We start from the raw sequence: 121,896 nt of genomic DNA, 5'->3' as shown, positions 1-121,896 counted from the left end.
GGATCAAGAAGAGGCGTAAATGGGTCAAGTCAAATTAATCACAAGAGGATTGAACTAATCTCGAGGAAATTTAAGATTTCCCTCAAATATCAATGATGACGTTAATGGAGAGGTTCAAAAAGTCCGTATGCTCAGATCTTTGTCTTGAAACATGAAACTAGACAATTGTTCCAGTACCTTTAAAGCTTACCGTGGAAGCCGCTTCAAGTTACCAACTCCCGTTAAATTATATAATGAAAAATTACAGAATTAGTAACGGCGTTAGATCACCGTCAACAAAGTGCCGGAATACTTTAACAGATGCCAGTGGAGTTCAGACAAATCACACATCATACATCATCCTCATAATAAAAAAGAAGTATTTTTCTTCATCATTTATTTCGTATTTGATATCTTTAACTTTGGGTAATGATATTTCCAGGCCATATTTCATATATTACCAGGTACAAGTGTACAACTCTTAATGTGCACGCCTTCTGCGCTTTTTTTTAATGAAACTGGACATATAAAAATGTGTTTGGAAATATCACATTCACAACATGCTTTTTCTTTCTTCTCTCTGTGAGAGAGAGAGAGTTCAAACACTCTTAACTTTGGAAAGATGCCTGAGCTCTAACTCTACTCCAGAACAAGATCCTTATCTTCATTTATTCAGAATCTACCCTTTAATCTGATCTCTGTTGGCTTACTTTCAGTTTCTTAGATCTTCACTTGGTTTGGTTCCTCAACACAACACCATCTCCATATCTTAGCTTGGGTTTTCCATCCATCCCCTTTTTCTATTTTTGAATTTTTTTAGGTTGTTTTTGAGCTGGATAACAGAGTCAGGTGGTCCTTAAAATTATTGTTTTTTAGCCTCACTTTCTTATTGTTTTCTTTTATTTTTCTGCACCATTTATGAAGCTCTGAAGTTCTTTTATATGTAGGTCTTCTTCTACCACTTGAGAAATATGTGTAGAAAATTTCTGTTTTAAAGATGTTTTGAGATATCTGAGCATAATCCAAGATACTTTGCATCATTTCTTGTGGGTTTAGATCTGTTTTTTTCTTCCACCTTTTTAGTGCTTTATTTTTTTTCATCACCATATATGTAGCTACAAACCCACTTCAGTTTTGGTGTTAGCAGTAAACCCATAAGTAGATTTGAGGTTATCTTGGTTCAAACCAAGCTCTTATTTCAAACCTATATTAGTTTTCACAAAGATAAATCTGTGTTGAAGTTGGAGAGGTGGATTTAAGGGGGTAATGGGGTGGCTTTCTGTGAGTTTTTTGGTGGTTTTATTGTTCTCTTTAGTGGTTTCAGTAAGTAGCATTGGTGCTAACTGGGGCACACAAGCAACCCATCCTTTACCTCCTGATACAGTGGTTAAACTTCTCAGGGATAATGGGTTTCAGAAGATTAAGCTCTTTGATGCAGATTTTGGGACTCTTAATGCTCTTGGTAAGTCTGGGATTGAGGTGATGGTGGGTATCCCCAATGACATGCTTGCAACTCTGGCCGGCAGTATGAAGGCAGCTGAGAAATGGGTGTCTAAGAATGTCTCTTCACACATCTCCAGCAACTCTGTAAACATCAAGTGAGATCTCTGTGCATTTCCTTCCTATTTCTACATACATGTCTTTGATTTCCTTGAATGGGTTGAAAGTATATCATCTGATTCAGAGATCTGAAAAAAGTTATTACATGTCGAGATTCATGTCTTACCTTCCAACCCAAATCCCATACAAATGAAAAAAAGTTATTAATGTTAAATAAGTTTGTCTCTTGGACTAAAGGGTGATCAAATGAAATTGAGGGTGAGCTACTGAGGACGATCCCATGCTTGTTATTATTCCATTAATGAATTAGAAATTGAGTAAATTTGCATTGGAATGTTGGAATTTGGTTGGTTTATCACCACTTATTTTGTTGTCCCATTAAAATGAAAATAGGATTACTTCGATTGTATTGTTCTGTTACTTTTACATTACACTGCTGGTCCCAAGACCGATTTACATCTGGTTGGCAGCCAATGTAAAAACTTTGCCATCTCCTAAGATGAATCTTAACCAAAATTTTATATGACGAAGACCAGCTATGCTTTGTTGAGCTGAATGTTGGAAAATCAAGAAACAACATGTCTGTAGGTTCGGAAAGTTGAATGAGATTTTAGATGCGAACAACAAGGTTGATTACGGCCCCAATTAGAATGAATGTGCAAGTTTAAGGTTCTAAAAGAACAAGAGGAAGACTAGACAACGTGGATCATGGAAGTTCAAGCAGATATGAACACACTTGAATTAACAAAAGACATGGCTTTTGACAAAATTGAATGGAGGAACAAGATTCATTCTGTCAACCCCCAATTTTTGGGATAAGGCTTTGGTGGTGATGATGATGATTCAAAGAAAATACGATTCAAATTGCCTACCTCTGGATTTAAGTAAGGCATATGATAGAATGTTATGTTCCCATTAAACTTTAACATAGCTTGAAATTATTTCATGGAGTCGGTTTGGTCATAATTTGGTGCACACAAGTTTGTTACTACTTGATCTTTTTCAATTTTCATCCTTTTTTTCGTTTTGGGGGGAAGGGGGGGTGTAAACTAGGTGTTAGCTTTATAAGTTGTGCACTATGCAGTTTTTTTCTCATCCCACATGCACTCCCTTTGCTGTTTGTGCTTTTAACTGGGAATATATTGAACTCAAGGTGGTAAAATAAAGTGAGAGATTTACCCGGCAGACCTAACTGTTGCATTTTTATTGCAAAAACTCGGAACCTTACTTTATGAAGTTTGTTACCCACCAAACCTCACTTTATCAAGTTTGTTATTGAGCAAACCCTGGAGTGGGGATCCACGTCATAAAATTCAAATTTATGCGATTAATTTGTTACTTAACATACCTTGGAGTGGATTCTAACAGCATCAATTTCTGGTTTCCAAAAACATGATCTGATGCCACAGGGTTATAAAGGACAAGATTCTAAGAACTTAAAAAAAATTATTTGAAAAAAAAGGTTAATTTTCAACGTTGAATTTTGTTTTGAAATTTAGAAATTTCTTAGCCATCCCTTTTCAACACCTTAGATCAAGCTCATATATGTATATTGAATCTAAGCTTTTCCATGAATCTAGAAGGTTGTGTTGTTGGATGTGAGCCCAATGACCCTTAGTAAGATTTAAAATCTTACTAAGTTTGTCATGGTAACCTGATTCATATAGTAAGGTTGTTCAAGTAACACACTGGATAAAGTAAGGGAGTTTTTGTAATAAAATTGCAACAGATAGGTCTGCCAGGTAAATCTCTCAAGTAAAATTTAGCTTTAAGAGGTTGCATCATTCAAGTAAGTGTGAAAATGATGAATTCTTATGATTATACATTGGTTTCTTAACATGGAGTCCTCCCATGGAATTTTCTCTGCCTCCTTTACCTTTTGTGTTTTCTAGAGACAATTGCTTGCAGTAATTACGCAGTTCTGTTACTACTGAAGACATTGCCTCCCAAATGTAGTTTTCTCTTATTGTGGTTACTTCTTTCCTTATAGTTTGCAGTTCCTCCTACTTTCTGACATTAATTGTTTGATTGCTTGGTCTTCCATTTATGTTGCATCTAATATACAGAAAAACTAAGAAAAAGTTCTAACCATACTTAATTGTTAACTTATTGAGCATCTAAAACCATCCTATGATGTTAGATGGCAAGCACAAGATGTGCCTTTGCTAAAAATGTTATTGTCAAAATTTATAAAATGTCTTAATTTTATTTTCTGATTTTATCGCTGTTATAGTAATTCCTGATGGTACTTGAAGGAGGTGAGAGAACTTCAAAACCACCAAATGCCTCGAGTTGAGAATTCACAAAGAACAGCTATCTATATTATCCATAGCGAAATGTTTTTACACTGATATTCTGATTCTACTGCAGACTATTTTAACATATTTATTTATTTTTTATTAACTGGAAACAAGGATATAAATCTCCAACAATACCGAGTCATAACATCAGTGGCTAATCAAACTATTTTAATACCCAAGACAAACCTGTGTTATTAGATGGTGTTTTTTTTCCTGCTTTGCTAGGGTTTATCTAAGTTGGGTGGAGAAGATCTGAGATTTTGTAGTGCTTTTAAGGGGTTTTGGAGTCTATTAGGGTCATCTAAGGTGAAGGGTAGCAGCTGGGATAAAATTTAGGAGAGAGTCAAGGAGATTAGGTTCTGTAGGGTAGCAGCAGGTGCAGGCATGGCTGTCCTGTCTGGACGCTAGACAACTAGAAGCTTGTCCGGAGGACCAAGGCCTGTCTTCCAAGTCCGCATTTGGGTTTGGATTTTAATTGGTCTGGGAAGCTACCGAATGACTCACAAGCTCCGGAAAGTGTTCTATTCAGGAATGGATCTAAGTTGATCACTTGAAAGGTTTTGAGACAATTTTCAGGTAGAGGGGAGGGAGGGTCATGCTGTCTTGGGTATTTCGGTCATTTTTATGGAATTGGAAATTTTATGGGAAGTGGTTGTTTTGGACCTAAATTGATGGATTTCCCTGAGATTGACTCTGGAAGTACTTCGAAGATCTTGTGGAAACATTGGTCATTATTAGAAACAAGCCACCTCAGGAAGACAAGTTGAGAAGTCAGGCAAGTACGAAATGGGGTGTCTATTCTATGGTATTAATTCGTGATTCAAATCCAAAGATAAAAGAGACGATGCTGGCATCCATCCCCTACCCATCACATGCTGTCTTGGGTATTTCGGTCATTTTTATGGAATTGGAAATTTTATGGGAAATGGTTGTTTTGGACCTAAATTGATGGATTTCCCTGAGATTGACTCTGGAAGTACTTTGAAGATCTTGGGGAAACATTGCTCATTATTAGAAACAAGCCACCTCGGGAAGACAAGTTGAGAAGCAGGCAAGTACGAAATGGGGTGTCTATTCTATGGTATTAATTCGTGATTCAAATCCAAAGATAAAAGAGACGATGCTGACATCCATCCCCTACCCATCACATTGCTTATTCAAGTTGTATAAACTACATTTTCTGCTACTCTATTTTTCCTTGCATTATGAATCTTATTCCCATATTAGTAGTTTTTATCCACATATCCTTGTTTCATACAATGTCTGCAAACAAAACTTCTCTGATCAATGCCTACCAAATCTTTATATCTAAGTCTGTCACCTGCTCATGGATTTTTCGGGGTTTACACAGGTAATGGTCCGGCTTTGGTAGGATTCTGGCAACGTTAATTTCTAGTAGTATAGTACCTTGTACACCATTTACATCACAACGACCTTTAACATAATCAGTTCTTTGTTGCACTGCTGCAAAACCATTTGTAGGGTTGGTGGTGATAAAGTTAGTAGAGAGGTGGAACAAACCACACTAGCGATACACATGGTTTGTAATGGTAGTGGAGGGTCTCTCCTATATGCTAAGATCAAAAGGAAGAAAACCAATACTGTACAAAATAATTCTGTAACAATGACTTATTTAGGGTTCCTCGTCCTATCCTAAGAAGAACTTTACTGGAATTAGGGAACCAATATGCGGCTTCATTGTAAAATTAATCTTGTTTTTTGCTCGAGGGGGCAACGGTCTTGCATAAATATCTGTAGAAAGATCGAAGGAAATGCAGTCTTGAATTTGAGTGCTACTTGCTTGGATTTTTTAGGTTGCAATACATTTTGCAGTGTTTCCATTTTCTCTCACCTCACCAACCTTTCTATTTGCTTTTCTAGATATGTTGCAGTTGGCAATGAGCCTTTCTTACAGACATACAATGGAAGTTTCCTTCGAACGACCTTTCCAGCTCTCCAGAATATCCAGTCAGCCCTCATAAAAGCTGGTTTGGGCAATCAGGTAAAGGTTACTGTCCCTCTCAATGCAGATGTGTATGAGACTGCAACAGGCATCCCATCTGGTGGTGACTTCCGTGCTGACATCCATGACTTCATTATTCCCATTGTCAAGTTCTTGAGTGACAATGGAGCCCCGTTCACGGTCAACATTTACCCCTTCATAAGCCTCTACATAGACTCCAACTTCCCTGTCGAATATGCCTTCTTTGATGGAGACTCAACGCCGGTGATTGATGGTGGGACAAGCTACACCAACATGTTTGATGCGAACCATGACACCCTCGTATGGGCCCTCCAAAAAAACGGATACGGAAACTTGCCCATCATTGTTGGAGAAATTGGGTGGCCTACAGATGGAGACAAGAATGCAAATATGAACTATGCCCAGCGGTTTAACCAAGGATTTATGACCCACATTTTGACTGGGAAAGGAACCCCGATGAGACCAGGCCCTATTGATGCTTACTTATTCAGTTTGATCGATGAGGATGCCAAGAGCATCGACCCTGGGAACTTTGAACGTCATTGGGGTATATTTTACTATGATGGGTCGGCTAAGTACCTCTTTAACCTTGGAGCGACGAACACGGGTGCTTTGGTTCCAGCAAAGAACGTAAAGTATTTGAACCGAAAGTGGTGTGTGATGTCACCATCAGCATCACTTGATGACCCGTCAGTGGCAACAAGTGTCAGCTATGCATGCGCTCGTGCTGACTGCACAAGCCTTGGATATGGAACGTCATGTGGGAATTTAGACACTCGGGGGAACATATCATATGCATTTAATAGTTACTATCAGATTCATAATCAGGTGGAAGTAGCTTGCAAGTTCCCAAACGTTTCCATGGTCACGAACAAAGACCCGTCAACCCAAAGCTGCAGGTTTGGGATCATGATAGAGCCATATTCTGCCAGTGATGAGCTGAGAGTAGGGTGTCTCCAAAAGCTGATCGCGGTGGTGCTATTTTTGTTGACATTTCTGTGAATTTTGAGCTTTTAATGTATGAGTTATTGCCCTCCATTTTCTGATTTCTTAGTACGATAGCATAGAGGCACAAGTGATCCCTCCAAGGTATGAGCAGGTGTAAAACAGGTTGACAAGTTATACGAAGGAGAGGTGGACTTCAAAGTTGGGACTGCCATTACAATGCCAGGATCCAGACAATGTATGCCAAATGACACAGACGTTAGTACCCATTTTGTTGTTTCTGATGGTCAGTATTTTTGGAGTGGTTGTGAAGTGTTATTTGGACATAACAATTTTTTAAATTATTTAGTTTAAATTATGGTTTTATTTTGTTACATGCAATTATTAATTAGTTGTAGAAGGTGGTGATCGGTTCACAATCTTATTTCACAAAAGTCTTACAACACATTTGTCTTATGTAGTTTAAAAGTTTTAGATTGGGCTGATTTTTTGTGAGGATGATTACTATGGTGAGGAGATCATTCTCATAAAAAATCAGTCGAATTTGAAATTTTTAAGTCTATCAAAAGTGATTTTTGTTAAATTTTTTATAAAATAAATAAAAATTAATTAGAAATTCAAAGTTTTTTTTATATTTTTTTATAGGAGTAATTTAATAAGTTACATTACCAATATTTGATAATTTTCTAAGAAGTTATAAGTTTTTTAATGCTAACCAACGTCTTCTTTGGAACGTCTTTTTTAAATCAGTGCCTTTAAGGCATTGGTTCAATTTGCATCTTGGAATTTTATTTTTTGACACCTCTTTGAAAGTACTCATTTTTTATTCATTGGAGTTAATCCAAAAAAGATAAAAAGTACTTAATTTCTAATTTATTCTCAAGTAAATATTGTGAGATTCTTGAGTTTAAAAATATCCAATCGATTATGTTTAAATAGTTTTTATTATTTATTATTTGTGAGATATATTAAAAGAAAGTGTTAAATATTTTTGGGTTCGCCATAAGTAGAGATTGGAATGTTACCTTCTCTGTTATAGATCATTGTATTCTGGAAGATAGGCGTTTATGAATTATTGACACTGGAGCAAGGGTGAAATCTGTTTTAAAAACATCATGTTTAACATGAAGTTTTGATCTCAATTTGTTTCTACAAACCAATAATTTTTTTTAATTTTATATATTTTTTTCTCTCATAATATTTAATTTGGATTTAACTTATCTTCTCATTTAATTATGTACTTGATTTTTTTTTTTTTTTAATAAAATTGATTTGCACCCAACAATCTTAAAACAAATTTTTGTTTAAGTGTAAATTAGTTTCTTTGGAAAAATGAATCATTGAGATAAACTAGAAAATTTTGATGTTAGTGACTGCAAAATATGGCAATAGAAAATGTTGTTATATCTCACTACCTTGAATTTGATCCATATTCTTAAAGAAGATCCTCTTGGTCCTACTAATGAGAATGTGAGAGATATGACTAAAGTTGTTGCATTGGAAGCTTAGAATCATTCAGACTTCTTATGTAGAAACTATATTCTACATGAGCTAGATAATGTGTTGTATAAAGTGTACTCACATATTCAAATTGAGAAATTGTTTTAATTTCTAGATAAAAAATACAAAACAAAAGAAGTCGAAACAAAGAAATTTGTTATTGGTAGATTTATAGATTTTAAAATGGTGGATTTCAAAATAGTCGGAAATCAAATCCAAGATCTTCAAATTTTAATTCATGAAATTCATGGCGAAGGCATGTCAATCAGTGAATCTTTCCAAGTTGCATCTATAATTGAAAAACTTTCACAAACTTAGAAAGATTTCAAAAATTATCTTAAACATAAACGTAAAGAGATGTTTACGAAGGATTTGATTGTGAGGTTAAGAATCGAAGAAGATAAAAGAAATAATGAAAAGAAAGTTATGGTTTCATCTATGGAATCTAAAGCAAATGTTATGGAAGAAGATTCATCCAAACCCAAACCCAATTCTCATAAAAATCAAGAGTCGAATAATAATGATCCCAAAAAATAAAAATTTCAAGAAAATGATAGGCAAATGCTTTGTATGTGGGAAATTCGAACATCGAGCAAAAGATTGTCGAAAGCATAAGGAACATGATTCTTTCAAAACTAACAAGCCTGTTCAAGTGAATATGATCAAAATAGAGAATTTTGCAACAGTTATTTCATAAGCAATTGTGAATGAAAACAAAGATTGATGAGAGGACACTCAAGCCACTAGATACATTTACTTTGATAGAAATGAATTATCTACATATCATAAGGTAGAGAATGGAAAAAACTGTATATGGGAAACTCTTATATTTCCTCAGTTGCGGGACATGAAAAATTAATTATGCTGAAGTTTACTTCAGGAAAAATCTCATATTGAATGATGTTTTACATATACTAGAGATTCAAAAAAATCTATTGTTTGGGTCATTATTAAGTAAGAAATGCTTTAAGTAGTATTTGAGTTAGACAAATTTGTTCTAACCAAGAATAAGATGTTTGTGGAAAATGGATATTTAAGTGATGAATTGTTTAAACTGAATGTATCTATTGAAATGAATAGTAAAGTTGTTTCTTTTGTTTATATTCATAAGTTATTTAATGTTTGACATGCTAGATTAGAACATGTAAATTTTGGATCTTTGCAAATAATGATTAATTTAATACTTTTATTTGAGTTTGAAATAGATAGAAAACATAAAAGTGAAATTTGCATAGAATCAAAATTTCAAAAAATACATTTTCATTCTATTAAAAAAACTAACGAACCTCTTGGATTAATTTACACTGATTTGTGTGATTTTAAATTTACGCAAACTAGAGGTGGTAAAAAATATATTATTATTTTTATTGATGTTAGCACTAGATTTTGTTATGTTTATTTACTAAGTAGTAAAAATGAAGCACTAGATAAATTTTGAATTTATAAAAATGAAGTAGAAAATCAACTTTTTAAGAAAATTAAAATTTTTAGATCAAATAGGGTGGAGAATATGACTTTAGTTCTGTAAATGAATTTTGTAAAAATCATGGAATAATTCATCAAATTTCTGCACCCTATACTCTCCAACAAAATGGCATAGTGGAAAGAAATAATAAAACTTTAGAAAATATGTTTAATGTAATGTTAAATAGTTCATGACTTTCTCAAAATTTTTGGGGTGAATTAGTTTTATCAGCAAATTATCTTTTGAATAAAATTCCTTCAAAAAATTAGATAAAATACCTTATGAGCTTTGAAAAGGAAAAATTCTATCTTTTAAATACTTTAAAGTGTGAGGGTACTTAACAAAATTTTTACTCCCATTATCTAAAAGAACTAAACTTGGACCTAAAACTATTGATTGTATTTATAGGATATGCTAACAATAGTAGTGCTTACAAATTTCTTATTTTCAAATTTAATGTATTAAGTGTTGATGAAAATGTTATTCTTAAATCTAGAGATGCTAATGTCAAGGGTTTTTTAGGCCTTACTCCTTGAGATGGGTTATGCCCTTGATCAGGTTTGATGAATCTTGATCAGTCATATTTACTATTCCAGTAGATGTTGCTTTAATCTTGCTCCTCTAATCTATGAGACAAGGTCAGATCCAAGGTCCTGATGATAAAGATGGAGAAGGATGAGGCCCTGATGTGGTGCCTGCCAATGATTATATTAAGTTAGATTAGAATGATACTAGAAGATAAAACTAAATTCAAATAACCTATAGAAAATGATGAATAGTGAACTTTGAGGGGAGATTTTGTTTAAGCTTGATTTTCTCTATATCCGGTTCCTTGTTTGGGCTATCCTTGCTCTTGATAGTCTCCTTTCATTAGATTCTATTTATACTCCGATATTGTTGTTAGATATCCTTCAAAAGTTTCGGGAATAATCCGATTACTGACTCCAGATATTGAGAGATGACTTTGAGATGATGGTTTTGTTCTTCATTACATTGTAATTTTATTTTCTTTTATTATATAAGTGTATAGTGGTGTTGGATGATGGCGACCACATCGCCCTAATTTTCTATAAATTGTTTGAGATTGTGAAAGAATTTTTCTTGATACGAGTTCTGGTTCTGATTCATTAAATTGGATTTTGTACCATTACCAGCCTAGATATTTTAGACTGGATGCTTATCCATAGCCTGTGAAGCTCCTTTATCACTACTTTTGCAGACACTAATCCAGGTAAGAACCTTAGCAGGGTCAATGTTGCTTGAAAAATTTCTGGGTTTTGGCTTTAAAAGTTTATTTGGACTTCTAAATTGTTTATACAACACCCATAGAAATTGGAAAAAAAAGAAAAAACGGGAAATAGCACATCAGTATCATGGTTGTCCAAGTACCTTATTGAATATTCTTCATGATATTTGGTGTGAATCTAGAGGATTGTTGATTGTCTGGAATCGGGACCTACAGATTGATGGTCACTTGAGATGATGAAAGATGTGGAAACTATGATGATAATTGACAATACCATTGTTTGGTTTTGATGTGATCTTAATTTTTATTGATCTTCAATTTAGCATATACTTTGAGCCATAGACATTAAGCATCTGGTCTACAAGAACTAAATCAACAATAGGTACACTGAACCACTTAAATATTTTGGTGATCTATGTAGAATCCTCAATCCATGGACTCTTCTTTGGCATTCTGTTACTCCTGAGAGCCTTCCACACAACGCTGTTACACTTAAACCCCGACCCAAAAGCTATCTGCCAAACCTGATCCCCTCTCTTGATCCTATTATTTGCCTCTAAATAAGCTAATTCATACCAAACACTACTACTCGAAGTATTCCCAAATCGATCAAGAGTCATCCTTGATGCCTCCATATACTCATCTGTAAGCTCCAAGTTCTTCTGTAGCTCGTCTAAGATTTTCTTACTTGCCGCCATTATGCAGACATGCTCAAAAGCAAGCTTGTAGTCAGGAATACAAGGCTTTGTCTTCATAAAGAGCAAAGTTTTGAAGAATAGGAGATGTCCCGACAAGGGTAGCACAAGTGGTCCAAGGGTGGTGATGTTGGCCTTCAGCGCTTGAACACCAACTTCGAACAAGTTCTTGCTCACTGAGAGGCCTTGCTTCCCGTCAGAGTCCTCCTTTCGGTGGATGCACTTAAAACTACTGTCTTCCATGCCTTTGTGCGTGCGAACAAGCTGTACTCATCCAAAAGCATACAAAAAATTATTTGTTAACGTAATCTGTAGGGGCACACATACAAATTAATTAAATGGGTTGGAAATTTACCTGCTTGAGCTCATATTTGGCACGAAACCTGTCAAGGTGGCAATTGGAGAGGAGCATGGCGGCTGCACCCATTCTGAAGAAACAATTAGGTAGAAGCATGTCTTTATCTTTACCCATGTACCAAGTGAAGCTCACAACCTCGGTGCTCACCACTAGTGCGTACGAACCTCGGTGTGCACTAAGGAGGTCTTTGGCTAAATCAATGGCAATAACTCCTGCAGCGCAACCCATTCCCCCAAGGTTGAAGCTGTGGATATCATGGCGAAGCTTGTAGTGATTGATCACCATTGCGGAGAGTGATGGAGTAGTATTCAGTGTTCCACAATTCACTATAAGGATCCTGATATCCTTGGTTTGGACCCCAGTAGCGGCAAGGAGGTCATCCACAGCCCCAAACATGACCATTGCCGCTTCTTCTCGGCCATCCTTAAGCGTGATTTTGTGCCCTGGACGGAATATTGACGTTGGCAAGTAGGTTTCTTCACCAATGCCTGAATTCTTGAGGATCCTATGTTGAAATTCAATTGCTGCATCATCAAAGTTGCCTGATTTTTTGCCATCTCGATGAATTTCGCCTTCGATATCTGTGTTCATCATCTATTGTATATCAGTGACATGCACAAGGAGATCGAGAACAAAAAAAAAAAAATTGAAGAAAATACAAGTTACCTTAAACTCATTGGGTGGGCGATAACAAGCAAAATCGAGCAGATAAGTAGATCGAGGGGCGAGATCAAGATAAACAAAAACGATGATACCAAACAAACCCATAACAGAAATTGCGTTGGTAACATCATATTTGGACCATAACTCTTCCCATGTCAATTTCCCGATCTCGGCCCCAAAGATCAATATTAAAACTGATGCCAATAGAAGGCAAAGTCCGTGGCTAACTAGATACGTGTAACCGAGCTTAACGTATTTCAAATTAACCGAGTTAAGAAAATCTGGCATACCATGACGGACCCTCACCGAGAAGGTTTGAGATCCGGCATATGGACCTGAACCTTTGACACCTTGGCTCACGATTTCGGTCGAGAGGAGCTCTTGCTCACTTGCCATTGAAAATTGAATACAGGTGTATAGAAAGTTGATATAAATTAAAATACGAATACCATTAAAGGTTGATGCAAGTAGGGAGAGATTAGATGGAATTGGGTAGAAGAAATGGATTAAGAGGGGAATAAATATGGTTAAAGTGTGGAGCTGATAAATAAATATATGGGTTCTTCAATTCAACTGAAAGGAGGCTCTTTGTGCATGAAGGCGTATAGGCAGCAGGTTTGTAGCACGAGGAAACTAATTATGGGTGTTTGGTTACAAGAATAATTTTACTTAGAAAAGATAGTGGGGATGTGTGCAAGTGTATTCTCCATTTATCATGGAAAGAAAGCCTACATTTGGGCCACCAATAACTACTAATCTGTTAATTTTACAATTCTGTTTTTTATTATATATAATTCCAGCTGCTCATGATTTAACTCACACTAACAAAGTTCGGATTTGGTAATTATTTGGTGAGGCTTTAATTCGGTTAATTCGAATAAATTCAAGGACATTTTGTAAAAAATAAATAAAAATATATTGGGAGATTGTACAAATAATGTATCTGAGTTTCTTACCAAAACCCATTTCATCAACCTCTCCAAAAATTCTATCCTGTTATTGAGATTTGAATGTTGAAGTAAATTAAATTTTGAGGACAAAGGGTAAAAATATTATCATATTTTGTGATTAATTTGTCGATTTAATTAGTAATTCCCATATTTGGAGAATTTTTGGGAAATTTTTTTGACTGTTTTTTTAGATAAAATCATTTTTATTTTATTTTATGTATTAGTTATTTATTATGCTCCTTCAGACTTATTTTTTCCATTAAACACCCTCTTAGTGAGATCATTGAAATGATGATCGTGGAAGCATTTAGCAGACGTGATCCAACCATGACAGTCAATCCAACATCTTCTAACGATCTATTATTCTTTTGTTAAACATCTTTATAGATAAATATATTTTGTTTCACATTGGCAAAGACTCTCTATTCTATTATGGACATCGATGACTCCCAAAAATGATTCATAGTCACCATATAGGAGCATGTTTCTGACTCGATAGTGCATTTTCGAGCCGACTTGGCCAGGTTGATTCAACAAGTTGATTCCATTGAGTTTGAGAGTGGACTCACCTTAAATCCAATCAAGTTGAGTGACTCAACAAGTTTTAAAATAGAGGTAACATCCAGGTTCATAGTGGATGAGGGACCCATGTCTAGCATATATTTTATCTTGTTTGATCAGTACGTTTGAGGGTGGTCGCAGGCACGCTACATACATGATGAGCCATCATGAAAATACATTTCAATCTTACAAAATCCATCATAACCACTCTCCTTGGCAATTAGCATTCTCTCATCTCTGGTTTGGTTTCATGGAGGTTTACATACTTGTCTCTAATTTTCTCTCAATTATGTTTACTCTCTATTGTTGTTAAGAGATACTAAATCACATTAATGGAAGAACATTATTTATGTTTTAAGGTGATCGAGTTAAAGGTGTGTTTGCACTGCAAAGCCTGTGAGAAGACGGTTCGGAAGTCTCTCGTGAAAATCAAAGGTACGTGCGAATTCTACCCATTAAATATATTGAGATTTCGGACAGTTTTCATAATGTGCTTCGAACCCACCATGGGCTAATAATCAAAAATCAATTCCAACAACAAGCTTATTTTCTATGTTTAATTGTACCGCCAAATAAATCATATTCCTTCATTTCACTTTGTACAAATCAGTTCTTTTAGGACCTTCAAATTATTTTTCTAATTGGGGTTGTAATAAGTCTTTGATGAATATCTACAATGCTAATGATTTTCGAACTCAGAAAATTTTTGCTCGGTCTGTACTCAGCTGACGTGACAAGGGCACAAAACCTTTGATAGTTTTCCTTGTGTATTCCGAATAAAAAGATTTATGATTCTGTGCCCTTGCCATGTCAGCAGCATACACACCGAGTGAAAATTTTCGAGTAAAAAAATCATGACTCTATCTATAGATCATCTTAGTTGACTTTCTCTTAGTTCATTGCATATAGGGACTACTACATTATTCCAAATGTGTCTATGGAATTTCATTAGCATAGTTTTATAAATCATCCTAAACAAAGATGACTCACCAATATTCATGAACGAGACGAGAAGCCAAATTCAAGATTTAATTTCTTCTTCTGCATTTCAATTTTTTGTTCCTGATTCACAGATCTAAAATGGGCTTAAAAATCGATCGGATCAGAGCTTACTACCCGAGTGATTTGAAGAAAAATGTTGTTTATTGTAGCTGTGTTTATCACATTGTGCTTATTTCTATTGAGAATTTACAAATAGTTGATGATGTTATTTAATTTGCAGGGGTTAGGTGTGTGGAAATAGATGTGATATTGAACAAGATCACTGTCTTTGGCTATGTTAGTGTCCTCCCTAAGTGGAGTTTCTAGTTCTCTATTCTTCTAAAACATGTTTGAGGGAAAGATGATAAAGATTGTTGCACCTTTCACTTCTAATTATAAGACGACGAAAGATTTATGAAGGGGGGGTTCTAAAGAAAAACTATTTATGAATTTTAGGAAAAAAAAATTATGGGTACTTTACAACACTAATGATCTTCCAAATTATTGAGTTTCTTTGTTCTGAAAATACATGCATGGGCAGTCATAGATGTTTATAAAAACTGCGACAACGGTTCAAATAATATTTAGCGAATCGTTGGCTTCACTTGATTATATGGACATTAGAATCGAGTTTTCAAGTTTTAAAATTACATTTTAAATTAATTCATTAAATAAATATATCTTCAAATATCAAACCTAGTTAGTTATTTTTAGCCATTGAATTCAAGCAAAATTTTCATTGGGGAGTATGAAATCCACTGTTGTGATACCTATAAAGACCATAATACTAAGAATAATGATGAATGCACACAGTAAACACGTGACTGAGGTGTCAAGGGCATAGAACCACAGTTCTTTTTCCCTGTGTATCCCGAAGAAAAAGATCTATTGTTATGTGCCTTTGTCACGTCAACCGTGTACAGACCTTGTATTATTTACCACATGCATTCATCACGGCTCTAATATTAAATAGAGAATAATGATTTCATATGCCCTCATCACAGAACCGTAGATCATTTGCCTCAGGATACGCATAATCATAAATCTTTTTCTTGTGTATCCTTACGCAAATTATCTGATTTTGTGATGGGCGCGTATGCCAGAGGGGAGCATCAGATTTTAAGAGTTGGGCTAGCCTAACTAACATAGAATCCTACCCTTACTAACACTTATGGATGCATCACGTGGATAATTTTTTTCAGAAAAATAATGCTCGTATCCAATGGTTAGAAATCATCGATTAGATTGATTTTTGTGTACCTGATTAAAAAAAAAAACAAGGGAGAAATGACTTTTGTATAGATCTACCGCAGAGCATATTTTCAAAACTCATTTGAGACTAAGATATATCACCCAAGTCATCTCGGTATTAGGCATGGACGAGATGGACAGACAAGTTAATTTTTCGGACGAGACATCTCAAACATATTGGAAAACTCATTCCAGACAATTCGGTATCTGACACAAAAGAGACGAGACACGAAACCGAGTTTTAAAACCATGCTGCAGAGTGACCCGGACTCTAAAGAATACATAACATTGTTACCCTGTTGTGGGAACATTTGGGCTTTTTTAAGTTTTCTTTCCCCCCAGAATCCATATATGGTTCTAAAACCCTTTTTTTTAATATCATATTTTAGCTATTTGATGTGGCAATGCATCGACAAATCAAATGTTTCACATCAAATGTAAATGTAGACCCCTCACCATTAACAACTATTAGGAAAGTCAAAGATTTGGTCTCAAGGGGTTCTTTGACCAAACACTTAGATTCTACAAAGAAGAACTCCATCCCTCTGGCTTCCATGGTTACAGTTCAATTCTTCCTTCAGTTATCAAAGCCTGCTTTTCTTCTAATAATCAATTTCTGCATTTTGGCCTCCAACTGCATTGCATCGCCCTTAAAGCTATTTCCGATGCGGATCTCGTTACAGCCAATTCGATCTTGACCATGTATTCCAAGTGTGGTCACATCGAAACTGCACGTCAATTGTTTGATACAATGCCTACAAGGGACACTATCACATGGAATTCCATGATCAACTGCTATATCCAAAATGGGTATTTCATCGAAGCAATAGAAAAGTTCAAGCAAATGTGTTTGTCGGGTCATGAACCGAAACCCAAGTTGATTGCTCGTATTATATCAGTTTGCGGTCGGACTGGAGATTTGAGATTAGGAAGAGAAATCCATGCTCGAGTTATCCATAATCAAGGAATCTATCTGTCCATTTATCTATCGACGTCCCTCCTGGATATGTATTCAAGGTGTTTCGAATTGGATAAAGCTTTAGGGGTATTCAATTGGATGATGGAGAGGAATGAAATATCTTGGACAGCCATGATTGCAGGTTGCACCACAAATGAGAGTTACAATATGTCGATGGAATTCTTTCGAGCAATGCAAGCTGACGGGATTAAACCAAACCGAGTGACATTAATCGCAGTTTTACCAGCTTGCACCAAATTGGGTTCTATGGAACATGGGAAACAGATTCATGGTTACGCAATTCGCCATGGGTTTGAGTCAGAATCTCACCTTGCTGCAGCTCTAATAGACATGTACTGCAAATGTGGGGCAGTGTTGAGTCCTGCGGCCACAATTATTTTTGAAAGATTGGGGGGAAGAGATGTTGTGATGTGGAGCTCTATGATTGGTGGCCATTCTCGGAGTGGTGATAGCACTGGTGCGATGAGGCTCTTCCATCGGATGCTAATAGAGGGGGTCAAACCAAATTCTGTAACCCTATTGGCACTCACCACTGCCTTCGGTGACCTATCTTCCCCAAACCACAGCCAAGTAGTCCACGGGTACATTGTAAAATCTGGATTGAATTTAGATGTTTTCGTTGGAAATTCTCTCATCAACATGTATGCAAAATGTGGATGTATCGATGCATTGAACCAGATTTTCGAAGAGATTCCCACTAAAGATTCTGTGTCATGGAGTTGTCTAATTCATGGTTATGGTCTGTGTGGTCTTGGTAGGGAAGCTTTGCACCTCTTTAATGAGATGCAAGCGAAGCAGATTGAGCCAGACGGGGTCTCGTTCCTTGCTGTTTTAACAGCTTGCAAACATGCTGGTCTCATTGAAGAGGGACAGCACCTTTTCGATCGAGTGAAGCGAGATGAAAAGATCTCTCTTACAGTAGAGCATTATGCATGCTACGTTGATCTTCTTGGACAGTCGGGGAAGCTCAAAGCGGCTTGTGAGGTGGTAAGGGGCATGCCCATAAAACCAAGCCCTACCATTTGGAGCTGTTTGGTATCAGCTTGTAAAACCCATGGTAGATTGGGGGAAGCAGAGAGGCTTGCGCATCAACTTATCAAGTTGGAACCAAACAACGCTGCCAACTATACCTTGTTATGTATGATATATGCCGAAAATGGTGACTGGTATGGTGTGGAAGAGGTAAGGAGATGTATGAAAATCAGAGGAATAAAGAAGAGCTTTGGATACAGTCGAATCGATCCAAATAACAGAGTTAATTACAATTCAGAATTGTTTTTCAGTGAGATAAATAATAGATGAATTTTTTTATCTCAGGACATCGGGTATGATGTACCTCAAAATCAAATGCATTGCATGCTTCTTGCTGGAACAATTTAGATTGGATCCAGACAAAGTTAGTCAACCTTTTTTTGCCATAATTTAACCCACCTGGCATGTCATTTGAGACGTTTTCTCATTGTTTGTAGTCTTCTAGAAATGCCAACGTGTCACATCGTTATGTGTCCACATAGAAAATCCTTGCTGAGGGGCCATACTAGTAATTCATCCTATATTAAAGTAAAATTCTACTTTGTTTACTAACATATATACTTTTTGATGATAATCATACTATTTACAGAAATAATAATGAAACACACCTCTTTTCGTCTATATACCTATACACATAAATCTTCCTTCTTATAGATAAAGATACTTTTATTTATTAGTCCCCCAATTTTGAGTTTCTTCTAATATATAGCCCATATGGAGTCAGGCTCAAACATGATCTGCTCATCGAAAAGGAAACTCTCCAGCATAAACACATCTGGTTCTGATACACCAGATGCAAAAAGCAAGTCATCGACATTGCCTACGCTGCCCCTTTCATCAGCCATAACCTGCAACTCTGGTGAATTGGTGCTAGTTGTAAATGAGGATGGATTTAACATACAATTGGGCGATGCAAATCTTGCCGCAACTTCTTTGATTTCTGTTTTTGATAGAATTGTTGATGACCCATCTGGGATCTCAGGCCTTTTATCATCCGGAAAATTAAATTTTCCTTTCAAGCCATGCAGACAGTACAGCACAGCATTATATGCACGGGCTGCCTTTTCTGGGGCATCATACGAGCCTAACCAGATCTGTTTTTTGCCATGGGGTATTCTTATCTCTGAAACCCAACACCCCATTTTCTCATTCAAACACCCTTAAAGGGTCCAATCATTCTTTTTCATCGTAAACCACATGTTCCACCCTTGTTCTCCCTAGAAACCATACCACCAACTTTGAGTTTTGAGTTTCGACGTTGAGAAAGAGAGCAACAGTAGATGATTTTGGGAGCAGGGCAGGTTTTCTGGGATGGGGGATGTTTCAGAGAAGGGGATACTTAAGGGTAAATGAGATGGGTTCATCGGCTGAGGGGTGGATAAGCAATGCAGCTCGCATGACAAGCAATAGCACACATGGCAATGGAAATAATTGTCAAGTAGTCTGCTGTGGCATCGCAAATCAATGCAGTTATTGTTGCATGGTCCCCTCACTCCAATTACATGGAATAAACAGTAAACCACGAAGCAAACTCTCGCAACGCTTCCTGACTTTCTTCGGAAAATTACATTGATCTCACACTATAATTTTATTCAACGAAATCTACTATGAAGATTCTTAATTAATGCAAGACTGGCAGTTTAGGAAAAATATTTACCTATACTTGACACTTTAGGATATAATAATGTAGGCTGGCATCTGTTTGCAACTTTTCTTTTTCCACTCTGAATTTTAAGGCTTCTGGAGTGGTAACGCCAACAAATTTAATTTGGACAAATTTACCAATAAACATTTTGAACTCTTATCAGTATCACAAGGAAAAGGGAAGAAGAAAACATTTTTGGATAATAAGAAATTCAGAGTCTCCTTACTTGTAAACAACAGTTCAAATACAAAGACTACACAGGAAATGTTTTTCTTTATCACTTAGCTAACTCAGAAATGATGTTAAGCTCTCAAAATGTCCTAGCCAGTTCTGAGTCTTGCGCCATTCAATATGTCAAGACTGACTGACCTGAAAAACAAACGAAGGCTATATGAGGAGTTGAAGCGGCTTTCCATTCAATTACAGATGAATAGAGTCATGAGCAATAATAATAAGATATAACATTAAGTATCCGATTTTTCATCAAAACATGCCATAGATTATGTGTAGCAGAACTTGCAAAGTCAAAGTCCATGTTAGATGCAGTTTCTACTGAACTTAAGAAAACTCGATCAAAACTCAAAAAGGTTTCATTGGGATGAAGTGCTTGACCTGGAACCCGATCATTCTGCACCCAGCCCCCTTGGAAGAAAATTTTAAGAAGCGAAACCTTGGGTGAAATTCTAAAATAACAGAATTCCAGATTTACGAAAAATGTGAAAGATAGGGCTGACATTAGTGTTCCAATTGGTTGGTGCACCTTGGATAAACATACATGGCTTGCTTCGTACATATTGATTTTTAAATAGCATGTTTGGGCTTAAATAAAACAGCTAAAACTGTTTCAGGACATTAGATGCTATGAGGAGTAGATCAGGAATATTTTGAAAATTTTTAGCCAATAGGTCAACCACTGAAGCACACCACCAAATCCACTAATTTTAAGCTCAGAACTCAGCTGATGCATTCAGACTACATGTAGTTGCAGTTCACAAAAGCCAATGCCATCAAGGAAAAATGAGAACTCAGCTAACACCAAAAATGAGAAAACTCAGCTAAATGTAATTGCTGAAGCAAAACACCAAATCCACTTATTTTAAGCTCAGAACTCGGCTGATGCATTCAGACTACATATAGATATGTGCTTTCTTCAGAGTTACTGCAACAACCCAACGTTTTCGTTTGCTTAATGGCCTTGAAAAATCCAATCTAACATGAAACAAAAATTCCACAAATCAATCCAATTCAATTTCACTTCTTTGTAAAGTATGTACAAAAATCAATCATAGATGTCAATCAAAAAAATAAAAATAAAAAGAAAGCAAAAAAGTCATAAAAGGAAATGAGTTATTTAATTCCTTCTTTTATATAATTAGAGTTACTAGATTCGTTGAGCTGATAAGAGATCCACAACTTTTTAGTTACTGTTTCTACTAGGAAGTATGAAATGTAAGAATAAAATGTGAATGCAACGGAATAAAAGAGGTTTATGGACTCTGTATTTGCCATATTATCAGTTCCATAAGGATTAAATAAAAACAAGGGCGTATTTATCACAAAGAATTGCGTTTTTGATTGAGATAAAGAAGTATTCTTGATTGTTGCTTGAGAGAAAAGATGAATGATATGCCCAAGTTTGTAGAAATCGATGAGCATTTTGCTCAACTCAAATGGGCCTCTAGGACCATGATCAGTTTAGGCAAGACTGAAACCAGACGGATATTAATCCGAAAATATTCTTAAAAAAACAATTGGTCTCTAATGGACCATAAATGAGCTCAATGTTGGCATTTCATGGGCTCTATCATTGACCATGGCCTCTAGTGGGTTCATCTTGAGCCAATAGGCTTTGTGAGGACCTTGTGATACCCATAAGCAACAATGAAACACATTTGGGTATGGTCATGGACTTGATGTAATGGGCACTATCGAGTAGGCTGGACTCCATGAGACAAATAAGAGTAACAAAACCTTCAGATTTCTCTCCAAACTTCACATTAATGGACTTTATTGCATGTTGGGGTAAGCAAGCCCAATGGTAATAATTACTATTTTTTTTTTTCTCCAAGCCCAAGTATTTCTCAAGAGGAACCTTATTCTAGCCAACAAACCAATGGTTTGGGTTAAGTTATTTTATTTTATTTTATTTTAAGAGAATATGGCTTCAACTAAATCAAAGATTGTTACTCCAACTTCTCTCATTATAATAGTAAAGATTTAATAAAGCCTTATCCCAAAGATTTTTGAGTGTCTATTCTACTATGTCCAAAGTCAAGTCATATGTTGTTATAAAGAAAGTTCATACATGCTTTCACCATCTCCATTCATACCTTTTTAGGAGCTTTACTCTTATTATTTTAGGACCTTTAATTTGAATGTCTCTTCTCATTGGAACGTCTATAATTGGTCTTCGCATATTTAAATCATCTTAGAGATATTTCTTTTAATTTATCGTCTATTGGAATCACTCCTACGTTTTCCTAGATGTGTTCATTTCTAATTTTATATTTTTCTAATATTTTCACCCATTCATCTGAACATCATTATCGTTGTTATGCCTAATTTATTAAAGTGACACTTATCAATTCCCTAACATCTAGCTCCACAAAAGCATGGTTGGCCTTACTATATCTTACAAAAAAAAAAGACATGCAAATACACTCACTTACATGGCAACGTGCACGGAACCATTGTTTTTTTTCCTTGTGCATCTCAAGGAAAATATCTATGATTTTGTGCGCACTGCCACGTTACTGAGTGTATTTGAGTGTCTTTTTTTTTAGTCAATTTAGCACTGTCGAAAAAAAATTGTTTGATTAGAATATATATTTGTCTCATAGTACTCCAGAAACGCACAATTATGGGAAACATCTTCTTCAATCTCTCCATATTAATTTTCTTATATATATTCTTCTATATACACAATCATAATGTTATTGAATTGAAGTGAATTCAAGGGACATTATAGACAGGAATTGTATCAATTTGGTAACAAAGCAGAGTTATGCATGTAAGCAGAGTTAAAAGGGTTGAATTTTGTGACCAGATAAGCAATGAACTAAGGAAATAAGCTTAAAATCGGACACCAATGAGGGTCACTTTAATGACTAGTTTGTTGTATAATCATTTTCATAAATATTTTAAAAACATGATTAATACTATAAATTTTGCATAATAAACGGCAATATTCATTTTGTATCTCAATTTCCCCCTCATTGAGAGGAACAACTTCATTCAAACAAGCTATGACTTTATTATTAGTGGCCCTACCCATCATGTATTGTAGAAAAATAGATCCAAGAACAATATAAAAAAATAAAGAAAATAAAGTAAGATGCTATCTCACACAAAACACGAAGATTTTTATGCGATTCCCTCAAGATTGAGGTGTACCTACAAATCACATTGATTCCACTGTAAAGAAAAAAGTTCACATACCCCCCTCCCCGACATACTCTCCTGACATGCATGTGCTAGAACCATAGATTTTTCTTTGGGATACACAATTGCACATCCCCATAAATATGTGCAGTTGTGCATCCCAATGAAAAAATCTATGGTTCTAGTCATAAGAGAATGGAGGAGTATGTTAGAGGGGGGAGTCAAAAAATCATTATTCAAAATATAATTAGGGTTTTACATAATACCAGTGATGAATAGTACCTCCTTAGGCAATGTTTGTCCGTCAACAAAAAATATCCAAGATGTGGTATAAGATACGCTATCCCTGAAATTTGTGTTTGTTCAATATATGAAAAAATTAAGAAGGTTTTAACCTAAATCAATAGGAGCTTAGCAATGACTCGTAGCATTAGGCTTCATAAACAGTAACATGTATAGGGTCCGACGACCAACTAATATCGATCACTTGGACGATCTTAACCATCTAATCTACTGACGTCCACGTAGGATCAGGTCCCATAATTTTGGTGAATTCTGACTTCATATTAGAATTGACTTGGACCCCTTCATATCCGTCCTTAAATTGAGGGTTCTGGGTAGAAGGACTGAATTAGTCCCAACCAAACACACCTTAGTACAATGATGTTTACGATAAGACTTTGGCCTTTAGTCCTCTTAACATCTAACCCTATATCAAATGAAAAAGGACATGTTACCCTTTTTAATTAAACTGTCCCCACAGCCATAAATTTCAACAACATTCAAAGACCTATAATTTTCTATACCTCAATGAAATAGTCTTTGCATTCCTTATAATAATAAAAATACCCTAATTTTGTAATTGAAATTATAAAACATTTTTAAGAATTTTTTTTTTTTTTTCATTAAGCAATTTGGAAAATAGACGATGATTTAAATAATATAAATTTACCGTATTATTGGTGTGGCGATATTCCAACCTTCCTATATCAATACTAGGAACTTCTAGAAAAAAAAAAAAAAAAAACTTCAAAGGATCTGCTCCTTTTCCCTTAGAAAGAAGGGTTAACTGATGGTTTTAAAACTCGTTTTGTTGTCTCTTCTTGTCCATGAACGAGACCGGGTCATCTCGAATGAGTTATCTGATTTATTCTAGTTGTCTCGTTGAGCCATTAATGCCCTCCTCCTTGTTTGTGAAATACGTCAAGTTTGAGATGATTTGTCCATCCGTCTTGTTGATGGACATACCAAGACAAATCAGATGAGTCGTCTCTATCTTGTACGAGATTTAAAACCATGGGTTAAACTCCACCAATATATATTTCCTAGACAAGCAAGATTGGTGGTCACTAACTAATAGGCAAAGGTGGATTTTGAACTGAGCTCATGGAATCGTCACTCAATGATTTTAACCAATTTAGCTAGTTGGCAACTTGTAAATATTTTTATAGGGGTAGGTTTGGGTGATGCTCATTAAAACATTTAAGGTGTTAATCCTTTAATGGTCTCTTTTTGGAGGATACATTAATCCTTTAAATTTTGAAGGTTTTAAAAGAACCACATCCAACACAACTTAATAGAGCTAGCTCGTAATGATATAATCAAAGAGTCGTGATAATCTAACTATCCCACGTGGCAAACTCAATCAACTACTTGACGTGACAAATTTGATAATTGTAGATCTATGCTTACACGGTTCCCTCGGGATACATTTTTTTATGAGAAAGTGCAATTGTGTATACCGAGACACACAAATCTACGATTCCAAACTTGTCACGTCATGATAGTCAATTGACTGTGTCACGTGGGGTAGTAAGATTATCACAATTCATAATCAAATGCTAACAAGTTAGGTCTTCCCATCTACTCATGTCGGGACATTTTTATTTTTAACTTTCAACGAACAACTTGCGTGGTCCCATATATAATCAAACTGAATGTTTGATATAAAGAGCTTTTTGAGTTTGATTATTTTAGTTGTGAGATTTACCTTAAAATAATACTCGACACATTGCACGCTTGAAACTCCATTTTGTTTTTTAAGATTTTGGAAGGTGTGGTTCATCATGAGTGGGTTGAGGGATATTAGTTTAGATTATCGGTTTTATTATAATAACACTTGCTACATTACTCATCCGTGTTTGTTTGTATCCATAAATTAATGATCAACTAATCCAACTTGTTCAACTAACAAGAAATTTAAGTAAACTATTAACAAATGCTGGGAATTTTTTATAACGGCCGTCCCTTCTAATTTAAGGTAAACTAAGATCAACTGCTGGGAATTAATAGTACAAAATTACTTGAAATCAAATTATTTTTTTCTTATTCAAGTAGAGTTGTGAGAGGTGATTGGTGGGGTCTCTACTTTCGGTGGGACCGTCAACAGGTGAGTTTGGATCAGGTTTGAATGAGTCCTAACCCAATCCTAAACAAGTAGATCATTATTTGCACCCATCAAGGGCGAAGCCAAAATTTTCTTGTAGTAGAGGCAAACTATAGTTAATGACACAGTTGAAGGATTTTGGGGAGAAATTTAGAAGTTTTTTTGTTGGAAGTTAGAGAAAATGATATTTAGGTCATTTCCAATTTGTCTATGAGAGAAGGTCCAGTCAAGAGGCAATGTCATCTTTAAAAAAAATTTGAAAAAGGGAGAGGGTTGCAAAAATTGGAGGGAGGTGAGGGAGTGGGAGCAAATGAGCCATGTAATTAATTAAAAATATAAGTGTATGCCAAAGTTCGGTGATTGCCCCCCATTGTCTCCTTACTAGATCTACGCCTGACACCTACTCTAAATTCCCATTAAACCTAAATCTGGTAGTGTATTTTGATCAAGTATAGGTTGAAATTTAAAAAAATATTAAATTCATTGATCTTTTCAATTCTTTTAAAGTCATTTGATATTATTTTTCATCCAAACAAGATATTCTATCGTAATTGAAATATGATTAGAAATGAAAGTAAATTTATTATGTTATGATATACGTTATCTATTTTTAGTGATAAAATTATTCATCATAATAGTAGGTATGTTCAAATCAGACAAGATATTGTTAGGAGTCGTGATTTTCTGAATCCCCCCACTCCCAATACTCTCTTGGTGTGATATGTTTTATCTTAGGATACACAATAACGTATCCTACTAAATATGTACCATTGTGTATCCCAAGAAAAAATATATGATTCTACCACATGCCACATCAGGAGAATATGGGGAATAAGTCAGAAAATCGGTCTTGATCCTTTTCGAATTTTTTCGATTGATTTTTTTTTAACCCAACACTATCTTTATGGGCTCAATATGAAAATCTTAAATTCAATTATTTTTTGAGATTGATCCAATGGAAAATTGGACGTCTAACTACAAACAATGACACAAATGGTAATAATTTCCAGGACTTAGTGGCATTTATTTACCGACATCATAATCCTCTTCACTGTAGAACACCCCACAACACGGCGCATGTTAGAGGGACACCAATCAATAATGTTCAAATAATAATGAAGCAAAAGACACGCACGCAGTCACTATCGATAATGAAATACTTCACTCTTGAGGGGTGGGCAGAATACTTGTAATTATTTGAGGAAAAAGACAAATCGTTGGACACAATTTTCTCCAACGATCCCGTCCATCATACAAAAAAATATGCAACGTGGCATACCATCCTGCCATATCGACCATCAAGTTATGGCCTATAATATTTAATATTCTTGCACATGGAAAAATCACCGTAGTGTTAGGTAGGAAAAACGTTGATTGGTCAGTGCTCGTGGGCCCAAAACAGTATACCACGTGTCGCTTTCTTTTTGGGTGTTGTTGAGTCAATCTGCTCTACAACTGGAGGTCTGCTTCATCTGTGGCAGTAGTAAAAGTGGCAGAGATGATGCGGACACCACACACGTTTGGGTCTTCAGTTCCCCTCCACATTTCTCTTCGGCCTTTAGCTTAACCCCCACATTAAAGATTTCACTACCTACGACACATTTATTACATTTCACTTTCGAGACCTAATTTTGTTGTATATTATATTATCACTCCAATACATTATTATAATTATGACCAATGATTTTTTGACTCAATTTTTTTTTTCACTCGATCAATACTCGATTGACATGGCAAAAGCACAGAATTATAGATCTTTTCCAAGTGTATTTCGAAGAAAACGATCTATGATTGTGTGCTCTTGTCACATCGATCGAGTATAATCCAAATGAGAAAGAACAAAAAAAAAAGTCAAAAATTTATGATTTTATAATTATATACCTATGACATTGTATTCAACATTGCACTGACGTGAAAGTGTCCATGAAGATACGAATAAAAAGTATCTATAATTCTGTACATTCCACAATATCAGCTCAATGTCAAACGTAATGTCCTACATAGGTATGGTCACTCTAGCATTGTCCAATGTATTTCAACATTCTAAAAATACTCTTTCATCATTCAAAGTTTGAGAAAGAAAAAAAAATGAAACACAAAGATGCACAAATAATCCTTGGGAAATCACCTTTAAATTTCATTTTGAGGTACTCTAAGTTTTGTTGAAACTCAAAACTCTCTAAAACATTTTTATTTTAAACCTCATAAAATTTTCTTCAATTTATAATCTTTACCCTTTCCCAAATTTTACTTTGCTCTTGAGATTTGTTGGTCGAAAGAGAGAAATTCTTTAAGTTGAGGAAAAGGGTAAAAAAATTTATCTTATGAATGATAGATTATGAATTTTTGAGAAAAAAAAAAATCAAATACTTTTATCAAAATTGAAGAAAGTAATTGCATTAATCTCTCATAATTGTACCCAAGAAAGTAATTCATCATTTTGAAAATACATGGGATTATGTTTTTAAAACTTGTTTTGACATCTCATCTCGTACATGAATAAGACCGAGTCATCTTGGATGAGATATCGAATTTAAACCATGGATGAAATAGTTTTTTAACTATCATGTGTTTCTATAATAAGATGATGTGTGGTGTACAACTTTGGGGGTATAGATATTATGATGGGGTAATATGATGGTCCTTTTTTCATTCTTTTGAATTTGATTTGAACTTTTTATTTTTATTTTTTCTGTTTTTGGGTGAAATCCATAAAAGGTTAGAATACAGTTCAAGAGTTTCTGAATATGGTAAAATCCTGCTGAAATTTATATGGAAAAGTTCGAAAAGTCGCAATCTTGTACTTCAAAAAAAAAAGGTTTTTTGGGTTTTTGCAGCTTAAGTTGAGTAGTTAAAGAATTCACTTATTTGAGGTAAAAATCTGCTAACATTTACTGCTAAAAGTTTCAAATTCCTCAAATTTGTAAACCCCTTTTTTAAAGAGGTTTTTTTTTTTTTTTTTTTTTTCTTGCTTTTATCGATAAAAGTTTTTTTTTTTTTTTTCCAAGTTGTTTTGAAAATTGGAACCCTAGAGATTTGAAGAACAATTGGGAATTTCTGAAAATAGTACTAATTTGTTTAAACCTATGGAGGAAAGTTAAAAAAGTCTATAATTTGTGAAGAAAATCTGGCTTTTCCCATGTTTCGGTAAAAGAAGAGAGAAAGAAATCCACATGTGTTTTTGCTGTAATTCTTAGAAAAAGCAATCGGGAGACTGACAGATTCGGTCAATGATCTTGTTTTCTTTCTAAAAATGAGATTTGCGTGGTTTATCCGCACTCGAAAGAAGATAACCAATTAATGACCCCATTTTCTCTTTATTGCAGAAAATAAATCTCTGAAGAGACGATTTGCTGGTGGACTGGGTTGAAGAAAACAGGATTTTTGTTGAAGAAAACGAGTTTCAAGTGTTTAAGATTGTTGTTTCACCTCTACAGTGAAAACCCTAGATGCAACCTTGAATTGAAGTAATGGTAAGAAGGTAATTTTTTGTACTGATATTCAGGAATAGTTAAAGTTGTTGCAGATGGATTCAGAAATAATTGGGTAGAAAGTAGATTCCAAAGAAATAATGAAAGAGCCCCAAAAAAGGAATCTTTAATGCGGCAAAAGCATACACTAGTAGGAAAGGAAAAGTGATTTATTTCATTTGTGGTGAAAAATGATGAGAGAGAGTGAGCAAGAAAGATGGTGATAATGAACTCTGGTTGGCATTGAAGAGAGGGTTTTCAGTAAAAGACCAAATTTTACAGTAAAAGGAATTTAATCTCTTGATGCCTTAAATTGTCGAGTCTTACTGTAAATATGATACAAGAGAGGGGAGGGAAGATTCTTGTAAGACATTGAAGATGATGACAGAGACCTTTGTTGTGATTTATGTGGTTATAGTTTTGTTGAAGCCAAATTGAAATTGAGAAGAAAATTCCACATCAAGAGTAGCTTAGAGATTTGGTTAGATTCTAATACATCCATATTAAAGGTTCGGAACACTGGATTTTGGATGTAACAATGACATTTCGCCTTTGAGGAAGAAAGAAGATGATCAAATTACCCATAAGGGACAAATGGGTTGAAAGTGATGCTTTTGAGGGACCCTCCAATTTTGTAATTTTTGTAATTTTGTTACCAAATATCCTAATTGTCTGTCTGTTTTGTTGGGTTTAATAACTGATATTCATTGGGTGGTAGTTGTTTAGGTTTCAGGGAATAAGGGATCTTACTCGGTTTTTTTTTTTTTTTTTTTTTTGAAGGAAAAGCTACAAATCTACAATACTTCTTGAGTTGATGAAATAGAGATGATCTGCATTTCCATTATATGATTGTTGAGGTATGCTATTTTCTTTTGTATGATCAAAGTTCATATAATTTTCAGCTAGTTTTGTGCAATTTAACAAGGTTTCATATTAATGATATTTTTATTACTTATTTTAGTTCATGATCTCAGAATCTAGAGTTGTGGAGCATATACGGGTGTTTGTGCAATTTGTGGAACAACAAGGATTTTTGAAATTGTTTTATGAAGTTTCCCTGTGATGGAGTGGAATGCGAAGACTCTCTCACATGGGGATTGGGACAACCTGATGATGTTCAATGGAAAAACACCCGAGATTCCCAAGCAGGTTCAACTAACCGATTGGGGAATTGAAGGAGACGGAGGAATCGATAATTGGTCTTTATTTTCATCTGGAGGAGGTGTTTGTTCTGCCTCTGATTTCGGTAACGGATCTTCATCCAAGAGTTCAATCTCGGTCTCCATCGATTCTTCATCGAAAGGAGGAACTAAAATTTCGAAGTTCAGTTTAGGTGTTAAAAAGAAGAAAGAATTGGGCACAGTGGAGGATCCTCAAATTTCTACAACGTTGGGGGCTTCGGTAGACTCAGGTGAACCACTGATTGGTTTAAAGCTTGGTAAGCGAACTTACTTTGAAGATGTATGTGCTGGAAGCACTAGTAAGCCCACCTCTCTTTCCGTGACTCCTGCAACATCGGCTACTACTACAAAGAGATCGAGATCATCTTATCTGACCCCACACTGCCAAGTTGAGGGTTGCAACCTTGACCTCTCCTCATCTAAAGAGTACCATCAGAGGCATCGAGTCTGTGAAAATCATGCTAAATGTCCAAGGGTCATTGTTGCCGGTCTGGTGCGTAGGTTTTGCCAGCAGTGTAGCAGGTAAATTTCTTTCAGGGCTGTTGATTACTTGGAGAGACCCTTAATTATAAGAATTATTCAGTCCACAGTTTTGTTTTCTTTGGTAAATAATTCTTAGCTTATAGGAATTGTCAAGGATTTTGACAGTAAATCATTTGCTCAACCATTTTGGAGGTTCCATGATTTGGTGGAGTTTGATGAGAAAAAGCGAAGCTGTCGTAGGCGTCTTTCTGATCACAATGCAAGACGACGGAAACCACTACCAGAGGCAATCCAGTTCAATTCTCCAAGACTGTCTTCATCATTTTATGGTACCATTTTCAACTCCTGAGTCCGTGATCTACCTTTCTTTTAGTATATATTGAATCCTAAGATGATTAAAACATAATTGTCTGATTTCTTTCATTATTTTTATATAGTTAATCGTGGTGAAATGCTTATAGGGAGATTTATCATCTATATATTCAACAGTCACAGTATTTTTTTTAGTTGCATATGTTGAAGAATAGCAATAGACATCAAGACAATGTGGTGCATAATCTGGAATTTTATGAAGCTCTTGTATCTTGTATGTAGCTTTGGGCAATTATCCTTTAGGGGATTTTTTAGAAAAGTTCCGAAGTTCAGAAGTAGATATAGAGAGAGGAGAAAAAAAAAGTCAACCAAATGTCTAAAATATGCAGGAACACAGAAATACATTCCACTCTTGTTAGGGACCTTATTCTAGTGGTGTTGGAAACTTGCAGTTGAGGATTGCAAATGCAGAGAGTTAACCCAAACTTCCAATATGGTTAATGAGGATAGATTAATAAATGAGTAAAAAAATTGTTGTGAACAATTTCAAGTGCTTAGAATAATGTAAACTACTAATAAGGTTAACCGAAATATAGTAAAATAGTGACATTTAGGCTATGTTTGGATTGAGAGAAGTGGAGAGAAGAGGAGAAATTCAATTTCTCTCCACTATGTTTGGATTGACAAGAGAGAACTTGGGACCACTTTGGAATTTTATAATACCTTAAAAATAGATCTAGGGGCAAAGTTGGAATTATAAAATATTTTAAAAGAGTTTCTCTCCATTTCTCTCCTCTTCTCTCCACTTTTGGAGAGAAAGAGAACTTTCCTTTTTTTCTCTCCTCTTCTCTCCAATTCTTTTCTCTTCTATCCCCACTTAACAATCGAAACAAGAGAAATGGAGAGAGACTCATTTATTTTCTCTTCACTTCCCTTCTCTTCTCTCCATTTCTCTCAATCCAAACACAGCCTTAAGTACCTAAACACTCCCCGATATAAGTTTGCAAGTTCAATTAAGAACTGTTTATGAAATCAACTTTGACATTAAAAATCAGCAGCATTTTGAAGACCTGTACTTGTTTCTATTCATTTGTTTGTGAAGTTGGATGCAAAAAAGAGTTGCCCCATATTTCATTACTAACATAAGACAATTCCTTTGTGTATTTGGAAGAGTCCTTTTGGTGAGAGAGATTGAAAGCAATAATCTGGATAAAGGAATGTGGACCAAAAGCTTCTAATAATAAAAGTTGTTTTCTAAATGAAAGCTAAATACCAAGTTCTGAAACTTGTTTAAATTCAAAACTAAAATATAGTAGACACGAGAATAATGGCAGCTCAATCTTTGAAGTCTGCATAGACTAGAGCCTTAACCTAATTATCGGGATCTAAGTTTAAAATAACAGATGTAATCAAGTAAAAGGGAGGGCACTACAATTGAACTTTGCTATACATCATCATCTTCATCTCTTTCCCATTTTCATTTGTTTGTCAAATAACATGCCATATTCATGCATTTGATATGATCTGATCGTATGAAAATGTACAGATGGTAGTCCACACATGAGTCTTGTATTGAACAGGATCCCCCCACCTGTTCATACAAGTCCTGCTGCAAATCCAACATGGGAAAGCACATGTGGTTCTTCACGAGCAAAAGGATCTTTGTTGAAGTCTTCAAAAGGAGCGATTGATGGGCAGATGCATTTGCCCATTGTTGATCTGCCCAATACCATTTCTACACTTTGTCATGAATCTGATAGGCTCTTTCCATTCAAGGGCACCACCTCAGAAGTTCTAAATCAAGGTATGATTAGCTTCCCTTCCCCAAGAAAGTACGAAAGAAAAGAAAAGAAAAAAAATTGTGTTCTATACTAATTCCTTTTAATTTTTCAATTATTCACAAAATTGCTACATATGCCTAAGCTTTATTTGCTTTAGACCTTAAATGAATGTCAAAAGACCTGGACTCACTCAAGCCAGTTTGGCTGTTGAGTTTTTCTTAGGATCCACCTCTGAAAACATCTTTTACTACAAGCATGTTTAATTGAACTTAAATCCTGATCCTTGAAGCTTTTCAAAATTAAGATTTAGAAACTCAACCACATTTAGTTGCCCAACCGTAGATGAGTTGTAGATTGTAGTTTATTTAAATTTGAAGAACCTCCAAAAATCAAAGAAATAGAACTATTTTTGTTTCCGAAATCAATAATTGGGCAATCACAAAATGTTTTGATCTATCCATCCTTAGAATTAGCGGTTGTCCCTGTCACCACAATTTCCATTGCTGGTATTAAGAATATTGTTTATTGCCTTAATTTGTAAGGGTTTTCATGTTATGCCATAAGGAAACTATATGTTTTGCAGGTCTAGAAGTACCTGTGATCCCTTCTAATGAGGATGCAACACCAGATTTTTGGCGTGCTCTCTCTCTTCTGTCAAATGGTTCCTGGGGTTCAGGGTCACCTGAACCCACATCTCTTAACCGGCTCATGCATGTGAACCACGTCAACACAGTGCGGCCATCGATGCATGTAGTTTCCCAAGGCTATCCACTTACTCCCTCAGAACACTTGCATGCCCAACAGCGACAAACAGAATCCCGGATGCATTCGTCAACTTTCCAAAATAATGGCAGCAGCCAGTTCCAACAGTTTCAGCTCTTCAAAACACCATATGAGTCTGGCTTTTACTCCAATCAGTTGAACTGACTTCTGGACCCCAATTTTCTTACTTGTTTAATCATCATCCTCTATCTAATCAGTTGAACTGACTTCTGGAAACCAATTACCTTTCCCTGGCTTAAAGAAGCTTGCATTCCAAGGTCAGTTGGTTCACATTTTACTTGTTTACTCATGCCCTCTTCATCACCAACTATGTTTAGATTTGTCTCTTTTTCAGTATTCAACCTTTTATTAGTAGTTAAAAGGATGATGTCCTTGCTATATGTGACAACAGCAAATGCATTGAATGTCTGATGTCCTTGACATTAGTAGTTCCATTATTACAATCTATTAGAATGTGTTAGTGACCAACGTAAGATGGGTCCTACCTGGTAATATTTCCCACACCAAAAATCGAGTTGTGATGATTGGTGATCATGGCCTCATGATGCAGAAATATTTGTTGATTCTCAAAGGAATGCTGAAGATGATGAACACTCCTAGAAAGTGTGGTATCTGTTATCTGATTGGATCCATTTTTTTGGTGGAGACTTCCAATGGGGAGAACTCAGAGAAAGGGTGGTAACTGTTATCTGATTGATATCTACTACTTTCATCCGAGCAATCCCACCCACTTGATTGCTAAAAGTCATTTTATTAAATATGTGCCATTTTCAGACATGAATCTGGCACTGAAACGAGTTACTTTTTCGATTGTGGAGGCCACATGTTTTGTTGAAATTCTGTGAATCTGGTAAAGCTTGGACTGCCATTTTGAAGCTTTATAGTTGGGTGTGTTCTAGTACCTAGTCAGGATCAACCAATCACATTAGCCCACGTGTATTGAGTGGGACATGGGCAATCCCGTTAGGCTGCACGTGTCTTGCATTAGAGAGCCTGTGAGGAAAAAGTCTCGGCAAAAAAAAATTTCTCATAGGAGATGGGACTTTGATGTGGTCAGCCTGATAGTTTACTATTCAATCAATGGAGAGAGACTGATTTAACTGGATGCCTAATAAAGCTTCCATATTGGGCATTTTAGTTTGGACGGCATGTAACTGTACAGAATGTGTTTCCCTTCTGTGGCAAAGAAAGTTCGTATTAGTAAAGAAACGTGATAAAGCCACGTCAGCCATGTACTATTAGCACTAGGGGTGCCAATGGATTGGTTCCGATCCAGTTCCAAAATAAATGGAACTGGAACCATCAAAAATCAGTACCCATCAGTTTCGGTTCTCAAGAATTGAATGAGGAAAAAAATATTTCAAAGCATTATTTAAAAAAAAAAAATTTCTATCAACAAAATTATTAACCTAGTTATAATTTGTTATACTAAAAGATATAAATTAATGATTTTATCCAAAAATAAAAATTTATTTTCATAAAAAGTAAGAAATTTTTAGAAGAGTATTCTATTAAGTTATAATTGATAATTTATCTGAAAATTTAAAGAATTTTATATAACATGCATTCATTTTGAAATAAAAAAATACCTTAAATCATCTATAATTTGAAAAAAATAATAATAATAAATCGATTTCGGATACCCACGGGTACCGATTGGATAGAATCTAACAATTCCTATCAGTTCAGTTCTATTTTATATTCAGCTCTAATCAATTATAATAAAAAGAGATCTAGAACCGAGGTTTTCAGTTTCGATTTGGTTAAATGGGTACCCATTGACAACCCTAATTTAGCAGGCCGCTTCTTCATTAGTCATTAATAAAAGATGATGCTGGGTGAAAGCTTGAGAACATTGCTTACAACTTGAGAAGCTCCATTGAATCAAATCAACAATACGTTCTCATCCATTTTATTTTATTTATTTAAAGATCATCCTATTAAAAACATTTAGGGTTGGAATAGGTAGAGAGGCTTTTAAAGTACACCAGGGGAAAAAGTGACGTTAGTAAGCTCAACGTGGAAACTTGTCCCACCCTCACCAAAGTCAGGGAGGCCTGCAATTTCCCAACATTTTCTTCCCTTCTATGCCTCTTAAAAAAAGATTATATTGCCCCCATCAACTTTTGCTAACAGCGCCCCAATTCATATGTAAATTAACACATTGGGGGTGCTGCTAGTAAAAGTTAGTGTGGCAATAAGAGGGGATAAAAACCCAACATTTCAACATGAATTTGAGAATCAAACGTTCGAGAGCAAGGGTTGATAACTAGACCGTGGTGTGGAGTCACTTCTCTACCTAACTATCAAAACCTCAAATCTCAATTTAACTTCTAAGGTGGTGTTTGGGGCGAAGGTAGCCGGCAACCTTTCCCAGCCCAAGTTCTAACTTATATGGCCTCCCTTTTAAGGTAGTGTAGTGTTCTGAATCACATCTATGAGATTCATTATTATGAAATTCTTGTCTTCGATTTTCCAAAATAACTTATTTGGTCATTTTGATATTTATATTAGTTCCGGCTTTTTTGGTCCATAAATTTAACATCCTGTAAATACTCTAAATTATTATTGTTATTTATAACATAAAAAAAAATTATATATATATAAAGGGTAATACATTTTGATACTAGGTCAGGACCTGATAACAATCCAAACCAGGATAAGACATGAATCCCAAGTTTAATATCCATCATATTTTATCGATGAATCCCAAAGTAAGATTTCATATTTTATTATTTTTAAATGAGTCATTTCTAAAAAAATCACTTCCCTTAACTTGGTAAGATTTTTAAGCCTTACAAAAGGGCGTGTTTCTAAAATGAATTACCACAGGGACAATCCAACACCACAGCCTTCTAGATTTCATAGAAAAACTCAAATCCAAAATAAAAAAAAAAAATAAAAAATATTTTGAAAGTTGATAGAATTTTATCCTCTATCTCATCGTGAGCCCAAGAAACCTAAGTAAGGCTAGTCCGACTGCTTTTTTTATTTATTTTTTATGAGCCCCAAAATAGCCAAACCTTAAACAACTCAACTTTCACGATTTTGGTGTTCAAACCATGACATTTGACCTCGGTCAGACTAATGAAAAATGATCTAAACACCCTTACCATTATCCTCAACTAGCAGCCTCCTTATTTTCCTTCCTAAAACCAGTCATCAACCTTACGATTCAATCTACTTGAGCTCTCAAAAGGAAATAAAAAATAAAAATTGCCATCTCCTCAACCTTAAGATTCTACCTGCTAAGAACTTCAAACCTCAAGAACAAATTAGGAATTTTTTTTAAGTAAAAGAAGACGAAATTTTGGATAAAAAAGTAAGGGCTTTCTTGCAAGGGAATTAAAACAATGTTCAAATGAAAATTCCTAAGCCACTTACCATCCCAAAAGCCACAAGAGACCAATTTGAATTTAATACCTCTTTTAAAGACTTGGAACACAGCCACCCTCACTTCTTATTAATAAAATCCTTTTTGCCCATATAAAAAAATTAAAAAAAAAAAAAAGATTTGAAAACCTTGCAAATAATTCCTTTCCAAACAGAAGTCCCCAATTGTACCACATCCCATGATTGGTCTCATATTTGCCTGCTATTACTTCCATTCCATACAAAAGGCTTTGCCTCACATGTCTAGACCTCTAGAGCAAACATTCGTATCTTTGAAATTACCCCAGATAAAGATGATGCCGAGAAAGCTTATTTAGGAAGTAACACATTTTTTAAAGATAGTTCTTAAAAGCCCTCTCACAAGGACTCCAACCAAATATCGGTTATAGACACGTAAACAGAATAGAATAAATTTTTACTCGATTATAAGTCAACATGACTCACAACCTTAGAACTTCTTGACAAGGAACTACCTATCTTAAAACTGCAGACAAGAAAAGTTAAAAAAAAAAAAAAAACAAAGGATAACCAGAAACTTAGCAGCCTGGCAGTAGCCAATATTTCCACAGATTCTAACTGTAACCAAGAATGCTCAAATCTAAGTAACATACCCACTAGAACAGACAAAAGTTTAATTCCAAAAAATATAAAGCCTACCTGTAAAATAAAACCCATGAAACCAACCTGTTAAAAACCTCTCCATATTAGGCCAAGCCAACACATGACGCGTTCCAAAGAAAAGATCCATAAAGACCATAAATACCATGTTCCCAGTATAATAACTTGACACAGATCATAAGAAAGTGAGAGTAACTAGACAAACCGCTGCAACATGACGACCACAACATGACTCTTGACTTTCAGACAACCCATATTGAGCAATGCCGGACGATGACTCTGGACCTTCTCAACCCACAAAAGTGTTCTAGTACTCACTGGAACAGTAGATAACAGTAAATCAATGGATGAAATTGATAGTATATCAATATCTTTAAAGAAACAAAAGGTCATCTTTGCGAAAAATAATAGTTTTGTCCGTGTTTCAACTTTGTGATGTGTACAAAAGTTATAATTGAAAGTAAAAAACAGCCACTTTAAGCAACAACAGAAGGCACAAAGTAGGCATGTTTCAAAACAAACCTGATCATCCTCTTCGGATGAGGCTTCCACAGGAGACTTGTTTGACTCAGATGGTTTCTCTGCCCCACAATTTTGTCTGTTGCACTTGGTCCTGAATGGGTAGTTTATGTTGTTACATTTCTCACACTTCCAGCTACCTTCGGGCATTTTTTGTTCTGCAGGACGAAAGGAATATAAGATTCAAGATTGGAATATAAAACCGACTAGGCTAACAGGTTCAAAATAAGAAGACTTACTTGAACTTTTATCAGATTTGGAAGCCTGCACAAAAAAGAGATATTTAATAAAAATAAAGCACAACATGAAATTAAAAACAAGAAAAGCCCCAGGGCTGTTCTGAAATCAAGACCGACACATATGGACCTCACATCATGGTTTCAAGTCTTGGATGATTCGGTGTTTTTTTTTTAAACCCTGACTTGGCTTTTGCTCCTTTTGACTCACATTAACTTGGGTCCAAATTATTCGGGTCAACTGACATGACTTGGTCTGGGCAGTAGATGATCCAAATTCTAAGTCCAAGGCTTGCAACCATGTCCTATTGCCATTTAAGTTCAATATCCCAAAGTAATGACATGGTTAACGGTTGAAGCAATAAAGAATAAAACAAAATTACACAGCAACATTGATTGGTTGAAGTGACTACTGGGGTACAATTCTGTATAAAAGAAATTAAAAAAAAAAAAAAACTTAGCAGTTCAAACCTGAGATCCAGGCTTAGGGGTATTGCACTTCCTCATGTTGCAAACAGTTCTAAAGGAGAAATTAATATTTCCACAATTGGGGCAGGTCCAGTCACTATCTCGTGTTGCATCTAAATGAAGTAAACATAAGGACAAAACGAGGGTAATAGAATTAGAATATAAATATAAAAATAATAAAAATAATAAAAAGAACAAAAATAGAAAATTTCAGTGATGCCTAATCTCCAGTTCTGATTGCACGATAGCTTAATAGAGGCCTACCTGAACCCTTTTTGGAGGGATTCTCATCCGGAAACATTCCTGGCCTTGCACCCTACATCACAATTTCAGCGATTATTCTACCATGAATCTATGAAAAGGAAACTGGAAAGTAAATTTCAGTAACCACTTCATACATACCATAGCAGTGTGACCCATAGGTAAACCCAACCCAAATCTATCCATTGGAGGGGGCATACCGTACATCCCACCTAAAAATAAATAAAATAATCAAAACAGTGTAACGTGATAGAATCCCCCCCCCCCCCCCCAAAAAAAAAAAAACAAAAAAAAAAAAGAGCAAATAATAGTCATAGAAAATGAAAAATAGCTTAGAAACCTTTCAGTTAGCATAACTGGAGAAAGAAATCTACCTATTCCCAGCATAGACCCACCGGAATATGGTGATGGTCCAGACACATGTAATGGCCCATAAGGGCTGCCTGTAGAAAGGCGACTGCCGTACTCGTAATGATAACCTGGGCCCCCAGAGAATGAAAGATTATAGGGAGGACCATTAAAGAGAGAAGAACCATATGGAGGTACACCAAGGTACATTGACGAGGGAGCACCGGACCCATGATAGGCAGCTGATGAAGAGTAACTGTGAGGAACTTGCAGAGGCTTCACAGCAGTTTTCTGAAGCAAACAAAATTATTAGAAGATGCACCCAAAACAAAAACAAAAAAACTGATCCATTGAATTATCATCATGAACATGACAATTTTGCTAAAGAAATTACAATGTCTAAAAAGGTGCAAGGGAGATAAAGAAGTCATAACACTGTTCGTGCAACTTGGATAAACCTTGGTATATACAGCGGGATGAAGTGCAAAATAAAGACCAGTCTCTCTTAAGACAAAAGCAAAATTATATGGTACAACTTAGAACTCGTGTAATCAAGATGAGTAAACACCATCTGGACTATCCTTCCCGCCGCCATTGCTTAGGGTCTCTGGAGAGAGCGCAACAACAAGATATTTCATAACAAGGAGAGCCCGACTCACACAGTGATTTTAGAGATTATGGGGCTTCTTTTCCTTTGGTCAAAGCTGAGTAAGGAATTTGAGGGATTGCGCTTCCAAGATTTTGTGTTTAAGTGGAAAGCAATTTGTTGTTAATTCTCTTCATGTTGGGAGTGTATTTTCTTTTATTTCTGTTTATTTTGTTTTGCATGTGGGGGCTATCTCAGCCTCCTCTTCTCTTTTTACTATCAATAGAATTTATATTTATCAAAAAAAAAAAAAGATGAGTAAACACCATCAAGTGAGCTTTCAGACTTATACGTGAGATGTTGCAGCGCAGTCATTCCTCATTCAAAAGATACCACAAGCATGCACATCCATCTATATTGATACAATCTACCATTTGTAGTTTCTGACATTTAGAACATATTTGACATGTACATGTGGCAAGATGGATGTCATTCATTTATAATCCACAAAGCCTAAAATTCATAAATATTCTAATGTTAATTCACCATGTAGATCTAATATTTGTGCTCAATATAGTAAAACCTATCAGCTACTCTTATAAAAGTGGGAAGGGGTTTGGGGCAGGGGTAAAGCCTGGATTTTGCCCACTGGGGGGCAACTAAGAGTGAAAATTTTGTGGGGGTACTAACTCATAAATCCTTAATAGACTTTGAAAATTCTTGTTGGGGCAAGTGCCCCCACTGTAAATCTGCCCCTGGTTGGGGTTGGGGGCGAGGGGGAGCAAAGAGAGAGAGAACTCCTTAATGGAACTTAAGATAGATTCGGGCACTAGTTCAAGAATAAAAACCAATAAGCAATCCTTCCGTCAACCAAAAAAAATAGGCCACTTCAAATTTTATGAAAATTCCATGTTTTCTTTCAAAACTTGTCTTATATAGAAAAAGCATTTGCATATTTTGTACCACCAAAATCGTGTTGGCAAAACCTAACGTGTCAAGAGTTTGAACAGCTCTCCACATGTATAAATGAGTTGAGTAGCAGTAGATGTCAATAGAAAAAATTATCGTAGCTATAGTAGCACACATACAATATATAGATAATTAAGGCTGCATTCAAGTAGCACACATGCGATATATATAGATAATTATGGCTGCATTCAAACATCTTCTTGAACAAAATGAGAAAGTCAATCAGATCATGCAAGGTGTAATGACTAAGCAACATAAGTAACGTGTTGTTTCCACTAAATCCATATAGCATACTCATGGATTCAAAACTCGTTTTGACGTCTCATCTCATTCATGAACGAGACCGAGTTGTCTCGGACGAGATAAACCATGTAACTCATTTTATAATCATTAATTTATATATAATTATTTTAAAATAATTATAATTTTTTTATTGAAAAAAAGGTAGATTAAAGGATGTTTAATCATTAATCATATTTTATTTAGATAAAAAATATTTAAATTAAAAAATAGAAATTAAAAAAAAAATCCAGTTTGACTCGGACGAGATTTCCAAAATATCGTCCGAATCATCTCATTTGTCTCGCGAGATTTTGCACATGTGAGATGTGGATGCCTTGTCTATCCATCTTGTTCATGAACGATACCGAGATCTCCAGACGAGATTTAAAACCATGGGCATACTAGGTGGAGGAAAAAAAAAAACATTCAGCCCGGGCTAGTGTCAATGTGGACAGTAATTCAACAAATAACTAACCTTAAATTCAAAGTAAAAAAAAAAACAAAAAACAAAAAACAAAACAAAACATTTAACAACTAAAGTCTCCATGTTTTAAAAACATACAATATGACAACACTATTATCCCAGGGATCATGAGATGGATTTCAATCATTATAAACCAACACTTGGCACAATTATTTATATACACGGCTTACCGAGTTGTGATCAGCCGGTCTCGACTGGGTACAGTTACGCATATTGCAGGTTGTCCTGAACGAGAAATTGACGTTGCCACAGCTAGGACATGTCCAATCATCTTCTCGTCGACTACCTACAAATTATAATGCAGATAGGGGCATTATTGTATAACTACAATAAAATATGAATCACCAAAATTGAGATGAACTTGTCGAATTTGAAAAAATCAAGTGTGACAGAATCTGGATACATAGTTTCCAATCAAAAACCTATAATCAAATGGAGATAAAGGGAACAATACCATCAGTTCGAGCACGCTTCGCTGCTGAAGAGTTTCGGTTGTCCACCTGTAAAAAGTAACCATTAAAATGTATTAGAGGACACTTACAATCTTTAAAACCCTAATTTCCTGTGAAGAACACGACACATAGAAACACTCTCGAAGAACTACAGAGATTGAAATTGCGGAAATATGAACTGTAACAGTGAAACAACAAAGAGAATCTAGACGATTGGAGAAGATTAGATTGAGGAGAAACGACATGAACATCTATGAAATTCGAGAACTTTGTGGAGAGATGGATAGATCGGGATGATACACCAGTACCTGAGACATATCGATTGTTAGATAGGTTGGATCTCACTTCGGATCGAAGAAACTGGATCTATGGCCTTGAAGAGGAAGGAGAAAGGGGGGAGTGAATTGGGCAGTCAAGCGGGCCTTTAAGTTTTTTATCAAACGTTAGGGTTCAGTGTTAACGAACGGAATTTACGCGCGGTTATAAATATCTGTTTAGTGTGTTGTTCACTCGACTGTTGACACGTGGCATCCCTCCCAGTTGGAATGAGTATGTTTTATAAATCGTCCGATGTTTACCGGGTCATCTCGTTGTTTTTTTTTTTTTTTTTAAATATATATAGTTATTGTTTTTTTAGATTCGTGTTAGAGTGAGATTGAAATTGACATGGATTAGGGTTGGCAATGATTCGAAACATACCTGAAGTCTAAATCGACCTGATCTAAAAAAACATGAAAAATTGGATTCTCGGATTAGAATCTTAGATCCGAATTAGTTTCTAACCGAAATCAAATATACCCCAATTCGTTTCAAAAAAAATATGATCCGAATATATTTTAATAATTAACGTTCTAGTATTTTTGGTTTCCCTTTATACTTGTAGTTGGAAAGTATAAATTTTAAAATTTTATATTTTTTAAACATTGATCATTTGAAAATAAGGTATGTGCTTGGATCAGATCGGATTCGATTCATTTAGTTGTTAATCCGTTCGAGTCGAGTACATGTTTAAAAAAAATTGGATCAATATTGGAGTAGTACTAATCCAATATCGAACCAATCCGTTGTCAACCCTACCATGGACCATGTTTTCAGATCTTGAAATTGACATTGGGTATCGTTCATGGAAGATACCAAGTTGTCTAGAATGGTATAAAGTATTTAAGTTGGTTTATAAGTTTTATTTTATGTGTGTGACACCAACGTTCCATCATCTACATTTTAGTGGGTTATACTTTCCATCAACCTATAGTGTCATAAAACACACTGTATTTCTTTATTCGTCACGTCTTTTAATTTTACTACATTTTCTCTTCTACATCTTTGATCCACTTAATTATTTTTCATCTCTTATCTCTTTAATCTCTCTTTTTTTAAATAATACTCATTGTAAACTGTAGTTTCTTGGACCCAATTTATTTCTTTTATTTGTTAGTTTTTTAACTTTATTATATTTTCTCTTTTACCTTTCTAATCTTAATATTTTTTTTATAATAATACCCCTCCAACTTTATTATTTTTCATTTCGACCCCCTTAACTTGAGAGATGATGCATGTGCTAACACGGGTGAACCCTAGTATTTATATAAAAATAATAATAAATATTTAAGTAAAATAAGAAAAATTAGAAGATGTTTAGTCATCATTTCATATTTTTTTCATATAATAAATACTAAAAATCTAAAATAAAAATTATTTTAATTAAATATATACAATCCTGGATAATTACATTGAGTTTTACTGAAATATTGTTTGAGTCTTATCGTTTATCTCGTGAGATATGTGAATCATGAGACCTGGCAAATGATTCCAAAATGACTTGGGTGAGTCATTTCGGTCTTGGAGATTTAAAATCATGGTCTAAGTTCGTATTATTCATTAAAAAAATTACCATTTTTTTAATTCTTTCCGAGACTCGAGGTTTTTGAGCCTTTTAAAGCAGTTGACCAATCATCACGATATATGTAGTGTCCCCCCCCCCCCCCCCCCCCCCCCCCCCCAAATGCCCTAGGTTGCTCCCTTTAAACTTAAGATAAAGTCTTCTCTTGTAATTATATCTGATACTCTAGATTGTGGTGATTGGGCATACTTTTAGGAACCAATCATATTTCCAATGGGGTGATGATATCTTACATCAAACAAAAATGTATTTTCTTTAACATCAATCCTAAAAATATTTTTACTTATTATTAGACCAATTTTAACTTATAACACACTGTTATGTTATCCAACACAAAAGTCATTCTAAAATATAAATAGCATTCCATTAATTTTAACGCATATCATATATTTATGTTTCGATCTTGAAACGCAAATAGCAATCATTTATTACTTTTCATTTTTATTTTATTTTTATGTCAAGCGACCTCCGAGAATCCATCTCACATTTAAGGCATGTGAGGTGGATTGTTTATGTATATTTTTCCAAATTATATTCCTTAAATATTAGATGCAACGATGTGAATTGTTTTTATTTACTTATTTGTTTATTCCTATTTTGGTTCTAGTCGAGATTTTATAAGTTATTTTATGTATTATACATTATATGTTAAATGTTTTGAATTTGTAAAGCAATGTATTTTACTTTTCCTCTTTGTGTTTTTTTTTATATTATATTGCACGAGCAATGTAAGTTTTTATTATTTTTAAGGACTTCGATTAATTTGTTAGCATTTTAGCATGAGCAATCTCTTTGGGGTTAAGGGGGTATTAAAAAAAAATGCAATAAAACTAGATGGATATTATTGAAAGAGGGAAGAAGAGGAAAGACAATCAAATTCAGTGGATGCCTTGAAATAAATAAAATAAGAAAAATTATATATAAAGTTGAAGGGTATTATGGAAACGAATAATAGAAGTTGTGTGGTATTCGAGAAAAGAGGGGGGGGGGGGAGAGAGAGAGAAAAAAAATGCAATAAAGTCGAAAATTATCCTTGAGATTCATGGTAAGATTAAATCCCAACCATACTCTGTGAAAGATATATATGGAGGGACCGTGTTTTATCATATAGATTGATAACATTTATTGTTATTTTTCATTTCTCTTATGTCAGACTTGAAAAGAGTTAAAGAGTTGCTATTTTGTAGTTCTTTCTTTTTCTTTTCTTTTTTTCACATTATGGGAGATTTTGCGATATTCGTGATGTTTTTGATGCAATAACTTTTTGGTACATTAAATTTTCTTAAACTAATGCAAATTTTTATACAATTGGTTAAGGTTGCTGATTTTATTGGATTGCTTTTAAGTTTTACTAGTTTTCTTAATATTAGTTGATGATATATTTGACACCATCAGTAAACATGTCACTAGTAATATAAGTAAAACTAGAGTTCATTTGTGCCCCTTGTTAGCAATTTAGAATACGACAAAAATTCAATACATGAAAAATACGAGTTATATTCGATTTTAGATTGCAAAATTTTGATAAATGGAAAATATGCATCGATAAATGGGAAATATGCAGCATAACCCTTCACACATGTATTATTTGTTTCATTTCAAAATTTCAAAAATAAAAATTCAGTAATATAATAGTGATGGTGATGATGAAATTGGTGATGTTAATGGTGATGACAAATCATCAATTTGAAAAATTAAAGTGTAAGTTCAAATAAATGTAAAAGGTCATGTCATTATTTATTTAGTTTTAGATAAAATGGACACTTGTCAGATAAAAAGGTGAATTCATCTATAATTTTGAAGCATGGCCACTTCAAAGGCGACTTGTGTTGTACGTCATAAGTTTCAAGTTTACACTTTGCAACATACAACAAGTTACAGTAATCTTTTTTCTTCACCGAGTTTTATAAAAATTCGTAAAAGTCGTAAAATTCAACAAAAAAAAAACACATCTTTTACTCTTTTGTATCTTAAAATATGCAAATTATTAAAATAGTCTAATAATCCAGAAACTAATACTTTAATTGCAAAAAAAAAAAAAAATGAAAATTTTGTGAATTTTTCAATAATTAAATGGGAGATTGCTATTAAGGTTTGTGCTTATGGCACGAGCATCATCTCTCAAGTTAAAGGGGTAAAAGAAAAAAAAAGTTGAAGTAAGTGGTGGCAATTTTAACATGACTTGAAAACTACACAAAATTTACGGGTTTTAGTCGAGCCTAATTGGATTTAGAGTATTATTGAATTTTTTTACGAAATTTGTGGGTTTGGAGTATTATTGAAATTTTTTTAAGGTAAAATGATGAAAATCAATAAAATGGGTTAAACAGATAATAGACGAAATATAATTAAATTATATAGGTGAAATACAAAAGAAATAAAGTGGATTCTACAAATCTATATCTTGATCCAAGGATTAAGGGGTAAAAAAGGAAATTGGAAATGTATTATTGAAGAATTTTGAGGTTAAAGTAAGAAAGATGAAAAATAATAAAATAGATTAAAATGTGTTAGAGAATAAATATATTTAAGTTAGATGAGTGAAAATAAAATTAAGAGATAAAAAGAAAATACAATAAAATGATTAAAGTAGGTCCCACACAAAACTTTGTGTCTTATAATGTACCAACTCATGATTTTTAAACTCGTCTGAGATCGAGACGTATCACCCGATTTAACTCGGTATCAGAACCCAACTAGACCAACTCACAAAGTGTTTTGAGACAATCGCGTATCGTGAGATAAGCGAGTTGTCTCGGATGATATTTTCCAATATCTCGGGTGATACGAACGAGACCACATAGAAAATGTTTAACTTGTGAGTTAAACAAGACGTATTGGACGAGATTTTGAAAATCTTGTCCGAGTTAACTGAGACAAACAAGTTAAAGCCTCAATCCTTTATTATTTTACCCTCAAATCAATATTTTTTTTAATTATATATATTTTTTGGGTTTATTTTTTAATAGGAATTATTTATGAAATTTTTCAGAAATTTTCAGATTTTTTAAATGATTAAAAATCATTGTCGAATGAGACGTATCGTCGGAATCAACTCGGTATCGGAGCTGAACGAGACGAGACGAGACGTGATACCGAGTATAAAAACCATGGTACCAACTCAGATATTCGAAAATCACGTGCTCATGCACGTGGGTTCTACTGGTGCGGTGTGGTATTATCGTCTAGCATTAAACACAGCAGCTGTCCCATTCTTCAAGGTAAAGCTAAGCCTAGACGTTTCTATCTATGAATTCGTGAGGTCTGCAATCCCAATTCTAAAAAGGCTTAAAACCAACACAACAAACCAAGAGATTCGAAGTTGAAGAATCAATTAATTGAGCTGATCTTCGAGATCCTCAATTTCATGGCGGCATCCCAGCAAGGACCGGATCGAATCATCTCAACTGGTACGTAAAATAAATTTTCTTTTAATTCTTTAAAAATAAATTAATCTAAGCGTCTGGTTTTGTGGCGATGGGCTTGAATTGGTTCTCCGTCTGAATCATAAACTTCAGTAAATATATATTGTTTTGGGCTAATATAGAGAAATTATTTTGTTCTTGATTTTGATCCGAAATCTTTCATGTTTTTGCTCTTTGTTTCTCTACAATTTTTATTTTATTTGTTGTTAATTCTATTAGGATCTTATCCATTTTTCTTTCATGAGAAATCGCATCTCGATCTGACCCATAGGGGCTCTATTGCATGTATTTTGTTGAAATTCGCGAGGAAGGCATTAATATATAGGTTAAAAGAGACCAGGATCATTGGTTAGGTTTCTAAAATTATTACTTAAAAAAAAAAAATACCAATTATATCATCCGATTTTTTTTTTAAAGCAAGCGAGTTAGTGGTTAGTAATTTCACGGTGAAGGCGGATTTTGAACCCAAGTCGTGGAATCTACACTCAGAGACTTTAACCAACTTGGCAAACTGGCACCTTCATCACAAACCACAGATATGCAAACCCCTTCGTACTTTTTTTTTGATAAAAGAAGTTGTTTTGGTGGCAATCAAGGTTTCAGAACTGACTATGAATTGAAGCTTACGTAATTTGTTGATAGTACATCGTCGATTGATCATATTAAGTTGATGAAGTATATACTGAAATATAATAAATTTTAAATTTTGAATCTTAAATTGTGGAATCGAAATGCAAAAAAAACCTTTGCAAAAACATATGTTAGTGGTTTCTTGTTAATTATCACGTTGCTCGTCCCCATTTTTTCATCAATCCCTGAACTATTTACAAATCAAGTAGTGCTTTTTTGCCTCTACTTTTTACTTTTTCCCAAGCAGGATATATTATTGTGCCTTACTCCTGTCATTATAGAGGATATTGACTTTCTTTTCCCTTAGGCAAGTTTATTCTTTGGATTGATTTGATCGAAATTCTGATTTTACAAATGATCTGATTCGAGATTGAATAATAATTAACTTAGTAAAGTCCCCTATTTTGTACACCGGGATAGAGTAAAATTTGAAGTAAGTCATTATGCTTTTTGCCGATAGGACGGAATCAATCGCAACAGAATTAATGTAGCTTGCCTCCACCAGGGTGAGTGTGGGAAATTGGGGAAGGTGTTATATTGATTATTTTTTTTTGGATGGATAGGTGCCTCTTAATTTTTCCTCGGTATTTCCTTAAAGCATGTGCAAAAGCCTTAAATTTTTTATTTAAGATCAAATACTAAGATGGTAAAATTCATCGAGTTATGGTTCATAGTTATAGTTCGTTGATTAAATAATCTTTGGTTGATTAATAATTTCTAATGCCTATGTTTCACAGACTCTACCAAGTTGCTGAACATATCAACCCTGGATGCAAAAGAGGAACCTACCAATTCAGATAACTTGGAGGATCAAGTAGATTCCGATTCCTCTATAATCTTTTTTTCTTTTCTTTTTTTTCGGTTGTTCAATTTATTTCATTAATTTGTTGAAAGTTAAGTTATTTTTATTTTTGAGCTTTTATTTTTTATTTGTCTGTCAGTATTTTTTTATTTGTTGATAAGTTAAAATTATTAAAACGAGGACAATAAGTCCTCAAGGAAACAACAGAAGGGAGAAAGAAAAAAAACAAAGCGATCACTCCCTAATTACATTATCCCACCTAAACAGAAAATCTTCGAAAAAGAAACCCCTAAACTTCATAAATTTATTTGTCTGTCAGTATGGCTGTCCGTAATTTCTTTCTTTCAAATTTAGTATCAATGCCTTTCTACCAAAGATGATAGGATGTCTCATTCTAATTCTTCTCAGGATGCAACAGCCATGGGTCCTCCAAGGGACGTTACTAGTCAATCGGGATCTCTAAGTGCAGCTGGTGATTATACTGCTGTCTATCCACCCAATGTCTATGCCCCTCAAGCACAGACGGTCTATTTTGGAGGTTAGTTCTTCATTTTGTTACATTAGTTTTCTTCTTAGAGCAACCTTTTATACACGTCACATATGACTCAGACATAAGACCCATCACTAGATGACTTCCCTCCTATAGAATTTAGGTACAAAAGATCATTCTAAGTTAATGATCATAATAATTGAATCACCTATTGTACATGGTAAATAATTTGTTGAGAATGATGTTGAAAGACAGGGTTAATGGACTATAAGGGTCAATTTTTGAACTAAGGGCATTTAATGTGGGATTCCATTAGATGATAGATTCTGATACTTGTGCAGGGTGCACACATGGTCCTTTTGAACAACACATATGGGTACTGCCATATTGGTACATTCACGTCCTGTTTCCTCCTGTGCTTATGAAAAATGGCTTCATATTTTCTCGTGTAGCACTTAGTCTGTTCTAGATGATTTGGATAAATTTGACCAAAGTTAAAAATGAACATTAAAGAGGTTGAATTTGTTGAGCCTTGGCTTATTCTATGGTTGTCGGGTCCTTTTAGTGCGATACTGTAAAATTCAGTTTCAAGACTTCCTAAGTTTTGTTTATGAAGCAGTATTTCTATACTGCGATACAATATGGAGTTTTGATTTCTTTCTGTTTTGCGGGTGTGGGCATCCAACTGAAGGATCTTAACCAACCTACAAATGCATTATCTTCTGTTTGTTGGATGGCCCACTAAAAGAGACCAATCAATGGTTTGGAATTTGGGACAATTCAATGGGAATTAGAGAGGTGATACTCATCCGAACCCTCCTCATGTGTGAGGAAATATGGCACTACATGTTTTACTGCAGTGCCCTTATGGGTTTCTGCTGCCATCTCACAAAGTTATAGAATTTCCTCGTGAAGTCTTTGTTTCTCATCCATGCTTCAACGCAGGTTACGAAAACACTACTGGTGAATGGGGTGACTATCGTCAGTATGTTGGTGCTGAGAATCTTGAAATTGGATCTCCTGTAAGTACACACTCCTTTGCATCTCCATTTATTCCACCTTCCACTATAAATATAACTAAGTGTTACTTTCTTTCATTTGATCTGATTAAGGGTATCTACAATGATAATCCGGCTCTTCTGTTTCATACTGCTTATGGGTACAATCCTCAAATGCCATATGGACCATATTCTCCAGCTACACCGCCTCTGTCTTCTGTGAGGGGAGATGGCCAGCTATACTCTCCACAACAATTCCCTTTCTCGGGTCCACCTTATTATCAACAATCAGTTCCTCCTAACATGCCATATATTACCTCACCAACTCCAGTTTCACAATCTGAGTTGACGATGTCAGTTAGTGTTGATCAACAAGGTGATGGTATGCTGTTTGGACCGAGACCTGGTTACCCATCTCAGTTTGGATCTTTTAGTAAAGGAGGCAGCTTTCCTGGAAATTCTGGTAGTCCAAGTTTTTATGATTCCCGGCAAGGTTTTGATGGGTTTGGATCTAGCAGACCTTGGTCAGAATGGTCGAAAACCCCAGATGGGCAGAGATCTTTGACTCCGTTGTCATCACCAGCAGCTTCTCCACAACCGATCGGCATGCTTGGGTCATTTGGTCATAATGTTGGAATGGTTTGGTTTCTTACCCATTTGTATCCCTTTATATAAAATAAAAGCTTATCATGTGTATTGAAATTTGTATAACAGCGTCACTTCTTTCGTAATGACCAAACCTCCAACCATTTGTGTTTATGTTTTTTTAAAAGAACATTTAGTAGTGAATAATGCTTGTTCTTCTAGAACTATCCAAAATGCCATTCTCGAATTTTATTCTGAAACTTGGTAATAATTCTTATGGTGATGTACCCATTTCAGCTTTATTCACTTAAATAAAATAATTTGGGGGGGGGGGGGGGGGGGGGTCATTGCACGATCGAAGTATATTTCTCCATTCCTTAAGAAAAAAAAAACATGGACTCACAATGCGATTGATTTGCAGGCTTCTCAGCTAAAAAGACCATTATACGGATTTGGATCTGGTTCAAGTTCCTATACGAGAGGCTACCCACATGGTGGAATTTATCAAAGCTCAAGCTTCGGAAATGTGTCCATTTCCAGTTTGGGAACGAATGATCATTGGCTCTCAGTTGACAAGGCTAGACGACGAGGAAGGGACTTTGGGTCTTTGTGCAGTTGTAATGGTAATCTTGATATCCTTAGTGAGCAGAACCGAGGACCGAGGGCCTTGAAGCCAAAGAGTCAGACCACCACTGAACATGGTTCATCTGTCGACAATAGCAAGAGTGGCATATCCATTGCAGAGGCTCGTCGTGAGCCATATAATCAGCCAGATTTTGTCACTGAGTACATGGATGCTAAGTTCTTTATAATCAAATCTTACAGTGAAGATAATGTTCACAAGAGTATTAAGTATGGTGTCTGGGCCAGCACGCCGAATGGGAACAGAAAGTTAGATGCTGCATATCGCGAAGCAAAGGAAAAAGAAGGGGTTTACCCGATTTTTCTCTTGTTCTCAGTAAGTTAACCTCTATCCCAGTTTTCAAGGACAGAATGTTACTTGGAAATCATTTTCTGAATTTGCGACTTTGGCTTGGCATACTGATGGAATAACTTGGCAAACAAGTGACTTCTAGAAAACATTGGAAGGAGGAAAAAGTAATTAACGATCATTATTGTAAAGGTGGGTTAGGGGTAGCTAACAAAGCAAGAGGAATGCACAAAGATTTTCGAGCCTTATATATTTACTGTTTTTTTCTTAGTAAGTACAGATGACATTTTATTTAGGCAAAGAAAAACAAATAAGGTTGAGAAGACCATCCTACTATTATCACCAGCCTAAGTATGTGGGAGGTTGAGTTGTTCCCACGTCCTAAGTTCAAACCTCCTTGAACCATAGACTATTTCCTTCTTCCATGCAGTGGATTCCACACCCTTGTCTGGCTGTCCCTAATAGACTTCAAAAATGGTCATTACATATTTTAAGGATCTTGGAAAATTGTGGCATCCGCATAGAATGCCTTTTGCTACATAAATAGGATCTGCTTAAAAATCATCTATGTTTGTCTGGTTAGACACCACAATGTTATTGCCAGTAGCCAACCTCTTCTGGTAGATTTGTGTCTGGTCAGTTCTGACCACCATCCTCAGTACCACACCAACGCAAATGGAGAAAAACAGGAATTGTCATTCTTTACGGTATTATAGACCATAGAAATTCTTGCTTACTAATTGGGCTGAAAAAAAAGAAAAAAATTCATACTTGTTAGTTAACTAAGAACATTATGAAGTATTTTTATTTTGGGGAAAAGTATGAAGTATTGATTACTCTTAAAGAAAATTTCTTAGACGCCAAGGGAAGCTGTTTATATAAGTAATAATATTTATAGTATTATTTATGTCTTTGTTATCTTATGCTAATCTCCTGAATTTTGTTTATAACATCTATATGCAGGTGAATGCTAGTGCACAGTTTTGTGGGGTGGCTGAGATGGTGGGACCCGTGGACTTCGAGAAGAGTGTTGATTATTGGCAGCAAGATAAGTGGAGTGGTCAGTTTCCTGTCAAGTGGCATATTATAAAAGATGTACCTAACAGTCAGTTTCGTCACATTATACTCGAAAACAACGACAATAAGCCCGTGACCAACAGCAGAGATACTCAGGAGGTAAGATTTGACTTAGCATTTTCTGGGTTTTCTAGGTGGTAATGTTTTAGAATCTTCTCATCGATGGTATTGAATTTATCTCAAGTCATGCTAGGGCCGGGTGTCCCAAAACATTGGGAGAGCTCTGTTATTGCTGCACTGATTAAACCACAGGAAATCCTAGGTTGTAGCAGCCGCAGATTGCAATAATGAAAGATGATTGGCTAATCTTAGCCTCCACTGCTAACGCCTAATTTAATCATTGTGTCTAATCTTACCAGTAAAAAAAAATAAAAATAAAAAATCATTGAGGTAAATCATAGCTACAGCGGCTAAAACCTAGGTTTCCTTGGGTTGAGGTGGCATGCGAATAACATTTGGCTAAGATTATGGCTTCTTCGTTAATCAGGATCTGTTCAGCCAACTCTAGATGGTTGGAGCTAGGCTTTAGTGACGATGATTAGCTAATCTTAGCCTTGACAGCTAAGCGACTAATATATCCGCATAGGATAAAGCCAGCCTAGTTTTCCATTGGCTGAGGTGGCATGCAAATGGGTTAGGGCTATTCTTTCTGGTAGCCTTCAGACCCGAATGTCCTTTACCTTTTGTATATCTGTAGTCCGGGAAAGTTCTCTATTGTTTTTTTATGGTAGGCAAGCAAGGCTTAATGGTCAGCATGGAAGTGGGTTTTGAACCCAGGTCGTGGGATCGACACTCCACACGCCTTACCAACTTAGCTAAGTTGGCACCCGCTCGGAAAGTTCTCTTTGGTTCCTTCTGAGGAAAAATTTATGATAGACCTGAAGTTCAATTATCCCCATCACTCAAAAATACACGTTAACTCACATCATGAACTTTTCACCATCTAAATGGGGTCCTAGCCCCAAAATTGGACCAACTGGACTCTCTTAGCCTCAGACCTTCTGTTATTCTATAAGAATTAGCAATTTATTGGAACAGAAAAATATTCTATTATGGAACAGAAAAATCTTCCACTTGTGTAGAGACTCTCTATGCTGCCTCTAGCCAAAGAGTCAGCTTATTCATTGGTTCCTTTCAAGTGTTTGATTTAGACAAATTCCAGCATATAAGACAGTACTTTGCATAGGGTGGTATTGATTTATGTAATGTACAGAATACTTGAGTTGGTGTTTGACGCAAACACATGGTGTCAGACACACGATCCTCAACAAACATGGTAAGCAGACACATCTACTCAATTTATGCTGTTTGGCGTGAGATTTATTCTCAAACTACATCTGTTCATGTAGAATATGCACGCAAGTGCTACACGAGTTAAATTGTAGGTAAATTTATAATACTCGAGAAGATACACAAGTAACTAAATTTATATTAGTTAAATTGGGTTCCTGGCTATGTTGTCCAACTTCCCCCTCACATATAATTTGTTATCTTATACTTCATATCATGCACAGGTGAAGTTGGAGCAAGGTATCGAGATATTGGACATTTTCAAGAATTATGAAACGGATTTGTCAATCCTTGATGATTTTGATTTTTATGAAGAGCGGCAGAAAGCTATGCAGGAGAGGAAAGCCAGACAGCAATCAAGCTCAATCACTGCCCCTGTGGTTGGAAGCTTTGAGCAACGAAATCCAGTTTCCTTGTCCAGTGACTTTATAAAGCAGATGTCTAAGAGTTTTGCTCAAGCTGTGAAGATGGAAGACAATAGTAAAGAAGACATGACAGAGAAGGGGGGAACTGGTGCTGCCGCCTCAGTGGGTAATGGAGTTAAATCCGAAGATACCAAGATAACATCAGTGGTGTCAACAGTGCAGAGCAGTTAAGAGGTTGTTGGTGGTGGGTACGACACTCCAACCCGCACCCGGTCCATACCCATCTCAAGTTTTTTCTTCTCCATATTATGTTAAGATGGAAATCATATGTTTTCGAATGTGAAGGAGTGTCAGTATTGCTGGCAGACAACGTACCTGCCACTTCCATTTGTAATTTTAGTTTTGTCTTCTTTTTTTTTTTTAATTATGTTTTGTGGGTGAGGGAAGTAATTTAAAAATGCTGGTTAATGTAAGCCTTTGCAAAGTTCTTCAGCTTGGAAGGCAGATTAATAAAGAATGCAGCAAAACCCTTTTTATTGTTGGATAGATAAGAGAACAAAGTTAGGGTTTGCACTTTAGAAATGAAGGTGTATTACGGCACCCATTAAACCAACGAGCTGCCACAAGTTTTTTAAGGGATGAAACACATTGCGAAGCATGGAGAAACCGTGAAAGGGTACCTTTTTGAAAAAAAATTGCTCACAGAGATACACTGATAACAGGAGCCCTAGCCCTAGCTCGCATGTATTGGATGCCATCCCCAAATTACAAAATTACCATAGTCTGACGAAAAATTCTGTGAGCAAAAAATCAGTCTTACCAACTAGCGCAAAGTGTACATTTTAATGGACGAGTGGCAATTTTTTTTTTTTTTTTGTTGATTTAAGAACTCATCACGAATCAAGTGTTTTTGTTCTCGTAGCAATCTAAGGGTTGGCTATCTCTCCTTAGGGGTCACCCCTAGATAACCTGATTTAAAAAAGACGTGATAATCTGACTTACCCATGTGGCATACTCAATTGACATCTGACAAATTTGGGAATCGTAGATCTGTTCTCTTTGGGATACAAAATTACACTTTTTTATGAAAAATTGTAATTTTGTATCCTGAGGATAGAAGATCAACAGTTCTTGAACCTGTCATATCAAGGGTGTTGATTGAGTATGCCACGAGGGTAAGTCAGATTATCATGATTCTAAAACAAAAAGAAAAAAAAATAGGGAGTATGATTTGGATAAATATTCTTAAAAATCATGATTTTTTCATATAATTCTCAAAAGAATTAAAAATATCAATTTTTTTTTTTTTTTTTTTGATTCAGTCATAATCAACCATGTTTATACTTAAATTGATGACATATGCTCATCATGACCGTAGTCTTCTTTAAAAAAAATTTGATCTAAATGTCTTCATTTTCAATAAAATTCTTTTAAGAGTCAGGTTGGAGTGACCTCAACGAGGGATAGATTGACGCGGTGGCATGCACACATCTACGGGCATCACCTCAAGATGTCCTCTCTGTGTCCCCCACTGAGGTCACTCCAACATTAATCTTCCGTGCAATCTTCTTCTAAATACATCTGTTTTAATGTTGTCATAATATTTTGTAGAAACTTATGATTTTTCTTTAAAAAAAATAAAAATAAAAAAATAAAAAAATAATTCCCCTTTTCTTCTTCTCCCAAAATCTTATTTTTACGTTGGGTGTGAAGGTTGAAATAAGATATAAATCTCTTAAAATTGAAGAGTGTCTCATCACAATCGTACAGATCACTGTAAATTAGATCGAACGGATCCAAAATCTTATGTGATAGGAAACTCCTAGGGATAGGGAGTTGAGTATATCGGTCCATATAGGTCCCTGGTCCCACCTTGTTTGCGTATCATGATTGTATTGTGGTGTACGTTAAGTAGTGCTCCCATTTGGCGCCTCATTCTCATTGTTTATCTCTCACTTGCTTATAAAAAGAAAAGAGAGAGAGAGAGAGTTGATGATCGAAAGCAAAACCTCTTCGGTGGAAGAAACCTTCTGATATGGCAATGGACGTCTTCTCTGCAAACCCTAGATCTTTCAAGATGGATAGAAAATCTCCTCTCGCGACTGAGCTCAAAGCCTCCATCACTCAGAAGCTCATCGAATTCATTGGAAACTATACGGACGACGTTCTCGCTGTAATTCTCTTCGATTCTTTGATTGATCGGTTGAGTTCATCTTATGATTCTGAGTTAAATCCTTACAGTTCGTTTGTTTTTTCTTACTTACTGCTTCTTTGTTACTTGATTTGGATTGATTTTACACACCTAATTTCTAGTGATTCTTGTGCTTCGGAGACACTGTTTATTTTAGAAATTTAGTATATCAGATCGGCCATAACTTGGTGCTTCAATTACAGATGATACTTAAGACTGCGATTCTATGTTGAAGCTCCAATGATTCGATACAAATTGTGTGACTGAAAAGTTCAGTTTCATGCTGAGCCTTCCCTCGCATCTTGATTGAACGCATTCTGGAAATCTAGTTAGTACTGACTCGATTAGTAATCTTCCATAACATTGAGAATAAATTTAATGGACCCTCTTTGAGGGGGCGGGCCTATTCATTGGTAGAGGTCCTTCCCCTTAAATTAACAAAACTTCTTCCTCTAGTTGGAGTTGAGAGTGTTTTGAGGTTCTTGAATTTTTAATGTTGAGTTGATGGTTTAAAATATCGTATCAATTGAATGTTTCTGTTAATGAAAAAACCAATATGGTATCAGCCAATACATTCGATACAAACCGATACATACCCCATACATTCCCGAAACATTGAATGTTTTGGGGTCAATGTTTCGTATATATCTTGGCCGATACCGATACATATCAACCGATACATTTTGATACATTCGAATATTCTAAACCATGGTTGAGTTGTTAGTTGAGTCAAAATCTGTGGTGATGGACATGGTCTGATGTGGTTTCTCGGGAATGTAGGTCTGATGTAGTTGGAGAGTGCATTCTTTGCATGGTCATTGAGAATTCGGGTCTTTGTAGTGTCCGAGTTTTTATCTACAGATATGTCAGAAAGTCCGTCCAATGACTATTTGACTAACAGGAAGACTTCCAATCCCTCCAATTGGAGCACCCGTGTGCATCAATGCTGGTTCTAATATTGGGGCTGTCGTTTTGGGTTTTTAAAACTTGTTTTGACGTTTCGTCTCGTCCATGAACGAGAGCGAGTCATCTCGTTCAACAATGAACTCCCTCTGCCTTATTTGAGAAACACATCAGGTTTGAGATGACTTGTCTATTCGTCTTGTTGGTGGACGATACCGAGACGAATCGGACTACTCTGTAAACGCTTTTTGGAGAGACAATGTTTTAGGATTACTCTGTAAACGCTTTTTGTTGAGACCTGTCAATCATTAGAACTTCCCTTAATGGGATCGGGTTTTGCTGTTATTCTTGGTTTTTGGACCTTTCCTACTTGCATGGCATGGCCACCTCCTGAATATATGCTGCTTTCTACTCTCTGACTGGGCAGAATGAAACAAGAGTCTCAGACTGATTTGGGCTCAAAACTCACACATCAGTCGAGTCGTCTCCTTGAATGTTTCTGGTTTTGCTTATTTGGAATGTATGACTTTACAGTTATTTTACTAACCAGCACAGGCTGTGGCTGTGCTCATTTAACACCTACTAGATGGATATTGTAAGAGAGGGAAGTTGGAGTTCATAGAAGATTTTTTGCCACAACAGCGAAGGAAAGATAAAAACTTGGACCAGCAAAGGAAAAGAAATTCATAAACTACATTATTAAAATTTTAAAGAAGATTTAATAGTTATAATATCTCTTCTTTTCTTTGGATAAGTAGAGATAATATTTCTTTTTAAAACACCTCTGTTAATTCTGTTTGAAAAAAAAAAGACCACATACTTTTGAGGAGATTTCTTAGACAAATTAAAGGATGTAAGGAGTTTATTAGTGTTGGTTGGTTTGGAATTGAAAAGTTGAAAAAGGTATAAAGTTTATCTTGAATGATACATGCTTTGAGGCTTCTTTCTTTTTTTCAGTTTTAAGTTTACACGGTTGGCCAGTCTTGACTAATTTATTTGAAGTTAGTTTCTCCTTCATCATCATTATCAAAGCCTTATCCCAAAAATTTGGGGTCGGCTGAATGAATCTTATTCATCCATTCAATTATGTTTGAAGCTCTGTTTACTTTGTAATATATTGCCTCTTGTCTTTTACGATTTCTTGTGTTCCAAATAGCTTTATGGTAGGTGTGTACATAGGAATGGTTTTACCTTTATTTATTTTTCTAGGAGTATATTGTAGTCCTTGTTTGCAATGGAAAGCATCAAAATCAAGCAAGAGATGATTTGGAGGCATTTCTTGGTGAAAGGAGTGGAGAATTTGTATACTGGTAATGTGATTTTTGACCTGTCAATTAGTTTTTCTATCTTCTTTTGGCAAGCTATCTCATTTTTTTATTATTATCATAAGTAGCTATCTCATTTTTATTTAAGAGGCACCATTGACGAATTTCGATGACTAAACTTGGCACATCTTCTTTTCTAAACCCTATTTCTTTCTTCTGCTACTACTGAATGTTTCTGGTACAAATGATGCCTTTCCATATAGGCTATGGAATCTTCTCTTGAAAACTGTTGATCAACATCAGAAACCTCTTGGTTCATCAGAAGTAAAAGATGTTAATGTTACAAGTGGCTGTGATGATGATGTACACAATAAGCAGAGAATTTATAAGATGAGGGACGTTCAAAATCATACCATTACCAACGCCAATAACCTCTCGGTAATCCCACTTCTAGACTATCTTTTTATGTGACTTTTTTCCCGGATTTGTTTGATTAAGCTCATGATATAGTTACCCTTTGCAATCCAATAATCAGTCTTTCCTGTCAACATGTGCTCCTAAGCCGGTTTCCTCAAACGATGTGGAAGTTTCTGAGGGCTTTCAACATTGCTACCCAGACTTTGACGATTCTTTAGATGAAATAAATACCAAGGAGGTGTTGGCACAAAAATTTAAACGTGATGTTTCCAAAAAATATCAATCATCTGAGGATAATTGCAATGAAGGCTTGAAGTATGGATCTTCTGGAATGAAAGGCTCTTCTGAAATTTCTACCGGTGGTGAGCAAAGTGTGCAATATGTGGACCAACACAAGAAGGTTGACAGAGCTAAGCTTTCTGTCCTTAGTTTGTCATATTTATAACACCACCTCCTCATCTAACTTAAGCAATTGCATATCGTAGAGCAGACAGTCCACAATAACTTCAATGGGTTGCGTCATCAACTTCTATATTCACCAAATCGAGAACCAGCCTCCAGGAATTTGCAGTCTATGATAGCAGGTACTATAAATTTTCTGGATATTATATGAAAACTACAGAAAAATGCTTCTTTCATACGAGCTATCTGCATTTTTTTATGTGGGATGTTGTCTTCATATTTATGATTTATGCATATTATATACACGTGCGTGCATATACACATGGCTGCATTTTAGTGGGCATATTTATATGTTTATATTTAAGAATTGAACGCAAGCATCTGAGTCAAGCTGATATTGCGATTGTTTCTTCATGCAGGAAACCCTCATTCTAGGCCTTTCTCTACAACCAATGCTACTGGAACACTGCTTTCTTCAAGAGCTGATAATTCTGTGTCCCGTCAGAACTCCAGGCCACGAGGTAATGTTTGGGACAGATTAGGGAAGCCATGTGATGACAACACAATTGTGAGGGGAAAGAAGATTGAGGTCAAAGATTATGATGAAATTGAAAGGAATATAGTGGAGCATAATAGAGAAGGGCTTGACCAGCATAGGTTGATGCTTTCTGTGGTGGGTAGTAGACTGACCAGAAGATCAGTGGGAGAGGTTCCATCACTTAATAACAGCTGTGGCATTGTCACCTCTACTACCAAACCTGATGACTATAGTAGACTGAAGCATGGCCTCAATGAGCTGTGCTCGCCTCATGATGCAAATAATTCTAATAGGAAGAGGCAGTTTGCGGAGATTGGTCCTGCGCCTACTAATGGTTCAGTTTCTTTGGGAGACAGCAAGGATAGGCATCTCCAAGATGAACAAACATATAATGAGTTCCAAAGACTGGCATCCATTAAGCGCAGTCACTTACAGAGCTCGAGCGGTGTTGCATATAGAACTAGAAAGCCAGGAGGTCTGGACACAAATCATGCATTCATAGCTCCCAACATTGCGCTCCACCCTAGGGCCAACAGAATGTCTCAGATAAAGTCGATTAGCGAGGCCTCAAAGGTTGCTACTACTCAAAATTTGGTTTCGAATTGTATTACTTTGGTCACTAAATCGGAGGCTATCAATAGTGAAGAGGATGTCAAAACTGTTCTCAATCCAGTGCAAGCTGTAAGAAATGGTTTTTTTTATTATATATATTAGCAGCAGTTGTTTTTCCTATTCTTCATTGAGAAAGCGTTGTACTTGGTTCCAGCTTGTTATAAGAGCCCAAGCTTCTTCTCATGCAGCAAATGTTAGATGTGAAATTAAGATTGCGTCACATCAAAACAGAAATGTATAAGCTTCGATCGAAGCAGATCAAGAAGAGCAATGATGGAAAACTCAACTCGTCATCAAGTTTTGGTAAGGCACTTCCTAAGCTACAAAACGAATTCCTAGATTGATGCAGTGCTTAAATATCAATTGGTCCCAACATTTGTGCTTGTTGATTTCTTTTTGAATATGACGGCAAGTTATTTGTAGTTTCCCTTTTTCCGTCTAATTGATGCCTTCTGTATTTTTATCTACATACAATCTTTAGTTTGCCATTTAGTCAATGAGATGGAAGGACAACATCAATTCTATGGAAAACTACTACCAGTTCCTCTGATGGTAATGGAAATTTTTTTATCTCTGATTTTGAAGAGAGCTAGTTCTCTTTAAATGAAAAAAAGAACAAGTCTCTGTGATCCTTTGAATAAAGAGGACCTTTTGGGATGTTGTGGTCTCAATTCCTTGTTGTTTACCTCCTAATCCAGGATGTTGTTGGAAGCAATATGATAGCACTATTTTTCTGGTACCTTTTATGCTCAGGCATATTTTTTTTTTCCCTTAATCTAAATGCATTGCCTTGGTATTCATGGGAAGTCTTGATCGATACAGTAGGAGAAATGCTCCTTTAAAATATCTGCTGACCAGAAGCCTGTTAACATCTGGAATGTTAAAACTTGTTTATTTGCAACCTACCATTTTTTTTTTCTTTCTTTCCTGATTACTCTTCACAGTTCAAATTTCTTTCCTGGTTCAGATGTGTGGACCACAGTTGGCTTTATCATCATCGTCTACTTATCCTAAATCATAGTTTTCGTATTTGCATATTATACTTGTATAGTATGTGAATTTGGTGTATTTTTGGAGAGTGTGCGTGTGGGGTTTTTTCTTATCTTGTATATATATATATATATATATGAGTCAGGATCCCTGGTCACCTAAGAATGACTCATGAAAAAAACACATGATCCCAACCCTTTAAATGCAAAATCAAAAGGTTGAGATTTATCCTTGGGATAAGTATCTTTGAGATTTGTGTTATCAAGAGACTCATAAATCTCAACCATTGGATTTTGTGTTTAAAGGGTTGGGATCATGTGTTTTTTTTTCATAAGTCATTCTTAGGAGTCAACCGATCCCAACCTTATATATATACTAGCTACCCTTTGAATTTATGAATTTCTGAAGCAAAGCCATGTCAAACTTAAACGCGTCCCTTACCAGATTTTTGCCATTCCAATTTTGTTGCCCATTTCTTTAAGAGTTTTTTTTGCTTAGTAATTTCTTTAAGTGTTATAACCAAAATATACCTGAACTTTTTGCTTACCGTAATTTGATTGTTTTTTTTTGAAAGGTATAGTATACCATAATTTGATTGTTAAGAGTGGAGTTTTCTGCCAGTTGACAGTTACAATACATGTGGCTCATGACTAAATTTGTATTCTGCAGGTGCATTGAATCATCCCGAGGAAGATATCACATCAAGAACTGTATTTGTGACAAATGTAATCTTGATGAATCTTTTATCATTTTAATGATGTTTGTACTTGATCATGTGAATTATCCTTTTTATTTACACGGCGTATGCAAATCCTTTAGTTTGTCTAGTAAGGAAATCATCATCATCATCAAAGCCTGATCCCAAATACGGCTAAATGAATTGTGTTCCTTCATTCAATTCTGTTATTGAGGTTTAGCTTAAAATTTCTAAAATCTTCATGTCAGTAATGTATATAGAGCTGATTTGAACTTATACAAGGGGATTGATCCTTCATGATTTATCACAAGAAAATTTTGCTGTCCCGATTTATGAAATGTCAATCAACTACTTGTCTTCAATCAGAAGGAAATAAACTGCAATTTTAAGAAACAGAACACATCTACTGGAGAGTTTTAAGTAATGGTAAGATGATGACAATCTATTGGTGCTTAGCGCCAAGAAAGAGTTCCCTGTTCCCTGTTGGGAGAATGGGAAACTTCCTGGTGATTCAGCAAGCAGTACCTGATACAAGTACTGACATTAGGGGGAATATGCCTCCTAGTTTATTGTGAGACAACAAAAAAAGAAGATTACTCTCTATGTTGGTTTCTGATCTTGTTATTACTTTTAGGACTCATAATCATCATATTTACTGATAAATATTGGAATGCATCTAGAACACTGATACTTTTTCACTGTATTAGGTTCATTTTGCAGCGACGAAAGAAGCCTTATCATTGCATTTTGCCAAGTGTGGGGTGGTTGCCAAAGTCATCATACTGAATGACACAGTAACTGCTCAACCAAAAGGGTACAAATGACTTGCCTTCACCAATTTTGTTGCTGTTGTGACATAATTTTTCCCTTTAATTATTTGCTACTAAGGCATGGGAACTGGTCAATGGTGCTATTTGATACTATGATCTTAGGTCTGCATACGTTACTTTCGCCAGCAAGGAGTCAGCTGATAAGGCAGTAGCACTGAGTGGGACCTCATTTTGGTCAAGGACTCTAAAGGTTAGAAACTATTTTGTCAAGAGAATGGTGTCTTTCTGTGTTAAAAATATTTTAATCGTAAAGTATCACCCTGAAACAGAAAAATAAGAAAGAAAATAATAGTTAATGTGGAAATTGATCTTTCTGTTCAAATGTTGTGTTGGCTCACTGATTTTATAGAGGTAGTTGGATGAGAATATGGCATTGCATGAACAATTAGTACCACATTTTATAGAAAATCATTGTTAAAAAACTAAAGTCAGGAATGGCTTAGGAAGTATCAACTGTGAAATAAGACCCATTTTACCTTTATCCAGCTTCATATTCCATTCTGTGTAGGGGTTGGTCGGGAATGTTTGGTTGACTGCAAGCTCAAGCAAGTTTAGAATGCTTTGTCTGCCAACTAAAGAGTGAGACCCAAAATGGGCACTATATAGCTCTTACCAGGCAGTGAGTTTTTAACTTGCATGAAGTTTCTCCCTAACCCTCATTCACAAATAGCTTTGTAGCATCTGGATGTGGGCTCTTTGTAGAGCGTAACCAAATATAGTTGTTTGAGATAATTTCCAAGTTAAGCAAAGTATTTGCCAGGGACAGCCATGAAACCTGAGGCATTACCACACATTACATTCACTGTTTTATTTTGTAAGAAACTAGAGTTAATATTAGGGGATCTCTGCATGAGAAAGTTGTTTACGAAGTTGCCTTCGGTGGCTACCATGTAACCTAGGAAACACAACAAGTATTAGTACTCAGAACTAATTCTTTGTTTGGAATGATAATGGGGTCTAAGCCCAAAACAATGTTAGTTCTCAGAACTCTTAGTTCTTAAGCTGGTGAGTGAATGGGGTCTGCATGACAATACATATGAAGCTTACCATTATCATATTTAAAAGCCGAAGAACATCAGAACTTGTATTTCCATTTTATATGCTAAATTAAAGCTATCTTATTTCCCGTTTTACCTGCTCTGACCGCCTTTCCAAAGGCACGTCCTGCCAACTATACAAGGAAAAAACCCACTCAATGTTCTGATGCCAACTATACAGCCTCCAATGTAGAAGCTTCTAGGGATCTAAATTGCAATTCTAAAGTTTATATTGTTCTCTATTAAAAAAAAAAAGAGTTTCTGCTTAAGAGGCAATACATCTCTAGACCTGCAAAAGTTCTGACCTCATTCTGGAGTGTCAATTCCACTGCACCTACCTACAAGTGTGCACAAGAATAGAAAAAAAAAAGGATACTACTTTACTTGATATATCTATGTTTTTTAGGCCCCATAAGCAAAAATAGCAGACAGACTTCGTATATTTAAGGCACCCATGATTTATGGTTATATATGCTCCCTACTTCCATGCTGTAATGTGCTTGTATGTCCCACCTACTCATTGTTTGGATTTGGATAATTCAATGGGATGTACATCTCTGAGATGGGCTACCACCAGATGTTCTTCACCATCCTATGAATATGTAAGACGCTGTATAATATGGTTACAAAAAAAAAAAATCAGGAACCTGGAAAGGGTCAAGAGTTCTGGTTTCTTATTCTTTTTCAGGGTTTGATAAGCTATCATCAACCAAATCAAGATTAGTATGCTTTTATTAACAAATTTTTTCATGCTTTTATATTGTGATTTTATTACTACTACTATTGACCAGTATCTTTTTCTAGGTTGTGAAAAAGGCAGAAATGTCTGTGGTGGCGAAAGCACCGGTGCAGATGGGTGGGAATGTTTCACAGTTACAGTTGCCCCAGCCGAATAGAAAGGTTGTCGTAGGGAGACCTTATACAAGTTCTCATCTGCAATGGCGACGGGACCAACCAGTAAATGCAGGAGGCCACTCTGGTTCTTCCCCAGGAGGCGGATTAGAAGCTTCCAAAGTTGTTGAGCAGAACTGTACCACTGTGAGGTCAGATGATGTGGGATCTATGGAGACTCAGGTCGGGGTATAATTTCTTAACCTTGTTAGGGTTTTAGTGTTACTGAGAACTTCAACTATAAGATCCACTTCAGATGGTTTGAGCTCCAACTCCAAGCAGTTGAACAAATATCCCATAAGCATTAGTGGTTCTGAAGATCCTTTAATAACTTTCATAAAAATGGGAGGTGGGGAGGAATAATTAACCAGACAGCATCAATCTCTTGATCTGGTATGGTATGGAGGTTGATCAGATGATGGAGCTTTTAGTCCAACCAACTCAGGTGAGTCTTAAAAATTCGATTTCCTTTTATTTTTTTGTGAACTACTTTCCAGAAACTCCACACGATAATGCACAATTTGTTTACTTGACTATGATGATCCCATGATGTAACCTTGTCGCGGTCATGGAAATATAGTTGGACCAAACAATCTGTGAATACTACCTTAGAAGCAAGCGTGTGCGTGACTACCAAATCTACCTCTTATCTGATTGTGTAACTGTAACCTTTTAATGAAGGGAAAAAATTGCAAAGTCTAAAGAATTTACTCTTTTAAGTAGAGTTCTTGAAACTCAATGTGAAGAAGGGGACAATTTTTTTTTGAAAAGTATAATATATTGATTATAGAGGGCAAACAAGATACAAAGAGGCCGAGAAAGCCTCATGAAGAGTAACAAAGAAAAAAAATTACAACATCAATGATTACATAAAAAGTGTCATTTAAAAATCAAATCATAAAAAATAGTCCCTACGGACTCTATGTTATGTTTTGACCTAAGGTATAAAAAATCCAAGATCTCCAAGAAACCTACATGAGAACTATTAATCTTATTATTGAACACTCTGTTATTTCTCTCGTTCCAAATTCCTCTAATAATAGTTGAGGGAAGCATAGTCCACATGATCTGTTTTCTAGTGTGGAAAGCATTACTAGTCCACTCTACTAACAACGAGGAGAACTCGAAGGACCCAATTAATATGGAAAAGACCAAGGAAAGTTGATCAAATATTATAAGAAAATGAACAATGGATTAAAATATGATCAGTAGATTTCTCGTCTCTCAGGCAAAGGGGACAACAATTGGGAGTGATCCAATCCTACACAATCAAATTATCCAATGTAAGAATCCTTTCAAGGGAAGTCAATCAAATAAAAAATGATATTTTAGAAGGAATTAACTTGGACCAAATGATGGATCCCGATAAGGATCGCTCTGCAAAGAGAGTGAGCCACTTATAGAAAGATCTGACAGAGAATCACAAATCCTTAGTCCTCGTCCATTTTCACTTATCCTGTTCGTTGTCGTTGAGGTGAAACGTATGCAGGAGATTAAGGAGAGATTTCACCTCAGGTAGCTCTCAATCATTAAAGTTTCTCTTGAACTCTAAATTTCAAGTAGGAACGGACTTGTTATAAATCAAACACTGCTGGATAGAGCGATTTTCCTTAATAGAATAGGCATACAAAGACGAAAATTGAGTTGCCAGAGGTGATGTACCACATCAGTAGTCTTTCCAAAATCTAATTCTGTTTCCCAAATCTGCTTTAAACCTAATCCATTTCTCAAAATCCCCGCTCACGTTAAGAACCCCTTTTCCAAATACTACACCTATCCGAGTCTTTAGACTCGTCGTTATACCAACCTAACCTCCTTTCCCCATACTTGACCATAATAACCTTCCTCCACAAGAAGGGGACAATTTAGTGTGTTTAGTAACACTTCTGAAGTCTGAATGGGGGTGATTCACCTTTAAAATTCAGATTTCAGAAGTTTTATTACTGTTTGTTTCATTTCAGATTTCAGCCTTAATAACCAAAATTCAAAACTTTTGGTTCAGTGATGGAGCGACGTTGGATGAAACTTTTGAATTTTAAATTATTATTTTTTTCCTAAAATACCTTCCTCAAAACACTAGTTTCTATCACTTATCTCTTCTTTATACAAGTCTTAAAACCCTTATTTTTAGCTTTTCTACCTCTACAATTGTGTTATCAATGTCTCCACTTTTCCTTTTGATTTTATTTGTTAAATTTGTACTTTTAAAAAAAAATTAGAATTTGTTTATGTTGTTGGTGTTTCAGATTTCTATCATCTATGATGTCTACTTGTATTTCTTTTTGTTCTAATGAAATTCTTTTGTAGTGTTTTTATTTCAATTCTACTGCAAAATCAATATTTAAAAGATAATGTAGAATGTATTTTATTGATTTAAATTCTCTTATATAGAAATCTAAGAAACATCGTTCATTATTTCTTGATAATTCTCAATCTTTTTTGGTACCTATGTAGCTTTTCGGCTTGAACGACTTCCACATTCCAATTCCTTATAATTTTCTCCTCAATTGTTGATCAAACTTTCGCGATCCTCAATAGTTCCAAGCATCAAGAATGCTATGTTCCCTTACTTCTACACTAAATTATTTTGATCTTCGATAAGATCCTATCTAAACTCATTCGATTAACAATTTATTAGAATTACAAAAGGGTAATATTATCAAAATGACCGTTATGTTTTAAAATTCTATTTGTAATAAAAAGCTTTTAAAAATAATAAACAAACAACCACCAGATGGGTGGCCGAGTGGTAGTACTTTGGGACCAAGGGGTGTGCTCCCCCTGTGGTCTCAAGTTCAATTCCCACCCACTACTAATATCAGTGGCCACGGATCGCAGGATTAAAATTTTATTTCGCAAGCCTTGTTCGGGGAGGAGGGAATAGTTGGTGCGCTCAAACTGGCCCTAGATACCATTCTAATAAAAAAGACTTAAGATTTCAAGTTTCAGAAAACAGAAACTAGACTTTAGAAATGTTACCAAACTAGACTAAGAAAATTTTTAGTGGACCACTTTGTATTTTTAAAATAATATAATTTATTAGGTTATTTTATTTGTATACCAGTAGATTCAAGGGACTTTTGCTTGAAGTGGGGACAAGAGCAAAATGATCTATTTAGTTGATTTTATTTATATTTTTTTTATTCCTTTTAATCTATGACCTAGAGGCCAATGCCCTTCCGCTTCTTTTTCTTTTTGGTTTCCTTGGTCAGACCCTGGGTATAGCAGCAGGCATATCATGGCCATTGTATTTGTACTTATAAATGGAGTGTCCGACGCTTTTCACTAGGGGTGCACATGGTTCGGATTGGTTCGGATTTTGGACAAAATTGAAACCGAACCAAACATGATCGATTCTACAACTTTGGAATTGAACCAATCCAATTACCCTATAGAACCGAACCAATCCAATCCAATCTTGATTCGGATCGGTTCTCGGTTCTCATACTTAAACAGAAACATTAGAAATTTCAATTCTATTCTACCTCTCCATTTATTTAGTTCTTCGAAAATATAAAAATAAATTTTCTGGTATTCTAAAATTTCTGTTCGAATAGAAGGGAACATAAAAAATTTCTATTATATTCCATCCAAGTTACAGAGAATCTCACGTTTTCGAAACGAACGAGAACGACGGCAACAAGAAAGAGAGTTACCTCTGTGTTTTCCGACGAGGTGAGGTGAGCGAGGGAGACGACCAAGAATGGAACAGACAGCGGTGAGGTTTCAAGAGAGAGAGAGAGACCTCTGTGTTTTCCGACGAGGTGAGCGAGGGAGACGACCGAGAATGGAACAAACAGCGGCGATGTTTCAAAAGAGAGAGAGAGAAAGAGAGACCTCTGTATTTTCCGACAAGGTGAGTGAGGGAGCCGACTGAGAATGGAACAAACGACGGCTAGGTTTTTGCGATTTTCAGACTTTCCCCAACTTCTACTCGAAGGAGAAGAGAGAAATAAAGAAAATAATTTTTTTTTTTTAAAAAAATCGTTATATATATATATATGGGTCGAGTTCTTACGACCCTATTACGACTCACATTGCGACACACCATTTTATCTTATATGGGCAAAAATGTTTGGAATGGGCTGATTTTTTGTGAGAATGATCTCTATGGTGAGGAGATCATCCTTGCCAAAAATCAGCTCATTATGAAACTTTTAGACCATCCAATTTTTGTAAATCAATTTTGATGGGGTTAGAAGTTTTGGAATGGGATAATTTTTTGCCAGGATGATCCCCTCATCACAGAGATCATCCTCACAAAAAATCAGCCCATTCCAAATATTTTTGCCCATATAAGACAAAACGGTGTGTCGCAATGTGAGTCGTAATAGGGATCGTAATAACGCTGTTCTATATATATATATTGGTTCGGATTTCGGATTGGTTCGGTTTGTTATATCCTTAATCCGGAACCGAACCAAATTAACCAGATTTTTTTCCGATCCGTACTCGAACCGTGGGTGTGTTTAATCCGAACCAATCCAATCCAAAAGCTTCGGATTGGTTCGGTTCTCGGATTTATCCAATCCAATGTGCACCCCTACTTTTCACATCAATTTTGAGTCATCTGCCAGTGCGGAATTTGGGTAAGTCTGATATTTGAGAAATTGTTTTGACGCCAAAACGGTCAATTCGTTGGCCTATTTTTAAACATTCAGTAAGACCGGGCTAGCCTGATTAACGTGGTTTGGCAAGAGGAGGGGTTTTTTTTTTTTTTTTTTTATATTAAAAAAAAAGCCATTTGTGAACAATAAAGCATGATGAATAATTCCAATTTTTTTTAAAAGGTATGGTGTGCGAGGGAATAAAGAGCACTTTGAGGATGGTTTGAGTTCATTTTATACAAATAAATGACGAATTTATAGAAGTTATGGTGATCAAATGTTTGATCAGGATATTGTAGCACTCCTTGTGTGGGAAATCTATTAGATGATCAGTCCCAAGTGGAAGGAAAATCTGAGCCCATTGATCAACACACCAAATTGTACTGTATTATTATTAACTGATAAAAGTATAAAGTGGAGAGGATGAATAAAGGAAGGGACAGTAAGGAATAATTTAATTACACAGAAGTAAATGGGGAAAGACAGATAGATCTCTACTAGTAGTGCCCCTGAATGGATCCCATGTTGTTGTTTGTGGAAAGTAAAATTAGTTTATGGGGGGTATCAATGGGGAACCAATTTTATCCTCTATTGGGAGAACAATCAACTATTGGTATTATTCTCCTCAGCCCAGTCGAGAAATGACCTATCTTATAATTTCCATCCAGAATAAGGCTCTAAACCAGCTTCGGATGCACCAATTAACATTCTAGGCTGTAGGTAAGAAATAAACCTAAGAGGTACCAAACTAACTCCTAGCTCCTGCGATTTGACTTGTGCATTAGTTTCCATGTATTAACAAGTATCACCAATTCACAATACACAGGAGAAGGGATGTATTCATCAAGGGAAGGTGTCTACACGTGTGGATGTTGTCAGAGACATGAATACACCTATGTATTCTACTGGTTCAAATACTTGTGTACCTGTTTTTTCTTCTATATTATTGGCAAACCAGTATTTAATGATATCAATAACTTAGATGATAAGGAATCGAACCCAGGTCTACGGTGTAATCACCGAACTGGGACCTTCCTTCTCTACCTATTCTCTTCGTCATCAACCCCTCACCTGTTCAAACACATACTGTGATTTATATGGATTGATTTTGGACAAATCTGAAGCTAATAAATTGGTGGAAGATAACTCCAAGGTTCACGTAATCATTATAGGGGTTGGGTGATCATTGTCTTATTTTTTCTGACTAATGTGATCTTCTCTCCAAGGTTCACATAAGATTAAAGGTAATAAGCTGCATGTAGTACATAGTTCAGTTGGTTTGACAAATTGTTATGGAACTTCGATGATGTCGTGGATTCAAATCCACCACACAAAAAATAAAATAAAATAAAATGTGAGAGAGATGATGATGATGATGCCCAATTGCAAACAAAGAAGAAAGCCAAGTTGGAAAAATGTGGAGAGAAACTGTTAAGCAAATACAAATCAAAGAAAGTTCACGATATAATAAGATGCCCATGCAAATCTCTTCTACTGTTACTTCAACAGGAAACAACATTAGTCAAAATAGAAACCAGAGACCAGTACATACCAGCAGATGCAAGCCCAGTAAATACCAGATACCCACACCAGTCATCATAATTTTTGTCCCTATCTGAAAACAAAAAAAAATTAAAAAAAAATAAAAGTGATAGATACAAGGCCAGATAATAACACATTCCCCCTCTGATGCATTTTTTTTCCTTAAAAAACTTCCCTTTCCCTTCTTTTTTTTTTTGTTCTTTTTCTTTCATTTCTTCTCTCTTTTCCATTTATCCCTTCTTTCTGAATCAGTCTGCAGTCATTGGCTGGGTCATGCAACACCTGAAGCGAGCCTTGCGGACAGTAGTCAAGATCTCGGTTTCGGCATTCTCAAGCATCCTGACAACCTCAGTAAAGGGAGGACGGACCTCGGGATTAGCATCCCAGCAGCGTGTCATGATCTCGCTGAGCACAGGGAGGCAATCATTGGGAATGATTGGCCTGACACTCTTGTTCACAACGGCAAATGCTGCCTGCACCGCTGTCATGTTCTGGAAGGGAAGCATGCCTGTTATGAGCTCCCACAGGACAATCCCGAAGCTGTATACATCCACTTTTTGTGTGTATGGCCTATGCTGGATCATCTCTCTGCAAAAACAGAATGAATAAAACATTTAAGTTGCCCCAGTTTGAAATGAGTTAACTAAATATATAAAACAGAATCAATACGTACTCCTATTTGATCACAAGAAACACGTGATAGAAAACACAAAGAGGCGGCGTAAACAAACAAATGGGCCCCATTGTGATTGGGGATTGACGGGAAAAGGCAGGAGACATGCTGTAATATGGTTCAAAATGGCTATGCCAAAAAGCAAGAGCAATACCCTAGCCAAGGTGTCCTTCCTCAGCCCCCACACCAAAGGTGATGAGTTTACACTCAGAGACACCACCCAATCTGTTATGGCAACTCCTAAGGGAACAAGGTTTTCAACCAATTGTGAACAGATTCGTTCCTCCTGAGAAGAGTATCATTGTTCTGGTGAAGAAGTTTTCGTAGATGAAAAATCAAAGATCTTCAAATTTTCTCCATTCTTCTAGTCTCATGCTACCAACAACCCATTTTTTGTCTACTCCAATTCTTATGCTGATGTGCCTACTAATAGCAACAAGTTCCATGTTTTTTATAATGCCAAGGAGCAGAACCTTCAAAACTAATTTAAATATTTCTGAGCAATACTAATTCCTCTTCTACTGGTTTATCCCAAAAAACTAGGTCAGTTGAACAAATTTTGCCCCTCCATACAACTCTATCTAGAACCATGAGACATTAAATCAGAAGTCCTCAAATATGCTCTCACTACTTCATCCACTTCCATTTTAGTCCTTTCTCTTTCTCTCTCTATTATAACCTTCAACTTGCACACCAAACATCATGCCATGAGAAAATTATGGCACTAGTCATCATGTGTATTTCTTCTACGTTAGTCCTCACACAATAAAATAATAATTAAACCATGATTCTGCATCACATGATTTCCCATGAAAGCATAAATTTATCATTCCATAAAGTGATGGGATCCATATGCAATGGACATATTTCCATTAACTACCATTAAGGCATCAAAGTATATAGCAATCAAATATAATTGATGAATTAATAGCTAAAATTTGTTATTATTCCAAAGTTGGCAAAAACAGCAATGGAGCAAACATTGCAAGAGACAATTATTAGCAAATTAGGGCTACCTTCTTTTCTTTCTTTTTTCGGTGTAAGGTGTTTGATGAGTTTAAAGGTGTATTTTAGAGGATTTTGTGTTTAAATGGGACATGCGTTAGGTTACAGTATAGTTTTTGCTGTACCCTTTTGTACTTATGCAAGTCTCCTCTTTTTCTTAAAAGAAAAACAAAAAATAGTAACTAAAATTTGTTATCCCCAATTGGCAATCCACACTTCCTAATAATACCCTAGATAGCATCACTATATTATTCAATGCCTCGTGTTACCAAAGAAAGTGTCTTTAACTCTAGGTACCAAAGAAATGTTCATTTTCTGCGATAGTATCTTACTATAGTTAATTTTATGAGCTGATGCCAATAAAATTACTTTCAAAACCTCATAGAGAGTACCGTTACCTTCTGTCGATGCCAACCCTCCCACATTAAAAAAAAATCAGTTTCACATTTGCATTTAATTGTAAAGGGTGGTTCCAAAAAATTTCCACAACATTTTTTTTCATTGGGTAAGCAGGACTTGAACCCATGATCTAAGAGTTGCTTTGCAATGTGTCAAACCAATTGAGCTATGGGTCTGGGCCCTTCTTTTTTCCACAACATACAAGTAGTTCAGATGTGTAAGAGTCCACCTGTATGTACTGTGCTAAAGTGAGAAAACATATCATTGAGCCACTGCCCAGCATTTAACTTTATGGTGTAATTCATTAAGACCTTAAATGAAGGAAGGAAAAAGAGGAACAAGTGCAGACAGGAAAACAAGGAGATAGCGATTTTCAAAGAAATTCAACTGATTATTTAAAGCCTTTTTCCTTGTCTTAATAAAATGCAGAAACATAATTAATATAACTATGGTTCAAAATTTCATGCCATTTAGGAATGTTTCAGCGGAAAATGAAATAATCATTCTGAAACATTTGATGTTTTGGGAATATTTTGGCCAAGATTGTTTCAGTTTTTCTCCTGACCGAAACAAGAATTTAAACCTTGATTGCCATTGTAACAATAATCAATAAATTAACAGAAAAATCTAGCAGCAAAAGCATGTTTAGTGGTTAGAATATACTATGGAAAGAAAGTGCTAACATGGTAAGTTGAGTTAAGTTTATTCCCACCTTCACCCTTATACCTTTAATATAAGGATGAGTATTGTTGACCAAAGTCCACGTTAAATAATTAAATAACGAAAACACCCTTTGGATTGATCCATCAATGCATTCAAAATAATAATAATAATAACAATATTATAATGAGAGAAGGGTAAGTATAATTTACCAAATCCACATTAAATCTTTTTTTTTTCTTTTAAATTACAAAGATACCTTTGGATAGATCCATTAATGCACTCAAAATGATCTATCACAATAATATAGAATAAATAGTATGTGTATCTTTCAAAATATTCACGACAAGTATCAAAACATGCAACAACGAGAATCCACGGTTTTGAGGAGTCTTTACCCTAACAACACGTGTCCCTTCCTTAGTTTGTTTATATGCATATGCGGAAAAAGCGGACATCCAGTAAAAATGGAAATGAAAATGAAATCTAGATGATTAAGGGTTTAAAAACCTTACGGAGCCATCCAACGGTACGTTCCTGTCTCTGGCGTCATCCCCTCAGTCTGAACCTCAATTCGTGCGACTCCAAAATCTGCAATCTTAATTGACTTGTCTGAGGAAATCAAAAGATTATCAGACTTGAGATCCCTATGAATGAATCCAAGCCCATGAACATACGCCATTCCCCTCGCAACATCCAACGCCTGCTTAACTGCCAACTTTAATGGCACCGAAAAACTCTGCCGCTTATTCAAGAACTGACGAACTGAACCACCCTTTGCATACTCAGTCACTATGCACCAAACCATCGGTTTACGGCACGCACCAATAAAACGAACTATATTTGGGTGTTTCAACGTAGCAAGCATCATGACTTCCTGCTGGAACTGTTGTTCCATAAACTGCGCCTTCTCAGGGCTGTTTTCCGGCCTTTCCAAAATCTTTATCGCAACATCTTCACCATTATATGTCCCCTTGTAGAGTTTCCCAAAAGCACCTTGTGCAAAAGCCATCCCCATATTAAGCTTCCTCAGATCAATCGTCCACTCATCATAATTCTCGAGTCCTTCAGTGGGGAATCTTCTATCCATTAAAGCTTGTGCGAGCGCATCATCACTTAAAGCATGGGAGACTCTCCCTGGACGAAGCACGCTGTGTCCAATAGAGTTATTGTTGTTCACAGGCCGGAGGCCAGGGTGGTTTAGAATATGAGTATGGGAGTCGTTTGATCCAACACTGCTGTTGTCTACAGACATCGAGATAGAACCCCCACCATTGCTCGTCTGTAAGCTCCCAACACTGTCGATTGACATGTTGGAACCCTCGCCAAGTTTTTGGTAAAACCCTTGCGTAAAATCATAAAAATTGTTTTCAATGTTGGAATTTCCTATAATTCCAGTGAATTTCGGACCCTCCACCATACTTTTCGACTGAGAATCACAAAGTGCAAAACTTTCTTATTTCTTCAGCATCAGTTGCTCCACAGCTCGAAACCTCACCACACGACACAGAATAACTCTACAACTGTAAATATTTCCAAACTGAGGATTCTCTTAATTTTTCCAAATCCAAACATCCAGAAAACCCTACAATTGTTCAAAGTCCAAAACAGTAAGAATGAAACCCAAAATTTCACCCTTTTTTTTTCTCCTGATTTGAAAGAAAATCTTATTATCAGATACTATACCTTTCTTACCAAAAGTCCTAGACCAAGAACAGCTCAGGAAACCTTCTAAAAAAACATTATAAAAAAAAAAACCAAAATCACCGAAAAGACAATCAAACGATCCAAAATACAAGATTTTTTCAGTCTACAAGACTAAATCTACATCAGATTCTTACAAACTAGGCCAAAATCAAGATGAATCGATGAAACCAAGGAAATAACACTAAAATCGAACATAGAAAACCTAAAAACGCACAAGATTTCTAATCTGCACCTTCAAATCACAGATTATCATAAAACATACCTCGATCGATGGGGTTTTACTGTACCAATTCGAATTCGAAGCTGCAGACACGCTTCGAAGAGGAGGAGAAGAGATAAATTAAGGAAAATCGAGAGGAGTAGCGTTGTCGAAGAGAGATAACATCCTGAGACGACCAGTAGAAGAAAATAAGCGAGTCATCGTTTCTCATTTCTTTTCTCCTTCATCTTATTTATTACTTTTTCTTTCTTTTATTTTTATATTTACTCTTTAACAACATTTTCACGTTTCGCTGAATATTTTAGATACCTCCTTGTTTTTTTCTTTAAACTGATGATATGCCCCTTGACCTTAGTATTCCCTTGTAATCTAACAGAAAATGACTCAAATGCTCTCAACTTCAACGTTTAGCCCAAAAAAAATAAAAAACTTTGATTTTTCTTTCCAAAATTAATCGTCTTCTTTAAACTTTCAATTGTTCAACCATATCTTCAATCAATCATTTTTTCCTAAGTCAGTCATCTTCAAGATCTTCCACCTTTATGATAAATTATTTTTAATCCATTCAAACTTTTCTTCTACTTATCATTTTCAAACTAGTCTTTAATCAGTGATAGAAAATCTAAACCAAAAAAAAAATCAAAATTTTATCATTTTTTCAACTTTAGTAAAATCCTATCTTCTCTTGAAGTAGATGGAATCTTAAAGATGAAGATATGAGTGAGAAAATTTATCCAAGAGTTTGAAAATAATTGGCATTGAGAAAAAAAAAAACAAAGATTACAAAAAGGTTCTAGATGAGGGCAATTGGATCATTTCTCATTATTTCATTAACGTGTACTTGATACGAAATCTTTCTTCAAGTGGTTCAGTGACCTTTTCAATCCCGATCCAAAGTAGTTTTTACAATTGTCACCCGATTTCAAAGTGACAATCATTGAACGAATGACGCATAATAGATAGAAGTTGTTTATATACGAAAGAATAATGTTGACATGAAAGTGTATGAGAACCAAAGATGTTTTCCATCGAGATATCAGTCAAAAAGTATCTATGGTTGCTATCCACTTTCACGTCAAGATGGACGATAAGATGCACAAGCTTGATGTCACTCCAACACGACTCTAAATGAAAACTTAAGTAGCTTTTATCTGGGTGTTGAGATTTTGAAACCGAAGTCTCTCATCACGAGATCTGAAGTTGATAGAAATTTTCAACTTTCATGAAATCCTATCATACCTTGAAGATTAAAGATTGAAGTAGATAGAATCTTGAGGTTGAAAATGTGAGTTAGAAAATTTATCCAAGATTATGAAAATAATTGATGTTGAGATGAGAAATAATGGTTAGCAAGAGATTCGAGATAAGGGCAATTGGACCATTTCATATTATTCCATTGGAGAAACTTAGTGGAAAGGGGGCATGTCATCATTTTGAAAATAAAGGACTATCTCAAATATTAAAAAAGTGGAGGAGTTTGTTGTCTAAATCAATTAAATATTTTATTAATTTATTAATAATATTTTTATTCATGCATTGGACCAGATTTCATTTTTTTAGGAAAATAGTAGGATCTTCCCTAAAGAGAATACTTTAGCATTATCGGCAACAGTTTCAATCCGTTGGATGGTGCAAGAGATTTGCAAATTGTCAATCTCGATGAATACTAGTGGTTTAGAATTAGGGATGACGTATCAGAATATTCTCCTTGGGAAGATGTTAACACTCATCCTTCTACTTTATTTACTTGTCGCGATAAATATTCATTTTCTCGCTAAAAGACACAAGACTGACAGACTACCCAATATATCTTGATATATTCACGATATGATCAGTGTTATGAAAGCGATACCTCTGGGTTCAACTGGTATCACCAATTGACCATATCACCCTTGTAAATATGTCGACTACCTTCCCTGTGCATTTATTCGTCCTCTTAGAAAGGGCTTCGTTACTGGGCTTTAGGGTCAGTTGGGAAATATATTTTTTTTAAATATGCTCAATGACTGATATGTCCCTAAGCTCGAGTTCATAGTCGTTGAGCCATGAAAATAATTTTTTTTTTTTTTTTTTTTAAATATAGAAATGATCGTGATCAAAGTGGAAAAATTAGAGAAAATTACTTAAAGGATCCTGGCGGAGGGACTTTTTTTTAAATAGTCAATAAGTTTTGAGTAGTCTCTTAATAGGTCATTTAGTAAAATTTTCTTTTCTTAACAATCCCTATTCCCTGGACCTCATTTTCCACATTTCTCACGATTAAATGCTATAACCGTTTGAATTCATTGTTTTCATTTAAAAAAATTAGATTTTTGACATTTCAATCGAGTTTTGAAGATTCCATTAAGTTGGAAATGATTTAAGAAGGAAGATGAAATCATTTTCCATGATTTTTTCAAATATTTTGAAGATGTATTTAAAAATTTAGGATTTTAAAAAAAAAATTTCTTAGTTTTTGGATGAAAATCAATTAAGAATAGTTCTTTTGGTTTGAAATCATCTAAACAAGTCCTTATCTCAAGTTTTTAATTGATCTTTTCATGTATTTTAATTGGAAAAAACTCAAAAATAAAAAATGGGTGGGTTTTAGTAGTGTTGAGTTTACCATTTTTATTATTATTTGCCAATGAATAAAAAGTGGTGAATTCAACAATAAATAAAAAAGCAATGAGGTCGTCAATAATGAAGGACCATTAAGAAATATAAAAAATTACTAAATGTCCTATCAAGTTATTGCCCAAAACTTAGGGTTTATTTATAAATAATTCCTCTACTAGAGTTCTTCAAGTAATTTTCTCACAAAATTATAAATTGTGAATTAAGTTTAAAGGTATTTTAATCCCAATAATGTTGAAATGACCTTAGGTTGGAACCTCATACCGCACTTTTTAACGTGAAAGTGTATGAGAACCATATATGCTTTCATCGAGATACGAATGAAAAATATTTATGGTTCCTATCCACTTTTTGTGACTTGGTGAGAAACCCTTGACTTAAGGACATTAAACATTTGATTGATATTTAATATTTTTCTCATCTTTGATTTATAGCTTTTCAGTATTATTCAACATCTTAAGACAAAAGTGATTGATAAATAATTTAACAAGGGCAAACTTTAGAAGATAAAAAATAGCAAGCGTTGACAAAGTCAAGAAAGAGAGATTATACTGTCACACCACCTTTTCATAACACCACCCCAATTCATAGGTAAATCACCAAAGAGTTCATCCACGTCTTGGGATGGTGTTAGCAAAAGTTGGTGTTGCAATAAAAGCTCTCATTAAGAAAACATCAAGAAAATTTAAAAACATAAAAGAAATATTATTAATATATAAATATCAAATTATATTTATTTATATGTTTAGTTGATTATTTGAAAAAAAGAAAAGAAAAATCAAAGTTCACAATTAATATCCCTCCAATTTTATTATCTTTCCTCTTCTTCCTTTACTAATAATACTCTTCCAACATTATTATTTTTCTATTCTACCCCCTTAACTAAAAGAGCATGTCCATGAAGGCACAAGAAAAATCTAGTCGATATATATAAGATAAATATTTATTAGATTACATATGATATCTTATCGGATCTCACATTTGGATCCAAATTCAATTTGATAAGATTTAGTTTGAATTCAATCCAATACCCTTAGTAGATAGCAACTCTTGGGTCTAAATTCTATATGATATCTCATATAAGAAGGAAGAAGAAACTATTTTCCATGATTTTTTCAAATATTTTGAAGATGTATTTAAAAATTTAGGATTTTTTAAAATAAAATTCTTAGTTTTTTGATGAAAATCGATCAAGAATAGTTATTTTGATGTGAAATCATCTAAACAAATCCTTATCTCAAAATTTTAATTGATCTTTCCATGTATTTTAATTAGAAAAAACTCAAAAATAAGAAATGGGTGGGTTTTATTAGTGTTGAGTTTACCATTTTTATTATTATTTGACAATGAATAAAAAGTGGTGAACTCGACAATAAATAAAAAATCAATGAGTTCGTCAATAATGAGGGACCATTAAGAAATATAAAAAATTACTAAATGTCCTATCAAGTTATTGCCCAAAACTTAGGGTTTATTTATAAATAATTCCTCTACTAGAGTTCTTCAAGTAATTTTCTCACAAAATTATAAATTGTGAATTAAGTTTAAAGGTATTTTAATCCCAATAATGCTGAAATGACCTTAGGTTGGAACCTCATACCGTACTTTTTGACGTGAAAGTGTATGAGAACCATATATGCTTTCATCGAGATACGAATGAAAAACATTTATGGTTACTATCCACTTTTTGTGACTTGGTGAGAAACCCTTGACTTAAGGACATTAAACATTTGATTGATATTTAATATTTTTCTCGTCTTTGATTTATAGCTTTTCAGTATTATTCAACATCTTAAGACAAAAGTGATTGATAAATAATTTAACAAGGGCAAACTTTAGAAGATAAAAAATAGCAAGCGTTGACAAAGTCAAGAAAGAGAGATTATACTGTCACACCACCTTTTCATAACACCACCCCAATTCATAGGTAAATCACCAAAGAGTTCATCCACGTCTTGGGATGGCGTTAGCAAAAGTTGGTGTTGCAATAAAAGCTCTCATTAAGAAAACATCAAGAAAATTTAAAACATAAAAGAAATATTATTAATATATAAATATCAAATTATATTTATTTATATGTTTAGTTGATTATTTGAAAAAAAAAAAAAATCAAAGTTCACAATTAATATCTCTCCAACTTTATTATCTTTCTCTTCTTCCTTTACTAATACTCTTCCAACATTATTATTTTTCCTATTCTACCCCCTTAACTAAAAGAGGATGTCCATGAAGGCACAAGAAAAATCTAGTCGATATATATAATATAAATATTTTTTAGATTACATATGATATCTTATCGGATCTCACATTTGGATCCAAATTCAATTTGATAAGATATAGTTTGAATTCAATCCAATACCCTTAGTAGATAGCAACTCTTGGGTCTAAATTCTATATGATATCTCATATAAGAAGGAAGAAGAAACTATTTTCCATGATTTTTTCAAATATTTTGAAGATGTATTTAAAAATTTAGGATTTTTTTAAAAAAAATTCTTAGTTTTTGGATGAAAATCGATCAAGAATAGTTCTTTTGATGTGAAATCATCTAAACAAATCCTTATCTCAAATTTTTAATTGATCTTTCCATGTATTTTAGTTAGAAAAAACTCAAAAATAAGAAATGGGTGGGTTTTACTAGTGTTGAGTTTACCATTTTTATTATTATTTGACAATGAATAAAAAGTGGTGAACTCGACAATAAATAAAAAATCAATGAGTTCGTCAATAATGAGGGACCATTAAGAAATATAAAAAATTACTAAATTTCCTATCAAGCTACTGCAAAAAACTTTGGGTTTATTTAAAAATAAATTCCTCTACTAGAATTCTTCAAGTAATTTTCTCATAAAATTATAAACCGTGAATAAAGTTTAAAGGTATTTTAATCCCAATAATGCTAAAGTGGCCTCAAGCTGAAACCTCATACCGCACTTCTTGACATGAAAGTGTATGAGAACCATATATGATTTCATCAAGATACGAGTGAAATACATTTATGGTTCCTATCCACTTTCACGTCAGGAAGTGCAATATGAGGTTCTAGTTTGTCACTCCAGCATGACTCTTTTAATCCTTTTTTTTTGTGATATTTTGTGACTTGGTGAGAAACCTTTGACTTAGGGACACTAAACATTTGATTGATATTTAATATTTTTCTCGTCTTTGATTTGTAGCTTTTCAGTATTATTCAACAATTTAAGACAAAAGTGATTGATAAATAATTTAACAAAGGCGAACTTTAGAAGATGAAAAATAGCAAGCGTTGACAAAGTCAAGAAAAAGAGATTATACTGTCACACTAACTGTTGCTAACACCACCCCAATTCATAGGTAACTCACCAAAGAGTTCATACACGTCTTGGGATGGCGTTAGCAAAAGTTGGTGTTGCAATAAAATCTCTCATTAAGAAAACATCAAGAAAATTTAAAAATATAAAAGAAATATTATTAATATATAAATATTAAATTATATTTATTTATATGTTTAGCTGATTATTTGAAAAAAAAATAAAATCAAAGTTCACAATTAATATCTCTCCAACTTTATTATCTTTCATCTTCTTCCGTCACTAATACTACTCTAATTTTATTATTTTTCATATTCTACCCCTTAACTAAAGGAGGATGTCCATGCTAGTAGACACAAGAAAAATCTAGTCGATATATACTATATAAATATTTATTAGATTACATATGATATCTTATCGGATCTCACATTTGGATCCAAATTCAATTTGATAAGATATAGTTTGAATTCAAATCCAATACCCTTAGTAGATAGCAACTGTTGGGTCTGAATTCTATATGATATCTCATATAAGTGAATCAAGTCAAAGTTGTATATAATCAATTATTAGACTGGGTCGATGTTAGTTTGACGTCTTATCAAATATCGACATTCTGATCCAAATCTGATTAAATAACCCATAAATCTTAGGATGTATACGCAACATATACTTGATGCTAACATTTGTATCTAATTCAACACTCAACAATTCTGTCAATTCGGATTCGGTCAAATTCAATTTGATAAACAACACATCATGAAGTATAGTGTACATTCTATAAGCTTTAGCCCAAATTCTATATATGATATCTCATATAATCAATTATTAAACTATGTCATTGTCGATTCGATTTCTTATTGGATATCGGCATTAAGATCCAAATCTGATTCAGTAACCAAAAGATCTAGGATGTATAAGTTACATATTAGATGTCAACATTTGGATTTAATTCAATTCTTAACAATTGTGTTGATTCGGATCTGGTCAAATTCGTTTTGATAAACAACACGCATGAGGTCTAGATATTCATTCTATAAGTAAATGAACTATATAATATATAATTTACTTACTTTTCCACATAGTAGGTGGACACAAAACGAATCCATAATTGTCCAACAAGATTTTGGATCCTTATTGGACTCATATCCTTCATCTTACAAATTAAGTTTGATATGCTCAATGGATAATTATAGTTCTTAATACTTAATTTAGGAAATAATTACTTTTTAATTTAGTGTAATGATTTTCTGACGACCCCCCCCCTCTGACACACGCCACCATCACAAAACCATAAATCATTTACCTCGGGATACACATAATCATAAATTTTTGTCCTGTGTAAATGATCTATAGTTTTGTGATGGGAGCGTAGGAGGGCGTGTCTAAGAAGGGGGCGTCATATTATCACGACTCTTTAATTTACAATCATCAAATAATTGATGTATATGTGTTAACTCCATGTTTTCAAATCGATAACGTGCTACTTGAACTAAGTTGTCTGCTAAACTAATAGAAGTGTCTTGAATTTGTTACCTTCAATGTGCAGTCAGAACTCATCTATTTTTTTTTTAAAATATCAAAAGCGATAAGATTTTTGTAGATTTGACATTTTTGAAAATCAATTAATTAAAATCCTAGATTTTTCATCTTCAAAATCAATATCTTTGAGATAAGAATTTTAAGAAAGTAGACAATGATTTTGAAGTTTGAGTAGAAAACCAATCAAAAGTTTTCTACAAAGATTAAAGCTAGGTTACAAATGATGGATGGAAGATAAAATTGAATTGATTAAAAGAAATTTATGATAGAAATTAAAGGGTTGGAAGATTATGAATGTTTGGAGAAAAATAAAGAGTCGAACTAGAGTGACCTCAAGATTGTACCTCACACAGTACATCCTAAAGTGAAAGTGTATTTGAGTCATAGATGCTTTTTTCACTCTTATCTTGATGAAATCATCTATAGTTCCTATACATTTTCAAGTCACAATGTGCAATGTGAGGAACAATCTCGAGGTTACTTCAGCTTTATTAAAAAATAAAATTTATTTTTTTAATGAGTATGCTAGAGTAACATTGAAATGTACATCGATACTGACATTTTGATGTGGTGGTGCACACATAACCATAGATGCTTTTCAATATCAGAATGTAGAATCAATGTACATTTTAATGTTAGCTTCATCATTATCCTTTTTGAATAGAGATGGAAGATGAGAGTATTTAGGTCATTTAGTATTAGTATTCAAGAGAAGACTGAGGTCAAGTAGCACGTCATAAGTTTGAGAAAACAAGGGTATCTCACATATTTCACCAAAATATGGAGGGGTAGGTTTAATTTACCTTCTTTGATTCTTAATACATGAGCATTTTCGCTCGTCTCCGATTCTCAAGAGTCTCCAACCGCTGAGGCGAGTGTCTCGCATCGACTCCTATGGCTGTCTCCAGCTCCTCCAACTTTAGCTCTGCTTCCGCTAAATTTAGCGGCGATTTACTAAATTTAAAAATAACTGTGGCCGAAAAATTTAGCGGAGGTTTCGAATACTGGAGGGGTTACTATCTTCCGTTCAGTTTCTCTGCATTATTCATGGCGGAATCAACAACATCGTCCTCTCCTTCTCTGCATTCATGGAGGGATCAACAACAAGCTCATCATCAACACTTTGAATGTTTGATTTTGGTGTTTGAGAAAAAAAAAAAAACCCCTCCATTTATTCTGTTCTTGTGTGAAAAGATGGTTTGGATTTTGGTTGGATTATTTGTGTTTGGTAGCTTAACCCCGATCGATGGAAAAACTGATGCACCTGATGGTATATTCTGCCTAATTTCAACATTAATTCATTTTCTAGATATATCGGTCTCTGAATTTCGAATTTTTTTTGTTTTGTTTTGTCGATTTTGATATTTATGTGATTTCTATACTATTTGTTTCATAGTTCGGTCGAAATGGTTTTGATTAATGTAGAGTTACCTTGCAAAAGAGTTAGAAAAACTTGTTTTTTAATCAAATTGTTCAAATTCAGATGAGATGCATCTGAATTATGAAGAAGCCAGAATTGAGAAAAACATTTTAATAAGAAAGAGTCCATTCTCTGTGAAAGAGGGATCGAGCATTTATCTTTTCTTGTACAATTCATCATGTTTTTAGATTCTGATTCGTTGTAGTTTTTCTTTTCTATTTTCCTTGCAGTCTCTGCCCTCACAGTGATGTATAGCAGCTTAAATTCTCCTTCGCAACTGACAGGTTGGAAATCAAGTGGAGGCGACCCTTGTGGCGATTCCTGGAAAGGAATTACGTGTTCCGGCTCATCCGTAACAGAAATGTAGAGAACTTTGTGTTACATCTCTTTTTTTCTATAAGTTTCACTATTACATTATTACATAATCACATCCAAGGTTGCAGTTTATAATTTTTTATGAAAGTTACTAAGAAGTCACTGATATGTCTCTGTTGAATTTAGCAGAAATTTATCTGGTCTAGGATTGAGTGGATCAATGGGCTATCAACTCTCAAGCTTGACATCTGTAACCAACTTGTGAGGCTTAGCTTTTGTAAATAAGCATGTTTTTGTGCCTTCCATTCTTATCTTGGATGAATTTCAACTAAAGGCAATGCATTTATTTGTCGTAGTACAGTGATTTGAGTGAGAACAACTTGAAGGGCGATATACCATATCAACTTCCGCCTAACGCACTTCACATGTAAGTCAACACTAAGCTAATTGTATCGCTCATGTTGCCATGGCATAGTTAGTACGAAAACATATAATAAAAAGCACCCTATGATCAGGCGGCAGGGTGTTGAAGTATGACTCAAAAACAATTAGGCCCGATCCAAGTTTGTGTGTGTTTTTGGGTCGGTCTAAGGTAATTTGGGTTGGGCTTGTAACTTATGTAAGTGACTCACTTATGTGGTGCTTCTAAAAGGATGGGGTTTTGTTTTCTTTTGTAAGAAGTCTAACTCTAAGTTTAAGTTTTTTCTAGCGAAGAGAGTAAAGAAAGAGAGAAAATCCAAGAGAGGAGAGGGAGAGGTTTGGGAAGATTGAGATCTAGAAGAAGGTGAAGCTAAGTGATAGAGGTGACTCCTTGTATCGATTTGCCCCATTTTCTTTATAGTGAAATTGACCTCCAAAGCTCATACCTCCGTGCACGTAACCTTTGGGTAAACCACGTAAAATCTCGTGTTATGGGTATCGTGTTCTTACTCTTTCTTTGTGTGATTGTTTATCTTCTTTGCATTTGCTACTATTAGTTGGGTTTGTTCATCTTTGCCATTATCAAATAAGGTCTTGGAAGTAGATTTTTATTGTTTATGCAAATCGAGTGGGGAATTGGTCAATCACATTTTTATTCATTGTAGCTTTACTTAAAAAAAAAAAATTCGTTGTAGCTTAGCTTGTCTGTTTGGTCCTTTCTCCTCTTGTTATTCCATATGTCTTGGTGTTCTCCTGGTACGGTCTTCCATTTATTCTCATGTTGGAAGTCCCAGGGTTTGACTGCTAGAGAGATGATCATGTGGAACCTTGCTCCTTTCGCTATTTGTTGGGGCTTATGGAAGGAGAGAAATAGAAGAATCTTCGATGGAAAAGAGCTCTCTACTCATATGATGTGATTGTTGATATTCTTGGTTTATTTTCTTTTGGTATAAACAATTTCCTGATTTTAGAGGCATCTTCTTTGAGGACTTTCTCTTTAGACGGAATTTGATTTGTAAAGGCAGAGTGGAGCTCTCGGAGTTGTATTGTCTTATTTCCTTTCGAGGACATCTTGTCCTCTGATTAATAAATTTCTTTCACTTATAAAAAAAAATGATTGCTGTAATAATCTTTTTTTTATAATAAAAATAATGAATAGCTCTATGTTAGCTCATATGTGCTACTACATGATGTTTTATTAAAAAAGACCCTTTATGAAGCTTAGAAAATCAAAAAAAAATTTCTACTGTTTTGGAATGTTCAAAAGAATTCTAAACCAGTAGAAGTTACTTTTAGTGAAAAAGTTCCAAATAAATATTTCCTAAGCTTTCATGCAGGAAAATTGCAACATGAATGATTTCTTGAATTTATCATTATGCTCTAAGCTTGATGTGCAGAAATCTTGCGGGGAATGGCTTTACTGGCGGCGTGCCTTATTCCATTTCTCAAATGACTGATCTTAAATATTTGTAAGCTGTATGACTTTCTCCATTATTTATCTCTCTTCCTTTACTGTAGGTTCTTATTCAGTGACGACTTTGTGGATGAATGCAGAAATCTAGGTCATAATCAGCTTAATGGCCAGTTGAGCGATATGTTTGGACAACTTCCTAGACTATCTTTTCTGTAAGTATTTATCTTTTACTATTATGCCACTAGTTTGATATTTAGCCTTGGATATCTCCTGTGAGTGTCCTTATTAAAGTTGTGCTGCATATATATTCTATTTTGGTCTAACTTATCTTTAAAACCATGGTTTCCATGGTATCCCTCCATGGTTTTAGTTTTGATTTTAGTCCCTATTTATTTTTATCAACCAACACTATTTTCTTTACAAATAGCATTTATGAAGTGAAATTCCTTGAATATGATTGTATGAGCAACTAATCCATCCATAACTAGTGCACAAAGGTACACACTTAGGATTTATTCATGATGCAAAACACTTTCAACACCAACCATTCTCATGCTAGTTACTGCTCAACACGCATGTCCTTAATATTTCTTACTGAGAAGATCATGAGAATAAGATCTTTGACAGTATAACTTGAGTTAAATGTTTGAACTTCTTTCTTTTGTTTTTAAAATCTTAATATCTAATGCAAGAGTTTACTTTGCACATGCAAGTGACTATCTGTGAAATGTCATACAGGGACTTCTCCTTCAACACTCTGTCAGGCAATCTGCCTGAGAGTTTTGGATCCCTCTCAAGTCTCACAACATTGTAAGGAAGATACTTCAACTGTTAGATCTCCCAAGTGCCTTCTAGTTAACACTGTTTACATGTCTACAGGTATTTGGAGAACAATGAATTTACTGGTCCAATAGGTGTTCTTGCTAATCTTCCACTGGATGATTTGTGAGTACTCCATATGATTAAAATTTGGTAACCAACAGAAATTAAAGAACTGATGAAATATGTTCAAATATTTAATCAAAGAATTATTTATTCTTGTTTTTCAATATTTAACCACCCTACTACTATTCCATGGTATTTCTGTAAGTATTGTGGCTTTAAGATGATTTTCAACTTTTTAACACTTGTTGTAATGAGTGAATTGACTTTTGGTAATTAGACTCCATGGAAAATTTATCAATGTTAATGTATTTTGTGCCAATAAAGGTTTCCAGCTGATGCTTTATTAAAAACAACAAAACCAAGAAACAAAAGGAGCCCTACCCATTGACATAATTTCTTGAAGTTGGAAAAGGAGATTCTTCAGGGGAAGATTACGAAGAAGCATTGTGGTCCTAGACTACACAGTCCTCACTACTAGATTCAGAATTAGTCGATCTGTCAGGATAAAAGTTTTTTCCCCATATATAATCAGATCTTATTTAAGAAGATATCATTCTCATGCAGGTGCCAGCTAGCTTAGTTTGTAAAATCTTTGGGTAATGATAGCATAGACCTGGGTTCGATTCTTGCAGCACCGTGTTATTGATCTCGTTAAAAACAGGCTTAATGAACCCCCCTGCCCCTAAAAAAAAAAAATTCATTCTCATGGTTTAAAGTCTTGAATTCAATCTTGGGATCTTCGGGGTTGGAGATCGAGTTGATTCAAATGACCTGGATATGAGTCAGTGCAAGATAATATGGATCAAATGAATGCTCCTGAAAAATTGTAGAAATAAAAAAAACTAAAAATAACAAGTCTTGAAAGTTTCTATCAAAATAACATTTTTTTTTATGGGTAAGCTGGACTTGAACCCACAACCTCAAAGTTGCTTTGTGAAGTGTCAAACCAACTGAGCTATGGGTCCAAGCCTAGTATCAAAATAACATATTCATCTCCATAGGTTATATTTTTTATCAATGTAAACCTGATTGCTTTCGAGATAACATGCTTTTTTCAATAACCATTTGAATTTTGACCTGTCCCCATACTGTTGGTGTGCACATTCCAGTGGTCTTGTTTATCTAAACTAATGCCTATGACCCAATTATTAAGGCATCTGAGTTCTAGTCAGATTAATAATGCCAAGTCTTGTCGAAGCCATCTGACTTGCACATATACATATCGACTAATCAACTGAGTCATGTCCATGTTATCTGATTCAGGCTGTGCTGAGCCTGATTCACACGTGGGTAATGACTTGGTGTTGAAACTGAGGCTCAGACAAATCAACTTGGTGTTGGCAAATACTTGAGTCATATGAAACAAAAATAGTTCCTTCTGATACCTGCTCAAGTTGTTGATGAACATTCTATGAAACTTAATAGGAAAGAATTGTCTTTGCTGTACTGGCAGGAATGTTGAAAACAACCAATTCAGTGGTTGGGTCCCGAATGAGTTGAAGAATATTAACAATATCCGGTGAGCATCCTATTTAATTATTTTTCTTTCTTCAGTGGGATTTGATTAGCTAAAGTGGTTAAATTGTTACTTAATGTGATGGTTACCTTTTTGTAAGGACTGGGGGAAATTCTTGGTCGTCTGGGACAGCACCTAACGCCAACCAACAAAATAGTCATGGTAGTAGGCACTCATCCGGAGGTGAAAAAGAAACCAAGTCTGGTCTGAGAGGAACAACTATCGCAGTGATAGTTTTTGGTGTGTTGGTGGCTCTTGTGATATTAATTGCTTTGTTTTCGCGGAAATCTTCTTCTTCTTCTTCTCATTTTCTTGATGAAGAGAAGCTTAGCCAGCGGAGATCGTTTACTCCTCTAGTATCTCATCAGTTATCAAATGACTTCAAAGGTAACTCTTTTTAGCAGCAAATCCTTATATTGAAGGTCAATACTACCGTTACTCATAAATTGAAATTGCAGACATGTTTTCTTTTAATTTCACATTTGACTAAATAGAGAAGATTTAGAATATCGTCACCACAGCCTTATCCCAAAATTTGGGATCGGCTGTACAAATACTGTTCCTCCGTTAAATCCTGTCCTAAGCCAAGTCTTTTGTTCATTCAAGTGTGTTCATATCTACTCTCACTTTCTCAATCCTTATCCTTTTTTGGTTTTTCTCTTGCTAGAACTTTCTTTCTAATTGGGACTTATATTGATATTTCTTGCACATGATTAAACCATCTCAATTGAGTCACCCTAAGTTTATCATCTATTGGGGCTTATTGTTAGCAGAATGGCGCATCCATTTCGTGATTTGGACGATTGAAGGCCAAGAATGGAGTTGAGGCTTTTGTGTCTTAAAGTGACATCAATCGGTCCTTACACATAATTGATAATTAATAGTACCCTATGTAACAAGGACATTCAGTTTTCTAAGAACTTTCCATTTTGTGTTACTCATATGTTGGGCACATGGTGATTTAATATTTAGTTTTCAGATAATTTTTTTATATGATTTTATTATATATCATATTATCTAAATACAGGTTTTTATATATCTTGTACCTAACATGAATTAAAGTAGTTTGAAAAACATATGGGACATGCTGTACAGAGGTCAACGTATTATTTCTTCGGGGAGTCTGAAACTGAATCTGTGTTGGACCCCAACACACATGTCCATGTCTTGGATACATAGATGGTAGCACATTTCATCAGGCTATGAGGGGCTGTGATATTCTGCTTCGTTGCCTCCCGCAATTGTCTGCTAGTAATCTTTCTGAAAAATATGTGATACCTTGTTGTCCTGCATCCTTAATGAACACCATACCACTGAAAAAAAAAATGAAAAGACCTACACCTTATGCCATAGAGCTGTGCCAGCAACAAGGCAGATATTTCTATACGGTATATGTGGGTTATACCTCATCTATAACCATTGAATGGTCCTAATTGATGAATAAGTAAGAGGTCATTTTCTTGGTATGGAGGTCAGACATTAAGGATAATGAAAGTATGAACAATCATATTTGTTCCAATTCATCACTTGGTGATCAATCATATTGGTTCCAATTCATCACTTGGTGATCAATCATATTAGTTCCAATCTTTTTTTCACTTCTGCCATGGCTAACCCTACCAGAATTCTTCTTGACATGATTTCTTTCATGCTTATTCTAGCTATTACTTTATATTTTTGTACCTAGTAATTGTTTCTGAGTTCTGCTATCTTAATATCAGATTTCAACTGATCAACTGCTATGTCTTCTACAGAGCTGAAATCATTGGAATCATCTTCTTCAATCAATGTGAATACTTTGCAGCCATCTCCTTCAATGGGTCTTAAGCCTCCACCTTCTGATCGGATCAAGTCATTTAATGATACTGAGTTTGCAAACCAGCTGAATGTAAAAAGAAGCATGTCAGTTTGCGCTATAACTTATTCCCTGGCAGATTTGCAGGCTGCCACTGGCAACTTTGCTACTGGTCGTCTACTTGGCAAGGGATCCATTGGACGTGTTTATCGGGCAAAATATGCAGATGGGAAGGTATGTTTATCTTGGGATATTATAATTGCTTACCTGATGATGACTTTCTTGTGTAAGAGTTGTTCTCTGATTCTTCTTCATATTGCTTATCAAAGCCTTATCAAATTTGGGTTTGGTTGAATATACCCTATTCCTCCATTCAATTCTGTCTAGAGCTTTCTTATTACTTCAATTGTAAACAACAATGCAATAGATTTGATAGTTGTCTATTCGGGTCGAATATTGGCCTTAACATTCGCTTAGGCCAGATCTTGACTGGTGGGCTCAAACTCCCTGCACATTCACCATGTTGACATGTCTGCTGTTGGTTGGATGGTCTACTGATCTATCCTTTTTCATTTTTCATGACTGCTCATCAAGGATCATGGTTGAAGCCTGTATCCAATCTTTCTGATTCCATACTTTTTCTGTACTCCCTTATTTTGGGACCTTTTCCTCCTGTAAAATGATTCACAGATTCAAGCCGTTCCACTTGACCTCATGAAGTTCCATGAGGCAAGGCACCTGAAGAACACCTTTAGAAGAGGTTAACCTTGCAATTGATATAATCTGGAGATTGCAAACATATCCCTGCCTCATATACTTTTTTTTCTTTCTTTTGGTAAGCATACAATGCACATGGAGAATAACGGGATAACAATTGGAGAATAATGGGATAACACTTAAATTGTTTTACAAAAGTTTAATCTACTTTGCAGAGGACTCAAATTCTTGGTTATATAATTACAAGTTTTCAAAACAGACCCTGATACAATGTTGGAGTGGTGGGTGTCTGGGTGATGCCTCATAATTTTTGGATGGAACAAGATTCTTGGATTTGGCCCGAGTGAAGCTGTCCCTTCCAAAAATATGATCTATGAATTCTGTTTTTTTTTTTTAATGGTCGGTTAGCCTGTTTTTAATGAGTTCAGTAACTCGGTGATGGCAGGATTTGAACCCAGGTCTTTGGTATCATCACCCAAAGACTTAACTAACTAAGCTAGCTGGCTCCTGCTAATTTATGAATTTCTTATTGCTTCTTATCTAATTTTTTCTAATATTTCTGTCTTTCTGTTTTTTTACTTCTTGAATGCTAGATATCTTTTGGTGCTTGTCGCACAAAGTTATTTTTGGTGATTGGATTTTCAGTTTGTTTCATAAACATAGGTCCGTCTTCTTAAATTAATAGTACAATCGCCTGACAGGCCTCAGTAGTTGGGGCAGGACATTTTTTATTACAAAGAATCCCTGATTCTCAATAGCATGTCTTGCCAAAGCTGAGGTATCGCTTTCCATGTTCCAGTTTTTTTCTTTTACAGTGTAGCCTTTGTCTTGAGAAAATGGATATGACAGCTTCAGCACACAAGGATCAGTGCTGAGACCAGAAAATAGAATATCACCAAAAGCTAACTCTGGAGCAAACATAGACCCGCAAATTCCAGCCCAGATCTTATCTCTTTGTTGTACCCTTCCTTTTATTAATAATATCTCTGTTATTTTTATCAAAAAACAAAGATAGGGCAGGACCTGGTCTAAAAGCCAACCAGGCCTTGGATCCAAGCCTGGTCTCCCATGGGCCAAAAACTGCTGACAAGTAGTTTTTTTTAGAGCTCCAATTCAAATATACAATGTTGTTAATTGTCTTGTGTGGGGTAGATGTCTTGAACGATATCCTAGTTTTTCTATGATCACCCCGTTCACTTCTACCTTAATTATTTGTCTGTTTCTTTATTTCTTTTTCTCTCTCATACCGTCCCTCTTCTATTCATTTCTAGCTTCTACTTGGAATGGGGGAAATCTGTGTGGTAACCAAAGCTTGTCACCTGGTTTTTTGCACCTGTTATTTAGAAAGTACTCTTGAATGACTCGCTCATTCTTGAACTAGATTTAGCTATAGCAATATTGTGGCCAATTTACACTCCAAAAGTGAACAAAAAAATGCAGAGTAAATCTGTAAAATTTTCTAACTAGTCCATTATGGTGGCACAAAAATATCCATCATTTTACAGGGGCCTTTGTTTTTTAGGTTTTGGCTGTGAAAAAAATCGATTCCTCTCTTTTTCAAAATGGGAGCCTTGAAGACTTCACAGAAATTATTTCGAAAATGTTGAAGCTGCACCATCCAAACATCGCTGAACTAGTTGGTTATTGCTCAGAGGAGGGCCATAACCTGTTAATCTACGAGTACTTCAGGAATGGGTCACTTCATGAGTTTCTACACCTGTCTGATGATTACAGCAAACCACTAACATGGAACACCCGAATCAGGATTGCTCTGGGCACGGCTCGGGCAGTAGAGTAAGTTAATTTCTTTTCTTGTGTTCTTCCAGAGCAACTACCCTAGTATTATTATGTTTTCCCCAACTGTCTGGAAGAAAGACATACATCATCAGGTGGTTGGGTTCACCCATTTGGATCTGCTTTTGGCCTAGGAGATATTGCAGATCCATTTTTATCATAACTTATTATGAAGGATTAAATTCGGATTGCCATCATGGCAGCTGTATACTGACCCATATGGATGTGTTATTTGAATATTTGATCATTATAGTTTAGGACATCTCTTATATATTCCAGGTCATACCATTGCTTATGTCTCTTTCCCTTTAATGCTTCAGAGGCTATGTTTCCATTTTCAGGTACCTCCATGAGATATGTTCCCCTTCCTCTGTTCACAAGAACATCAAGTCGGCTAATATCTTGCTAGATGCGGAACTCAATCCTCGTCTCTCAGATTGTGGTTTGGCATCCTTTCATCAGGTTAATTTATTCTCTAGGAAAACAACTGATACATATGACATTCGTTACTTTGAAGTAGTGACTGTTTCAGTATGACCTCGGCTCCTCCCTACAACTTCGTATAGCAGGTGAGGGTTTTGGGACCCACCAGTCGATGGTTCACACCTAGGAGATTTCCTAGATTGAAAATCACCTGATCAGGTGATCCTAACCAAACTCTTGTCTAGTATTTTGATATTTCATTGATGGGTAACCAGGTCAGGTTGTTTATTTTTTGGTATGTGATCATTGGGGTTGGGTGTATAGAGTGGTGGGTCACAAAACCCCCCTGCATATGTACTACACTTACAAAAGTTCCTGGGAGTTCTTCTGCTTCCTTTTGGTGGTTCATCTTGACACAGCGGTTCCTGTTTGAAAAATCCAACCATGATGTTAAAGAGCTGTTTTTTTTTTTTTTTTTGTCTGTTAGCGGACGAGCCAAAACCTGGGGGTTGGATACAATGCTCCAGAGTGCACCAAGCCATCGGCATATACACTGAAGAGTGACGTCTACAGTTTTGGGGTGGTTATGCTGGAGCTTTTGACGGGTCGGATGCCTCTTGACAGGTGCAACAAAGATTCAGCTTTAACTTAGCCTATCTATTCCAACACTTAAATCTGATTAGTGTTAATGCTTTCTTTTCCTTTTCAGTTCAAAACCAAGAACCGAGCAGTCTCTAGTCCGGTGGGCCACACCACAGCTTCATGATATCGATGCATTGGCAAAGATGGTGGATCCTGCTCTACGCGGGCTTTACCCTCCCAAGTCACTATCTCGATTTGCTGATGTCATTGCTCTGTGTGTCCAGGTAGGAAATGCTCCACTGTTTGGGTACATTTGTCTCCTATTATTCTTGACTCTTAACCATCTCTTACTAGAGGGGATATGGCCCTCGTAAGGTCTTGTGAATAAGCAGTTGGTGAACAAATCTTGGATATTTCCTCTTTTCCTCGAGAACAATATTTTTTAGGAAAGATTTTTTGAAGCTTCCCTGGAGGCCTTCATTGTCACAATCTGTAGTACTCAGGTACAATTGGGACACAGTCCAGGCATGTCATAGACAGTGTTGGACATGGGTATGCCATCCAATTACAAGTGCCCCAATAATAGTCACAATCCTGCCCCTTAAGCTGGGATTTTAGATGCTGAAGTGACCTCTGGCTGGAACCGCATATCACACTTCTTGACTTGAAAGTGTATGGGAACCATAGATGCTTTTTCATCTAGATACGAGTGAAAAAGCATCTATGGTTCTTATCCACTTTCATGTCAAGAAGTGTGATGAGGTTCCAGCTTGAGGTCACTCCAGCACGACTCTATATATATTTTTATCTTTTGTAATTCCTTTTCTTCTTTTTTCTATTAGTCAGAGCAAGAATTCCGGCCGCCAATGTCAGAGGTGGTGCAGGCACTCGTACGGTTGGTTCAGCGCTCAAGTATGAATAAGAGAGAAGACCCCAATGCATCACGAAGGACAGATGACTCTGACCACTCAGACTATTATTGAAGAGATGGTTTTTATTTTTGAGTATTTTATTTGTACATGAAAATATATATAAAAGGGAGAATCACATTTTTTTATATTGTTCTTTTCATCTTTCTCATTGTTTTTCTGTTAGTTAGGGATAGATATCTAATGATTTGTAAGAAAATTCAGAATTACTCTCAATTGTAGAGTTCTTATCTTCTTTTCATTTGTTGGCCTAATGTTTTTGAATTTTTTCTTTTTCTTTTTTGGAAGGTTATCGGGGGTTTTAACTAGTGGACCCCCAGCAGACAGAATATATTAAGAGAAAAGGAAGTTACAATCTCGGCTAGGCCTTGGCACTACCATCCTCCCTAAGGATTCATGAGGTAACAACTCATTATAGCTTTATTACATGAATCTACAAAGGTGTTTTAGGAGATCTGCAGCTCTGTTGGTTTCTCTTATTTACTCCCTTATGCGCACCACCGGGAGGTGTAGCAGTCCCATTATGGATTGAATGGATGACAAAGAAGCTGCAACAAACCTCAATCATCAAGCAATCCCTTCCTTGATAGAATTTACACTATGTTTGGATTGAGAGAGTGGAGAGAATAGAAATCCATTAAAAGAAGAGAAGAGAAACTCAGTTTTTCTTCATCATGTTTGGATTGACTGGAGGAGAGAAATTGGGATAGCTTTGGAATTTTAAAATGCCTTAACAGAGATCAAGGGCAGAGTTTCTAATTATAAATTTTTGAAAAAGGTTTCTCTCCAAATCTCTCCACTTTTTAAGAGAGAAAACTCAACTTTTTTTTTCCTTTTCTCTCTCTCCTCTCCACTTTTTGATTAGATCCGACTCTAGTCGATTCCAAAAAAAAGGGATCTGGAATCAGGGTATTCGGATCCGGTTCGGTTAAATGGGTACCCATTGACACCCCTACCCCGTGCTTTTAAAATGATGACATATGCCTTGACTTCGGTCTTCCATGAGAGATTAACCTAAAATAAATAAAATGCCCATGTGTTTCAAATATAATTTCTGAACCATATTCGATTGAAATAAATACTATGATCGTGATTCTATTTTCATAATCATAAGATTGTGACTGTTCATAATCACTTTTCAAACTTAATCTAGACCGTGAAAGTCCACATGACCCAAATGAGGACCTCGGTTTGGACTCTATATGGTAACGTGATGTTGAACCTTGACATCCAAATTTTCATAATCATATGAGCGGAAAGAAATAAATATTCATCGACTTCTAAGAGTCATCTCAAGCTAACATGACCTTTTATGATTTAAAATAAATTAAAAGACAAGTGAAAGAAAAATGTATTTGAAATTAAGATGATAGTGAAGAGATTATTTTCAATATTTATTACATATAGTTTTAGTTTAGACTAAGTTTTGGAGAAAGAGTATCATATTGAAATGATAAGTTTTCTAGGGTGCACGGAGTCATGGATGCCTTTTCCTTGATATTTGAGTGAAGAGCATCTATGGTTTCGTACACACCAAATTTTTTTTGAAGAATAATCTTGTTTTAACATTTATCCTTTCCCTTAGATGACACATGATGTATCTATCAACAACAAATTTCACAAAATCTATCTCGAGATTCGTGAAACAAGATCGTAAATGATTTTGTATTGATTTTGATGAAAAAAATAGAGATACAGATCTCAGTGTTTCTCTCTGATTAATAGTCCAGTAAAAAAATAGTAAAAGATACGTGTGTAACTTTATTCTCTCTAGACTTCGAACGTGATCGATTGAGAATGTTGTTTTGACGGTGATTTTGTTTGTGCTTGATCTTTTATAGTGGTTTTTATAGTTTTTTTTTCTCTCCAGGCTTCGTGCTTTATTGACTGAGAATGATTTCTTGACTTTCAGAGAAAGGGATTTAGACTTAATCTTCTCTTTAATTAGAGTCTGAATATCTTGAAGAACTTTGCTTCTTCTTTGGAGGAAAGTTTAAAGATTTCCAATATGCCCCCATCTTAATTGGATTTTACATAATCGATTTAAATGATATTTGATTACCAATCCAACCCATTTTAATGAACTTTGAATTTAATCATTGGCCAACTTGTTTATTGGTTGTTTGAACCCAATTCTTAATGCGGATTACTTAGATTTGTTGAATCATGAGTTTTATTTGCTAAAATTCAAACTCAATTTATAAGAGGCTTGTCTTCAATCAATGGACTCTATTTGCATGTGTGGGCCCATTACTAATTTTGAGGGGTTTTCTTGTTATTTATGAAAATTATATGGACATTCATAAAATTTTGATGCCTACGGTATCCCATGATGTATCCCAAATTTTAACAAAAATAGGGACGTGAAATGAAAATGAGGAGGATTTTTCCAATTTGAAATAACTTGGCTGCTTCAAAGCCAGACTTCTTGCACGCCACCATGTCAAAACAATGTTAAACGAGGAAAGAACTAATCCATAGAAAGGTTTGGCGCCACACTAAATTATGTGGTTAACGAGATTTTTGAGTCGATAATTTGTGTGTATTTTTCAATCTAATATAAAATAATGTTTTGTAATTCTTAATCGGACGAATACCTTTTAAAGAGAGATTCTATTGACCAACCAACTTTTGCTAACAACACCCCAATTCATATGTAAATGATAAACACATATTTTGGAGTGCTATTAGTAAAAGTTGGTGTGTCAATAGAAACTATCTTTTAAAATAATGGAAACTTCTATCCTCTATCGGAGAAGATTATCCAATCAAATCAAGTTAGATGTCTTAATTAAATTCTAATAGTTATAGATGAGAGTTAAATTAGAATTATAAAATATATTTTACTTTTATTTTAAATTTAATACAAAAAATATACATTTAATAGTTTAGGAAAAAATAGTGCCCACATCCACGGGTGCAATCCCAAAACTTTCACAGGGAGAGATTACCAGGATTCCATTACTTATTAGCTCTTAGTTACATGAATATTGAAGGCCATCATTGCTGATCCTCTTACAATTGATAATTTTTTTTTTTGTATTATTATCTTAGAGAGCTACTATTATCACACCAACTTTTACTAATGCCACATCAATTCTTATATAAATCATCAAAAATTACACTTAGTTGGTGTGGCATTAGTAAAAATTGGTTTGACAATAGCAACTCTGTTATCGTACCTGCAATGAGATTTGGCTTTGTCTCAATCTTATCTTGCTCCACTTTATCGACAATTTGACAACTCATCCTCTTGTTTGTAGATTCGATTTGGTTTAAAGAAAAAGATAAAAGAGTACTTTTTAGAGTTAGATCTTAAGTTAAAAAAGGACGGTCTTTGAATTTTTAGATTTAAAATTTAAATTCAATGGTGAATTTTTTTTTTTTTTTTTTAATTATGATATTTTTGGAATTCATAAAAATTCATGCTTTATATACATGTGGCACCTGGTGTTGTATTTGAGCGCTTCGTTTACATGTGGTTCTTAGAGATAAATGAATTTTCGGTAGATATAAGATGATCCACCCAAATTGAATAATGGTGCGATCGAGGTCCAAACAATTTGATAATTTTTTTTTTCAAATATTAATGCGATTATTAAAATATTACTTTCATCTATTTATGAAAGTTTGCTAATTTGTAATAAGAAAGACACTTTTTGAAGCATTAAATAATTTCACAATGAAAATACAAACATTAAACATTAATAAAGAGTGGGTTTAACATTGATAATCATTTGAATCAAATTAATTATCACCATATCTTTTTCAGAAATGTTCAATCAATACATTTGAAAGTGCATAGTGAGTATCTTTATTTTTAAAAATGTTGATGTCGAGTAAGGAATTGTTGAAATCGATCCATTTCATTTATCACCGTCTCGACGTTCAGGACACGTGTTTAATTAGAACCGACAAAATTCACAATTCCTTCATCTTTGACAATCATGTTGTGCATTATGATGCACACAAACATAATATCATTTGTAATAGGAGGAAAATTTTAATTTCTCCATTTCATAAGTTTAATATAATCATTTTTTGGGCCTATGTTAGTGAAATATTTTTTTTAGTAAATTATTTATCACGATGCTAATTAATATTTTTTTTATTTTACATTTTTTTGTGTGTGTTTGAATTGTATTTTAAAGTAATGAATAGTGATTTCAAGGTGGAACCCAGTGTTGAAAAGTGACTAGGAGCCTTTATTTTAAAGAAGATGCTTAGGGTGTGTTTGATTGCATGAAAAGTCATTTTTCATGGAATTTGAAATTCATGACAAAATTGAAATGGAAAATGGGTAGGGTGGAAACATCAAATTCCATTGTTTGACTGCATTTAAGAAATATCAGGGAAAAAAAACAGAGAGAGAGAGAGAGAGCAGGGTTAGGACGGAGGGAGGATGAGGGTGGTCGTAGATGGCATTGATGATGACTATGACGATTGTGATTGTGTGGTGATAGTGGGGAAGAAAATGGAAGGATGTAGTGGTGACGGCGATGATGGAGGTGAGGGAAGAAGAGAGAGAGAGAGAGAGAATATGACTGGCAATGGTGACGACGACGGTGGTGATGGTAATGACGATGACAATGAGGTTGAGTGTGATGGTGGTGGTAGGGAAGAAGAAAAAGAAGATATTTTTGGGATGGAAAATTTAGATGAATCTTGATATTTTTGAGAACATGGAGGTATCATGTTCACATGTCATGAAAAGATGAGCATTACTCCAAAATTTTGAAATGTGTTGACAATATTGACGTAGGGTAAGGTGAAGACAACCATAGAAAAAATATTTGGTTATTTAAACCCTATTGCGTCAGTGCAATTTTATTATGCAAAGAGTTGAAGGAAGAGTCATGTAGGCCTTCTTTCAACAGAACATTAACGAGAGTAATACTGAAGTAACATTAAAATGTACATCAATTGTACATTCTGATGTGGTGGTTCACACATAACCATAGATGCTTTTCAACGAGATACAAGTGAAAAAATTGAAAATTTCATTGCAAAGTAGTACATTACATTGAAGGGGAACAAATGGATGATTACTGGACATAGGAAGAAAGAAATTGCAAATTTCATTGCAAAAGCAGTACATTCCATCAAGTGGGAGCAAATGACCGATGGTTCATGGTATATATGTTTCTTTGTCTAACCAATTAATGATTAATCCTATAATTTACACTTTTGACTTTTGGCATTTTGCATAAATAAAAAGTTTACATGAAATTGATATTTGTTCCTAAAGGTATGAAAAGTGGGGAATTTGTTTTATCTATGGCATTCTTTGCATTAAGGGAGACTATCAGTTGGATTTTTTGCTATCAAATCAACAATCATCTGGTGGTTGGGGAGAGAAATATCTTTCAAGTCCTACAAAAGTAGCAAAAAATAAAATTTTATTTGTTTTTTGGATTGTGACAAGTAAAAACTATACATTCGAGCACACTTCAATATCATAATATATGATTCTAGACAGAATGGAATGCAGAAACAAGATTCCTTTAACAAATTAATCTCATCAATTTGAATATTATGATGGATCCCACATCAAGGTTTGTTGATAACAAACTTAATAAAGTAAGGTTTGATGGGTAACAAACTTCATAAAGTCAGTTGTCCGAAATAAGAGTTTTTGTAATAAAAATGCAAAATTAGGTCGGCTGGGTAAATCTCTCGGAAAAATTCTTATGTTTGAAGAGAGAGAAAGAGATTTTGTTTACTCACAGCTCCCTAATTGTTTGACATGTGGTTAAGACGACAAAATTAAAAAGAAAGAAAATTTCTCTCACCGACGCATAATGGAAAAAATGAAATTTTATGATAACATCACCTAACTTTTAAGTCTTACAATTAAAATTTTGGGCAGAGGACGTGTGAGAAAAAAAAATCACTCGTTCATTGTAAGCATTTAGCCGTCGTCTTCGGTGGCATGACAGTTTCCTCTCGATTCTCAACCAACACTATGACATGTGGGTTTTTTTGGGAGGTATCATAAATAATGATAAATAATAGGGATGGCACATGTCATAGTGCAAAGAGGATTCCATCAAAATTTTGAAGCAGGCTGCCCGCATCAAAGTCTGACTCCAAAAATATGGCCAAGTGCTTGTTCCCTAATACTCAGATTAAGAAGGCACATTCATATTTGGTGGTCCACGTTAAGTGGGCAGCACTTTTAAAGAGAAGCCCATTAATTATGTCCATCCGAATCTTGTAATCGAAATTTACGCCAATAATGAAGTGGCATTAAAATATACATTGTGAGGGACATTTATGATGTGGATGCGTATTTAACTCGATGAAACATATTTATGATTCTGATACATCCACGTAAAAAATGTCCACCACAATGTACATTTCAATGTTACTCCAACACGACTCTGAATATAGATATATATGAATAATGCTAAAGTGACCTTAAGATTGTATCTAGTATCACACTTTCTTGACATGGAATTGTGTAGAAGCCATAAATGCTTTTCATTGTAATACAAGTGAAAACTTATCTATGGTTTTAACATACTTCCACGCCAGGAAAGTGAGATATGAGGTACAATCTTTATATATATATATAGGGAGCCGTTGGATATTTGATAGATCGACGATGCATATTGAAAGGGAAGCGTTAGAAATCATGTGCGGCATCAATTACTTAAAATAATCGTCTAATTACAGATACATCCCTTAAAAATTGTAAAGACCTCCCTGCTTGTTGTTTGCATTTCGAACTTCTCTCTTTCTACAAATCCCTCTTTCTCTCTCTCTCTCTCTCTCTCTCGTTGCAACTCTCTTTCTCTGCAACTCCCTCTCTCTCTTTCTCTTGCTATAACTCACACACACACACACACACACAACACTCTCTCTCTCTCTCACATTCTTTTGTTGGAGGTACGTACGGCTTTGCCGTTGATGGTTGTCGTGGATAGCTGGCAGACGAGGAGTTATTGTGCGAAGACATCTCTCTCTAACCTCTCTTTAAGATCTTCGAAGAATCGACTGATTGAAGTCGCGATGGATCACTAATATAATGACAATCGATTAATGGATCGAAATCCTCTTTGTCTTCTTCAGCACGACTGATCCCATTGACGAGGATAGTTTTTGCTCTAAGAGAGACAACATAGTGTGAATCGTTGTTGTAGAAGTAGAGTCTGGGAGATTGAGCTTAACCTCAACCTTCATATCTGATTTGGGGTTAGTTTAAGAGAGACCAATGCTTTGGGGTTTTGGTTGGATGAGGTTTTGATCTTACATGGACTTTAATGGCGAGTGTAGATACGTGATTTTCGATTATGAGTACTACATTTACGAAGGTTTGGAGTTGCCACCATTCATATTGTAAGTAGGTGTGAATGGTCACTCAGAATGTGCATTTTTCGAAATAGCGTCATTTTTGACGTTTAGTATATATATCGTAAGCACATTAAGCTACTCATAAAGCTACAACATGTTTTATCTTATAAGTAAAAAGATTCGGAATGGGCTGATTTTTTGTGAGGATGATCTCTATGGTGAGGGGATCATCCTTGCAAAAATCAGCCAATTCCAAAATTTCTAACCCCATCAAAAGTGATTTACAAAAAAATGGACTGTCCAGAATTCTTGAACTTATAAACATGGGGCTAGAAGTTTCAGAATGGGCTGATTTTTAGTAATGATGATCTCCTCATCATAGAGACCATTCTCACAAAAAATCAGCCCATTCCAAACCTTTTTGCCCATATAAGACAAAACACGTTGATCTGTGTACACACATATCTACTCATATATCTACAACGTGTTTTGTCTTATGTGGGCTAAAAGTTTCTGATTGAACTGATTTTTGGTGAGGATGATCTCTATGATGGGGAGATCATCCCCACAAAAAATAGCTAATTCTAAAACTTCTAACCCCATATTTATGAGTTAAAGAAATGTGGACCGTCCATTTTTTGTAAATCACTTTTGACGAGGTTTAAAATTTCGGATTGAGTTGATTTTTGGTGAGGATGATCTCCTCATCTTAGAAATCATCCTTGCCAAAAATCAGCTCCATTCGAAACTTTTAGCCACTAGGATAAAACACATTGTAGATATGTGTACATGGAACCCTTATCCATATATATATATATATGGGTAAGGATTCGTAGATACATAAAACTACAACGTTTTTGTCTAACATGGGTAAAAAGATTTGGAATGGGTTGATTTTTTGTGAGGATGATCTCTATGGTGAGGAGATCATTCATGCAAAAAATCAGCACATTCCAATACTTCTAACCTCATTAAAAGTGGTTTACAAAAAATGGACGGTCTAAAATTCTTCAACTTGTAAATATGAGGCTAGAAGTTTCAGAATGGGCTGATTTTTGGCAAGGATGATCTCCTCACCATAGAGATCATCCTCACAAAAAATCAGCCCATTTTAAACCTTTTTTTTCATATAAGACAAAACATGTTGTAGCTTTATGTGTATACAGATCTTGATCCTATATATATATATATACATGTTCTAGCCCCAGTTTACAAGTTGAAAAATCGTGGACCGTCCATTTTTTGTAAATCATTTTTTATGGGGTTAGAAGTTTTGGAATGAGCTGATTTTTGGTGATGATGATCTCCTCACCGTAGAGATCATCCTCACCAAAAATCAGCCCATTCCAAAACCTCTAACCCATGTTTTGAAAAATGCTTTGCCAAAATGTTTGTTGCTAAACATTTCCCGTATGGGTCTTGTGCCCTACCCTAAGCTTTACCCTACACTTTAACAAACGTGTTTTGTCATACATGGGTTAGAAGTTTTGGAATGAGCTGATTTTTGGTGAGGATGATCTCTATGGTGAGGAGATCATCCTCACCAAAAATCAGTTCATTCCAAAACTTCTAACCCCATCAAAAATGGTTTACAAAAAATGGACGGTCCACGATTTTTCAACGTGTAAACATGGGGCTAAACATTTCGGAATGGCTGATTTTTGGGGAGGATGATCTTCTAATCATAGAGATCATCCTCACCAAAAATCAGCCCATTCCAAAACTTCTAACCCATGTACGACAAAAAACGTTTGTTAAAGTGTGTGGTAAAACTTAGGGTGCTGAACATTTCCCACCCTATGGTGAGGATGATCTCCTCACCATAGAGATCATCCTCACCAAAAATCAGCCCATTCCAAAACTTCTAACCCATGTAAGACAAAACACGTTTGTTAAAGTGTGTGGTAAAGTTTAGGGTGCTGAACGGGACCCTATATATATATATATATATGGGAGCAGTTCGGCGGCCCTAAACTTAGCCCAGTTTTTTACCAAGTTTTTTAGTCCGTCAGATTTCGTTGCATCCGACGGTTAAACAAACGTCTTACGGTTTTAAACTTAAACATAAGATAATTACAGAACGCCCCCTCCTTAGTTTTTAAATTTTTTAAAAGCTCCCTCACAACACAGAACCCTCTTCTTCAAACTCTGTTTGCCCAAATTTCAGAATCAACGAGAGTCTCTCTCTCTCTCTCTCCCTCAAGTTTCATCAAAAGACACTTCGACACCATCGCCACCTCTCTCTATCTCAAGTTAAGTTCGAACGTCTCTCTCTCTCAAGTTTCAATTCGAGCGATCCGACGCTATCGCCGGTCGATCTCTCTCTCAAGTTATATTTCGAATGACCGTCTCTCGCCGTCGCCGTCAATCTCAAGGTAAATCTCTCGAGTTTTTTTTTTCTATTTTTTTCTTAAATAAAACTAAAATAATTAGTTCAACTATAACAGATACAAATACACAGGATTTGTTCTGCCTTTTCTTTTGGGATGTTAGAAAGGGCCTATGGGGGTCAATGCTGCAGTCAAGTGAACCCATTAATCTCAATTTGTTCATGTCGAGGTTATTAATCAACATTGTTAGTCCAATATTCAATATTTATATCATTTGCTTATTAAGGTTTATTTTCGAACTTGAATGCTTGGTTAACATGATTTTTTTTATTTGGGATGGGTTGAGGGGAGGGCTTCTAATTATCCTTCTAACAACATCCTCCTCCAAGGGTTTGTTTGAATATAATCCAAATCATGGTTATCTAATTACATCCCACTTGGACTTGGTATATAATAAATCTAGAAAGCGAGTGATCTGCTCTGTATATGGCTCTTAGCTCTGTTATATGGTGAATGCACACTCAGTTTAGGAGCTATTTGGATGATTTCAAAGTTTGAACCAAGTTTTGATTTTTCCTAAAAATGTAGAGACTTCCATAGAACTAATCTCTCTGTATTCAAAAGCCTCATGCCCAAAACCTTGGGTAATCTTTCTTTGCAACTCAACAAGCTGAATCGGGTGATTTCTCTATAACTTTCATCGAACCATTAATCAATTTTATTCTCTCTCACTCCAAATTTGAAGGTGCATTCAGTGTTTTTTGCTTCCTAATGAAATACTTAGACCTCCCATATTTCTTTGTTTCATTTTCTCTTTAGTTATGGTGAGCCACATTAGATGCTTTGATCAACTTGGAGGTGTTGGATGATATTTTGTTTACCTTTTTGAAATGTAACTATGATGAGTGTATCTATTGAGATAAAACTTTTTCTATACTTTACTGTGATTCTTGTTTTGTGTCTGATTTTCTAACAATCTATTGATATCTAGTGCTGTTTTTGATATTTTGATATGGATTTTGTAGTATATAACATTAATTCATATAAGAAGCAAATATTTCTACTTGTGCAAGAGTGTGGCATTTCAGTTCATGAAGACATATTTCACAAAGAATTCTGACAATCTCATACTAAGGGTTTCTGATGGGAGAAGCTGGCCTGCCCAATTATTTTTCTATCAAGACATCACTAAGATATATAATGGTTAGGCTGCATTTGTAAAGGAAAATAATGTTGTATAAGGAGATGTTTTTGTCTTTGAGCTGATCACTAAAGAGGATGTTGCACTTCAAGTTTTCATTTTTTTTGAGTTGTTAGAGATGTGGCATTTGACCTACAAAGTACAATTCCCCACCAAAGAACTCTTTCTGTGTAGTTTGTGAAGCTTGTGTAACTATAAATTCATTAGAAAGCTTTCAACTAATTTTCCAAACCATTGAAGGTAAAGAAATTTTTTGAGACCCATCATCAACTTTGTTTAGAGTTGAAACAGAAACTAAACTAGATGGTGGATCTCCTCTTATAAAAAATTTCTCAATTACAAGAACATTTTTTTGACAAACTGTCCAATTCCTAGGATGATGTTAGGTAAAAAAAGTTGTCGTGTTGAAAAAACTTGAATTGTAACAATTGGATAATTTATTTACTTTAATAGGTAAAAAATATATATTATATTAAACTATACAAGGGGGTCAAGGTGACCAATCCAAAAGAATACAACTAGACTCCATAGTTACAACTGAGATAATACAAACCCACCCCCATCGAATACTCTCTAACAATAAAAGACTCAAAATAGAGAGAATAATATGTAGCACCACCTGTATTTGTTCTAAGAATTCCTCCTATCCCTCTCCTCACATATTTCCCAAAAGATTGCAAACAGGGTAGGGCTCCATAATAATCTCTTAGAAAAAGAGAATCATGCCCGCCATTGTTATCCATTGTAGCTCAACAAACTTCATGTAAGCAACAACAATAAGATACATTTCCAAAGAATTCTTCTATCAAACATTGGATCCTATTCCACTGGGAAACCTTAGGTTTTCTTTTTGATGTGTTTTTCTCAGCATTCTATGGTGTTCATTATAATGAGAAATTATGATCTGTTGAAGATGTTAACGTTGGTAAGGCTCGTGGAGTGTTGATACCATGAACTGGGTTCAAAACCCATTGAATCCTCCTTTACCTCTACTGATCAGTAACCGTTGCTTGCCTAGCAAACAAAAACAAAAAGAAATGATTAAGCTTTGGAAATTGGATATCAACATCTTGTCAGCACAGGAAGACATGGAACACAAAATCCCTTTTACCCCACAAAAGGTGGCAGCATCAGCATCTATATGTACAACACTATAGAAAGGTATGTGATCCAAAGAGAACATTGACAGAAGTTCAACTGAAACAGTTCTTGTTGGAACAAAATTATACTCGCTAGTCACAGATGAATGAAAAGTGTAGTTCAGAAAAGACCTAGCGATGGGTGGCATTATAGTCCTGGGTCTTTTCTTCCGAAGCCACAAGAAATATCCTAATGCTGCAAGAGATACAATCAATATACCTAATCCAGCATAGAGGAAAAATTACAAAAATGATAAAGACCAAAAAGAAAACTATATTTGATGAGTTCACAACTTTAATTCAGTATTTGATGAGTGACAGACATGTGAAACCATGACAATTCAGTATTTCATGAGTTAACAACGTTAATTCACAACTTCGACTTATAATCGTAAACAGAAGATATCAATAGAATAACATAAGAAAAATAGATTAACAAAAAAATCTATTAATTCACAACATATGCATACAAAACCAAACTTGTTTTCTCACTATCAGATCTTAACTCATCCCCCTTTTGATTTATATATACCCACCGTTTGATGAGAAGCTATATGTGAGGAAACAAATGCTTATAGGAACTTCTACAACCAATTTAGAATTTACTACAATACCAAAGAGTGCATAGTACAAATAAAAATGTGTTAATCTAACACTGTAAAATTGCTAGTAGTGAATCACATGAAAAAAATTGATTTGGTGGTCATCTATGTGATCTCTTTGGTTTCCAAATAAATACAGAACAAACATTCAAATTAGAAGCCCTCCCCCCAACCCATCCCAAATAAAAAAATCATGTTAACCAAGCATTCAAATTCGAAAATAAAACTTAATAAGCAAATAATACAAATATTGAATATTGGACTAACAATGTTTATTAATAACCTCGACATGAACAAATTGAGATTAATGGGCTTACTTGACTGCAACAATGACCCCCATAGACCCTTTTTAACATCCCAAAAGAAAGGCAGAACAAATCCTGTGTCTTTGTATCTGTTCTAGTTGAACTAATTAATTTTGTTTTATTTAAGAAAAAAATTAAAAAAAACTCGAGAGATTTACTTTGAGATTGACGGCAACGATGACGGCGAGAAAGGGTTTTGAGAGAGATATCGATGGCGACGGTGAGAAAAGTTCGAAATGTAACTTGAGAGAGAGATCGATGAAGATGGCATCGGGTCGTTCGAACTGAAACTAGAGAGAGAGAGAGACGTTCAAACTTAACTTGAGATAGAGAGAGGCGGTGACGGCGTCGAAGTGTCTCTCGATGAAACTTGAAAGAGAGAGAGAGATTTTCGTTGATTCTGTAATTTGGGCTAACAGAGTTTGAAGAAGAGGGTTTTGTGTTGTGAGGGAGCTTTTAAAAAATTTAAAAACTGAGGAGGGGGCGTTTTGTAATTAATGTATGTTTAACTTTAAAACTGTAAGACGTTTGTTTAACCGTCGGATGCAACAAAATCTGACGAACTAAAAAACTTGGTAAAAACTGGGCAAAGTTTAGGGCCGCCGAACCGCTCCCTATATATATATATATATATATATATGGGTAGCGTTCAAGGGCAAACTTTTTAGCAAACTTTTTGGCAAAACATTTTTCAAAACATGGGTTAGAGGTCTTGGAATGGGCTGATTTTTGGTGAGGATGATCTCTATGGTGAGTAGATCATCCTCACCAAAAATCAGCCAATTCCAAAACTTCTAACCCATGTTACCAGTTGAAAAATCGTTGACCGTCCATTTTTTGTAAACTGTTTTTGATGGGGTTAGAAGTTTTGGAATGGGCTAATTTTTGGTGATGATGATCTCCTCACCATAGAGATCATCCTCACCAAAAATCAGCCCATTCCAAAACCTCTAACTCATGTTTTGAAAAAATGTTTTGCCAAAAAGTTTGCTAAAAAGTTGGCCATTGAACGCCCCCCTATATATATATAGGGGACGGTTCAGCAGCCCTAAAGTTTGCCAAGTTTGGTGCCAAACATATTTCAAAATATGGGTTAGAAGCTTTGGAATGAGCTGATTTTTTGTGAGGATGATCTCTATGATGAGAAGATCATCATCACCAAAAATCAGCCTATTCCAAAACTTCCAATCCCATCAAAAGTGATTTACAAAAATTGGACGGTACACGATTCTTCAACTTGTAAACTAGGGTTAGAAGTTTCAAAATGAGCTGATTTTTTGTGAGGATGATCTCTTCACCGTAGAGATCATCCTCACCAAAAATCAGCCTATTCCAAAACTTCTAACCCCATCAAAAGTGATTTACAAAAAATGTTTGGCACCAAACTTGGCAAACTTTAGGGCTGCCGAACCGCTCCCATATATATATATAGGTCCCGTTCAGCACAAAACATTTTGGCCAACATTTTAGCCAATCATTTTTGTCCTACATAGGTTAGAAGTTTTGGAATGGGCTGATTTTTGGTGAGGATGATCTCTACGCTGAGGAGATCATCCTCACCAAAAATCAGTTCATTCCGAAATTTCTAGCCCCATGTTTACAAGTTGAAAAATCGTGGACCGTCCATTTTTGATGGGGTTAGAAGTTTTGGAATGGACTGATTTTTTGTGAGAATGATCTCTACGCTTAGAGATCATTCTCACAAAAAATCAGTCCAATCCAAAACTTCTAACCCATGTAGGACAAAAATGGTTGGCAAAAATGTTTGGTGCTGAACAGGACCCATATATATATAGGGAAATGTTCAACACCCTAAGCTTTACCCTACACTTTAACAAACGTGTTTTGTCCTACATTGATTAGAAGTTTTGGAATGGACTGATTTTTGGTGAGGATGATCTCTATGATTAGAATATCAATCTCACCAAAAATCAGTCCATTCCGAAATTTTTAGCCCCATGTTTACAAGTTGAAAAATCGTAGATCGTCCATTTTTCATAAACCATTTTTGATGGGGTTAGAAGTTTTGGAATAAGTTGATTTTGTGAGGATGATCTCCTCACCATAGAGATCATCCTCATAAAAAATCAGCCCATTCCAAAACTTCTAACCCATGTAGGACAAGACACGTTTGTTAAAGTGTAGGGTAAAGCTTAGGGTGACCCATATATATATATATGGGTCAGGTTCAAACGACAACCATTTCAACACACATATAGACAACGTGTTTTGTCTTATATGGGCAAAAATGTTTGGAATGGGCTGATTTTTTGTGAGGATGATCTCTGTGGTGAGGAGATCATCCTTGCCAAAAATCAGCTCATTATGAAACTTCTAGACCGTCCAATTTTTGTTGAAAAATTGTAGACCGTCCAATTTTTGTAAATCAATTTTGATGGGGTTACAAGTTTTGGAATGGGATGATTTTTTGCCAAGATGATCCCCTCATCATAGAGATCATCCTCACAAAAAATCAGCCCATTCCAAACATTTTTGCCCATATAAGACAAACATGTTGTCTATATGTGTGTCGCAATGTGTGTTGCAGGAACCCGACCCTATATATATATATATATGGGTCAGGTTCAAACGACAACCATTTCAACACACATATAGACAACGTGTTTTGTCTTATATGAGCAAAAATGTTTGGAATGGGCTGATTTTTTGTGAGGATGATCTCTGTGGTGAGGAGATCATCTTGGGGAATCAGCTCATTATGAAACTTCTAGACCGTCCAATTTTTGTTGAAAAATTATAGACCGTCCAATTTTTGTAAATAAATTTTGATGGGATTACAAGTTTTGGAATGGGATGATTTTTTGCCAGGATGATCCCATCATCACAGAGATCATCCTCACAAAAAATCAGCCCATTCCAAACATTTTTTTGCCCATATAAGACAAACACGTTGTCCATATGTGTGTCGCAATGTGTGTTGCAGGAACCCGACCCTATATATATATAGTATATATACAACACACATTGCGACACACATATAAAACGTGTTTTGTCTTATATGGGCAAAAATGTTTGGAATGGGCTGATATTTTGTGAGGATGATCTCTGTGATAGGGGATCATCCTGGCAAAAAATCATCCCATTCCAAAACTTGTAACCCCATCAAAATTGATTTACAAAAAATGGACGGTCTATAATTTTTCAACAAAAATTGGATGGTCTAGAAGTTTCATATTGAGCTGATTTTTGGCAAGGATGATCTCCTCACCACAGAGATCACCTCACAAAATCACGCCCATTCCAAACATTTTTGCCCGTATAAGACAAAACACGTTGTCTATATGGTGTTGAAATGGTTGTCGTTTGAACCTGACCCATATATATATATATATGAACAGCGTTATTACGACCCCCTTTGCGACCAAACCTTTTTGTCTTATATGGGAAAAATGTTTGGAATGGGCTGATTTTTTGTGAGGATGATCTCTATGGTGAGGGGATCATCCTGGCAAAAAATCAGCCCATTCCAAAACTTCTAGACCGTCCGATTTTTGTTGAAAAATTATAGACCTTCCAATTTTTTGTAAATCAATTTTGATGGGTTAGAAGTTTTGTGGAATGAGATGATTTTTTTGCCAGGATGATCCCCTCACCATAGAGATCATCCTCACAAAAATCAGCCCATTCCAAACATTTTTTCCCATATAAGACAAAAAGGTGTGTCGCAAAGGGGGTCGTAATAACGTGACCCTATATATATATATATATAGGTAGCGTTCAATGGCAAAACTTTTTAGCAAACTTTTTGGCAAACATTTTTCAAAACATGAGTTAGAGGTTTTGGAATGGGCTGATTTTTGGTGAGGATGATCTCTACGGTGAGGAGATCATCATCACCAAAAATCAGCCCATTCCAAAACTTCTAACCCCATCAAAAACAGTTTACAAAAAATGGACGGTCCACAATTTTTCATCAGCTTGTCAACATGTGTTAGAAGTTTTGGAATGGGTTGATTTTTGGTGAGGATGATCTCTACACCGAGAGATCATCCTCACCAAAAATCAGCCCATTCCAAAACCTCTAACTCATGTTTTGAAAAAATGCTTGCCAAAAAGTTGGCCATTGAACGCCCCCATATATAATATATATATAGATATATATATATATATTATATATATATATATTATATATATATATATATCTATATATATATATGGAAATGTTCAACAACAACATTTTGACAAACATTTTGGCAAAACATTTTTCACAACATGAGTTGGAGGTTTTGGAATGAGCTGATTTTTGGTGAGGATGATCTCTACAGTGAGGAGATCATCATCACCAAAAACCAGCCCATTCCAAAATTTCCTAATCCCATAAAAAATGATTTACAAAAAATGGACGGTCCATGATTTTTCAACTTGTAAACTGGGGCTAGAAGTTTTGGAATGGGCAGATTTTGGTGATGATGATCTCCTCATTATAGAGATCATCCTCATCACCAAAAATAAGCCCATCCCAAAACCTCTAACTCATGTTTTGAAAAATGTTTTGCCAAAGTTTGTTGCGAACAGGACCTATATATATAGATATATAGGGTCAGGTTCAAGGGCCATATGAGAAAACATATGTAAAAACTTTCGTTTTTAATAAAATTTTAAAATATGGGTTAGAAATTTTGGATAGCTGAGTTTTTTGTGAGGATGATCTGTATGATGGAAGATCATCAAAAAAAAAAAAAAAAAAATCAGCCCAATCTGAAACTTCTAACCCCATTAAAGTGATTTAGAATGTGGACCGTCGATTTTTTTACCAATTTTTATCACTAATTTGTAAATCACTTTTGATGGATTTAGAAGTTTCTGATTGAGCTGATTTTTTGTGAGGATGATCTTTTCATCATAGTGACCATCCTTGCAAAAAATCAGCTCAATCCAAAACCTCTAACTCTTATTTTGAAAAACGAAAGTTTTTTCATATGTTTTCTCATATGGCCCTTGAACCGCCCCCATATATATATATGGGAGGCGTTCAGCGCAAAACATTTTGACAAACATTTTGGCAAACATTTTTAAGCCGTCAGATTTAACGCAAATAAACGGATCAGATTCAATTTGACTGTTTTATAAAATTATAAGCTAATTACAACGCCGTCCCTCATTTTCAACGTAATTAGTGCGACGTCCCTCTCCTCTTTCAAATCGATCGAACGAAATAAGGTTCTATCAGACAGAACTAAACCTTCTCCTCTGTCGAACCCTCTCTCATTCTCACTCTCGAGTCTCGACAGAACCTCACTCTCTCACTCACTCTCTCTCTCTCTCTATCTCACTCACTCTCATTCTCGCTCGAGCTCTCTCATTATACTAGGTTGTGTGACGGTCAAGCCCATTATACCAGGTATGAAGCAGACTTTACCATTATAGAATTGTTGTGTTAGACGCCATGGGCAGATAGCTCTGCTGCACTTTTAGCTTGTATTGCTTAAAGAAAGGAGAGACTTTATGAAAAGATTAAAGAAAGGGAGAAAATACCCATTTGACAATGTGAGAGAAAAACAATATTATTGAGAGAGAGAGAGAGAGAGAGAGAGAGAGAGAGAGAGAAAGAGAGAGAGAGAGAGAGAGAGATTGTATAACGAACCTTCTTATCGATGTAATCTGCCCAAAAGCTTGTTTGGGATCTCTGGTAAGGATCATTAGGCAATAATGGAGATATTTCATTCCAAACCTCGTCAATGTATTCAACCACTGTGAGGGATTCACAAATGGGCTTCCCATTATGGATCAAAACAGGAACCTTCTTGTGGATTGGGTTCATCTTCAAAAGCAGAGGGCTCTTGTCCCAGAGATCTTCTTCTTTGTATTCATATTTGATCTCCTTCTCTGCATAGAGATTTGATAATAAACTCCAAATCATGTATAGAGAGCTCAAGTGAGAGTGAGAGTGAGTGAGATAGAGAGAGAGAGAGAGTGAGGTTCTGTTGAAACTCGAGAGTGAGAATGAGAGAAGGTTTGACAGAGGAGAAGGTTTAGTTCTGTCTAACAGAACCTTATTTCGTTCGATCGGTTTGAAAGAGGAGAGGGACGTCGCACTAATTACGTTGAAAATGAGGGACGATGCTGTAATTAACTTATAATTTTATAAAACAGTCAAATTGAATCTGATCAATTCATTTGCGTTAAATCTGACGGCTTAAAAATGTTTGCCAAAATGTTTGTCAAAATGTTTTGCGCCGAACACCTCCCTATATATATATATATAGGGTCCCGTTCGGCACCCTAAGTTTTACCACACACTTTAACAAACGTGTTTTGTCTTACATGGGTTAGAAGTTTCGGAATGAGCTGATTTTTGGTGAGGATGATCTCTATGGTGAGGAGATCATCCTCACCAAAAATCAGCTCATTCCAAAACTTCTAACCCCATCAAAATTGATTTACAAAAAATGGACGGTCCACAATTTTTCAACGTGTAAACATGGGGCTAAACATTTCGGAATGGGCTGATTTTTGGGGAGGATGATCTTCTAATCATAGAGATTATCCTCACCAAAAATCAGCTCATTCCAAAACTTCTAACCCATGTAGGACAAAAAATGTTTGTTAAAGTGTGTGGTAAAACTTAGGGTGCTGAACATTTCCCATATATATATATATATATATATATATATATATATATATATATATATATATATAGGGTCACGTTATTACGACCCCCTTTGCGACCTCCTTTGCGACACACCTTTTTGTCTTATATGGGCAAAAATGTTTGGAATGGGCTGATTTTTTGTGAGGATGATCTCTATGGTGAGGGGATCATCCTGGCAAAAAATCATCCCATTCCAAAACTTCTAGACCGTCCGATATTTGTTGAAAAATTATAGACCGTCCAATTTTTGTAAATCAATTTTGATGGGGTTAGAAGTTTTGGAATGTGATGATTTTTTGCCAGGATGATCCCCTCACCATAGAGATCATCCTCACAAAAAATCAGCCCATTCCAAACATTTTTGCCCATATAAGACAAAAAGGTGTGTCGCAAAGGGGGTCGTAATAACGCGACCCATATATATATATATATGGAAAATGTTCAACACCCTAAGCTTTACCTTACACTTTAACAAACGTGTTTTGTCCTACATGGGTTAGAAGTTTTGGAATGGGCTGATTTTTGGTGAGGATGATCTCTATGATTAGAAGATCATCCTCACAAAAAATCAGCCCATTCCGAAATTTTTAGCCCCATGTTTACAAGTTGAAAAATCGTGGACTGTCCATTTTTTGTAAATCATTTTTGATGGGGTTAGAAGTTTTGGAATGAGTTGATTTTTTGTGAGGATAATCTCTATGATGAGGAGATCATCATCACCAAAACTCAGCCCATTCTGAAACATCTAACTCTTATTTTCCAAAAATATTTGGTATAATATTTGGTTCTCTTTACGGTCTCTAAACGTTTCCCATATATATATATGGGTGGCGTTCAATGGCAAACTTTTTGGCAAAACATTTTTCAAAACATGAGTTAGAGGTTTTGGAATGGGCTGATTTTTGATGAGGATGATCTCTATGGTGAGGAGATCATCATCACCAAAAATCAGCCCATTCCAAAACTTCTAACCCCATCAAAAACAATTTACAAAAAATGGACGGTCCACGAGTTTTCAGCTTGTAAACATAGGTTAGAAGTTTTGGAATGGGCTGATTTTTGGTGAGGATGATCTCCTCACCGTAGAGATCATCCTCACCAAAAAGCAGCTCATTCCAAAACCTCTAACCCATGTTTTGAAAAATATTTTGCCAAAAAGTTTGCTAAAAAGTTTGCCATTGAATGCTCCCCTATATATATAAAGGGAAATGTTCAGCACCCAACCATTTACCCAACAATTTGCCCAACATGTTTTGTCCTATATGGGTTAGAAGTTTTGGAATGGGCTGATTTTTGGTGAGGATGATCTTTACAGTTAAAAGATCATCCTCACCAAAAATCAGCCCATTCCAAAACTTCTAACCCCATGTTTACAAGTTGAAAAATCGTAGACTGTCCATTTTTTGTAAATCATTTATGATGGGGTTAGAAGTTTTAGAATGAGCTGATTTTTGGTGAGGGTGATCTCCTCACCATAGAGATCATCCTCACAAAAAATCAGCCTATTCCAAAACTTCTAACCCATGTACAACAAAACATGTTGGGCAAATTGTTGGGTAAAAGATTGGGTGCCGAACGGGACCCATATATAAAAGCTTCTCTCTTTGGGTGTGTGTATTTGATTTGAAGGTAAATGATAAAATTTCAATGACTTCTCTCACAAGTAACCAAATGTTTTAAAATCTAGTTGAGTTGAATATATGATTTTACATTTTTTTTATACATGATTTTGAAGAGTCATATGGGTTGTTTTAAGTATCCATCTTTATTTCATAATAGTTTTGAAATACCGTGCCCTTTATTTAACCAAACAAAATTAAAAAGATCGAAAATTTCTCTTACCGATTGTGGACAATGGAAAAAATGAAATTTCATGATACCATCATCTAACTTTGAAATCTTAAAATTAAAAATTTGAATGAAGGGCTTGTGAGAGAAATTTTCACTTTATTGATTTTTTATTTTTTTCACCACATGTCAAACGGTGGGATGCCCTGAGAAAAAATTAACTCGAGCTGTGAGAGCATTTAGACGATGGCAACATGACAGTTTCCTCTCAAGTCTCAACCAACAATTGTGTTACAAAGATCATCTTGGGTATTGTTAACATGTGTCCTAAGTTGAGATCGTTGAAACTGCCCTCAAAAGAAATTTTAGGATAAAAAAGAGGAAAATAGCGATGAAGGTATCACATATATGACATGTGGCATCTTCAAGAAGGTATCACAAATAGCAACGAAAAAATAGGAATGCAAATTAAATACGAAAATTCATGTGTCATAGTTTAAAGAGTATTCAGTGTCAGAATTCAAAGATGTATTTAATGCACTTTAACGTATGCCCTTGGGCACACATTGACAACACCCATTAATATTTGGTGGTTCACACCGGGGTGGGTGGCAGTTGGCAGCTCTTTAAAGGAGAAGCCTGGTAATTGTGTCCATAAAAAAAAATCCATCTATATATATATATATATATATGGGTCAGGTTCAAGGGGCATATGAGAAAACATATCTAAAAACAATGTAACATTAATAAATTTTCAAAATATGGATTAGAAGTTTTGTATTGAGCTGATTTTTGGTGAGGATGATCTCCTTGGTGAGGATGATCTCTACGGTGAGGAGATCATCCTCACCAAAAATCAGCCCATTCCAAAACTTCTAACCCCATCAAAAATAATTTACAAAAATGGACGGTCCACAATTTTTCAACTTGTAAACATGGGTTAGAAGTTTTGGAATGGGCTGATTTTTGGTGAGCATCCTCAGGTGAGGATGATCTCTACGGTGAGGAGATCATTCTCATCAAAAATCAGCCCATTCCAAAACTTCCAACTCATGTTTTGAAAAATGTTTTGCCAAAAAGTTTGCCAAAAAGTTGGGCCTTGAACGTGACCCATATATATATATATACATGCTCTTCTCTCTCTACATATGTGCATTTGATTTGATTTGAAGGTAAATGATAATATATATATGGGACGGGTCAACAGCCCTAAAGTTTGCCAAGTTTGGTGTCAAACATTTTTCAAAATATGGGTTAGAAGCTTTGGAATGAGCTGATTTTTTGTGAGGATGATCTCTATGATTAGGAATGCAAATTAAATACGAAAATTCATGTGTCATAGTGTAAAGAGTATTCAGTGTCAGAATTCAAAGATGTATTTAATGCACTTTAACGTATGCCCTTGGGCAAAGATTGACAACACCCATTCATATTTGGTGGTTCACATCAGGGTGGGTGGCTGTTGGCAGCTCTTTAAAGGAGAAGCCTAGTAATTGTGTCCATCAAAATTCCACATTCGCACCACTTATATATATATATATATATATATATCTATATATATATATATATATATATATACATGCTCGTCTCTCTCTCTACGTATGTGCATTTGATTTGATTTGAAGGTAAATGATAATATATATATATATATTATATATATATATATATATATATATATATATATATATATGGGGCGTTCAATGGCCAACTTTTTAGCAAACTTTTTGGCAAAACATTTTTCAAAACATGAGTTAGAGGTTTTGGAATGGGCTGATTTTTGGTGAGGATGATCTCTATGGTGAGGAGATCATCATCACCAAAAATCAGCCCGTTTAGGAGATCATCATCACCAAAAATCAGCCCATTCCAAAACCTCTAACCCCATCAAAAACAGTTTACAAAAAATAGACGGTTCACGATTTTTCAGCTTGTAAACATGGGTTAGAAGTTTTGGAATGGGCTGATTTTTGGTGAGGATGATCTCCTCACCGTAGAGATCATCCTCACCAAAAATCAGCCCATTCCAAAACCTCTAACTCATGTTTTGAAAAATGTTTTGCCAAAAAGTTTGCTAAAAAGTTTGCCATTGAACGCTACCCATATATATATATATATATATATATGTATGTGTTATTATAAAAGCTTCTCTCTTTAAGTGTGTGCATTTGTCTTTTTATTATTAAATTTTTTTTTTCCATAATTTTGAAGAGTTATATGGGTTCTTTTAAGTATCCCTCTTAATTTCATAATTATTCTGAGATACCCTGTGTTTTCAAATTGATATAGCAGCGCCTTTGATGGCTTTACCCCTCCTCTTCCCCTAACGCCCTCCACCCCACCCTGCCAGTCTTCCACTACATTTGTTTGGGCCTCCGCTAATTTTTGACACTATTTGAGAGACATCTCTACATTTTGGTGATAATTTGATGTAGCCCTAATTTTCAAATTGATAATATGCTCCCTTAATTTTCCTTCAATATTTTGCGTGCGTTAGACAACCCTCTGTATTTTCATGAATATTTGACTTACTTTCATTTTTTAAAACTGATGATGGCATGCCCTCTTTAACTTTTTCTCTCTTAAATTAAGAAAAAGGTAACCTAAATACACTTATTTTTAACCTCTGACAAAAATCCATATTTTTTTTTCCTCTTTATTTTTTGGCTTTGGCAGGCCGCATGTACGAATCACCTGCATGTGACAATAGTTAAATATAACCACTTTTATGTAGATGGATATATAGAGATTCAAAGGTGTGACCTAGGGAGCAGACCATGTCTCCCTTACGTTTTCTTTCTAAAACTGGTCATCTTCAAGCTTTGCAAACCCTATAGTAAAATGATTTTAATTCCTCTTAGAGAATTCTAGAATTTTCTATCTTATTCTTTTTATTTGAAGGTTAAAGTAGATTAATTTAAAGGTTAAAGATTAAGATAAAAAGTTTTAACCCTGAGGGGTTGTCTCAATGATAATTTTGGACCGATAAGCGGTTAATGCCCGTAGGTCATGAGTTCAATCCCACTATGAGCATTAATCCCTCAAGGGCCACCCGTGAGAATGCACCCTCACTTACTCGGTGCATGTGATAAGTGAGAGTTGAACGTGCCCCATGACTAGGCCTTGGACAAGACCATGGTCTATGGATTGGGCAAAGCCTAGATATGAGCCTGGTCAGCTGTCTACAGAGATGCCCAGTTATATAAAAAAAAAAGGATAAAAAGTTTTACCCTAGAGGTTGGTCATGGCTGATTTGAGACACCCTATGTTTTTAAATTGATGACATTGCCACTAGACTCAGGTGTTCTCTCATAAACTAGTGAAAAATCGACTTAAATGCTTTTTCTTCAACGTATAATAATAAAAAAAATCCTCAACTCTTCTCGCCCAAATCAGCCATCTTTAATTTCTTCAACCTTACCAAATTATTTGTAGTTTGCCCCACCCTACAAGAAAATCCTAAACTTCTTAGATATTTATTTTAGAAAAACACTCTCCTTACTTGGTAATATTTTTAATAATACTAATCGTGGTTGAGCTCAAGTGGATTACCAAATGGGTAATCCACCACCATAACACTCATGAAATTTTTTTTCCTTCTCTTTTAAAGTTGGTAGGATTTGGTTCTCGACATCCCTGTGTCATCAGATCATATTTTGGATGCCAGTAGGTGGGCTCAACGACTTTTAGTAAGATTTGAAATCTCACTAAATTAATAAGACTAGCCTTGCTATTTTTTAATACAAGCTTTCATTAATTAAAGGAGAAGGAAACCGATCCATTGAGGAAGATTATAATTTATAAATGTGGAAGCTTAAGATAGCGGAGGAGAGTGTGAGTGGGCCTTATAGTCCATGGCTTTTTAGCACCAATAATTTTATTGGAAGACAGACTTGGGAGTTTGATCCGGGTGCTGGGACACCCGAAGAGCGTGCTGAAGTCGAGAAGGCTCGCGAGGAGTTTCGCAGAAATCGATTTCAAGTCAAGCCTTGTGGGGATGTTCTTTTGCGATTACACGTACGTTAAAGAGAAAGAAATACAAAATTTCTAAACTTAGGAAAATGCTAAAGTGACTGTGCAGGACACTGCTTTAGATATTGAGCTGACTTGGAGGTGTGTATGGAACCATTGATAGTTTTCCTTGAGATATGAGTTAAAAGCATCTACAATTCTGTGGAAACCTCTATGTCAGCTCAGTGTATTGTGCAGTCACTTTAGTACAGCTCTTCTACTTAAAAGTCGAGTCGTCTTCAAGTGACTTCCTACTACACCATGTTCAACACTTCGTTTATGTGGTGGTGTGCAGACACAAATAAACGATAGGTCTTTCCTCGAAACAATGATCAATTGACTAAAAAAAAAACACTAAAAAAAGAAACAAAACTGACATGTCAGTGTGCATAG

The 121,896-nt window shown here is 35.3% G+C and overlaps 11 protein-coding genes and 1 pseudogene across 29 annotated transcripts in view; 7 read left to right on the top strand and 5 right to left on the bottom strand.

The window, feature by feature from the left end:
• The first annotated feature begins 551 nt into the window (after window positions 1–551).
• LOC147397622 (glucan endo-1,3-beta-glucosidase 6-like) lies at window positions 552–7,142 on the top strand. Its single transcript, XM_086449464.1, has 2 exons — window positions 552–1,577; window positions 5,721–7,142. Exons 1-2 carry the CDS (start codon window positions 1,246–1,248, stop codon window positions 6,823–6,825), a joined length of 1,437 nt encoding a protein of 478 aa, XP_086305590.1. The 5' UTR covers window positions 552–1,245; the 3' UTR covers window positions 6,826–7,142.
• Window positions 7,143–11,310: 4,168 nt separating this feature from the next.
• Window positions 11,311–13,192, bottom strand: LOC147397621 (3-ketoacyl-CoA synthase 15-like). Its single transcript, XM_086449463.1, is given in 4 exon segments — window positions 11,311–11,938; window positions 12,030–12,586; window positions 12,589–12,613; window positions 12,699–13,192. Coding segments are annotated over 4 exon segments (1,521 nt in total). The 5' UTR covers window positions 13,092–13,192; the 3' UTR covers window positions 11,311–11,392.
• Window positions 13,193–16,530: 3,338 nt separating this feature from the next.
• Window positions 16,531–20,136, top strand: LOC147397619 (PPR superfamily protein). Its single transcript, XM_086449462.1, has one exon. It carries the CDS (start codon window positions 17,139–17,141, stop codon window positions 18,717–18,719), a length of 1,581 nt encoding a protein of 526 aa, XP_086305588.1. The 5' UTR covers window positions 16,531–17,138; the 3' UTR covers window positions 18,720–20,136.
• Window positions 19,148–19,591, bottom strand: LOC147397620 (ethylene-responsive transcription factor ERF015 pseudogene; annotated as a pseudogene).
• An 8,917-nt stretch (window positions 20,137–29,053) lies between the features above and the next one.
• LOC147397618 (squamosa promoter-binding-like protein 12) lies at window positions 29,054–34,708 on the top strand. 9 transcript variants are annotated; one of them, XM_086449458.1, is made up of 6 exons: window positions 29,054–29,334; window positions 30,112–30,188; window positions 30,306–31,034; window positions 31,161–31,324; window positions 32,854–33,111; window positions 33,672–34,708. In XM_086449458.1, exons 3-6 carry the CDS (start codon window positions 30,394–30,396, stop codon window positions 34,013–34,015), a joined length of 1,407 nt encoding a protein of 468 aa, XP_086305584.1. In that variant the 5' UTR covers window positions 29,054–29,334; window positions 30,112–30,188; window positions 30,306–30,393; the 3' UTR covers window positions 34,016–34,708. The 9 variants fall into 9 exon arrangements, with proteins under 9 accessions (XP_086305584.1, XP_086305583.1, XP_086305581.1 ...); XM_086449457.1 differs by having other exon boundaries at window positions 29,054–29,342; XM_086449455.1 differs by having other exon boundaries at window positions 29,055–29,334; window positions 30,293–31,034.
• A 3,186-nt stretch (window positions 34,709–37,894) lies between these two features.
• On the bottom strand, window positions 37,895–42,953 carry LOC147397617 (Ran BP2/NZF zinc finger-like superfamily protein). Its single transcript, XM_086449461.1, has 10 exons — window positions 42,796–42,953; window positions 42,490–42,535; window positions 42,206–42,321; window positions 39,741–40,005; window positions 39,508–39,578; window positions 39,370–39,421; window positions 39,109–39,218; window positions 38,641–38,665; window positions 38,405–38,559; window positions 37,895–38,199 (listed from the first exon to the last, which is right to left on the bottom strand). The coding sequence occupies exons 1-10, from the start codon at window positions 42,802–42,804 to the stop codon at window positions 38,197–38,199; spliced, it is 852 nt and encodes a 283-aa protein (XP_086305587.1). The 5' UTR covers window positions 42,805–42,953; the 3' UTR covers window positions 37,895–38,196.
• A 4,824-nt stretch (window positions 42,954–47,777) lies between these two features.
• LOC147397616 (YTH domain-containing protein ECT4-like) lies at window positions 47,778–55,524 on the top strand. Its single transcript, XM_086449450.1, has 9 exons — window positions 47,778–47,797; window positions 48,903–48,948; window positions 49,180–49,256; window positions 49,653–49,782; window positions 50,680–50,756; window positions 50,847–51,371; window positions 51,739–52,275; window positions 53,212–53,424; window positions 54,840–55,524. Exons 4-9 carry the CDS (start codon window positions 49,665–49,667, stop codon window positions 55,209–55,211), a joined length of 1,842 nt encoding a protein of 613 aa, XP_086305576.1. The 5' UTR covers window positions 47,778–47,797; window positions 48,903–48,948; window positions 49,180–49,256; window positions 49,653–49,664; the 3' UTR covers window positions 55,212–55,524.
• A 1,401-nt stretch (window positions 55,525–56,925) lies between these two features.
• Window positions 56,926–66,367, top strand: LOC147397615 (RNA binding (RRM/RBD/RNP motifs) family protein). 2 transcript variants are annotated; one of them, XM_086449449.1, is made up of 11 exons: window positions 56,926–57,153; window positions 59,284–59,384; window positions 59,603–59,777; window positions 59,902–60,156; window positions 60,247–60,340; window positions 60,578–61,377; window positions 61,497–61,611; window positions 62,968–63,023; window positions 63,703–63,809; window positions 63,928–64,015; window positions 65,667–66,367. In XM_086449449.1, exons 1-11 carry the CDS (start codon window positions 57,016–57,018, stop codon window positions 65,946–65,948), a joined length of 2,211 nt encoding a protein of 736 aa, XP_086305575.1. In that variant the 5' UTR covers window positions 56,926–57,015; the 3' UTR covers window positions 65,949–66,367. The 2 variants fall into 2 exon arrangements, with proteins under 2 accessions (XP_086305575.1, XP_086305574.1); XM_086449448.1 differs by having other exon boundaries at window positions 59,875–60,156.
• A 5,424-nt stretch (window positions 66,368–71,791) lies between these two features.
• Window positions 71,792–76,794, bottom strand: LOC147397614 (serine/threonine-protein kinase STY13-like). Of its 2 annotated transcripts, XM_086449447.1 has the most exons (4): window positions 76,609–76,794; window positions 76,326–76,370; window positions 75,155–76,224; window positions 71,792–72,490 (listed from the first exon to the last, which is right to left on the bottom strand). In XM_086449447.1, exons 3-4 carry the CDS (start codon window positions 76,057–76,059, stop codon window positions 72,151–72,153), a joined length of 1,245 nt encoding a protein of 414 aa, XP_086305573.1. In that variant the 5' UTR covers window positions 76,060–76,224; window positions 76,326–76,370; window positions 76,609–76,794; the 3' UTR covers window positions 71,792–72,150. The 2 variants fall into 2 exon arrangements, with proteins under 2 accessions (XP_086305573.1, XP_086305572.1); XM_086449446.1 differs by lacking the exon at window positions 76,326–76,370.
• An 8,055-nt stretch (window positions 76,795–84,849) lies between these two features.
• On the top strand, window positions 84,850–96,462 carry LOC147397613 (protein STRUBBELIG-RECEPTOR FAMILY 5-like). 5 transcript variants are annotated; one of them, XM_086449442.1, is made up of 16 exons: window positions 84,853–85,281; window positions 85,662–85,794; window positions 85,936–86,007; window positions 86,108–86,173; window positions 87,564–87,635; window positions 87,721–87,792; window positions 88,319–88,390; window positions 88,460–88,525; window positions 89,919–89,984; window positions 90,082–90,368; window positions 91,736–92,010; window positions 94,016–94,287; window positions 94,629–94,749; window positions 95,198–95,334; window positions 95,420–95,576; window positions 96,135–96,462. In XM_086449442.1, the coding sequence occupies exons 1-16, from the start codon at window positions 84,906–84,908 to the stop codon at window positions 96,273–96,275; spliced, it is 2,385 nt and encodes a 794-aa protein (XP_086305568.1). In that variant the 5' UTR covers window positions 84,853–84,905; the 3' UTR covers window positions 96,276–96,462. The 5 variants fall into 5 exon arrangements, with proteins under 5 accessions (XP_086305571.1, XP_086305570.1, XP_086305568.1 ...); XM_086449441.1 differs by having other exon boundaries at window positions 87,552–87,635; XM_086449445.1 differs by lacking the exons at window positions 95,420–95,576; window positions 96,135–96,462 and adding an exon at window positions 94,857–94,929 and having other exon boundaries at window positions 84,850–85,281; window positions 87,552–87,635.
• Window positions 96,463–108,044: 11,582 nt separating this feature from the next.
• On the bottom strand, window positions 108,045–114,975 carry LOC147397612 (putative glutathione S-transferase). Its single transcript, XM_086450212.1, has 4 exons — window positions 114,700–114,975; window positions 109,107–109,110; window positions 108,160–108,407; window positions 108,045–108,062 (listed from the first exon to the last, which is right to left on the bottom strand). The coding sequence occupies exons 1-4, from the start codon at window positions 114,973–114,975 to the stop codon at window positions 108,045–108,047; spliced, it is 546 nt and encodes a 181-aa protein (XP_086306338.1).
• Window positions 114,976–119,095: 4,120 nt separating this feature from the next.
• LOC147397611 (beta-amyrin synthase 1-like) overlaps window positions 119,096–121,896 on the top strand; it is a 13,410-nt gene continuing 10,609 nt past the window's right edge. For 2 of the 5 annotated variants that reach the window (XM_086449434.1, XM_086449437.1), the window contains exons 1-2: window positions 120,750–121,181; window positions 121,256–121,509. In XM_086449434.1, coding sequence (XP_086305560.1) covers window positions 121,297–121,509 — 213 coding nt within the window. In that variant the 5' untranslated portion in view covers window positions 120,750–121,181; window positions 121,256–121,296. Of the gene's footprint in view, window positions 119,121–120,749; window positions 121,182–121,255; window positions 121,606–121,896 lie in introns of those variants that run through there. The other 3 variants (XM_086449436.1, XM_086449435.1, XM_086449438.1) reach the window with 3 other exon arrangements.

Source organism: Akebia trifoliata, chromosome 8 (assembly GCF_017979445.1).
Source record: "Akebia trifoliata isolate Shusen 1 chromosome 8, ASM1797944v1, whole genome shotgun sequence".
NCBI classification, from domain to species: Eukaryota; Viridiplantae; Streptophyta; class Magnoliopsida; order Ranunculales; family Lardizabalaceae; genus Akebia; species Akebia trifoliata.
Note: the sequence above shows the minus strand (reverse complement) of the source record. Positions and strands in the feature narration are given on the sequence as shown.

Coding starts and splice junctions, on each gene's coding strand:
- LOC147397622 (XM_086449464.1), top strand. CDS start 1,246: ATGGGGTGGCTTTCTGTGAGTTTTTTGGTGGTTTTATTGTTCTCTTTA. Junction 1,578..5,720: donor AGCAACTCTGTAAACATCAA/GTGAGATCTCTG, acceptor TTGCTTTTCTAG/ATATGTTGCAGTTGGCAATG.
- LOC147397619 (XM_086449462.1), top strand. CDS start 17,139: ATGTATTCCAAGTGTGGTCACATCGAAACTGCACGTCAATTGTTTGAT.
- LOC147397618 (XM_086449458.1), top strand. CDS start 30,394: ATGGAGTGGAATGCGAAGACTCTCTCACATGGGGATTGGGACAACCTG. Junction 31,325..32,853: donor ACTGTCTTCATCATTTTATG/GTACCATTTTCA, acceptor GAAAATGTACAG/ATGGTAGTCCACACATGAGT. Junction 33,112..33,671: donor CTCAGAAGTTCTAAATCAAG/GTATGATTAGCT, acceptor TATGTTTTGCAG/GTCTAGAAGTACCTGTGATC.
- LOC147397617 (XM_086449461.1), bottom strand. Junction 42,322..42,489: donor GAAGCGTGCTCGAACTGATG/GTATTGTTCCCT, acceptor TATAATTTGTAG/GTAGTCGACGAGAAGATGAT. Junction 38,560..38,640: donor CAAATCTGATAAAAGTTCAA/GTAAGTCTTCTT, acceptor TTCGTCCTGCAG/AACAAAAAATGCCCGAAGGT.
- LOC147397616 (XM_086449450.1), top strand. CDS start 49,665: ATGGGTCCTCCAAGGGACGTTACTAGTCAATCGGGATCTCTAAGTGCA. Junction 50,757..50,846: donor ATCTTGAAATTGGATCTCCT/GTAAGTACACAC, acceptor GATCTGATTAAG/GGTATCTACAATGATAATCC. Junction 51,372..51,738: donor TTGGTCATAATGTTGGAATG/GTTTGGTTTCTT, acceptor ATTGATTTGCAG/GCTTCTCAGCTAAAAAGACC.
- LOC147397615 (XM_086449448.1), top strand. CDS start 57,016: ATGGCAATGGACGTCTTCTCTGCAAACCCTAGATCTTTCAAGATGGAT. Junction 61,612..62,967: donor CAACTCGTCATCAAGTTTTG/GTAAGGCACTTC, acceptor TGTATTCTGCAG/GTGCATTGAATCATCCCGAG. Junction 63,810..63,927: donor GTAACTGCTCAACCAAAAGG/GTACAAATGACT, acceptor CTATGATCTTAG/GTCTGCATACGTTACTTTCG.
- LOC147397614 (XM_086449447.1), bottom strand. CDS start 76,059: ATGGTGGAGGGTCCGAAATTCACTGGAATTATAGGAAATTCCAACATT. Junction 72,491..75,154: donor ACGTACCGTTGGATGGCTCC/GTAAGGTTTTTA, acceptor CTGTTTTTGCAG/AGAGATGATCCAGCATAGGC.
- LOC147397613 (XM_086449441.1), top strand. CDS start 84,906: ATGGCTGTCTCCAGCTCCTCCAACTTTAGCTCTGCTTCCGCTAAATTT. Junction 85,795..85,935: donor GGCTCATCCGTAACAGAAAT/GTAGAGAACTTT, acceptor TGAATTTAGCAG/AAATTTATCTGGTCTAGGAT. Junction 86,174..87,551: donor CCGCCTAACGCACTTCACAT/GTAAGTCAACAC, acceptor TTATGCTCTAAG/CTTGATGTGCAGAAATCTTG.
- LOC147397612 (XM_086450212.1), bottom strand. CDS start 114,975: ATGATTTGGAGTTTATTATCAAATCTCTATGCAGAGAAGGAGATCAAA.